Below are 142,622 nucleotides of genomic sequence, written 5' to 3'. Positions count from 1 at the left end.
TAACCATGTCTGATACATCAATATCCATAATGTTGTTTGCTGTTGCTTTATGTTTTGTTAGATTTGCTGTTTGCCATTAGCATTTGCAATGTATGATTGATATCCTGATAGATGTGGGGTCTTATTGTCAAGCATTCTTGATGATAAGCTTTCAGGTTCTAAGATTTATAAGTCGATGCCCGATTTCATCTGCTGGCTGACAAATGTTAAGTTTTGTCACGTTTTCTTCTCTCTTATCTGTTATGTTTCATCTCAGTGCTGTCACGCTTTCTTTTTCTTTTCTTTTTTTTCTTTTTTTTTTGAGAGAGAGAGTTACCGTAGAGCTTTTGACTGTTTTCCTTTGTTTGATTTTTCCCTTCACAACATGGTAGGTCCTTAAACTGTTATTATACACTTGCACACTCTTACTCTTCATCATTCAGGTTTTAAAATGTGAGTATGCCGTCCGTGGAGAGATTGTGAGCCATGCCCAGGTACTTCAATTTTCTAGTCGATAAACATTCCATATTCTTTGTTTTCTCTATTTTTATTGGATGTTGTTGTAGTATTAAAAACGTAGTCATTATAAATGATATTGGATCAGAAATATATGCTGACTCAAAAATAATCTGAGTTGCTGGAGATAGAACTTTCTTCCTATCTATTAATTTAATTACTATCACTTAGCACTGGCTGAAGGTCTAATTATTTTTAGTTCAAAATATAGACATACTTTAGATTTCCTCTTTACTATGGATTCATTTTGAGCATCTGCTTTAGCGAACTACATCAGGATGTATTGCAAACTGAATTCCCAATTCAACTTCTCTCTCCCTCCTTCCCTCCCTCCTTCCCTCCCTCCATCTCTCTCTCTTTTGTTTTAAAGCCAATTGTTACTACTATCTATGTATTATTTGGTCTCACTCTTTGCCTTTTGCATTCTCCTTTTTTTTGACTTTCATGTCTAAATTGAGATACTCCCACACCTGGCAAGTTGCAAGGCTGAACTGTTTAAAACTATTTTTTGATTTTAGAGTCTGATGCTATGACCATCAACTGGTATTTATCACTTACAATTGCACTCCTACTAGTTCTACCACTCATATATAACAATATGGATATACTACACTGGTTTTACTCTCTTGTCCTTTCCAATCTTCCATACTATATAACTAGTTTCATTGTTGCAGATATAATTGCATAAGATTCCTTTTTAATCTTTTTGGTGATATTCTGATATATAGATATTCACCCTTTTCCATGGTAGTGAAAGTAACTTGTTCTTTAAGTGCCTTGCCATCACTAATAATTTTAAAAAAATGTTTTCTGCAGTCTGACTCTGTTAAGTGTCTTATTTTCCATGTGATTTATGATTCCCCTCTTTAGTGGTTCAAGAAATTCAATTTAAGGTGGATAGAAGAACATGTTCTGTTTCTGGAACTTGTCGAATTAGAATGTTTTAGAATGAAGGGTATAGGAACCTTGTCAATGCAATGTGTTGCTGTCTGTGACCAATAGATTCTGCTTATAAATTTTGGCAACTTGTATTCTTAATTTCTTTATCTTGGCAAATGGTTATATTGTGTTGCTAGATTTTTATTTGAAATTTGATATATGTGTGGTTGAAGATAGCGGAAAATCAAGTTAATTATTCTGCTAAATGCAGTTATCTTTAAATTTCATATCTGCTAAAGAATCTGTCTACTTTTGGCCCAGCGCTTACAACAAGAGTTGCAAACCAAGCCAGGTTCTCGTCCCTTTGATGAGGTGAGTATTATTAATCCATTTTCCCTTTGTATTATGATGTTTTTAGAGTAACATGGCACTTTCAATTTGTGTTTGTATTAGAAAGCTGTCACTTCAAGTTGTGTGTGTTTTCAGTTCATTAAATTTGTTTAAGGTTTCATTTTAAATTCCCAATTGTTCCGGCAGATACTTTATTGCAATATCGGGAATCCCCAGTCTCTTGGTCAGCAGCCAATTACATTTTTTCGGGAGGTCAGTATTCTATTGAAGTTTGACCAGTATAGTGAGGTTCATTCTCTCTTGGATACTTATGTATCCTATTTCAGGTACTTGCCTTGTGTGACCATCCATCCATTTTGGACAAAAGCGAAACTCATGCCTTATTCAGGTAAAGTTAACCACAAATCAGAATACATTGACATCAGAAACTAAGTTTGTCATCACCAGTATTATTCACAAGCATTGCAAGGGGTCGTCTAAATAACACTTTCTGAAAATACACATGGTCATGGCTATTACGTAGGGTCATTATTTTCTTTATGCATAATTTATGCAATCCATGGGTCTCTTTCTACCCTTTTTCAACTCTCTTTCTCTTGTCATTCTTTTTACATGGAAGACTTGAAGGATTTTCCCTGGAGAAAGGTCGGGACTTTGGGTTTTTGGAAAGATAAGGAAGAATTCTCTCTGCTAGTCATATTACCATGACAAAAATGGGTTTTCTGTACATAACCCCTTCCTTTACAGATTAATTGCATATAAATATTCCTCTTTTACCTCTTTGAATTTGTATATGTCCCTTATCCCAGAATACTACCTGAACTAAATTTCTACTATCCAGAGTGGAATATGTAATGCATTTTTCCCATGTCTCCTCATTCAGACCTTTTTAGTTTCTAGAAAGTGAGCTACTCAAGCTCCCCATTGCCATCATATGCTAGTTTGAGCTAGAATCAAGATCTCAACCCTAGCAATCATGGTAGCAAGGAGCTCAAGCATAATGAATGTGACAATGAGAAGCTCTAGTAGCTCATTAGCTAGATGCTCTGAAAGACCAAGTAAGGGCTAAGGGGAGGCAACGAAAGAAACATGGTAAATGTTCCATTAAGACTGACAGAACATTAATATGGATGCTTGTCGGGAATTTCTTTTAAAGCGAGGGTAAGTTGAACTGTAAGTATGCCAAAGAGTGGTCTTGTGCATTTATATATAGGAAAGGGGTTATATGCGGAAAAAACATTAAAAAATTTGTAATGCACCATTAATTTTCACAATTGTTTCTGCCCATTCCCTATTTTGTGACTTCATGCCATATTGGTTCTTTTCCTTCATTACTTTGTGTAGCTTATCTGGTGGTTGCGCCGAAGAACTCCCTAGTTTAATTGCTTAGGCAATATAGAAATATCTTCTTTCATCCAGATCAGGTTAATTTAGTGTGTCCAGCTTCTTTAAGTAGTAAGAACTTCTATTATGCTGTTAAACAAACAAAGAGCCTAAAGAAAGATAGGATTTTTTTTAATACCATTTCTACTTGCTTATTAACCATCACATGTTCTTGCATCAAGATTTATAGCCCTTGCAAACTCACGGCTTCACATTATTAGAAAAACTGCTCGTACTTAAGCTACCATTTTTGAATTTCTATAACTCGTTGCAGCGCGGATGCTATAGCACGAGCATGGCAGATTCTGGACTTGATTCCTGGCAGGGCCGGAGGTGCATATAGTCATAGCCAGGTAAAAACGTGCTCAGTAGGTTTCACAAGCATATTCTCCTTGTAGCCCCATGAGCTTGAGGTTTTTAACATTCTGTGTTCCAGGGAATCAAGGGCTTACGTGATGCTATTGCTGCTGGAATTGCTGCCCGTGATGGCTTCCCTGCCAATGCAGATGACATTTTCCTAACAGATGGAGCAAGCCCTGCAGTACCTACTTGACCTTTAGAACTTATGGCAGTCCTTTTTCTAATGAGTGAAGAGAAATTACCTGCTTATTTTTTTTGCTTTCCCTCTCTCAGGTGCACATGATGATGCAGTTATTAATAAGATCCGAGAAAGATGGCATTCTCTGCCCCATCCCTCAGTACCCATTATACTCGGCTTCAATTGCTCTGCATGGTGGCTCTCTTGTACGTTCTTTACCTGGCTATTGAGATTTACTATATGTTCTTTATTATAATGTCTGAACCTTGTCAAGCATCAAGTCAGTTCATTTAGGCTAGAGGGATCAAGAATTTGCTTTGGAAGTTTGTATAAAATGAACTAAACAAGAGAATTATTTAATCTCAGGTCCCATATTACCTCAATGAAGCAACAGGATGGGGACTGGAGGTTTCTGAGGTTAAGAAGCAACTGGAAGATGCTCGATCCAAGGGCATTGCTGTTAGGGCAATCGCAGTGATAAATCCAGGCAATCCCACGGGACAGGTTTGTACTGATCTTTTGTTATCCTTTTTATCCCCCTTTTTTTGGGGTGCGGGTAAGGGTTGGGAGTTCATGAAAACCTTTGGATGGAGAACTAAACAGTATGTATTTTTCTGAAAAATCTGACAGTAAATAAAGGACATTATGTCTTGCAAGGATAATTTTGATAATATTTTGACGTCAAAGCAAAAGAATGGGTTATGTTACATATGCATGTACATTTAATCTTCTTAATTATAAAGAATAATTGTTAGTAGTTTTCACTAGAAAACTTGGTTGCAGAAGAACAACTCTTTGATCCATGCGCAGATAGGAGTATCTTCTTCTAATAATGATATAGTACCACCAATATATTTCCCTACTTTTCTATGACAGCTTTATAATAAAGTTTTTGCACATGATTTTTTTTTCCTTCATTTTAATTGTGGTAGTATTATCTCTCCAGGTTCTTGCAGAGGAAAACCAGCGAGAAATAGTGGAGTTTTGCAAGAAAGAAGGCCTTGTTCTTCTAGCAGATGAGGCGTGATACGTACTTAATTCTTTTGAAAAGTTAAAGCAATGTCAACGGCCATAATCAACTTTTTAACTACATGCTTATGAACTCGAGTTTCATCGTACTCAGTGCCTCTGGTTACTAATGCACTATGTTAAAATTTATATAGGTATACCAAGAAAATATCTATGTTGACAACAAGAAATTTAACTCTTTCAAGAAGATCGCGAGGTCAATGGGATATGGCGAGAAAGATATTTCTTTAGTATCATTTCAGTCAGTTTCAAAGGGTACGGTTCCCTGTTTTAGATCAACAAATGTGTGTTCAAATTTGACCTGAATATCCTTGATTTATAGTTATAAGAGCAATTGCTGTCATTTCCATTAGGGTACCATGGGGAATGTGGAAAAAGGGGAGGCTACATGGAGGTTACTGGTTTCAGTGCTGATGTGAGAGAACAGATTTACAAAGTGGCATCAGTAAACCTCTGTTCCAACATCTCTGGCCAGATTCTTGCAAGCCTTGTTATGAATCCACCAAAGGTGAGTATTCTGTTGCTATCAACTTATTTACTATCTGGCAGTGACTAAGCTTAGAAAAACCTCTATTCTCAAGGACTAACCAAAAGTTTCCCATGTGTCACAAATGAGTGGGAAAGTTTTATTTCATTTACTTAATAGAATCCAATATGTCATTGCAAGAAAACCTGCAGGTTGGAGATGAATCGTATGAATCCTTTATTGCAGAGAAAAATGGGATCCTTTCATCTTTAGCTAGGCGTGCGAAGGTTAGTGTTAACCATTCTTTGGTGATGTTTATTCTTCTCAGAATTTGAAAAAGATCAAGTGATCATTTGTCCAGGAAAAATTAGTAGTCTTGTTTCGTCTGATTCATGCAATGTGTACTGGCTGTCTTGACAACTTGCATTGTTAGAAAAGGAACCTTTGATCTATGTTATTCACCTTTTCTTTTTCTATGCAACAAGGGCTCTTTAATTTTTAAGCTTATGAAGATTTTGTTATCCTCTTCGCCTATTGGGTGCAGGCTTTGGAGGATGCATTCAATAGCTTAGAAGGTGTGACATGCAACAAGGCGGAGGGAGCAATGTATCTCTTCCCCCGTCTTCACCTGCCTCAGAAGGCAATCGAAGCTGCCAAAGCGGCTAATGTGGCCCCCGATGCATTCTACGCTCGCCGTCTTCTGGATGCCACTGGAATTGTTGTTGTTCCTGGGTCCGGCTTTGGGCAGGTGAACTTGCTTATGTTAAATTTATGAATATGCACTAATCTTGAAAAATAACTGATGTCTGCAGCTATCAGTTGGGTTGTGATACTAACTACTTTTTTCCATTTCATTTGGAAAAAGGTCCCTGGAACATGGCATTTCAGATGCACAATCCTGCCACAGGAGGATAAGATCCCAGCCATCATCTCCCGTCTCAAGGCATTCCATGAATCATTTATGGAAGAGTTCCATGACTAGGCCTCCTCTCCAACCCACCGAGCTTTCATCCCTGTGGGGTCATCTCTCCATCTGATGTATAAGATAATTGAATCAGAATAAGCGAACCACCATCCATTCTTTTTCCTTTTTGTGGATGGACCAAGTGCATGTTGTCACTCGACTGTTATAGCACAGGCTTCCTTTCGAAATTTAATGTGATTTTCTCAAGCATATTTGGCCATTCAGTGACTACTTGTTGGTTGTGAAAGATGCTTCTTTCTGTGCAGGTTATTTCATTTATATGAACTGCAAACTGCTTTGTTTGATCATTGTATGAGGTTGTGCTAATGAGATTTGCTACATCTTGAATGGATTGTCCAATCGCCAATTTTAGTTGTAGGTGGAGAGGCTGGCGCTGGCTTTTCCTTCCGGATGAGTATAGATGATGTCCTAATGAGAGGGCAGATGTAAAAGCAGCTGGATAGGCAACTTTTAGGGTTTTTATTTTCAATAATTGCAGAATGGTCATTACACTTTTTAGAAAATATCCATGGTACTCCTTGGGTTAAACTCAGTTACAACATAATCAGCCGGTTTTAATTGAATTATCTAAGTTGTCCTTGGTCTTAATTGAACAATGTTGTAGAATAACTAGTTATTGTTTGATCCAAATGAGGATTCCATTTTTCTCTCCTTTCCCTTCTCTCTTCTTCTTCACCAAACTTTATAAGGAAATCCCAATCTTTCCATGGTTTCAAGCATTTATAGTTAACGATTTTAAAAAAAAAAGGTTTTTATATTAAAGGTGAGGATTAGATCATGTTTCCTTGATACTGGTTTATTTCTCTCTTTTTAAAAACATTTTATATGGTTGCTGCTATGAAAAGTCTCTCATAGTTGTTTTAGATTTATTGACTTATTTCCATCTCTTTTGTATAGTTTCTACTGTTTCTTTGGTAATCCTCATCTTTTACGCAGAGATTCCTAGAATAATGTTGATAGCAAAAGCTTGGGATTCTAGAAATTTGAAGGGCGTTTTGGAGTTCAGTGAAGAAGAGTCAAGGGGAAGAAGAGAGAAAGGGAGTGAGTTTTCTCGGCTATTCTCACCAAGAGAGAAAGGGTCAACCCTAACCACATACATTGGTTTAAGCCGGTTTACTTACAATGCTGTTCCAATCAAACCAAAAGGTGTTCCCGGAATTAGATTTATTGCTAACGAAATATTCTGTCAGCTTTGTAATAAACCCAGGAACAGCATTGCATATTTCTTAAAAATATAGTAATCAGAGAAAAAAAGGAACTGTCATGCAATTTCAGAAAAGTATAGGGATGGTCCTGCAAAAACCCTAAGTTTATCCCCCACCAATGGATGGCAGCCCCTGGACGAAGGATTGGCCACTGGCTCAGGCACAGGCCTCATAATTTTATTGCTGAGGTCTTTTCTAATGTACATTGCTCAACCAAGAATGTACATGGTAAAATCACCATAAGCATGTAGCATTTTCTCACCTATGATTGATACCGGCCATGCGAGCACCTGCCCTCATCGCCGAGGACAACGGAAACTCTGTGCCGATAGAGAAAAGCCTCAACGCCACCAGCCCCACCAGCTACCTGTCTTTCGCCAATGAGACAAGGACTGGGTTGGCCATCACATATTGCCTTCTGCAGAAGATAAGAACACTACCATCTTCGAATTATCAGCTAAACCATTCAACTTTTCAAGTCATAATCCTCAGCGAACATTGAAGGTGTTTTATCTGTCAGATTTCTCAACATGTAATTGTAAAACTAGTGTTTCTGTAAAACTTGCTTTTGTGATAACAGGCAAAAGCCTCTTGCTCAGGACTAATTTTCAAGGATCTCTGACCTCCCAGTTGGCGCAAAACATTATGTGGCAGCATATAACCAAAGTATCAATGAAGGGATTTATTTGTAACAGAATAGTCAATGCTACTGACACATGACTAACAAAAGAGAACCAGACATTGGCAGTATAAATCTTTACCATGTCAAACACTACATGCTAATGTACAACAAAAGAAAATCCTTCTGTTGAACGAGACTAGTTCCTCTTCCCAGTCTACCACCACCACCATCACCATTAGAAACGTTCTCCAGATAAAAATGTTGGTAACAAGGGCATGATTATGGTGGAAGGCAAACAAATAACAAGAAGATATATGGATAATTTATAGGCGAGCAATGACAGCCTCGACCTCAGAAGGGGAGTACAGATGATAAGTTGGAGCAACCTTGGCAATGTCAACATTGTTTGGAGTCACCTGGACAAAACATAAGTTATCATCAGCAAGATATTATCAAATCTGTTTAAATAATTATAACTATAATTAGGGAAAGACAAACAATCAACTACCCGAAAGAATCCTGATCCTATCAAGTTGGGCGCTTGTAATAAGGGAATTGATACAGTTCATTGCATGCCAATGTATGAAGCCAAAACAAAAATTCCCATACACATAAAAGAAGGGAAAACTGAAAAAAAAAGAAAAGAAAAGAAAAGAAAAAGAAAAGAAAAACGGAGCTGTTCTACCTTCTCCTCCATCACTTGCTTCAAAATAGAAAGAGCTATTGTTTCAGCCTCTTGAAGGGTCAAGTCCTGCACCAACAGCTAGTACCATCAAAATCTATCTACCACTGAAATTAGTAGACTGAAAACAGTACATTACATATCTAATTCAGTTTAATCGGAAGCCCTGAAACACTAATAAATTTATTTCTGCCATATCTTTCTATACTGCAGCCAAGCAATCATCAAAATTCTAAAAACTGGACAACTGGCTTGCTGACCTTGTTGTATTGCTCCTGAAGAGAGCTGTCAGCTCCTTCTGAACCTGAACCTATTGCTTTTGCATTGCATTGCCAAAACGTGCCAGATGGGTCTGTGTGGTAGCTGTACACATTATTGTTCAACTATCAAAGTCTCATAATGCACTATTCCTAAAAATAAAGAAGTTAACCTGCATTTTGGATTGACAAATATTAACCCAGATATGATGACCTTAACACTGAAGGAAAAATAAATAAAATGTTAGATGCAGTAAAGACTCGTAGATGAAATCATTGACTGAAGAGGTGGCCATTAGGCACGATTCCCATGAATTTGCTACAGAGTAAAGAAAAAAATCATACAAGGGAACTGCCACCCAGAGATGTGGTCTTTCACGTCCACTGACAATTACTTGGGCATTAAATCCACTATAAATGTCTAGGATAAATACAATGAAGCTCATCACCATGAGTCAACACCAACAACTGAAAGGGAAAAGAATCACCCCAATCACCATTCCCTTGATTCAGACAATAACCAGCCAGTCATTCTTCTGGTGGTTCCCCTCACTGTAAACGTGAGACCCTCGGAAGGAGCTATCATTAGCAATCTTCCAGATATCCAAGAAAGAAAGACCATGACCGACCATTGAAACAAAGTTGAGGTTCAGTAACCTGCCTGCAGCTCTTTTTGTGGACTAGGTTAGATCAGCAGATTGCAAGAACAATTTGATTATTGTTCACATGAATACCAAAAATTTGGCCATATATTACCAGCAAAGCTTCAAAATAAATGACAACTGTTTGGTAAGGATTTAAAGACAAAAGTAAAGTTTGTTCCGATAGTCGTTAATTATGATAATTCATAGCCATTAAATAAGCAGCCTGGATAAATAATTCAAAAAGACCAGTAAATATATAGTGGACTTCCACTGGCAAAAAACAGTAAAGAAATATTGGACATGAGAGTTGACTCGTCAAAGAGTTGCGAAAAATAGTAATATGACGCTAAAAGTAGTGGGTACTTACAGGCTGGGCCCATTTTCATCATGGCCTGCAATCAGAAGAGACACCCCAAAAGGTCGTGACTGGACAACAAAATCCAATTGTTAGAATTCTTTCTCATGGTAACACTAAAAAGTTTGCCATTTGACATTACACCTAAAAAGTGCAAATCAACCACAATAAACTACTGGCAACTAATGTTGAAGAAAGAAAAGTCTAGAGCTAAATCTTTGCCATATGTGTATTGATTTTCAGCAGCTTAAAGTAACCTTCATTTTAGTCTTAACTGGGAGGCTTTGTACCATTAATAAGGTAGAAAGTCACCAAGTTTTAAAAACTATTTACTTGACATCAACTCTTCACAAACTGTTGCCACATTCCTAAAAAAGGTGAATGCAGGTAGAGCATAAGCTTGCTATTATACCTAGAAGATAAGCAGGCATGTAAAATACTTATCATCTCTTTTTTTTTTGTGCCATGCGTGAGAGAGGGACTCATGACAAGTATGTGCGGACTTCAAGAAACTCCAGCTAACAATTGAACTCCAAGAAATACCTTATTTTACCAAAGAAACATATTGGATGTAAAAGGTTTAGCAATGCTAACCATGGATTCTTCATCTCCTTCACCAAATCGAAGAGCAAGATCACAGAGAGCTTGTGTAGTTGACTCAACAGACATTGGTTCACCATAAGAAAACCTGTGATTCTGGTGAACAAAGAATTTGAAGTTAGTAGTTAGTGCTTGCTAAAATAGCTATGCTACTTAGGAGACACATATAGAACCTAAGAGTACGGAGTACCTGACTTTCAACACGTGCATGCTCAACAAGAGTCCGTGCATCAGCAATCAACCCACTCATTGCACAACCGATGTGTTCATCAATCTCCATAATTTTCTCCACACTACTTGGCTCCTGCAAAAATAGACTGCAATAAATCCAAAACACAATGTTGAAAGCTAAGACAACAAAAAGATGTGGTCGCAGCCTAAACAATGGGAACTGAGTTTGTTAGAAAATGCAGCTGGTACCCAAAAAAAAAGAATATTTGAGCAAAAGATGTTGCGTACCTAATGCTGTGTTTGCAAATTAGATGTCTCTAGTGGTTTACAGGAATCCAAAATAAAATTAGTTACAAATTTGTAGAAGACTGCGTGTAGTAATTTTGTTAGAATAAACTTACAATTGGAAAAAACAAAGCTTTTATTCTTAAATAACTTAAAAGAGAGAGTTTCCATTGAGTTTGTCAAGAAAATAACAAACAAAAGGAATAAGGTTTAAGATATTTTATGGATATTCAAGTGAAAATGAATGACAGTTACAACAAGGATGTTGAGAAAGAATAGTGTACAAGACTGCATTAAATACACTATAAAGGGCATCTATGTTAAATATAATTGCACTGATCTAGTTATTATAAGATCATAACCTGGAAGAAGGCCCAAAATTAATCTGATATACTTTAAGATAAACATTACTTTCTAAGATATCAATAAGGATACAGTTGTCAGAGATGTTCATAGTAACTACTTGTTGGGTCAGCCAACCACTCAAGCAGGTCCAAAAAATAACAAGCCAAAATATATCACATGCAAATATCGATGAGTAAAAAAAAGCTGAAAACTGCCAAATCTGTGAGCAAGGATAGGTGATGTTGTAGTCCAATAAATGGTAGTATAATGTGATTTTAAAAGAAGACATAAATTCCCAAGCACCTTCTAGTTCTGACAATTAATGATTATAAATAAATGAAAAACATGATATAGTTAAACATAACCTAGATAATTTGTACCATTGAAAGAGCATGATCTGCTCAAACTGATGAATTGGGGGGGGAGGATAGTTAACAAGGGCCAAGCCGGGATGCTCTAACTAAAGTTTTGATTATTTAAGCATGAAGGAATCGAGCTTCTTAATGTTGCTACTAATATCTAATGCCAAAACTTATGGTTAATGGTGCCACAAAGATATACTTTCTATAAACTTTATTACCTCGATCCTTTTGTATAACTAAATACAAGATAGTTTTGTTGCTCCATCTTGTTTTAAGAATATGCACCAGTAACATAGTGAAGAAGGGAAAAGTTGATTTTGTCCTGCAGCTCCCGCCTATGAATATAAGCATGAAAAAATGGGTAATTTGTAGCATTGTATCAAATTATTTTTGTTATATGCTTTATAGCTTTGGGGTGGGAGAGCATAGGAGACAACTATCTTTCTTAACAAAGCCGGTGACACTTTAGTGAAAAGAACTTGGCTAATCAAGCTATGAGCAAGAAAAGGCGACCCAAGCCATGAGTAGGGAGAGGAGGAAGGGAGCAAGCAGGTAGAAAAGAGGGAAAGGGAACATGAAGGAAGTAAAACTGAGACCAGTTTAGTAGCCTCCTTAAGTTCATCATTGATCTTAGCGAAAGCATCATATTTGGAAAATACAATAAATGGAAGTAAAAAGAAAAAAATAAAAAATAAAAAAATCTTAGACACGATAGTTGCTTGCTTGTTAGGCTCAAAAGCGTGAAGCAACAACACAGCTCCACATCAGCTACATAACTCTCTCAATTGAGACTTTTGTGTTGTGTTCAAACTACATAAGCGAAGCTATACGAAGCAGGTGGGATCTCTAAATAAGAGAGTAGAACACATTCAAGAGCCTTACCATGTGAGAATGGGGACCTGAACTACAAATTGATGTATTTCAAATTCTTTTGTTTTGGAAGAGGGGGGAGGGGGAGGGGGAGGGGGGGATTCAGATAGGGTTCATTTCAGATATAAAATATTTATCCGATCGGATTCGCATATTGAGTTTGATACAAAGACAAAAAAAAGAAAAGAATTCTCAAAAGCAGAAAAGATATAGTATCCAAGTTCTTTTCAGGATTAGGATATCTAGATACTAAGTTTTTTTTTAAGGATTCAGATATCTCAATACTTAACACATTAGTGGAAAAATAAACCTAGTTTATTAAATGAGAGAACAGAAGCTTGTGTAATATTAGCATGGATTAGCGCACATTCATGATGACTAGGGAGAGGGCCATTAATTATCTAATTCTGCATCCATGGCACTAGTTACTCTCCTTCTCTGGAAACATCTATTCGTCAAGATTTTATAATTTCACTCACATTTTCATCAAGCATATATGCGAAAATGTAGTCAAATAATTAAATTCCAACTCCTATATTGTTCTCATCTTTTATGATTATATGATTTCCTGCTAGTTGTCCTTGTCAAACTTTTGACCAAAAATCCATTTTGTTGTCAAAGTAATTTCTGATTGACATCCACAGCCATTTTTCTTCTAAATCATTGATATTTGATCCATATTTGCATCTGTAACTGTCCAGAACATATATGAAACAAATATATCTATTTAATACCTGTATCTCTATGCTTATCCACCTAATAATACATATGGATATACCTAACGAAATATGGTCCACTGGAGTGAGAATTTCAAGGACTTAACATGCCATTTTTGGAAGAAAAAAAGACTATTTTCACTCCTATTCTTTTCAACAATCTCATAGTTCCATTTTGTGAAGTTCTCTGGCTTTTTCAAAGGGCAAAAAAAAGGAAAGGAACTCTCTTGAACACATTTATCTCTGTAACAGCCTATACACGTGACTCTTCTCCAAGCTTATGATGCAAGAAACAGTATCAATTTAAGTAAAATGAGTATGTAACCAGATTATAATGGAAAAGCCTCTATAAGAAATAAGGGACATTTAGATTATACAGATGAGATAAGGGGCATTTAAAAGATACCATGATTTACAAGAACCTAAACCATGATCTAAACTTCCAGAGATAACATACATAACATGCCAAAAGGTCATGCATGTAAATTTTGGCTTCTTTTCAGGACCATGCCGCTGTTTCTATTAGTTAAGGTCAAATGCTCACTAATTGACATCAATGATAGCCTCCCCATCCTTTTGTTTGGACATTTGATTTACAAACAAGGCCCAAATTCTGCTCCTTTATTTTCCTCTCTCATTATGGTGCGGTATAACCATAAAACTTTGCCTTACAAGACATCAGTTTCAAGAGGAAAAACGAAGAGGTGCAAAATTCTATATTTTTTGTTGTAAGAAAAGGCAATATTTGGACAACCTAGAAAAACTAGTAGTCTCATGCCTCTATCTCAATCGGAAAACAAGTTGCATCTTTCTTGAATACCACACAGCAAACTAAAAAATGAACGGAAAAACTAATAGACCTTGACTTTTAGCAATAGAACTGAGGCCGTTTGTGCTAGATGCGGATTCCAAATTAAAATATAAAAAAAGGGCAAACAACACTAAACTGGCTGACAAGTGCAGGTCATGATAAATTGTTCGCACACAGGAAATTCAAATTAGCACCACGAAACAGTTAAGTCAATAAAGATTCAAAATTTGCAACTAGAACAAGGAACTTTGAAGAGAGAGAGGGCGGCTACCAGCAGGGGGGAAGTCACCCGCTTCTCGACCGCGAGCACCACGCCCTCCTTCGTCTTCAACCCAATCGCCGTCGAGCCCAACTGACAAAGAGTAAAGAAAACAACGTACGAATACTGAAATTTTCCAGGAAAATTTCACCCAGAGAACCAAAAGAAGGGGGAAATGTGCTACCTTGATAGCCTCGATGGCGTACTCGACCTGGAATAACCTTCCCTCCGGGGAGAAAGTGTTGACCCCTCGGTCGTACTCAGTCCTTGAATCAAAAATTAAAAAAAGAGATCAGTAGTTTGATCGGAAATCATCCGAAGTTTTACCAAAGAGATGGGTACGATTTCGAGTGAAGGAGGGCTTACCTGGTGAGGAACATTTCGGAAGAAAGGATTAGAAGCGCGAATCCTAGAGATCGGGCGAGGGAGGCAGAGAGAGAAAGAGGGGCGGCGGAAGGGTTTTCTTCGATCCGCCGCGCGATAAAAAGCTGGGCTGCTACTTGGAGAGGCAAAGCAAGCGAGGAGTCCGATTGGATTGGAATGCTAATTGAGGGTGTTTATGTCAATATGAAAAATAACATGGATCTCGCCATCTTGGTGAACGAGTGCAATTCCTATTCCTTATTTTTTTTTCTTTGCTAAAAATTTCTATTCCTCATGTTCATACGGCAGAAAAGCATGCATAGTTGTAATAACATGAAAAAAAAAATGATGGCAATGATTTTCTTTTTATAAGAAAGTATTTTTATATTAGATATTTAAAGTAATGTATAAGGATGTCAACTAGCTGAGTTCATAAAATTTCTAATACAAAAGCAACCAACCTAAATTAGATTTTACAGACATGTAACTTTATTTTTAGTTGGACTTCCACTCTTTTTTCATTAAAAAAATTGATGAGTCCTCCTCTCCCTTTTTTTTCAAAAATTGTATGTATATAATTGTAAATACTATATATTTATAATATATTTTAATCATACATTTAAATGTCACGTGGCATATTAGGGGATATTGATGAGTAATATTAATAAAATTGGCTGACAAGTAATGTTAACAAAAGTATACCGATGGTTAGTAGTTTAAAAAAAAGTATTGTACCAACTAGAATAGGTGGAAAAGGACTCTGAAAAAGGAGCATTGATATAGAAAAAACTAACTAATAAAGTAGTCCAAATAGAATTACCATCAAAAACTAAGCTATACGGAGTTCTAAGTTACAAAGGTTTGAAATTGATTCATATATCACCATGATTCAAGTGAATATAGGTGATTAACGAAAAGTAGGGGGGATGTTTTCAAATTTAAAATTAAAGCTCGTAACTGGAAAAAAAATTGAATTGTGGTGATCACCGGTTGGGACTTATAGTGAAGATGATAACCCAAGCATCTTTAGAGGCAGCAGAACATGGAGAGAGAACTTCGAAACAGATATTGTAAATAGTTGAAAACTTTCTTTTAGCCATTGTTTGAAAAGAATCTATGTTTTTTTTCAGCATTTTTGGGCTCCTCTTCATTATCCTTAAATTTGCAATATTCTAATAATCAAAATCCTGGAAGCTCAAGGCATTCAAACCCAACACCTTCTCTTTTGTCCCGGTGGTAATTGATGGCACACCTACATAATTTTCCAACCCAACCATAGAGTTGTTCTCCTCTTCCATCTCATTCAATAAAAATAGGGAAACACCTTGCTAAAATATTTTTTATACTATTAAATTTTTGATTTAGTGAGTGGTCTCATGTTAGAAAGCCCACTAGGCTTTATTGTTATTAAATTCAATGAACCAATGATGCTTGAGCAAGGATTGGAACATTGATTTTTTTTTTCTTTTTTTAAAGTAAAATGGGAGAAAGCTCAGCCAAATTCAAGATGGAAAGGGATTAAATCTGAGTATAAACTTCACCAACCCAATTAGTTAGTATCCTCGATAATTGAACTATACCTAAGTTATAAGATAATATCAATATATAAATGTATAGGTAAGCTTATCATGTTGCACTATAAATTTATATTACTAAACCATAGTGAAGAAAGGGAAGACAAATCAGATCAAAAACAAAAAAAAAAGGAAGGAAAATGTGAGAGAGAAAGGACCATGTCATGCACATAACTTATTTTAGCATCACCTTTCTATCTATTAGAAATCCAACCGGGATTGATCAAATCTATATTTCTTTGCACACTACACCATCCACTCTTAATTTATCATGGGCTTAGTGCAATCATAATTCAAACTTGACCTGGACCTACTCGTCCAAATGCAACTCAAACTCAATCTTGAGATGGTTAAATTTTGGCCACTTGAGTCGTGGGTAAACTACCCCCAATATGAGTTTGGGTCGAGGCTCCTCAACTTATTGGAGCATGGAAATATAAATAGAAACTAACATAATATAATTCCAAAAACAAATTACTTGAGCCATTGGATTGGTTGATCAAATGACTCGTATCTTAGATAACAAAATAAAGATTGAGAAGGGTGGGATATGCAATGAAAACGAACCTTGATCCTTAAATCTTAAATCCTAAACCTTTTAAATAATGGCTTAATTTGTCCATCATGCGATAAAAATGAGGTAGGTCCAAATTGGCTGGCTTGACCCTAATTCGACTTCAGGCTAGATGTTTTGGACCTACTAGCATGTTGGATCAAACTAGATCCAAATGTATAGGGACTTGACATATAGAGCTACAAATAGGCCGAGTCAATTTGCAACTTGACCTCGTTAAACCCGACTAAATTCATTTTTGAAGACCCATGGATTGAGTAGGGGTCAAATATTGGACTTGTTTTTAAAAATCGGGTTGTAATTTTTTGGCTTGAGCCAACCTAATTTGACTTGCACTTAAAAAAAAATCCGTTTTAAGTTAGTATTTTTAATATTATATTATTTTATGTTTAATCATAATTTTTATATATTTAGTTGTAAAAAGAATAGTTAAATGCCCGTTTGAATTACAAACTTGACTCAAAATGATCCCAACTAAAACTTGAGCATTTTGGATTGTGTACAAAGCGTACTTGACTTTGACGCAATGCGATGACCTACTAAGTCTAAATTTTTTTCATAAGTCTGATCTGACCCAACCAGTTTAGCCAATGAGTTGGATCCGAGTCAAAAAAAAATCAGGATTGAATTCAAGTTGAATTAGGATCAAGCATGCCCTAGACTCATCCGATCTATTTGCAACTGTATGGTCTTGACCTAATTCGTTACCATCCATGCAGATCCAAATCAAAAGAATAAAAAGTGGCATATTTTGTTTCCTGCTAATCTGATAACAATAGTGATGCGGGATTTGCACCCTGTCACCAGCAGAGCCCACACACCAGCCGAGCAGCAGAAGAGAGAGTGTCCCCCAGAAGGTATTGTCCGCTTTGGGTCCGATTCGAGGGTCGAGCATACCCGGAGCCCTCCTCACGGTTTTGCCCCACAAAAAGGCGCCTCCTAAGGGAAGGGTGATTGAGCCCCCCATTATATGGCACAAACCTTCCCGCTACACGGCCGATGTGGGACTAAATTCGGGGAACCCCCCGTAACACAGCCCCCCCAGCGGGGAGGTCCTGTGCCCGGGTCGGCTCCTTGCTGGATAGGCGGAGGGCCGAGGCCCTTCCTCTAGCGCCATCTGATGCGGGATTTGCACCCCGTCACCAGCAGAGCCCACACACCAGCCGAGCAGCAGAGGAGAGAGTGTCCCCCAGAAGGTATTGTTCGCTTTGGGTCCGATTCGGGGGTCGAGTGTACCCGGAGCCCTCCTCACGGCGCCTCACGGTTTTGCCCCACAAAAGGCGCCTCCTAAGAGAAGGGTGATTGAGCCCCCCATTATATGGCACAGACCTTTCCGCTACACGGCCGATGTGGGACTAAATTCGGGGAACCCCCCGTAACAAATAGTATCCTCCTCACCATAAAATGAGTCTATGCCTCTATGGAACGTATTGGAGGGAAAAAAGCTGGGATATTATGTTTGGGAAGTTTGAAGAAATGGGCCAAATACCCACCAAAAAAAATAGAAATGGGCCGAATGCCCAGCAAAAAAATAGAAATGGGCCAAATGGCTGTAGCTTCCGCGAGAAGCCTTATCTATATAATTCACCCACGTTTGACTGCTCATTTCGTAGATCAGGCTGGGTGTGGGATTTTAGCGCCCTAAAATTGTTCGAATCCCTGTTCTCCCTCCTCCTGCTTCTCTCTCCTCTCCCTTCTTGATCTGTCCGCAGCCATGGCGGCGCAGCAGCAGAGACACCAGAAAATGGCGGAGCAACAGCAGGAGATGGAAGACATGCAGCACGGTCCCTTCCCAGTCGAACAGCTCCAGGTATCTCTCCTCAAGAACCCATCCGTCCTTTCACTAAAACCCTGGTTTCCACAACAAAACCCTAGATTTCTACTCCAATGCTGCCAGATCCTATCAAGATTGCACCTTTCTTAGATTTTGATCTCCGTCGCTGCTCGCAGGCGGACGGGGATCTCCCAATTTGCCTCTTGATCAGTTCTTTAACTCTATTCTGAACGAAATTTTCCTTCCATAGGATCAAGATTCAATCTTTATATGCCATACTTCCCACCATTCATCTCATGATAATGGGAATAATCCGTTTTCGCGACCGGGTTGGGTTCTTTTCCCTCTATTTCGTCGGAAAAATCGTATCTTGTGAAGAGAATGTCTCAGGGCTTTGGTCTATATTTGCTGCAGGCATCTTGATTATATGCATATCTTTTCTCTTATTTACAGTACGGTAATGCGAAAATGATTTCGCTATAGCTTTCCGCTCATTATAATGGTTATCTTTTATATCGAGTCTGCTATAACAAAGAGTTTCAAAAACCGAAGGATCTTGATGGGTTTTGATGGGTTTCATCCGATTCTTTATGGCTGCCTTGGGTTTCTCTCTTTCTGTCCCGATAGTCTTCTTTCCCCATTTTCTGGACTCCTCTTTTTGTGCGACCGTTACATTCTTGATTTGATGAATACATAAAATTCTTGCACCAATCAATTGCATTGGGACAAATAATTACGGCTGTTTCTTTTCTTTAATGTCTTTTCGCATTTCACCTGTCTTGTTTTGTGCTGTGTATGAAACTATGAATGGGTTGGCCTAATTTGTTGCACGTAGAATGGCTTTTAGCCTGCCCAAGAGGCAACCAGTAACCTTGAAATGGCTTGTCAAAAATTCTTGCTAGTTGCATGGGATGTTGCTATTAAACTTGAAATACGGTTTTCTTATTCCAAGTATTTGTTGATCTATGAATATGGTTCGGACTAGTCTAACCATTTAAGAATTTTTTTATGGTCAACTGTATTGTTGCATAATCAGAGGCTTCATTGAATTATTGAACCGTCTCCGTTTATTTGTGAATTTTAAGCAGTAACTGTACCGTATTTTGTTATTTTTTAATGTAAAAATGCTGTCTATTATTCCTGATAATTGCAATATCTTTCTATATTTACACATATTCCTGACCCGTCCCACCTGCCTTCTCAATTTTTGTTATCCTCTGATGTTTTCTGGACTTCATCTTAAGTTTCTGCAAAATTTAAAGATTTCGCTTGGTTGATCCTGTTTTTCAAATTTGAATTGAGCAATATGACTTGGACATGTGCCCATTTCTCAAGCTCTTCTGATTGTTTGGCATGCCAAATTCCGAGTATTCTGATATGGTATGCATCAGGAAAAGTTCATATTCATTTCGAAAAAAGAAACGCACAGTAGAATAGCTATGCATTTAGGGCTCGTTCGGTTTGCAACGAGCTCTATGTAGCAGGGATTGTTGTTTGGATTGCAGCAACTGCAGTTATATGCTGTTATTTGGTTGCATATGTAGCTGGTAACGTAATTCAAAGTGTAGCATAGCATTTTGTCGATTGCAAGAGACTAATAATAATATCTGTTGCGGGGCTTCACCCCGGCAACAACCCGCACACCGGTCGAGCAGAGAAAGCGACTGCATCCCTCCCGAGGTATTATCCGCTCTGGGATTGCCAACGGCACACCAGGGGGGCCGCGGAGGTACTGTCCCTGGACCGTACGGCGCGGGAGTCCGCGGAGGTACTGCCCCTACTCTCACGGTTTTGCCCTTCAAAAGGCGCCTCGTGAGGAAATGTTTTAGGCCTCCTCATTATAAGGCACAGACCTTTCCGCTGATTAGCCGATGTGGGACTAAAGTTTGGAACCCCATCCCACAACACAGCCCCCCCAGCGGGAAGGTCTGTGCGCGGCCGGGGCCCTCCTTCTAGCGCCATCTGTTGCGGGGTTTCACCCCGGCAACAGCCCGCACACCGGCCGAGCAGGGAAAGCGACTGCGTCCCTTCCGAGGTATTGTCCGCTCTGGGATTGCCGATGGCACGCCAGGGGGGCCGCGGAGGTACTGCCCCTACCCTCACGGTTTTGCCCTTCAAAAGGCGCCTCGTGAGGAAAGGTTTTAGGCCTCCTCATTATAAGGCACAGACCTTTCCGCTGATTAGCCGATGTGGGACTAAAGTTCGGAACCCCATCCCACAACACAGCAGTACTGCCTCTACCCTCACGGTTTTACCCTTCAAAAGGCGCCTCGTGAGGAAAGGTTTTTTAGGCCTCCTCATTATAAGGCACAGATCTTTCCGCTGATTAGCCGATGTGGGACTAAAGTTCGGAACCCTATCCCACAACACAGCCCCCCCAGCGGGAAGGTCTGTGTGCGGCCGGGTCCCTTCCTCTAGTGCCATCTGTTACGGGGTTTCACCCCGGCAACAGCCCGCACACCAGCCGAGCAGGGAAAGCGATTGCGTCCCTCCCGAGGTATTGTCCGCTCTGGGATTGCCGACGGCACGCCAGGGGGGCCGCGGAGGTACTGCCCCTGGACCGTACGGCGCGGGGGTCCGCAGAGGTACTGCCCCTACCCTCACGGTTTTGCCCTTCAAAAGGCGCCTCGTGAGGAAAGGTTTTTTAGGCCTCCTCATTATAAGGCACAGACCTTTCCGCTGATTAGCCGATGTGGGACTAAAGTTCAGAACCCCATCCCACAACAATACCTAAATCATGCAACTCTATCATTGTTAATTTAGCCTTGATCTGCAACTTTGCAGACGGTCATTTTGGCGACAGGTTCTGCATTTATAGGGCACTCAGCAAGTTCAGTTACATGGTTACTTCTCTAACCTTTTGTAACGGCTGCTGGTATGGGGGCTACTTATAATCAAAGACAGTATATATGTACATAAATCGCCTTACATTAAGCTGTTCCTATAACCGACATAGAAATATCATCTTCAGTAAATCTATGACCAAGTTATTTAGTAACCATACTGAATATTTCAGCCAATGCAAATAAAAAGGGTAGCCTTGTGCACAGGACTCCTACCATTGCAGGGTCTAGAGAGGGTTAGATGCATGTAGCCTTACCCCAGTTTGCGGAGAGGCAGTTTCCGTGTTTGGAATTCATGACATCTAGATTACAATAGAGCAACCTTATCTTTGCACCAGGCTCACCCTTATTTCAGCTAACGCAAATATTTTCTGTTATTATGCAATTAAACATACTATTTTTTAGGCATCAAACAATGTCATAATCTGGTTAGCATTAAGAAATATTATATGATGTATCAGAGGTTACACTAGCTTAAATAGATATCAAAGCCCAAGTTCTTCCTGCAAAGATAAAAGCCATTTAAATTTTGATGCTAGATACATGGTACTAGAATTCTTCTATTACAGTGTAATTCTATTATTGTTTTACATTGTAAGAATAGGATAACCCCCATTCCTGTCCTGCTGCAGGTATGCTTCATGAGTCCATCTTCTACCCATCTGAGTAGTCTTCTTGTAATCCTCATGTTCTGGAAACAATAGGAGAAACCTGTCTTGCCTCATATGGACCATTCATATATCAGGATTCTAGGAATAACATAGCCATAGATCAATCTTATCCTGAGGATCTGGAATGGAAAAGTCTCAAGCTGCATTTGTTTGTGATGTTGATTGTGGTGTTTGCAGTCTCACTCATTCCAAATGTTCATGCCATATGAAGATTGTTCCTGATGATTGAAAATTGGTCATTGTTTTGTATTTTGGCCCCTATTGGTGGCTATATTTATTCATCTTATCATTATGTATTAACTAGGCATCTGGGATAGCTGCCCTTGATGTAAAAAAGCTGAAGGATGCTGGCCTGTGTACTGTGGAATCTGTTGCATATTCACCAAGGAAAGATCTCTTGCAAATTAAAGGGATTAGTGAGGCAAAAGTTGACAAAATCATTGAAGCAGGTATACCATCATTCTCTTCCATGTTATTGTTTTTTAATTGCATGATTTTGTCTTACAGATGAGTTACATCATCAATAAAAATGAAATAATTGTGGGTCGTGTTTTGACAGCTTCAAAGCTGGTTCCCTTGGGCTTTACCAGTGCTAGCCAGCTTCATGCGCAAAGGCTTGAAATCATTCAAATCACATCTGGCTCAAGAGAGCTCGATAAGATCTTGGAGGGTAATTTTTATTAGTGATAAATTCTAGAGTTCTTCTATGGGAAAGAGTAGCTCAAGATGTTGATAAATTGTTAGAAATACTACTATGTATTTTTTTTTAAACTTAAACAGTCATCTGTGAACAGGAGGAATTGAAACAGGCTCCATTACTGAAATATATGGTGAATTTCGCTCTGGAAAGACCCAGTTGTGCCACACTCTTTGTGTCACTTGTCAGGTAAGAGGTCTTCCCTTGCTAAATATGCTTTCAGTTATATGTGCTCTTCAAATATTATTTTTAAAGTACTCATTCATTTTCCATGCTAACTCTAATTTATCTTAGTTTGTGTGCTGGTATCTAATTAAGATATGTAATGTTAGACTCAATAACCTAATCAAAATGTATTAAGATTTAAGAGTCCATGTGTATGAGCCATGGTTAAAGACATGGATGAGAGAGCTTCTTAAAACTTGGATCCATGAATTTTTTTCCTTTTGTTCTTTAGATGCTATTTTTCCAAACTGGTGTTTTAATCATTCTCTGTGTGTGTGTGTGTGTCTGTATTTGTCTGAGAATATATGTTCTAATATTGTCAATTTTATATTTCAGCTTCCATTGGATCAAGGTGGTGGTGAAGGGAAGGCAATGTATATTGATGCAGAGGGCACCTTCAGGCCACAAAGACTCCTGCAGATTGCAGATAGGTATTGTTGATGTTATTGGAGTAATATAGTCAGTTGTTGATATTGGATTATTAACATGAGTATATGGCCAACATTTGCAGGTTTGGATTGAATGGTGCTGATGTTCTAGAGAATGTAGCTTACGCTAGAGCATATAATACTGATCATCAATCAAGGCTTTTGCTGGAAGCAGCTTCCATGATGGTGGAGACCAGGCAAGTCCATCTCCTGGTCTACTCAATTGTTCTGTTACCTACTTATATATTGCCTTCACGCTTGCATTCCTTTATATCGCCTTCACATACAGCTTTAATAATTAAGGTTCAAACATTCAGTACTAATTTGTAAATCTATTTCACTTGATATGCTTGTAGAGTTTCCTTTTTCATTAAACACCCATGATATTGCTTCCCTTTTTGATGTACTTTCAAATGTTAGATGCCATTTGCACATTTTCCCCTCTTTCTTCCATTCATCAATTTTTTCGACAATAAATAGCTCAGTATGTCATCAAATATGTTATCTAGTATTTAGAAACCATCACATATTTTTCTGAAGGGAATACATAGCTAATCAACTATTATTGAAATAAAAAGGTAAAGACTGTTCCAGAATATTTAATTGAACATACCCATCATGTGCTTACTCTGCATTGTAGAATGAACAGTTTATATGGTTGAACAGTTAAGTTGTAAGATAGTCATCGCATCCAAATTGCTTGGTTCCAAGCCACTTATTTCACTGGAGGATTTTGAGAAGTGAAGTGGTTGTGCAGATAGCAGCCAATAGCTGTCGATAAAGATTAAGATTGCAGAGGTAATATGCTGGATACTATATTTATTCAGATTATGTCAATGCTTTAGATGACTCCTAAGACCATCTGGCAACAATAACCATAAGGAATTTCTAATTGCTAGCCCGCATGTGATATAATCGATTTTTTTTTATATAATTATTATATCACATACAAACATTGTTTCTGCTGTTCATGAATTGGTTTGTGAATTATAAATTGCAGGAATACAGTCATCTTTGAGTCATCTAGATTGAGAAAATTAATTTTTATGTAATATATATATATATATATATATATATATATATATATATATATTATTAGCTCCATATTAGCTAGCTACTGGTTTATCAATTTATCCTATCATATTTGCCTTCTGAATAGTTCGAAGATTCTTATAAGATTCTTATCCTATCATTTCAACCTTGAAAAGTTGTTCCATTTATCTGACCTAAAACATAGCATCTAAAATATTTTTGGATATTACTAATTTGGACTTATGCTTCATAGGTTTGCTCTTATGATAGTGGACAGTGCTACAGCTCTTTACAGAACAGATTTTTCTGGAAGGGGAGAGCTGTCAGCGAGACAAATGCATCTGGCAAAGTTTCTGAGGAGCCTTCAGAAGATGGCAGACGAGGTAATAGTCATAAGTTTTTTTTTCCGGTTTTTCCTTTTTTTTTGGCCCCCAGGGGGGTTTGTGGTGGGAGGGGGATCATTTTTCCAATTCAAGGCTCAAGCAAACTAAGTGGTAGGTAGAGAATTGTGTAATCTCAAAATTAACAATAAGGTTAGATATCAAGGCAGAATGTATCATCAGCCCTAGTATATTAAATGGACTCACTTGCAGGAGCAACTTATTTTATTTCTGGATGTTCATTTGCATTAATTTTATTTCTGGATGTAGTTTGGTGTTGCGGTAGTTATTACCAATCAAGTTGTTGCTCAAGTAGATGGTTCTGCTTTCTTTGCTGGGCCGCAAATCAAACCTATTGGTGGGAACATCATGGCACATGCTTCTACAACAAGGTCCTTTACTGAGATGAATTCATGATCTTTCTCCCTTGTACCTTCTATCTTGTGTGTTCCTTAGTTCTTTGTTGTTTTGTCATATATGCCAGGCTTTCTCTTCGCAAAGGAAGGGGAGAGGAGCGCATTTGTAAAGTAATAAGTTCACCATGTTTGGCTGAAGCTGAAGCACGATTCCAGATTTCTTCTGAAGGTGTTACAGATGTAAAGGATTGATCGGTGCAAGAGTCATCTTATCCATATCTCACTGGACTCATCGAATTCAATGCATGCTAATGCACATATCTATTTTGGGCCTGTTGCTTGGTTGGCCAACCAGCAGCAGCTTAAATTCATTCAACCCTGTCCCGAATGCAAAAAGCCTGTAAATGTGGAAGTACTGGGTGAGCCCTTCATAGGTTGATATGAATATCTATGACATTTGGCTGTAATTTTTGTATGAATAGCTTTGATGCCTTCTGCTTTTTTGTAGTGTAAAATGTACTTGCCTCCCTGTTGTAATATTCATGTTGATGAGAAGGCTAATCCTCCATGAGTTGTTATTGCATGTTGATGCTATATTTGGCCTCATTGCAGGTATTTAGCTTAAGAATTGTGTTGAATTTGATGAATGATGGATTTTGGAATTTGATTTTAGTAATATTCATATTCTAAACAAATACTATTCTGGTGGAAGATGCCGCACACATCTTGAGCCTATTGGGCTTTCCAAAGGAGTCATTTGTATCTTGGGACTCATTTGGTCCGTTGTGTGTGTGTGTGGACGCGTGCTTGAGTGCGTGTTGGGGGGGGGGGGGGGGGGGAGTTGATGATTTCTATGTTTCATGAAAAAAAAATTCATAAAGAATATGAGAAAGCTATTTTTCTACTAGTTGAAAATTAGGATATTTTTTTTTCAAAATTATTTTTACGCTATCAAAATCTCTGAATAATAATTTTTTTTCTTTATTAAGAGCATAATAGATATTTCACATAATGTTTTTTAAAAAGTAAATTTTCAACCAAACATAAGCCACTCTAAAATAGTCAATCAAATATGTCAAAATTATTTTTCCAAGCATCACATTCTTAGGAATTAAGTTCTTTGGAAAAATATTCCATTTTTTTTTTTCACAAATCAAATGAGTTTTTAGATTGTCCCTACCTTATAGACAGCATAGCTTATTGCCATGAACTATAGCGTTGCTTCGTACGCACAACCTAAATTCCAGCACAATCTACCCCTCTTCCAATACCAATCGTAGATTTAGATGGTATGGAGGGACTAGAGTCCTTTGCATTGTGTAGTTTGAACCATAAAGTGTTGTGATAGCCATCAGAAGATAGATGGTCATCAATAGCAATGTATCATGTATAACATATAAAGTTGTGTTGTTTGATAGCCATTTATTTTGTGACGGTGGTCATGCTGCATACTGCATAGTTTTTTTTTTTTTTTTTTTTGATGCAAACCATGAGCCGCAGAGAACCCGTACTTGCTATTTTTTGATTTTTTTTGGGACAAAGCTCCACCGTACTCTATATTTCTTCCCGGGAGGAAACTGCAGTCCAACGCTCAACTGTTCATACAATATCTTTTTTACTGGTGCACAAATAAGTTAAAAGACCGCACTTGAGTTCATGTTGTGTTACTGGCTATGATTGTGACTTCCTAGATTTCCAATAATCTCATTACGCTCAGGAACCATAAAAGAGACGCCTCACTTAGATATGCAAAAATTGCATAATGCCTCACTTATAATTAATTTTTGTGTGGCGGGAATGGAAGTGATAGCTCGAATTATTGATACTCTGATTTCGAGGACAGAGCTGGGGGCGGCTTGAATGAGCCTGTCCTATGCACGGCGGGTGCTTCGGACGGGTTCTATTTTTCTGGAGAGTGATTCGGCCACGGTGATTAGCTGGATCCGCAGGGACCCGAGTAGTCATGGAGGTGCTCATCCCCAGCTCCGCAATGTTTGGATGATAGTGAGGGAGGATGTTATATTTCAGACTATGCATATATATCGTGAGGCTAATGGGACGGTCGACTGAGTGGCGACATATGTAGCGAGCCACTCAGGAGGCATCCTATGGGTTGGGAAGAGGGAGATACCTGGAGCACTTCAGAACTTTTTGTATTTCGATTTTATTGGATTTATTCATATTCGTGGTGTAGGAAATGTCTGTTTTAGCGTGAAAAAAAGAAATCGAAAGCGATAGCTCATTGGTTAGACTCTCTACACCATTATACGGTGAAATATGGAAGCAGGCTCCCTGTAACTAGATAAACTCCAATTCAGAAAGGACGTTATATCTGGCTTCGGTTGTCACATCCTAAGTCGAAAGGGGAAAACTTAGCAGACAGTCCCGGCCACTGCCATCCTGGACCTTGCGAGCACATTGAACATCTCACTCATGGACTTTGAGAGGATTTAGTGGATTAAATAAAGTTGCTTCCTTCGATAAACAATATTGGAAACCACTTCGTCTTCGTGTCAACTCACAGGGCAAACTCCAAAGCACTGATCCAAAAGACCGGGTCACAGGAACCATGTTCGTTACGTGAGTTCACATTACATTACTCTTTTCTATATCTGTGCAGAGTGATATTGATTACTACCCTTCTCTCATCGCTTGCATGATTATATTATGGAAAACGCCTCGTGTGCCCGTACCTCCCAAAGGTTCCCTCTTTGATCTAAGCTCTTGTTCACCTCGCTGCTGCTTCTATAGTTCTGTCAGCTCCACAGAAGCAATCCATTTCCACTACACTTTTAAAGGTGCTTTCTCAATGCCTTCGACCACCTGGCTCACAATTCAGAAGCAGCTGTTACTGTTCAAAGCCTGGCATTTTCCCAGGGGAAAAGACAGGGGGAGGGAGGTAGGAAGGAACTAAGCTTTTACCTGAAAGCATGATTCAACTCAGGAAGGCAGGTGAAGAAACCAGAGATTCCTCCAGCCCTAAATCAGTAGTCACCTCTATCCTCTCCCCCATGGACCTCAAGACCAGAACATACCTGCAAGCTTCATCCGTTTTCCCATCTAACAAGACGGTAAAGGTCTCACCTTTTCTCTCTTCAGCTTGTTCTAAAGGAACTAGCTAATTGATTCTCTTAAAAAAAAATTTCTCAGGATTCTCTTGAAGGTGACTCGAGCTTTTACTGTACCAGCAAAGAGAATCCTTTTGCAGACACCTTCTCTGATCCTCTCTGCAAGCTCAACCTTAAGGAGACCTCAGAATTTGTGAAGGCCTTCCCAGTGACTTCCAAGAGCGGCAGTGATTGCAGAGGCTTCCTTGAGGTCTCAGCTCAGAGGAGGAGAGAGGGGGTGAGCTCAGTGGGGCAGAGAAGATTGGAGACTCCTTCCACTCCTGGGAGGCCAGTCTTCAGCTTTAGTCCTGGTTACCTCTCCAGGAAAAGCATTCCTTCCAAGTGGGATGATGCAGAGAAGTGGTTGATCAATAGCTCCTGCCATGAATCGCCTGCCCATGAGTTAAAGCCATCAGAACCATCAAGAGTTTCCAGGCAAAATGATGTCTTTCTGCAGAAAGGTGATGCCTTTTCTGGGAAGGCGAGGCTTAGCGAGGAGAAGGCCCCGAGTGCCCCTGTCTCAAACATTTATGGGACAGTGATGCCTCTGGATCCAAATGTAGCTTTCCATGGAGCCTCATCCGATGTGCTTTTGAAAGGTCGATACCAATAAACTTTGCTTTTCCAACTCTTAGCTTTACTTAATTGCATATATATATATTTTTTCTTTTTGGCCAATGGAGCTCTAAACTTTGTATTTAGTTCTACATGATTTCTTATAAAGAATGGAATCCTTGTTCTTAATTTCCCCCTTTTCCACCTCTCTCATCGCTGACTTTTCATATTCTTCTTTGCTAATGGGATTAATGAAAATGTGCTGCGAATTTTGTACAACTATGTCATCTCACCTCTTTACCATTATTTGCACCATCTTTTCTCATAGAGTTGGTTGTAGGACAAAATGCTGAAAGCTTCTATAGCTATCTCAAGTTGTTTGTTTTACTTAAATTTTTTTATTTTTGCTCAGTTGATCCTTTGATCCCCCATGGTTTTTGTAACCTTCTGCAAAATTCCATTGCAGATAAGTTTACGGACAACGTGGAACCGATCTTCCCCAATTTTCGGTACTCGGAGCCCACTAAAGAAAGCTTTCTTTTCTGTGAAACCATGAAGGATGTGGCGACTGAAGTAGTTCCTGAGGTTCGTCGGAGAGATGCTGGAACCGAGATGACTCCTCCAGGTAGCTCGACCACATCGAGATGCCAAACTCCTATTAAGAGCTACTCACCAGCAAGACACAACACTCCAGCTAACAGGTCTGGCCCTCTGGTGCCTTGTGACACCATCATTAGTATCTCTGAGCTCAAGGACTGCCACTTTGCAAAGCTCGAGCTCAGTGCTCAGTATGATTCCATGGTTGCAACTTGGAGCTCGAGAGAAGAGGAGGAAGAGGAGGTGTCAAGGAGCTTAAGGCATTGTGATATAAATGATGGTAGGAAGAGCATTGCTGAATCCAGAGCTTCGACATGGGAAGAGGAGGAAAAGAACAAGAGCTGCTTCAGGTAGATTGCTGAGACAAAATTCAAAAAAATCAAGTTTTAGAATGCAACATTGTATTCTTCTTGTTTTCAAATCCTATTTTCCTTGCCTGATTCCAGATACCAGAGAGAAGAAGCAAAAATTCAGGCCTGGGTAAACCTTCAGCGTGCTAAAGCAGAAGCAGAGTCTAGAAAGTTGGAGGTAACATGATGGAAATCTGTCATTCTTTTAATGACTAAATCTCCAACTGACTTAGATTAGAGTTCTAACAATTTAAAGTTTCCCTCTTTGCATAGAGACTATCTTTTGACTTAAAATAATTATTAATGCATAGAGACAAATCTTGTCACGCTCCAAATCTACCACCCGGTTTGACGGACACGGCCGCACATTCCATAGAGTATAGCTCTTCAGGTGGCAGGTTCGGAGCGTGGCAAATCTCATCAACTTCAACATTTTATATTATTTGCTTAGCGACTAAAATACTTTTGAAGTATGCTTAGTGTCACCGAATTATTAGTGACTAATAAGCCAGCGGTTTCTTTACATTTGATCATGGACCTTTCCTCCCAGGATGAAATTTGAATATGGAATTGGACAAAATAGGTGTTGTTTTGTCTATTCTACAAGGACATAAATCTCCATGCCGTTCTATTTGAATAGTGAAAGTACAGGATGGATGTCTGCCTGTAGCTTTGAATTATTTTTGAGAGCTGGAAACCATGTTGGTTTTTTTATCTTCCTCGAGCCCCTACCTCTCTCTCTATGCTCTCTCCCCCTTGTCCCCTTGTTTGCTTTTGCCTCCATTTCCCTCCAGCTCGCATGTAGTTATTAAAACTCTCTCCAGTTTCCTTCAGATTAATACTATCCCCTTTTAATAAAACATTATATTTGAATTGTTGTTCTCCAAAAATCAATGAGGTTTTTTTGGTGATACTAATCCATGGGAAGGGTCTTGGTATGAGAATATCACATATGCTTCTCTGGCAGGACTCAGTCTCCTGTTGCCTTTACTTTCCTTAAGAACAGCATAAACCTCTGCTTCAGATTTCCCCCCCTATCCACTGAAGTCATGTATTGCTTTCTGGATCCAACTACTAGCAAGTCTTGTGCTTTCCTTCCTCCATGGTGTGGCTCAGTGTAGTGTATCAAGCTGGTGAATAAAATCAAATAATATGTCTGTAATGGTAGGCATGTTCATATGACAGATGCCCATGGTAGAATGGAAAGAAAAAAAAAAAAAAAGAAAAAGATTGTCGACCTCGTTGCGCTAGGAATATGGCAAAGTGATGGTAACCAATCTTGCCTTTTCTTTTATACTGGGTGGTCCACAGACACCAATGATTTCTCATTGATACACTGTACAGTTGGATCCTACGTATCCTGGAGTACTAATTGTTTGTTTATGTCTGTAGGTGAAGATACAGAAGATGAGATCTACTTTGGAAGAGAACCTGATGAAAAGAATGGCAATTGTTCATAGGAGAGCTGAGGCATGGAGAGCAGCAGCCCAGCTGCAGCACTCGCAGCAGTTACAAAGAGCCTCCGGGCAAGCAAAGAAGATGAAGTCACAGCCCAGCTCTCGTTTCTCCTGCCACACCTCCTGTGGCTGTTTTCCCTGCAACAACTCCCTCTAAGGCAAACAGAGCAAACTATTTCTTCTCTCCCAAAAGCCAGGAAGGGGACCCCTTCTTTTCCCCAGCTGTCTCCAGAGCCCAAGAAGGTAGCAAAAGGATCCAAGTCACGACTACCGTTTAGCTTCTTTCTTGTTTTTATTCAATATGTGCTTTTTAAGCCTGATGAGGAAAACAGGATTGATATAAGTTTTAGCAATCACAACCAAAGGTGTTGCTATTTCAACTGGCAACGACATTCCACTGACAAAGAGAGTGGCAAGGGGACATGCTGTGGTAGACCTTATTATTTTGATGAGCTAAATTTCTTTCATTGTGATTGAAATCATTAGGCCAGGCAAGAATGTACAAAATTAGATCCACTTTGGTAGTTTGTACAGTGTGATAAGCAACACAAGGTTGTGTTGTGTGACCAGGCATTTGGTTTCTTCCTGTCAGCAAAGGAAAACGGCTCTAAGCTTCTTTCTGTATCTAATGAAACTAAATTTGCACACAGGGCTTTGTCACGCTTAGGAAGTTTTCAGTTCGCATTGTTCTAGGAAATGTCGGTCTTTAGGTTTTTGGCCATCTAAATTAACAGTACTTGACTTAATAGCTAATAGGATACTAATATATCAGCTGAAATTCTACTCTTTCTTTAGCCATCTTATGCATTATTTTTTTTAACTACTAAACATTATAATGTAATGTTTATCAAGTCTAGGTTTTACTATGTGAGTCGCTATCTCATACCTCAATTAGTATAACATCAGATCGATCTCAGGATGGGATATTTCGGTTCTTTTTCATCATTGCATTTTGGCTGAGATAGACCATTGTTATAGTTCTCTTGGATGCTGGTTCCCCAAAAAGAATTGAGATAATGGCCTTTAAAATGTTTTAGACTGCATTCGGTAGAGGGGATAACTTTTGGAGTGTTATAGATCTGCTGTACATGGAATAGTCTATTCCATAGAGTAAGTTACTTTTTATAGCTTTTGGTTAGAGAAATAAGCGGAGGAATAAATGAGTGTATTATTTGAATTTTATCACGAGGACAAAACTGCTATTCCACTCTTTGGGGTGTTTAAAGAGTAGATTGGGATCGTATAACACAAAACGAGAGAGAGAGAGAGAGAGATAGAACAGACAGGGATAAAATTGTAATAGGAAAGGATAAATTCCCCCCTATAAATGGGGGTTTATCTGCCAGAGTGGGGAATTATCCCATCCCATCAAACACCTTGAAAGGCCATGGAATAGCCTTATTCAAATAAGGCCAGTTATTTGAATAATTCTATTCCACCAGAATGGCGAAATAGAATTATTCCATGGAATGTGGGAACTTACCTCTGGCATTATATTTTTGCCTCTATCCATATTTTAAACATATGAAAAAAAATGAAAGGATAATATTTTTTTGTGATAAAATTAGAATAATCATGAAAACTGATACACTTATCTATTTATCTACTTATACCTCCAACCAAATATCAAAAAGTAATTTATTCCATGGCATAGACTATCCCGTCTATAGTAAAAGAGATAACATTTGAAAACTAATCCCTCTTAGATTGTATTTGGACGAACCATTTTCTAGATAAGTTTACTACCTACCATTAATGCTATCTTGCAAAAAGTGAACGGAGGAAATCAAAGATTGTACACCTCTTAACTCTTAAGTAGCTAACCGAGGAGTATACTTATTCTACATTGGATTGGAACTTACCACCTACCGTCAATGCCAAGTTTGCAAAAAATCAAAGATGATAGGAAAGAAACGTTTAAAAATACTACCCCAGGCACAAGCAGTAGCGAAATAAAGACTGAAGGGTTGTTTATTCCCTGAAATAATTTTAACCTAGTTATCTATCTTTCTATCCTGCTGATTGAATAAATTATTATTATTATTTTTTTTATACAATGTTTAAGTTCGACTGCTAAGCACTTGCTGTGACACACAAACCACTGACAATTCTTTTGGAGTGGTGTGGAGCTTTGCATTATAATATATGGTGATTTCAACTCCTTTTTCAAATAATATTATATTACAATTAATTATTTAATTTAATTAAATGGATATTTTTTCTGTCTTTTTGATTGACTGTTATTTTGCTCATCTCTAGTGATTAGACATTTCATCCCCCGTCCTCCATTTTAACTAAAATACTGAAAGGTGGTACTCGGAGTGATCTTCTCTAACATGTTTTTTTTAGTTATATTTATTTTGTAATATATATAAAATATGTATCACCATGTATAAAAAATGTGGACTGTAACTAAAAAATATATTTAATCATATAAAAGGAACTAAATTTAAATTAAGTAGTTATATAAGAATTAATCTTTTAGGACCACCAAGCAAGGGGGTAGTTTTACCAAGCTCTCTCAACTTGTGTGCTCCCTTTGACTGAAGAAACTTGAGGTCTCATTTTTGTATAAATTTATAGTTGTCACGGTTCACAAGGAGAAGCTGGGGAGAGAGAGAGAGAGAGTTTATTTAATTAAAATTAAAATTTGAAAGATAGATTTTAGGAGAGGATGGGCAGAGTCCCATATGGGTTGGATTGTTCGGCTGGCCTTTGGCTGCAGATTGCAGAAGGCTCGGCTGCTGTGCAATTAGTAAATAAACAATAATAATAAAATTATAGAACAGCCACTAAAATTTTCTAAAATTACAGATCTGATTTCTTTTTTCACATTTTCAATGTTACTATATTTTTATGGAAACATTCAAATCAATTATGTTATTAATTTTATCAGTTAGCTTTTGTTAGCTGTATAAGAGTTGTATTATTAACCATATATGTGGGCTATGATACTATTTAAAGTGTGGAATAAAGATCGTATTTTTCTCTCTCCGTGTCTCTCTTTTTTCTCCCTCTACGCTTAACAGCTTTAACTAAATGATTAACCATGCATAGAAAACTTTCAATGTCATAAAATACCCTCTAAAACCTTAAAATTCAGTCTAATCTTTCTCCCATGCTCTTTCCTCCCGTCCATCTTAAATAGCATATCATTTTATGCTGGATTTTGCCATATTCTCTATTCAAAAATCAACATTTCTTTTCTACTCCAACACAAAAATTGGGTAGTTAAAATCTTCTTGATCTTGGTTGTTGGTTTTTATCAGATTTTCACTCTTAGACCTTTCCCCTTTAGAATTTGTTATTGTTAATTCTTCCTTTCTATGTTCACTCTCACATATCTTAAATTTAGTTTCTGCCTTTCTTACATAGAAAATAAACTCAGAATAGTTTTCACATTTCACTTTTATATTATAGAGAAATATGAAAGCAGTGTTTTGTCGCTGAAATTTTCTAAAAGAGAGGTAAGGTTAATTTTCTATTTTTTGATGAACTATATAACTCTTTTTTTTTTTTGCATAACTTTAGTTTAGTATATAACGTACCCAGTTTTCAGATATTTATATTGAATTAATATCTCATAGTACTATTTGAACACTAATTATAAATCATGTCATGAATTTGTTTTTTTCATAGAGTTAGTACAAACTATAGCTTCAGACGAGGAAGTACGCAAATGAGGTTGGAGAGAATAGAATGTTTGGAAAAATAAACAATATGAAGCACTAGTAGCTTATAGTGCACATTAATGCACATAATGAGAAGTACTATTGGTGCACATGATGGACAACATTAGTGTATATGATAAGACATATACTGTACATATATAGTATATATTTCTAATAAAAATACAAGCAATAAAATGAAGAGTTTAGTACAATTCATGTCTCATTATCCACTGCTTCAAGTTTCTAGTTTATATAAAAATGGCATAACCTTTAGTAAATTACATCTTTGCTTATTTTAGTTATTTATGATATTGAAAACAAAATATAATGAACATCATATATAACTAACAGAAGCCATATATTTTGCTAAATATTAGATTATTTTCATATAAACTAGAAACTTGAAAAGTAGACTTTGTTTTATTGATTGTATTTTTCACTAATATTATATGCTATATACACTATGTATGCTTGCAGCTCTTGAAGCTCCCACTTGACATCTTCTTTCCAGGTTCATTGGGTGCCCCCTCCCCATAAATTAGTGAAAATTAATTTTGACTGATTGATGTTTCTCAATTTTTGTATTGATGTTGCTTACTGCATGCACTGAACTTGTTCAATGAATCCACTAATATTGCATGTTGCCAGTAATCCATGTTTTCTTTTTTCAATTATTTCATTCACTCTTACCTCATTAAGCACCTCCTTGCTATAAATTGTAGTATATCATTAAAATATTTGATAATTACTCTACAAACAAAATAAAATTCATAACAACTCTACATGGTTCGTAATTGTTGTTCACATAACATTACTTATATACATGATGCATTTCACATTATATTTATAGTATTGTAAATAACTACACTATAAATTGGCATCATATGAATTATATATAATATTTTGAAAACTCAAATTATATACTAACTAAAATTGATATGCAAAAAATTGAAGTTACATAGTTAACGGAAAAATAAAGAAATACATTTCTCTACAATGTAGCTGCGAGAAGAAGGAAGTGGGAATAAGAAATGTTGGGTTGAGTTCATTTTCTCAGCAAAAAAGATATAAAGAAAATTTGTGATAGTTGAGAGTGAATATAGAGAGGAAGAATTGAGAAAAGGAAAAATTAAAGAGGATGGGGAAGAGGGCTTAAGAGAGAAATCATTTTAGAAGGCAATAACTCAGATATAGAAGATACATTTATTGATTTTTTATGGTAGACTAGAGAAAGAGGATGACTTTTGATACTGAAGTCCAGTTCTTTAGGAAAAAATGAATTCCTATTTGAGATGGGATAGGAGAGAAGAAGTGGCAGCATTTATACAATGAAGGAGCTTGTGAGGAGACCAGAGAGGTGGGTCTAGATTTTTGGAATCTGAAATTTTCTATCAAAATATGCTGATGGAAACTAACAGCAGTGATCGATTTGGATGTTTTCTTAAAAATATAATGATTATCAAAAAATAATAGAACTGACTTGCGATTTCAGACTAGTATAGTGCCTGCCCTCCATAAAAAACCAAACAAAAAAAATCAAAAAACAAAACAGGACAGAACCTCAGACCAACACATAGATTAAAGTAATCAGTAGGGCAGCATCTATAGGCCTTCTAGGATGACAAGCCTAGGCTTGGCCTTGGATTGGCCTCTTTGTCCTTTCTTGTCAGTACTTACAGTCTTTCCAACATCTTGTTTTCCGGATCCCGTTAGTTTGCATACATCCAGCTGCCAAATTGCCAGTGCAACAAGCACTGCTCCAAATCTTCCACCTCAGAGACTCAGACTCGATCGGCATCAATAACTTCATCCGTCCGGATGCCAAATGCCACGACGAGGGGACGGGCTGGTCCCCGTTAAATTTGCCTTGTGCCGGGGAGATCTCGAGGACTTTTCTTTGACTCTTTGGGTTTTTTTTCCCCTCCTCTTCTGATGATACGAGGACCTTAGTGTCAAGTTATTGTGCTTGAATTCGAGTTGGTGTCGTTTAATCAAATTAAGTAAGGTAATTGCCATTTTTTAGACTTTAGGATATTGCAAGCTTCATGCGGATGCATACAAGCATGCGCATGGATGCTCGTCGAGCATGCATGTGGAAGCATGTACTTGTGTGTGTTTGTGGACATGCATGATGATATATATAACTAGGTATCCAAATTAATCCAATAGGTTTAAGGATATTGCAGGTTGTATATGTGTGTGCACATGCATGCGCGCGCATGCTCGTTGACCATATACATGCATGCATGAATATTTGCATTTCTGTGCGTGTGAGTGCTAATATAACTAATAGTCTATTATATGAATTGTGTGTAAGAGCGAAAGGGCATGATGGTATAACTAGTTTCCTTCTGGACCCCTTAAAATCAAACAACATTAAAATCCCCTTCTACTAGAAGTTTAGTATCCTTTTAAGTCTTTAAGGAGAAAATTTAATTAAGTTTATTATAGAAATTGACAAGTTGAGAAATACAGATGCTTTTATATAGGGCTGAGATGTTAGGATGGTAGGTGTTATTGAATATAGTGGAACAAAAAAAAAAAAAAAAGTTGAGGTTGAGCAGGAGAAGATCTAGGAAAGAAAGAAAAAGGAGAGGTTTGATGGGATCATATCAAGAAAGATGGAGAATGAATAGTGATTGGATTGAGTTAAAATTTTATAATTGAAATTTTGTCAAAAAGGTCTATTCTTATTTTACCTTTAATTATTAATCTAGATATGCTAATAATTGAGAATGCTAGTTACTAACTCTTATATCATGGGCAAAAATAAAGTCTGAATAGCCCAACTAATTATGCCTTTCAACATAGGATGAGATGTTGATTATTGTCATTATCATCCTTCCCGTGGTTATCATCGATCGTCATCCAATTGGAGCATGGAGTGGAGTCAGGATCTACAATTTTGAGACGTTAAACCCCAAAATGAATTCACAAGCTTTCACATCCAAGGAGTTCTGACAACCACTGTTTCATCATGCAACTGCAAGAACCATCTTGGATAAATCGATTTGCACACCATCCTGATAGCCCAATAATCATCATTGAAACCTTGCTACTGCAATACTTGCAAAATAATCAGAAGATTTCTTTTTATTAATTTGAACAAAAACGATCAACAATAGATTGAAATCTGTACCAGGGTTTGGTCACCATTTCCGCGAAACAGTGTTAGGTTTAGGGCACTCTCAAGATCTGAGGGCTACAGGCTGTTTTGGGACAAGTAAGCTAGCTTGATCCGTAGAGGTGTTTCACATCTTAAATACTTCCTCTTTATGAATGATAATGGCTTAGATTGATCAGAGATACCTGGATTCTTTTCCATGCCTCAAGTAAGAGGACTTAAGATTTGTTGAGCCATTGATATGAACGAAACAAGAGAGAGAGAGAGAGACAAGAGAGATAGAGAATAAAAGAATTAATCATAACTATAGGGGAGGGATAAATCATCTCAGTTGTTCCAATTACAATTGATTCTGTAATTCAAACCCTATATAAAAGAAGTTGGTCAACTTTTTTGCTTGTAGGCGAGACTTAAGCCGCTTTCTTGATGATAAAAAGATATCCATCACTGACTTCAAAAATCACTCAAACTCTATGCATGGAAAGACCCTTCATTCTATAAGTTTCCTGGCCTCCATGCAAAAATAGGTTGAACCTCCGATCTGTGGGTTCTTCAATTACATCTACATGGATGCAAGTCAAACCTTCACTCTGGACCCCTTGACATCTATGTGGGAGCTGATTGAACTTTCACTCCTCAAGTAGAATTGGAATTATATTTACTGATGGTCGAAAGGCCATTCATTAGCAAGAAAGATTATGGTTCCTAGAATCTTGGGAGGGGATCATCAAGCCAATTGCTCCATAGAATTGTAAGATAGAAGAGACCGATCGATGTCAAGTAGAAGCTATGTAAAATATATTAGTAGAAGAGACAAATTGATCTTTTCTCCTCCATTTATCATGCAAATTGTAAGTTATTTCTAATGATAACTTTCTTTAAGAAGGTTTTTCTTTTTTTTTTAAATCTTGGCAACTCCCTTTTTTTTGGGTAGTTACCAGTGCTTGCTTACATAAACAATTCCTTTTTAGGTGGTTGTTCTTGCAAATTACTGCTCTATATCCCAATAACTTCGTTTAGGAAGTTAATTTCAGTAGCAAGCCATCTGCATATGGCTTCTTCTAAAAGCAATGAATGGCCAAACATTAACCTTCCAAGCATTATTTTACAAATAACTAAACAAATCTTGATCGGCCAAATGTTTTCGACCATTGAACTATAGTTTGATGATGGCCTTTTAATTTTTGGGTGTAAACAAAGGGTGACAAGTTTACCTTAGTTTTGAAGATCACCTTATGTTATAAGGCCAATTTGGTCAGATCAGGTTAGGCCGACTCGAGGCTTTTTTTGTACAAGTTCAGGTTAGCTACAAACCAACCCAAGCACCCCTAAGGATCTCCCTCTGTGCTATGAATATATTTCAGATTTCTTTTAATATGGAATGTACACTAGAACTTACATTTGATAGGAATTGTTAACAATGATTAAACAATATGAATTTAAGCTTTGCAGTGGCTTAAATTGGACCATGCTTTCAAGTTAGCCCCATTAATCACACAATCATAAGCTTCATAGATCACTTGAGTATATAATGAGTTATGACAAACATTCCTATCCCACATTCTAATTTCACTTTTGCTTTCGCAAAACTCCAACATTATTTTTTTTGTTTTTTTGTTTTTGTTTTTTTGTCTTACTACTATCCAAAATCTTTGTTTCATCCTAGAAGATTAGTTTGTGACTTTTAACAACCTCTTCCAATCAAATATACATCAGTAATATTCCAAGAACTGGGGCATTGTTTTCACTCATCTTTTTTTTTTCTTAATCTCATACATAGTATCTGCATGTACGTTAAACTTCAAGAACTAGTACATAGTATCTACATATACATTAAACTTCAAGAAACTAGCAATATCTAACCTAGCAGCATGCTCAAATTCAAACTAGCAATTGCTTGAGTTCACGAAACCTACTGTGGGTCCTACACTGAGTTTGTTGGTGTTCTGATCAGATCAAAATATTTTTTTAAAATCAAATTTTCATGTCATTCCAAAAACAATATTTGTATTGAGAATATATATTGATTGTTATTTTGCTACCGTTGTCCATATTTTCTTTTTTTCATATTGAAGCTACTTGAATGATCTACAAATGACCCAAGCTTGGTTTCTAACGTGGGTCTCATCAAATTCGGCTCGGATTAAGTTCTGCGGCGCAAGCATGCACAATCTTAAGCATCTATAAGGTTGCTAAGTACATGAGAGAAAAGAGGGTTTATTAAAAAGCTTCTTTTTAATTGTTCGATCTGTATTGAAAAACAATTTTCAAAAGTTAAAAGAATTTTAACAATTATTGGCAAGATAAATGAAATTTTAATTTTCTTTTTCTTTCGGTTTTCTTTGATGAATTATTTTTATTAAATTTTTCAATAACCAAATAGAACCTAGCAACACTCAAAGGCTATTAAATTTATCAATCAGAGGCTTTGCTGGCTCTCTGGTTGTAATCACCTATGGACTCTGCAATACTCAAAAGAGAAATAATAAAAAGAAAAATATTTGTTTGGAGTGTTATTTGTAGGATGACATAATCAGGATGGTGGCTAAAGTTGAACGAGTAAAGCATAAAAAGAAGCATTACATGCGTATTGGAGGATGGAAGGAAACCCATCAGAATACTTTCTCATTATAAGACTGAAAATTTTGCAACAAAAGACTGGTTTTATAATTTGCAACTTAGATTCTTTTTTTTTTTCTTTTTGCAGGGTGAAATGTATCTTGCCATCGAACAGGAAACAACCTTATTCCAATCAAGCTATGTAATTAAAAGCTATACAGATTTTAAAGATCATTTGCACAAGTTTGTGAAAGCTAACTTCATCATCTAGACCAAATAATTTTATAGAAAAAAATTGCATAACTTCAGAAAGCTAGTTGTACAAATTTCAATCTTTCGAGACTAGGATTAATCTTCACCTTCCTACTCTATAGCTATGCATTCACATCTCCGTTCCAATATAAAGAGTAAGTAATACCATCGGAGCAAGCACCTGGAAGTAAAATTTTCTGATGCTAGACCAAGCTACAGGTGGATATTTTAGCATGACAAGGATCGAAGATATTCTATCCAACAGCAAGAAAACATCTGTCCCACAAAACATAAAAACAAACTTGAAAAGAGTAGAAGCAACTTTTTTTATTTTATCTAAAACCCTCTTTAGGAACATCACATCCAAATTTCCATGGAGAATTGTTGGAACAAGCCATTCTGAGGACTAGTAAGTCTGCAATAGTTCAACTGTTCAAGCCTTTCAGTTCTAAACCTAAGGTATTGCGGGGTTCTCCGGAGGGCACCCTATAGATTCACAGGAAAAGCTTTAAATAGAGATTCTAAACATATGAAACTATCTTGGACATAGAAAGATTGAATACTATTCAAACAAACACAAGAGAAACATACACATTAGATGACCCTTTTGCCACAGGCCATTGTACAACAATGAATGAAGAGCTTGTAATAATATCTCAGACTATAAATCAAGATACAAACAGTCACACAAACTACTTCAGACACTCAGACAGAAGCCTCCACCCTTGGCTCAAAACAGAAGGCAGACATGAACTCCTTGGCCTCGCCATTTGCAAAACACTTGGGCAGCTCTATCCACTCATTGGTCACCACATTGCACACAACATAGCTGCTGAAGTCGCCGGAACCGACACATATGAAGATCATATCCCCACTGCCGATGCAGTTTATATCAACCTTTTTGCTGTAGAATTCATGGGACATCGATGGCGGCATTGCTGCAACCTGCCGCCATGACTGGTCTCCCCTTGAGAACTTCCAGACTCTCAAGCTTGCAGTCTCTAGGAACTCTGATAGAACAACCACCAACATCTCCCCCTTGCACTCGACCACATCGATCGAATACTCGAAAAAGATAGGCAGCAATCTTGGGTGTTCCAAGAAGGTCTTCCGAGCAAGATTGCAAGCCACGACAGTCCCTGATTGGCTCAAGAAATAGACAACCTCCTCTCCATTTTCCACGGTCAGAACTGACGAATACTGCTTAGATGGGCTCCTCTGCATGTTGGTGGCCACAACATCTCCAGCTTTGCTAAGAAAATACAGAGTCTCGTCGCCGGCCATATTAGATTCCGAAGAATTCTCAGCTTTCTGAACCAATGGAACCTCATCTTCCCATATGCCTTTAGCGGAGTTGAAGACTTTGAAAGACAGGTTTGAGAATTCACCGAGAACAAGCACAATTCTATATGAAGCTGGATCTTTTGGAGAGTCAATGGTGATAGCATGGAGAGTTTGGCTTTCACTAGCCTGGCCCACTGAAGGGAGCTCGCGGCAGGCGCCGGTGACCGGATTGCACACAATCAAGTTGCCGGACACGGTGCGGTAACAGACCAGACCACCAGATGATGCAACAGGGATGGGCTTGCAGGCATGACTTTGTTGGAGGTAAGCTGGATGTCTTAGATTTTTCCAGTTCGCTTCGCTGCTGTCAAAAACAACAGACTGCTCTAGATCTTGACCCACCATGAGAAACCATGGGTCTCTGAACGGTATCTGGGAGCAGGCAAGCTGAAATGTTGCAGAGGTTGCAACAGAATTCCATCTCCTGCATACCGAACGAAGGCGAAAGAAGCTCGAGGGAGGAAGACAGGAAAGGACCCTCTCGAGTAGGTCTTGATTCAGCTCATCTAAGGAGAAGGCAGAGCCCAAATGAGCACCATCTGGAGCCTTTCTCTTCCTGGTTTTCCCTGTAAACGCACTCATGTTGAGCTCCATCTTTTAGAAGTTGCGGCCAGAGATCTGCAGAGGAACAAGGGAGCCAATAATTCATTAGTTCTTTACAACCACTAGCAAAAATATCGAACAAATTTGAGATTAAAGAGATAAGAAAGAACATTAAATTGATCTGATATTTAGTGTTGGGACAGAGAGAGCATCTGCTCTCAGGTGAAGCAAGTCCAAACCAAATTGAATAAAATCTAGTAGATTCTGCTAATTATGGGTCACAGTTGAGAGAACATAAAGCCGACGACACCTTCGCCAGAAGCCAAAGCAGCAGATTAAATTCCCAAGAGCAAGAAGAACAAACTAGGTATCGAAGAACATTTAATCTACAGTCTAGGCTACCTACAAACAACAACACTTAGAAGATATCTACAAGGAACACAGAACAAGAGCTTCGAAATAGTTTCAGCGAATACGGAAACGAGTACCAGAAAAGCAAGTATTTTTCCCTTGACTTCTTAAACCTTCCACAGAGAAACCTCAAAGAGTATCATGAGAAGTCACTGCTCTAACGAAATTAACAAATTTGTGCTCGAACATGGAGAAGAAGAACGCAAAAAGCCCATGCTTTTCAAGCCCCTAACCTTGTTTTCTTTGCACAAATCTCGACACAACAATCTAAAAAAGAGGTTATCAAGCCATCCAAAATCACATTTTTAAGCTATAAACCTAGACATGCTACTCCATGCTTGCATACGGAATTGAGGTAGATCATCAAAAAATGCTGACCTTCAATTCCTAAGAAGCCTTTTCTGTTGAAAGAAAGAAACCCTAGAAATGGCCATCAAAATTCCAGATCCTTTAAGCAGCACATAAGACCATCAAAAGGACCTTTCCCTAAAGACCAATATTCCCACCCACCATTCTTACAGTAAAAGAGGGGCGAAAATTGCATATTTAATACCTAGCAACAGAGGAACAACCAAGCCCCATGCCGCCAAAATATCCAAGATCACTCTCTTAAGATAAAAATCCCAGAGCCCATTACCCAGAAAAAAACGCCCATGAGTATCCGAGAAGTGTCAAAACAAACGATATAAAGGGAAAAAATCCCATCTTTTTCACATCCAGGAGGGGCTCAAAAATCACGCCTTTCCCAGCTCCACCCCCCAGTTTAAACTAGCACACACCTAAACACCAAACAAAACCATGCCCTGAACCACCAAAACCACAAAACCCACCACCAGATGCAAGCAGTCACACCAAAAACACTTCTTTGGATCATCACAGCAAGCGTTTGCACAAGGAGAAACAAAGAAACAAGCAATGGCGAAGGACCCAAGAATGCACCTCCTGTGATGGGCGTCCAAGGGCAAAGGAGAACCGATAAAGAGAAGAGATGGGCTATCCCCTCCCTCCTTTTGTAATGGCGAGAGAGATGGCGAGAGAGAGAGAGAGAGAGGGAGGAAACTTCGTGAGGAGCTCTTTTTGTTTGCGTTGACAGTGAGGAGTGGGGGCTGTGTGTGCGTGCTGGGGGAGGAAAAGCTAAATAGAAGAGCCGAAACCCGAAGCTGCAGCTCTCGGAGGAGAGAGAGGAAGAGGTAGAGGGATAGAGAGAAGGGGGGGTCTCCGTTTAGGCCTTTGGGCCCGGGCAGAGAAGTGCATGTGACCGGCCGCTGACACTGACCAGCCAAGGGTATCCAAACGTAAACTAATCTCTCTTTCAAAAATAATAGTTTTTTGTTTGTTTACTCTTTTGTTCTTTTCATAACTTTTTTATAATTAGTTTATAGTATAGTATTCTCTCCTTCGCAATTTTTAAATCACATGGGAGCAAGAATGCTTTATTAAGTTTATTTTCTCCAAAACATTATGATGGGTTATTTTATATAAACATTTTTTTTACGATGGACAACGTAGATGCAGTGCGCAATTATGTAGACTGTTCAAATAAAATTTCTGAAATGATGAGTCGTATAGGACACAATCCAATCTGCAGCATCATTCGTCTTGTAATAAATATGCGTGACTTGATGGGAGCCGTATTTTTTGAATACTCTGTGAATGTTGTGAAGCAGTGGGTGACCGCCGACTGAGCACCATGCCTTTATCCACTCAAATGGGTTATTTTGTTGAATTGTTATCTTTTTTAAGTAAAATACCTCTCTTGCTTAGACTAATGACCTAATCTCCTGTTTTCATCGGCACATGTTTGAACCCTTTTTTTTTTAGCTGTGACTTCCTGGAGCAATCTATTGAAAGGAAAATTATCAAAGAGGAACATTATTTCAAAAACAAAATAACCATCACCACCACTACCTGACAATATAAGTTCTTCAATTATTCGTTAACGATGATAAATAAATAAATAAGTTGGTAATTATTCACCAGGGTTTTAACTGGAACATGAATTATTTGATGGTTGATGCTTAAGTATCAAATTATTCTACTACCAAAGAGTTATTTATCGTGAATACCTGTCCACAGTTATCTTCATAAATTCAATTTTTTTTGCTGTTTTCTTCGCATGCAGCACTTGTGCACACCGACCTCCTTGAAAATGTTTATGATCACTGCACTCTTTCCCTGCATATCAAAGTGGTTGTATCTTTGCGAGTAGTTGAGTGTGAGAAAATTGTTATGCATCTAAGGTGTTCAAAATTGAGCTTCAGACTTTAGTTAATCTTTCCTTTGAGCTCACATCCATGTTAATTGGAGATTAAATAGTTTGCATGGATGCCAGTCGAGTGCAGGAAGAATAAAGAATCATCTAAGCACATCATGCATAAACTAGTGGACTTCGACCTCTATCTCGAGGAATCATATCACAAATTCCGATGATAATAAACTAAACTAAAGGAAGGAAACAGTTGAACTGATCACACCTTTTAATCCCCCTTATCTTTCCCTCAGTAGGAGCTGAATCTGGTTCTAAAGATCTATAATAGCGACGGCAAGAAAGGCTCCAACAGGCCCGATAATCACTCATCGAAAACCACAGTCACTCAGTTAACACGGCAGGGAATCCGGGTTTTGCTTGCATACAGCCATATAAGTCATAAATTTAGTTAATAATTTATTTATACGAGCAGTTCTATGAGCGTCTCTTATGTTTCATATCATTTAAATGGTTATGTTAATGGAGAATGTCATTTCCTTTTTACCGTACCCCCACCCCCGAGTTTCCTCAAGGCCAACTTCGACGGATCGGTCATGGATGCAGGTGCGCGAGGAGGTGCGGATTTTGTGATACGGGATCCGCACTCCAGAGTGGTGGCAGCAGGAGGCTGTCAGGTTTTCGGCACGTCGGTCCCCGGGGCAGAGCTACGAGCTGCCTGGGCGGGTCTCCGCTATGCGAGGCAGGTACTGCAGGCCGATGCGATTGTCTTGGAGGGCGACTCAGCCACAGTTATCAGCTGGATCCAGGAGGAGCTGAGGGGTGAGGGCCCAGACCACCCCTTGGTTCGGGATATAGGGACGATGTGTGGGGTTGGGATGGCCATCCAGGCCAAGCATGTATGCAGAGAAGCCAATGGGGCAGCCGACTGGGTGGCTGCCTTCGCGGCTCATCACTCAGGGTATACTTTTTGGGTGGGGGAGGGGGAGCTGCCACTGGCTCTCCGTGAGTTAGTCTTTTTTGACTTTATTGGATGTATTCACACACGTACTGTATGAATACCCGTTTTCAGCAAAAAAAAAAAAAAAAAGAAAGAAAAAAGGAAGGGTTGTTCCTCTTCTTTCTTTTTGAAACATTGCAACCAAATGCTCTTGGACCTATCCAGAGTTGAGAGTAATTAAAATATAGAGCTACGTTGCTCATTTGGAATAAATTGTCATTACATTCTTTAATCTTTTCTGCAGCACATGAGCATATCTGGTATGCTCGGTATAAAAGCCGGTCCAGCGTATCAAGTGTTAATACTAAATTTGTGTCAGTAGTTTCCCTTCTCTAGCCTAGGAAAAGCAACGAACTCTAGAAAGCACGCTCAGAGTTGGATTTAGCCAGAAGAGCTTAAATGAATTTTTCCAATACAATTTAAGCCCTCTCAGTTGGAAGGAAACTCCGCATGGGACTATGGAAGAAGAGGGTTGAGCTGCAAACTTTCGTGTATTCCATTGTCTGAGGGCTACGAGGATAAGAAGAATCGAGGTGGAGGGAGATAGCCTAACTAAGAATCAAGTAAAGAGATCATTAAAGGAGGCCAGGTGGTCAAGAGAGTCTTGCATCCCAATACATCTGTTTCTTTTGGTTTGGTTCGATAAAGTATGATATATTTTAGAGATAAATTTTATAAAAATTAAAAATATATATAGAAAGATGGGATAGGTGTTAGGAGATTGGAGCTGGAGAAGGGGTTGCTCTTCTAACTTTTAATCTGTGGTTAATCCAAGGCTGGATGAGGGAGGCGTCATTAGAAGCTCAAAACTCATGTAATAGCGTACGTGGCACGACCGCAGGAACTTTTTTTTAATATGATATTCCGGATGACCTCATTTTGTCCGGGTGGGGTCGGGACCGTGCCGAATCGTGGCTGACCTTGGCAAAGCAAATTCCACCAACACGATACAAAACAAAGACATTGCTCTCTCCGTTCTCCTCGTTGAGAGAATCTCTCACTCTCTCTCCCTTTCTCTCTCGTGGGGGCTGTCGCCTCATATCCTCAGCTTTAGCAAAAGTCAAATGTCTTGGGGAGAAGAGAGAGAGAGAGAGAGAGAGTATAGAGGGTGATAAAATCTAGAAGGAAGGAAGGAAGGAAGGAAGGAAGGAGGGGAGAGGAGGGGGAGGGGACGGACATGGGGGGGATGGAAAAGCGAGGGGGAAAAAAGAAATGGTTTGTTGGAAAAAAGCCGTTAATTCCGATGTCTTTTTTTTGTGGGTGTCGTCGAGACAGACGTTCGCTCTCTACCCAGCCATCTCTCCCATTGCAGAGATCTCGATGCAACATCTCCACTGTCAGCTCCTGCCGTGCGCTTTAGTAAATTTTCAGCACCTCCATCATTCTAGACTTGCGATATCTCCTCCAATCAGCCTCGGAGGGCTACCTGAGGACTGACACTGGTCCCCTTCTTCATAACATTTAATGTGACATATAGAAATTGTTACATCACATCATTATATTATCTTTCTAATGAAAAAAACACCATTAAGATATCTGCCCATCCGCAAAAATCTAGACAAACAACTCTTCGGTGGTATAATATATGACCCTCATTTCAAAATCTTATCAATGAAATAAAATTTTCCAGCATCCAAATAGCTAGGCTTTTGTACCTTGCATTTCAGACTGCATACCATGCATGACGAACTTCAAAAATCGGATGAATTGCATCAAGCAGGAAGACATCAACATTTTATAGTCGTTTTATCTTTCATACGTCTCTTTGTTTCAACAGATGAGTCTGGCAAACAATTTTTAGACTACAAAGCAAGGAAAGCTTTTCCGAGTGCCCTCGGATGGTTTGTGGGCACTACAGTATGGCTGCACGTTGGTTGGTCGAATCAGAGAGTGCATAGAATGAGGACCATGCAATGGCTTCCCAGCTCCTGTCTTGTGGTCCATGGCCACCACCACATGAGCTCTTGACTGGGAGGTCATAACAGTGGAGAACCAGAGAAGATTCAAACTCCTTCCTCAGCATCCAGCGCTCTTTAACTTACAACTGAGATGAGATTCTCTCAAGTTTCATGTACAACCACCATGAGTCTTTTACCACTAAGTTAGCCATCGCCTTCTTTCAACATTGATTCACAATTGCATGATATATAGGACAATCTTTTGGTGCGAAATTTTTGTCACTTGAGCATTTCTATATGTATATATTTATTACTTTCTTTCCCCCAAACTGCACTGAGATAATTACTTAATTATCATCTCTCTGACAGTGCGTCTTCTGCATGTTTGCATGGTAATTCATATGATGGGTCTAGATCTGTTGTTAATGCTTCCTCCTAAGCTCATATCATTGCCCCTTCTTGGCAGATGCTTTATCCTTGGCATAATGTTGCACTAGAGCTTGTATTCATGATAATACCTGTAATTCTAGTTTTAGTCCATCTCCATATCATAACGTATTTTTGTATAATGGTTTTCACTTTTGACAATATTTAGTTCCATTTGTATCCTAAAATAATATAATTCTAGCCTCGTAAACCACTAAATTGTCATATTTTATCATAGAATATATTAACTAATTTGTCTTCCTAACCTTGTAATATCTTAGAATAAATTATCATTCAAATGATTTTTTTTTTTTTCTTTCTATGTGCTGCACAATAATGGACTTCAATTATTGTAATAGTGAGCTAAAGGTTCGAGCAATGCAATTATTTGTGAACAGTGACATTATTGAGACCACGGCCCTCTCCTAAAAAAGTCAAGAAAGATTTTGAGTTTGGCAAAGGAGAGAGAGGCCTATGGCGTTTTTTAATCTTTTCTTGGTCTTGCACCCATGGCTCACCATGCAGTGAGGAAAGCTGCAAACAAAGCTCGTTAATGGATGATAGAGCATTGACAAGATACATACAAGACGTGATTCAGTCTCATAGGCAAGTAGAGACCAGACTAGGATTAATAAGAGTGGAACATGCCTAATTTTCCTTTTATATAATTTTTTTTGAAAAAAAAAACTCAAATAGCCAGGATAAATTGATGTCACTTGATTACAATGACAAAATCATTACGAAGGATCGACGGACTTTCTTATATAATTTGTGTCCTGCAGCTCAAGTAAATAGATGGCCATGGACTCATGGTCTATAGAGGAAGCTGTAATAGTTTATCATCGGTGACTACGGTAATCAGCAATACCTTTATGAGATAAGATGAAACTAGCATTGGATTAAAAAATACGTAAGAAGATTATCAAACCTAAACTTTCTGTAATGAGACTAGATTCTCTGGGGATCCAAATTGGTATACAGTTTTTCAGAGAAAGAATCAAATCTGACAATTGGTTTTTCGGTATACAAATAGGAGATACATATCTAATTAAGAGTACCATATCATGCACTTCATTCATAAATTTATCAAAAAATAACAATATTATAAAAAATATAAAATATATAAATAAATCTATCTCATCCTATCAACCTAAACTTTTAGGATAAGTGGTGGTTTTAACATGGTATTATTAAAAATTTCACATGTTGGGCTCATCCATTAAAAAAAATTCGGCCCACATATGAGGAAAAGTGTAAGAAAATATAAAATATATAAATAAATTTACCTCATCCTATCGGCTTAAGTTTTTAGGACAAGTGGGGATTTCAACAAATATATCTTTATTTTTTAAGCAAAGACATATAGCAACATTTCTAGGATCTTAATCTCTAATAATAACTAAATCACTCTGATAGACTGGAAGAAGGAAGTTGCTTGTATTACAAGGACAAATGGCTAGACACAACTGCAGCTTCCTCAGTCACTTTCTCAACATGCAAATAAAGGCACAAGCGAAAGTGGCCAAAGAGAGCCTGGTTTCAGATGCCCTAAAGCTCACTTAGCAAAAGCATGGTTCGGATTTAGGCTACGAAACGGATGCATGAACTTTTTTACATTCTAATTCATGAGGGTTGGGGAAGAAACCCCCAGAAGTCTCAGTCTCAAGCATTGTGTACCCCATCCATCCCGGCCCCAACGTAGCTCCTTGCAAGCAGTTAGCCTGTCCAAATGAAATTTATTAAGTCAGCTCTCCTTTTCTCTTTTCTTGGTCAGGGAGTCTGAAGCTCAGGCAATTTTGGCCTACCAAGCAGGGGTAAGCCCCCTCTATATCCCTCAGGAATATTTCTTGTGAAACTAGTACTTTACAAAACATCAAATAATAAATACATCAAATACATCAAATAATAAAATAAAATATTTTATCAATTTTGTTAATTTAAATTAGTATTTTGGAATTATATTTTTTTTATTTGCAAACTACATGCCCCATTTGATTGAAATTATATATATATAACCATGCCTTATCCATATTTATAAATCTAGAGAGTAGGTATATGTATAAATTTACTTTAGCCTTTTGTCCCCCCCATTTTACTAAAGTCCCTGGTTAACTTAATTATAGGGATGACAGATTACCAAGATATTCCGGGTTAGTATCAACTAGAAGTCCTCAACGACTCCCGCCCTCCTCTCTCAAATGAGCAAAAAAACCCCTCTTTCCCCATCTATCGTTTTGCAGTCAAATATGGCTACTCTTTAAACATGACACCTTTGTATAAATGGAAGGGAGGTTTGTATGGGTATGCTTGCCACTAACAAGCTACGCAGGGATACTTCAAGTCCTGGAGATTTTTGGTGAAGAGATGCAGGTTGCTTGATCCTGTATAAGTATCCAAGATATATCCAAGGAATAACCAATGTAGGACTAAACATACGCTCACATTGGTCCTCACATACTCTCCTCATTTAAGCTCTAGCATCCTCGTCAGGTTAAGAGTTCAAATCCATCCAAATCTAATCACATGCAGTATGATCGGCCTGTAGTCAGCCTACATAGATTCGTGTTGCAATGTTTCGTAATCCACATAGGTTATTGTCCGGGTCCGCTATGATATTATTTATAATAATCCAGGATCTCATACAAAAAGACTAGCCAGAAGGTATATTTTTGTGTTTCCTAGTTTTGTACAAGTACCAAAGATCTACCCAGCGAATAATCGATGTGGGACTAAACACACACCCATACGGGTCCTCACATGTACTAATTTTTTTTTTTTAATTCCTCGGCAATTATGTAGCGGCCATGTGATTGGTACATATTTTTTTTTGCTATTTCTCAATGTTGATTGTAAGTTGGAACATTAAAGAACTTGGCAAGGCCCGGAAACAAAAGAACTATCTGCAACCATGTCAACTTGGCATGGTGGAGGCCAGTTGTTTTCAAGAAGCAAAGGATCTCAATCAAGAGATGTTGCACAACTTTGGAGATAGAAGGATTGAAGTGTAGGTAGTTTGGTTGTGGGAAACGTCTTTCTTTCGTCCTCCACTCGCTGGAGACTATGGGGATCTGGGATTTGAGAACACTGACTGACGGCACTCAACTGACGGGACTTCGAGGCAGGTATTTTACTGTATACCTATACCGACGGAATGAAGGCACGAGACTGAGACGGAGACCACAGCTTAATGTGAGTACGAACTATACCACAAGCTTATAAGCTTCGAGAGCCCAGGCCAAGGAGCTCTCTCGAACAGGGAAACTCGAAAGCGATTTGGATGCTCAAGTGGAATTTGGAACATTTCAAAAAATTGGGGAATAGCTGTTGTTTGGTTTTGATCACGAACAGGTTCAGGGTATTTTTGGTGACCACGAACCTCAAGAATGTCAGGATGCTTGTCTATTTGCTTTCCTCTATGTATGATCCCAATATTAGCTTGCCTGGTAATGGAGGTGCTCTGTAAGGCTTGTTCCTTTCCTTAAAATAGATTCATGCAGCACTGGAGAGACCAAAAAGGAAAAAAACTTAATATTGTCCTTTCATGGATCGGCTATAATATCTTTTTCCCTCCAAAGGACAGCTAGATTTCCAATCACTATTTAGTTAAAAATTACTACTTGCAACCTCTCATTGAACTTAATTTCCTTGTTTTCTATCATGATTGGAAGATTTTGGTGAGATCCTCCTGATGTTTAGTAAGAACCGATCCTAAGAATGTTAAAGGTCATGTCTTTTGAGAAGATTTTATATGCATATTACAACAAGGAAATAAGAAAATAAATATATATTTTGATCCCTTCAAGCTTTGGCGAGAAACACTTAACCATCAAAATTTTAATAAAGTATCGGTCAATCTTCAGAAATTATTTGTTCTAGGAATATGCCAAGCCTCCAAAGATGCAAAGAGGTGAGCCTCCCATGCCTGCCAAGCCTGTGATCACCTCCTAATGAGCCCATCTTCAGAAGACTCAAAATAGACCCGTCAATGGCCTGAACCATCTGCATGCAGTACAGGGGACAATAAAAAGCCAATAACTATTGTGACTGCTATCGGATCCTAAATGAATGGCAGGCTTTCAGAGTTCTTTGTTCTGGAGCCACCAGGGTGATATCCATTTGTATTGACAAAGGATTGCCCCTTCTTCCATGTCTTCAAGAAGGTAGTGGGAAATCAGTTGGACAAGGAACTTGCAAAGAATGTGTTTCTTTTATACAATGAGCTTAACTCTTCCGGCATGGCGAGGATGGCGATGCCAGAGCAGGCGGTGGAGGGGGAGAAATCAGCATTGCGGACGAAGGATGAGGGACGAGAAGAGGCCATAAAACGATTTTTTTTTTTTTTTTTTTTTGTAAATAGCCTTGAAGGATATTTTGGTTTTTTAAAAACTGTTTTATAATAAAACAAACTGAATTACATTGCTATTAGAGTAATATCTGTAGACTAGCTAATATTTTTTTTTAATTTCAACAAAAAAAAATTCCTATTATTATCTTGTTGGCATTTACCTGATGCTAATATTTGCATTGCCCAAACCTTACAAGTAGAAGTTTTGGATGATTTTTAAAGACCTGTACTTAAATTCAACATTATCAGGGGTTAAAACAGAAGGGAGAAAACAAAATGTCTTAAAGGGGCCTAAGCATAGAACACCAGTTATATTACCCTCGCAGGCTCACAGCCATTGGCTCCATCGAGAAAGGGAACACAAAAAGGCAAGGAGATAACTCGTGCACCAGTACGTGGTGTATTGCACTCACATCAGAGGAGCAGGAGATGGCTCCTGCTTGGCTTTCACAAAAGTGCACTCTTTTTATCTTGGGGAAGGAGAAAGGTTCTTTAAGCCCAACCTATATCAAGGAACATATTCAAGTCTTAAGGAAAGCACAACAATAATAAATAATCATCGCATAGGCTTCTCTATGTGCTAATGAGAAGAAAGGAGTAACATTTTCCTGCTTTAGCTCTTTGTATACCTTTTTTTTCATTTGTTTTTGTTGCCCAAAGCTTGCTGCTCAGCCTTGCAAGCGCACCACACACATCCTTTAGTAATCCACTATTGATAATTTAGGCTTGGTAACCATAGGATTTTCTTTTTGAGGGATGTTATTTTAATTTGTGGTCCTTCGTGTTGTTTATGTGGTCCTATGTAGTCGGTAGCACATCAACACAAGCACTGAAATCGTCAAAAACGTCATTATTTAGAATCATGGCATGAAGGTTACAAAGACTAGAGGAAAGGAAAATTGCAACCCCATATCTGCAAGTTCAAGACTTTCAGCAAGCTTAAAGAGATCGGTCCGACTGTCACGGATTGGGTACACATACTCAATGTCTGACTCCTCTGTACCGATAAAATCCTAAGTTCGAATCATGATAGGATGTTCTAAAATTTTTGAACCATTGTAGGTGTGACCATGGAAGTGTTTGCGATGTGTCATAGTGGTTTTGCAAGACCTTGCACAGAAGCCAGGTTACAAGGCCTTCGTCTTTTTCACTTTTTCTTTGGCTTGATATCTGGCCTTCGAGCTTAGTTATTAATTTCCAGTATAGCAACATCATCTGAAGCAAGCATCTATTGTTCAATATCTAGTGAAGCATACGTCTTAGTTAATACCCAAGGGCTAGCACCATTTTTCCACCAAAGCAATCTCTCTCTCTCTCTCTCTCTCTATCTATCTATCTATCTATCTATCTCTCTATCTCTATCTCTTTCTCTATTTATCTATCAATCTATCTATTTCTGTTCTCGATTTTTTTGGTATCCAAACAAAATAAATAGGTCTGACTTTTTGGGTCTTACTGTTTTGGCTCAACTATAGGTCAGGTCAGATTCAGGTTGATAGATTGTTTAATCAACCCCGCTCATTGTTATCCCTATCTTCAGTATAGTTTGATTTAACTCTTGAAGGGAGGTTGACGATAGAAGCCATGCTACTTCACATTGCACGCATTCCTGAATTCAAATCTACGAAACTGAATATCATCCGTGTCCTGAATGGCAGAGCAAGGTGAGTGATTTTAATTGGGACTTGGACAGCTTAAAAATCGAATGAATAGCAAAGCTGATTAGCTTGCAATAAATGAATTCAGAAAGGGTATGGATGGAGTAAATGAATAACAGGGTGGAGATTATTCCAGGAATGTTCACTCACCAACAGGCAGGCATTGCTACATGTTCATGTTGTCTGTGTTCTTAATAAGTTCATGAATACATACCAAAAAATCAAACATAGCCAGGGCTTCAGATTTGCACTCTAGTTGGTAGGAACAGACGGGCCATTTTTTAATTATTTATGATGTAATCAAAGGAAAGCTAAACAAGGAGACAAGGCCAAAGAGAGAAATATTACAAAGATTGATATGATGAGGAGAGGATATGATAGACCGCCTAGCCAATTAGGCATCCATGATATCAAACTAAGCTTAAGAATCACATGCAAAGCCCTTATTCATCATAACACAAACCTATTATGTCAAAAATACCAGTAACCCTAATTTCCAATCTAAAGTTCCCCAACATATTTTGGTAGAATAGGAATGATTGAGTATCCAACCAACCATCCCCTTAATCCAATGGCTGTCAGACGTTTTTCCCTGGATATTGACATCACAAGAAAGACCGACAGGACTGCGATCAAAGTTTTCAACTTTCAAGCTTACTAATGGCGATATACAACATGACAGAACATCAACTGGCTTCAGTAGATCCTGCATGGTGTCAACAGGGTCTGTTCTCTTATGCTACAACCCCAGTAGTGGGGAAAATCATATTAGCAACCAGCATATGATCTGCATTCATTGTTCTGAGTGAAACAGTAACAGGTTAATGTAAAAGTTTCCAACAGAATAGAAAGGGACAAGAAGTAATGTCATCCCTCCTTCAGAAGACACATAAATTATGCTTTGTTCTTGAAATTTGTTTACTAATCTAAAATCATCTTCCTCATCCTTGATCTAACTTCTTCCCTCTTCTAATACTCTCACTGTGACAAGGACAATTTCACTATTAACATACATCTAAATGTTGAGAGTACCAACATCTCAAAATTCACAACATTTTTCCTGATAGACAGACAAAGATCAATCTTTCAATAGGTTAAATAAATGAAATTTTACATGAAAACCAATAGAATTCAACAAGGACAAATAATGTCCCATGATTGGATCAATTACATACTTCCACCAGCCAGCAAGATTAAATAATATATACAATTCAAAAGAAATTGAGGTCCTCCCCCGAAATCAACAGCCATTTAGGTCTATTTTTTGTTGACTGAAAATTTTATAAGCAGCTCTTGGTTCCAATAGTCATTTATCCCTAACTTATGGTTGAACATGTATAAATCAGACAGACCTACATTGAAAAAAAGAAAAAAAGAAAAAACTAACCATGTGCCTAACTGCATATAACACATGTAACATCAATACATTTCAGGGGGCACATTGCACACCAGCCAACCTAAGCCAAACCATGATGAAACAAACTGTTCAGACTCACCTTGGTTATGCTTCCAGGGTGTTCACAGCTTGTGCTCGTACAATGCTCAGTCCCAGCATTCAAGATCGGCTCATGAGCCACTTGAACAAGCTAATTCTCAAGCCGAGCTTGGGCAAATACTCAAAAATCCAGCCAGTATTCAAAATCAGCTCATATATAAGTCAAGTCTCAAATAGCAGCTTGAGCACCAGCTCCTTTTCCATAACAAATGTGCTTCAATTAGCCGACAAGCGAAGAGATGTTCATGAGTGGCATGGTTCATTTGGAACCTACCCACGCTAATCCTAGAGAGCAATACGTTGAACCCACCTTTCCTTCGATCCATGTATGTTACAATGGTTTACCATTACAGCATCATATGTAGGTGTTTATATTCAATAACTGAACAGGATTATTTGTAATCAGCCGAAATTACGGGAACTTATACCTGTAAAAAATTAAGTAATATAATTAAAATCATAACTGCTTTGCATTTTTCATTCATCTTCCTTCCCATTATAACTTTGTGCAATTTCAAACTCCTCTTTGCTCATGTATAGCTTTCTCTACCTCTAAATTTGAACTATGGACTCATCACCAAGGTCATAAATTTATATTACCGTGCATGGCCAGACAACCTCTATTGGTTCCAGCTGCCCCTTGAGCTAGTAGTGCATTACTCCATTTTGCTTCAAGCACAATTCCATATCGTTATGATCTAGACAAGTTACATGAGTAAGTGCTCATTCACAAAATCTCTTATGATTCTCAGCCATATCACCAGCACACAACCCAATGCTATAACAATGCCCCCATGCTCTCTTATAACCTCCAATGATCTCTTGGGTTCTGTTGAAACAACAAACAGCTCCATCCAGAAGCATTTGTCCAATATCTCTTTCTTTGGCTAAATAAAATAGAAGATAAAAATTTTCACTCCAAATACATCATGAAAAGAGAAAAAAAAACATAAACAGTGACATATTCAAAGTATGTGCTTTGAATTTTCAATGGTTAATGTGCACATGTAAGTGAGATCAAAATCACAAAGATTAGAAAGGTACTGGACATATCATAAAATGTTTAATAAAAGAAATCTGGGGACAAAAACGAAAAGGAAAATTATTTCCATATCATAATCACATGAGTGATGCTAGACTACATGCACATGTAGGTAATATTTCATCAACATGATTCTTGCACCACAAACTGCCCCATGAGTTGTAGACGACACCTTAACCTTAGTTTGGACAGAAACCAGGGGTGGCGTGTGATCCAAGTCTGACCTGATCTAGCACTGTTCTTGTCACAAAATTTGCATGGCATACAAGAACCGTTCAACCACACAAGTGGACATGAGGAAAACCTCTTGTTGGGGAAACTTAGTTTAGTGCAACAAGAACCTTGAGAAGGACATGTAGTTATCTTTTTAAGAGTGTGCAGTGGTGAATTCCAAGACCCAAAAAAGAGCAGAGATAAAAACACCCTTGTAGCAAGTGCTTTTCTTAAGAACAGGGAAGCCATGAGTAAAAGGATTTAGTTTTCTTGAAGAAGAGGTTGATGAAGGATAAAGAGGTTGCTACTTGAATAGAGGGCTTACTGCCTTTGATAGGAGAGCAAATGAAGAAGTCAGTGCCTCAATAAGAGCAGCCAAAGAGGAGCCTTCATAGCATCCAAGCCAGGATTCCTGGATGGCTCTGGTTTTGTTGCAGTCAACAAATCAGCGACTAGAGGACAGGCAAAAACTAGAGCGTATAGAACTTCAACATAAAGGCAAAAGATAAAGCATAAAATAAAGGTAAAAGACAAAGCATAAACAACTTCCTGTATTGTATATGCGGAGGTTATTTAATAGTATGCCAATATTCTCTGGCATGTAGAAGGTGTTGTGCTGCATCCTCAAAAAATAATTCACAAACATACAATAGAATACGAATGAGGCTGCCAACTGTAGGGATAAAAACAAGAATAAAAAAGGAAAAAGGAAAAAGGAGGAATATATGAAGGAAGCCCTAGAAAGATTTGTGATTCCCATACTTACATCTTGAAATTTACAGAAACTATCTTATGTTTCGAATGAACCATCCTGCTGAATATCTTGACAGGCATCAGTCTGTGAATTGTTGGGGATAATTGTAGGGGGTGACCACTGATCTGGGACCACAAGAAAATATGCAGACATGGCCTTCCTGAACCGCTTTTTGTATTGCTTTGGTGAAACCACTGTTGGAGACACATTCTTCGGCCCACCCAAAATTCCTGAAGCTTTCACCCATGTCTCTAGGTGTTTGTCCCACGTATACTGCCTCATGAAATCTATGATTCCCAGTACCAGTTCGTGCTTCTCCTCATCCACTCCAACCAGTAAAGAGTAATCCATTACATCTATGGACTGTAACATCATTAGCGATTTATGTATAAGACATTTATCACATTGACTTTTTAACAAGGAAGAAACCGAAATACAGTTCAGAATGAGCAATAATTGTTAGTTCATTAGAAACTACAGAAGGTCGGAAAATGGATATTTCCTAACATAATGAAATGGAGTAAAATAAGAGGGAAGAAGAATGTGGCTCCAGCAAATTTTAGAACAATAAAGGAAATACACAAAGGAATGGCTTTAATGTTCCAAAGGTGTAACTAAATTGGTTATGCCCCATACAAAAATACACTTTGAACGATTTAAGCCAACAAGCCATGTTGTGAATCATGTTCTGGATATCTCAAAATATATTGAAATTCCGGTGAGTTGAATAGTTTGTATCCATAGTTCAAAACAGATCTTTATTTTGTTATTAAAAAGTATTGTTTGGTGATCACTTGATGAATAGAAATGAGTCTCTAAAACATTCAAAGATTTTGATTACAAGCACTAAGGAGTCATAGATCATTGAATGGTGTTGATTACCAAGTTTCATGCCTCACCATGTAACTTACCAACAGGGCACAACCAAGTTGATTATGCTCTAGGATCATTAAAGCCATTCTGAACTCAAATAGTTAGAGAGAATATAGAAATTTGAAGAAATAGACAAAATGTAACTGTAGTTAGAAGTTCAAATCAGAAGGTTAAAAGTTGAGAAAAAAAAATTTAAGGTATAAATCTGGTATGACTATTTCCTGAGAGAAGCAATAACATTTTTATGATTACTTCAAGTTATTTTCAGCGTCAAAATGAAGTATTCTAGCAACATTGCACTGCAGTCAGGAGTATAAATGAAGATTTAGAAAACATGGAAAATATTTTCAACAAAGTAATAACCACCCTGATAATTTAGCCAACATCAGGGTCAATTGCTCTACTCACCGCGAGGAATGAGGTATCATTCCAAACAGCTCTCTCCAACAGCCGCTTTGCCTTGTTCCCCACAAAAATTGGAGAAGTTGGCATTGATTCGATTAAGTTTTGATCAAGAAGTACTTTATTGTTACCACTTGAATCTGGATTATAGCGTGACCTTGAAGATCCCTTTAAGTCATACAACCTTGTCACATTCCTTCCAAACAAAAGATTCTCCATAACCAGCACATCCATCCTCAGTTCTTTTCCACCCTTCAGGTTCCTTGATGTAACCTGTATAAAAGGTTTGAGTAAAGCAAGCAATTACATTCCTCAAGCTATGGAGATATGAAAATGTAGTGTATAAAACTAGCAAAAACAAGTCGTAAGAAAAGCTGATAAACAATTCCACTGGGATTGCAGAAAACAATGATGAAAACACAGGTACATAGTTTCCCAAAAAAAAAAGCTTAGCAAGATCATTTTTTATTAGATTATTCAAGATTCATAGAACTGAAAGCTTTGTTGAATACTACTAAATATTGCCATGCATGGTGAAACTTTATATTCTCAGCATCTTTTTTATGGTTAATGCATTTGTTTAATTGTTAATGATTTTATTTGTTTCTAACCTAAGCTATATGTACCTCCTTCAAACAATTTCTTGTTTGATAACCATCATCCCCACAATATCAGCTTCCTTCAACTTGATTAGTTGTTGTAACTTCATGAAACACCTTGTTCTTATTTGGGTTGATCAAGGATTTAAGTATTGCAGGCTAGTCACATGCTGGCCTGGTGCTGCCACATTACACATGATGCTATGCTAAGCAGGACAAATGCTTGGCACACATGGCTGCATGCCAATATATATTGGCATATAGCCAATATTTCACCAGTGCTATTTGCCAATAGGGCGCTGACATAGTACATATCATGCCTGCGATGCGGACTGGCCTTAGATCCATGGTATTGATATATCCACTCATCTCCCTATCTCATTTCTTCATTTCAATTTCATTTCCCTGAGTTGTTCATCAATCCAATCCTTGAGCTGTAAACACACAATCATTCACTACAAAGGAACAAGATCTCCACAGAACTTTCTTCATGAACATCTGTTCTCAAAGTTTCTTCAGAAGTTCTAAATGGCTAACTAGGTAGATTATAGCGGCTCTAGAATGGTGTGTTTGATTATGTCCTGAACTGATGTAGCTATTGGATAGGATCAAGAAAACCTACTTAAGGTGGACAAGGTGGAATTGATTCACGAATTCAGCAATAGTTGCAGGAAATACAGCTAACTAGAACATATTAATGAGATTTGTAATGCCCCCTTATCCAATATCAATATTGTTCCTTCATATCCTCAAATAATGATATATGATTGAAGTTGATGTATAAGCACCTGGTACAGTCCTAGCCCCTATCCTTCCAAAGATCTATAAATTTGGTTCCATTCAATATCTAGGTATTTGTCCCCAAACTCTTTCATTAAAAAAAGGAGAGCCAGGTTTCTCTCTTCATTTTTTGCAAGATGATTTACTGTAATAATAACTGACATGTTCAATACTATCTATCCAGATGAATGAGCTATTTAACTCCTGATCCACCATTTAATTTCAAATAAAGGCTAGAAAATACACAATCACTCATTTTAAGAATTTTTAGATCACTTTCCTGAGGTTCCAAAGCTCTACTATGATTTCGATTTGGCAATTCAGCAGTTTTGGTGGTTGTAGCTCCAATTTCAAAAGCTTTGATTTAAAAGAAACTGTACAGACAGTGTACCATATCATTTTATTGGGACAATATATACCATATGATACTCCAAATGTTTATGAGGAAAGAGTTTTAGGACAGCTAAATGTGTCTCGGAAACTTTGCCTTGCTCTAAATGTCCCTGGAACATGGTATTGCAATATTTCCAACTCGTCTAAGAAGAGATAAATCCAACTTTAATCTAGAGGAAAAAATTGAAATGAAGAAAAAAAGAAATGACAAAAGATTGACATATATAGTTCATTTTTACAATTAATTTGATCCATAAATTAGTTCTAAGCCAAATTTTGAAATCAACCTTACTTTTCTACTGGTTTGGCCGAAACCAGGACACTTTGATTTTGGAGTTTCATGTGAAAGTTTAATCCATATTTTTCTACATATCAGTCTTCTTAAGGTGTTCCTCACCATATTTCAAATCCTTAAGAATTGGTACAAAAGGAGTTAAATATGTGATTCTGCAAAGAAAGAATTCTAAATATATGGAAGGAACTATATAATACGAGATACTTGTTCTCTAGTACACAACCAAGATCGTCAATCAAATTTATAGGACTATAACAGGATTCAAGTAAAACAAGCTACATGTTTGCTTCATCATGAACTATTTTGCCTCCCAGTTCTTAAGTTAATCTCAAACAAGTGAGAGCACAACAAATTATTTTTAAGCATGAAAAGCCATAAATAAAATCAAAAATTTACCAAATGAAATAACTAATAAAACTAAATATATTGGAAGGAAAAACTTAAAGAAAATTAAAAAAAAAATGAAAGTGAACATGCTCAAAATAGCAGATACCTGATAAATACCCAGAATCTTAGCCAAGCATGTGGGGCTTCTAGTGCCTATTGACTCTGAGAGGTATTTAAAATACTCTGGAGCAAACTTGATAAATGACTCTAGTTCAGTTTTTGTAACTTGTTTTATAATGAACCTATCATCCAATGATTTTGCAAAAAAGACATTGCTCTTGCCACCCTGTGCTCCCCATTTTTTACAATGACTGAGAGACCTTATGAAATCAAACTCTGATGGGCAGCAAGTTCTTCTTAAAGCATCAAAGCGTTTCGCATAATAACAGGTGACAGTATATTTCACTTTTCCAAGTGGGCCTTCATCTGCAAAAGAAACTTTGACATGCATTCCTTTTGTATAGATAAGTGGATCCAAACCTACAGAGCCCCTGCTCCCAGACAAAGACAAAATGCTATCGTCAATTGATCCAAAACTTTTGTAAGGTTCGGAAGTAGTTTCATCAAATGACTGAGATAGGTGAAAATTTCCGGACTCATAGGGTGGCAACAAAGGTGAAATTTCTGCACCATCTCTAGTTCTCTCCCGCTCATCTGAAATCTGAATATGATATTCAGGTGAGACAAGTGCATAAGAAATGATACTGGTTGGTTCATCATCATAAACTGGGATGACTGTGTCGTTGACTCCAACAGGAAGAAGAAATCTTGCCCCACCCTGACGCTCTAACTCCCGGAACAAAGGAACATAGACAGGATTATACTCATTGAGAGCAGTAAATCTTGGAGTGCTTCCCAAAATCCGGTTAAAAGGACGATAAAAGTTCAGAAAAGGCATTCTAATCCAGATTGAGAAGTCCTCAGCACTGCCCCCCAACTTGGTGAGCAATGCAGAGGCAAATGATTGAGTTATTTCAGCTCCACTTCGTTCGTCTGAATCCTTGGACACTGATGCTGCATCTGCAGCATCAAAAGAATTTGATGAATCCAACAAGCTTGCATCAAAAAGGAAAGGACCATTTTCACCTGTCCACTTTGCATCAAAAGTGTCTGATAGATTTAACATAATTGGAAACTGCCCATCAGAGAGGGTTCGACGGCCAATAAGACCGGTTTCTAAAAGAACTGATTGTTCGCTTGCACTTGTGCTGGTAGAAAGGTGGGTTTTGATTTGTTTCCCTTGAAAAGAATCCAGTTCTATACATCTTTGATGATCAGAATAATGAGTATGCTGATCATTGATATCCTCCTGATGGTTAACTGCATCTGTGCTCCCATTAAGGAATTCATTGTTTGTGAAATCTCCAGGAGAAGTGTCTGAACTATTAAAGTCTTTTTGTGGCTTCGGTCCTAGATTCAGATCTGTCAGCTTCTCCTTATCTCTTGTAATGAAACTGTTAAGAACTTCATCACTATCTGATCCAGCAGCAAATATCAACATTTGATCCCATAAATATGAATAAAAGATCAACTGCCTCTTTAGCTTATTAACCTCAAGAATATCAATGACCGGTTGCCCCTTCCTTGCCTCCTTTTTCAGTACTTTATGTAGATAATCCTAGAATGAATCAACAATCGCAATCAATATATGAATGCTGAGAAAAGAAATCAACCGAAAATTGAGAAGGGTGAGAACAGCATATCACCACAAATTCAGCCTTCTCCTTCTGCAGAATTCCTTCAAGTTCAACAATGTGATGTCTCAATTCTGGTACTTTAATGCTACCATTAATACTCTTTCTCTCAGCAATTTGGTGCAAAGCATTTAGAATTTCGTTGAACAAAAGTTCTGCCCCATCGGCCACCTGTTACATTGAAGTTATATTATTATCTACTGAAAAACAAAGTCATAAAATGTGAACAACGGTCAAAAAGAGGTGAAAACATCTTTGCTCGTTATATGCAACAGACCTCATTCGCCTCCTTCTGTATCCACTCCTGATGCTCATAATTGAAATCAAGCTTGGAAGGAGGCAGGTATACAGAGTGAACATCAATTGATGCATAACGGAAGCAAGCAACCATTTTTCCAAACCTGTCCATGTAAGAACAGAAACGTTAGCATATGAGACTGTTGTTGATGAGATAATGAATAAGGGAAAGAACAAAGAGTGAAGCATGAGGTACCCATAAAATCGGAGGCAGTCTCTGTGAAGAGAATGGCCACAGCTAGCCACCCTACTTGCAGCAGCATGATTTGAAAAGCTAAGCTCCAAAAATTTACCAAAAGATAAACCCCAAGCAGCATCAGACATCACAACTCTACGAGTTGCCGGAGGGAATCCACAATTACGAGGGCACCGTAAGCACCTATGCCACATCCAGATCTTGCCATCTCGTTCTCCTTTCAAAAGAATTTCTGGAAGCTTTCTAACAGATATAGTCAGACTGCCCTGGTGATGTGTGTAACAATGAACATGAGCTTCTGAAGGCATATCACAAGAATGGCACATATAACTCTGACATCAATAGAAGCTACTGTCAGTAATACAGACAAACTGTTAATAAAAAAAAACATTAGCATAAAAACATAAAGGGAAGATAACCTGGTCAAAAAGATGGTCGCGTAAATATCTGCCCAAAGGTTTATCAAAGTTTCCATAGTACTTGATACGAAAGAGATGTGAGCGCTCACAAACAGTTCCTTTCCACACACAACGGGTTGATAGAGAAACCAAAATACTCTGATGATCAGAAGGAGAAGGTGGGAACTCTTCCTTTATTGATGTGTTTTCAGGCCTCTGGTCAATTTCCTGACATAAAGTTGCCAAACTGGAGGGGCCAGGTTGCTTTTCTACCATATGATTGCTCTTGAATTCGGTATTGTTAGTCATTACACCAGACCTTTCTGAGGTCTCCAAACTATCAATACAGCTGCCTGGGACAACAGAGTCAAGCTCAATTGCGGAGTCATGGGGTCTAAATGTTTCAGCCTCATCACATTCTCCCAAGCAAACCTTATTTTTCTCTTTCATGGCATGATGTCCAGGAGAAGAATTTGAGACTGCACCAGATGTAGATAAAGAAGATATGGATGGCCTGCTTGTTGGTTCCACAACTTGCTCAGCCTGGTTGCTGTTCTCCACAGAAAACCCTTTAGTATCAATAGATAATAAGCTAAATGCAGAGGCAGAATCTGCCATTTGAGGGTTTTTGCTTTCAGAGGAATACAGTGATGTTGCCTTTACCATTTTGTCAGAATTCAATAATGCTAGAGATGAATCTGATGTATGGGATCTTTGAGCATCACTAACAAGTTGGGGCTTGCCAGCAGCAGAGCCTGTGAAGCCAGGTATTTTGGAAATGGATCTGTCGATGCTAGAAGGAATATCAGGCAGTGCCACAGTAATTGGAGACTTTAAGGGAAGTTCTGGTAGAGTAGCACCTTCATCTGCAAGAAAAGATGTTTCTAAAGCCAAGTGGTAGGCTGCAAAAACTCCATATTGGACTACATGTTTCACTTTCTTCAACTCATCCGTATTGGCTCCTTTAAGCAAAATCTGTGGAAGTTAAAGACACCAGCTGCATAAGTTGTCTAAACAGTGGAAGCATTTCAGTAAACTGTTCATGTACGCAATGTAATGCTAGTATAGATGGTGGTTATATTCCAGCATAAGATAATGAAGTCCTACACAATGCAAATATGATAGAAATAAAAACCACATCCATATACACACATATACATGTACTTATGTAGATATGTATAATTCCAACAATAAATTGGATTGAATACACATAGAATATGTAAACCCTTCATCTATGTTGGCCTTAACATGCTATTTAAAAGAAGCGAACCCTGCACATCCCATGCCAGACTTATGACTGGTATTCACATAATATGGCATATGTTACATAGAAGAATTGATTAAGAGAACAAGAAGCTTGGTCCAAAAGTCAGACCAATATATTCGAGAGTGGGGCCCCATTTGGCATTGTTGTAGGTAGTAGAGCTTTTGTCTTTAGAGCTTTTACTTCTAGAGCTTTTAATAAAAAGCTATGCGATGTTTGGTGACTACATGTTTGAAATACCGTGGAATTTGAATATCTATTTAGTAAACAAACCGAGAAAGTACGTTTAGTATCAAGAAATGACAATAAGGGCATTGCATAGTCCTTTCAAGTATCTAACTATTTGTACTATCAAAAGATGCTATTATAAAGTATTCTTAATATATAAATTATTTATTTTGACCTAGATAAATAATAATTTTTTATATTTATCATAAAAATCTAACTATATTTCTATAAATATTATTATTTTATAATAATATTATTATAATATATGATATTATTATTTTAACAAAATTTGATAATCATTGAATCATAATAATAATTATTATGGTAATAAGATAATATAACAAAATATAGTACAATATTATAAAATACAATACAATATTATTATAATAATATATTATTACATTATACTATCAAAACTAACAATTATTATAAAGTATTGTTAATTTGTAAATTATTTTTATATTTTAATCTTAATGATATTATAAATAAGATAAAAATCCTAATTGCATGATTATGGAAAAAAATCAACTCAAATGATTATAGCAGTAAAATGCATTTTAAACTAATTTAAAAATTCAACTTTGGTCTCTTGGTTGCCCCACAAAAAAAAAAAAAAAAGCTTCTCGACATGTCTCAAGTAAAGCTTTTGCTCAAAAACTCCAAATTGGGGCTTTTTCCCTAGTAGACTTTTTTTAGCTTTTGAAGGAGCCAATAAGTTGTTTCAAAATTTTTATCGAACGCCTTAAAATCATCCAAAAGAGCTTCTGGCTCTCCAAGGAATGCTCTTTGGCCCTCCAAAAGTAATGCGAAAAGGGGCCTAAGTCTCATAGAAACTTTAAGAAGCAGCCTCTTCGACATAGCTCTTCCATAAAACAATAATGATCAAATTAAAATTTAAAGCATCTTGTTAAATGACATGGCAGAATATTCCATATATACCTGGTAAAGATTATAGCTTAATAACTATTTTAAAACAAGAACCACCTAGGAACCATCTAAACCAGGAAGCACCAAAAACTAAATTGCAGGTCCCAGTAATTTTGCTCTATAGATTGGAGGTAGATTGAATAATGATTTTGTTCCCCAACGGGATTAATTATTTCAATTTTTCTCTAATTTATTCATTGATGATTAGAAAGAGATTTTGTAACAAGCTGCTATGGGAGACAAGCAGGTGGAGATAAAAGCACCGGTCGATTAGCATAACAGGCATTATCATCTTTGGATGCTGAAAGTCTACCTCATAATCCATTCAAATTTGTCACATCCAACTGAACCCCAAATAGAAGGTCTGAAACAAGCATAGAATTCCTGGAATGCATAAATGACTTACAGTGCAACCCAAGGGCTTCGGGCACCCTTCAAAAAACATCAAAGTCTTCATCATTTTCTTTCCTCCTTGCCCTGCACCACCATGCTCTTCAACAAACTTTTCCACATGAAATAAATCGCAGTACCCCAGTTTCTGAGATGACAGATGGTCAATAGAAGGCACTATCTGAGCACCAGTGCAGCGGGCTATACGCTCCAAGAGAGGCCTCTTGATATTCAAAACAAGTGAAATGTTCTTTGCCAGAAGATAATCTTGGGCAAACCGAGACACTGATTTCTCCACCAAAAGGACATTGGGGTGGTGAGCACCTATCTTTGCAACTGCCATTTTCAAGTGATCCATTTCCTGAACAATATGTGTAGCATGAGAATAAGCTACAAAATATGTGCAAACTCAAATGAAATGAAATTCCAACAGCTGACACACCTGCTGCAGCAAAGTATCAAAACTTGACAGCAGATTTGTTACTCGCTGGTACTCAAGAGCCCCTCCGAGAATTAGGAAACGAGGTTTTTCTATTTTGGATGTCATGCGCCGGTGTGCCACATTCTTCTTACATACAACTCCTTTTAAAACCGTGCTACAAAAATGACTGAAGTTGTTCAGCAAATTCATGCTGCTTAACAATATCGACTACTTGAATTTTAAAACACCAGTCAATATCACTTAGAAGTATTAGAAGCCAATTATTATATTGATCAATCAAGATTACCAAGAAATAAAAGTGCATCTCAAAAGCCAGTAAAGATGATATGAGACAAAATAAGCAGCAACATGACATATAAGGTCATATTCCAAGGAATTCAATATTATTGGACACTCACCTTTCACTGCGATTTCCACAAGCTAAGCACTTAACCTTCACATACCCACTAGGATCCATACCTCCTCCCTTGCTAGTGTCTGGCTTAAGGAGAGTAGCTGCTTCCCATGACAAAGATGTAATTATTTCCAACCAACTTCCCTTATCATTTTCCTCCCCCACAGGAAGATTTTCAACCTGCAGTAGTTGAGCTATCAAAGCCCTGAAATGTCCATCGACCACACTTTTCATAGCCATCTTGTGCTCTTCACTTGACCGATCTCTACTCCGGTACTCACCGCTGCCTAAGCTATTTGATGAGCGAAGATATCCCCACTCTCCGGAAGCATCTTCATCATCATCATCATATAGAACAGCCTCTCTGTCATCTTCTTCATCTTCTGGGTCAGGAGGAAGCCAAAGTAGTCCATTATTCTCAAAGTCCACAGGCTCTGCATCTGTATTTTCCATTCCATAGATGGAAGCAGCATCACATTCATAGCTATTATCAGGTTCAACTTCTTCCTCCATCTTATCAACATCTAAAGAAGCATGAAATTTTTTGTTGTCATGCAGAGGAGAGCAGATTTCCTTGGCATCAATATTTTCTTCAGCAGGATGCACTTCATTTGAATGGAAATCCTGGTCAATCTCATCAAACTCAACTTGGCCATAGAAGTCATCAGAATGCTGAAAACTTTGTGCTTCCAAATTAGAAGGGCATAAACCGTACACATCATCATTGTCGCTACTCCTATAACAAAAAACCAATGATGCATGAATTATAACAAAACCTTGAAAACCTAAAGAAACTAGCTAAATTCAACCTTTGTGTTTATTATGTGGACAATTTGGAAATGGCATACTATGGAATTAGGAAGTATCATTAGCTACTGACAAGATCAAATTAGGAAGTATCGCTAGTTGTAATGTGGAAAAACTTGAGATGGATAAAGATCAACAATAGAATAGATACCTTAATTCAATATCAAAATAGAGTATTGTAGAAGTGGCAAGATATGGCGAAGGAACATTGGAAAACATAGAAGAGACACCACCAAAGTTCATAGTCGAGAAAAGAACAAGATCAAGCACTTAAGAAAAGCATGACTGGATGAATTCATGCATCCAGCCAAGTTTAAAGGAAGTTGGTGTCAAAGAATTAAGGAGGCATTCACTTCATATAAAATTAGCTAACAACATTGAAGAGACAGAATATTAACAGAAAATATTGCCTCCATTGAGCAGTGTTACCTGGACACTCGCATCCAACTCTAAAAATTCGTGTCGGACATGTATCTGCGTCAGATTGAATCGGATACTTGGATACTTATTAAGTTCTTTGATAACCACTTTAAATATTGGAAAAAAGTTGAACTCTTCCAAAAATAAGTTTGATCCTCTAATATGATATTAGGAATGAGTAGTTGTTCTTTTTTGAGATTTGTTAAGGATGTAGATATTGAAACAACTTTGCAAAATATTATTTTGCTAATATCCTTAAGTTAATTGTTATATTTGAATGAGATAATATCCTTCTAACATTTTCTTTTTGATGTTTAAATAGATAACATTTAAAGGTACAAATATATAATTTAGTTAAATTTATATGTTATCCTATGTATCCCTATAACTCTCTTTTTTCCTCTTGCCAAGTCAGACAATTGGATACATGTTCAAATCTGATTCTCCTATCTGTGTCCATGCAACACTGCCCTTGAGAGAAACATGACACCAGACAAAACCATTTAGCATGTGGTTTAGATAAGTTTGACTGGTGAAATCAGATTTGTACATTGTACATATTTTAAAATTCTGAATCAATCTTTGTAACCACTTGTGTGTAGAGAAGATAGTTGAGCAAAACAAGATTATTAGTGTCCATCATAAATATTGAAAAGAAAAACAAGCTATGCTTGACATACAGGCATATCATGTAGACAAGATGTGTATAATATCATAATAAACAGAAAAATTATATGAAAGTATTTATTCAAATGTATTGATTTGACACAATGCAGAAAATGTATCACAGAAAACCAAAGAGTCAATTATACAAGCCAACAAATTTGGCAAGCTTATCAACACGCTTGCCATATGGATATCAAGCATGACATGAGTTTTTATTTTAAAACAATGAAGGAAACAAGGCATGCAAGCAGCAAATTACTAGCCAAAAGATAATTATACCTGTTCATAGAATAGCTTAATCGAGTGAGTGGAGATGGATCTCTAATGTCCATGCCCCTTCCATATATTAGAGCATCCTGATTATCTGCAAAGGTTTCAATATTTTCAGATTGGCCAGGACTAGGGCCAGAACCATATGGGACATGCTGATAAGGTCCAGTTGAGTAGGAACAGATGGTTGTGGCTGTGCTGTTAACAGTCCCACTGGACATGGTACTGACCAAACTGGTTGTTGAAAGTGAAGGACTAATGATTGGACCATATGCTTGAACCCCATTAACAGCTGCCGCTACTTCCTGCTCCCACTGTTTAAAACAAAAGTTACAAACTCGAATCTGCTTCTTTGCTTCTCGGCGACTCTTTGGGTCATCAGACAAAATGGGGATAGAATTTGCGGTGCACCTTCCACAGAAAATACGCCCGCAAAGACGGCAATGGTGTCTGCGGTTGAAGATTGTGAATTGTGAATCACACTCATAACAAACTCTACAGCTGTGGTCGGGCATCCAAAAGTCCCTTGATACATTCGCAGGCTCGGACCGTCGAGGGATCAAGGACTTCAGCATGCCAACTATCTCGGAGAATGCCTTATCAGAGGTTTCCATCGTTGACAGACCCTCCAAATCCAAGTCATTCCGAAATATTCATCTGATGCCACAAAATCAAATGGCAAAATTCACTATTTTCAACACCCACTCCCCCTCTCTCACCCCCCACCCCCCCCCCCCCCCCCCAACCCCAAAAAAACCCACCTCAATTGAATTATAACTCAGCTTCCTCTCAGGAAACAACCAAGCAGCATCTGTATCATGCCTTCTTCAGAACCTTTCAAATACTAGGCTGAATAAACTTACTTCTCGTATGGAATCCTGAGGAATCCTATATTGAAATTCCATGAACCAGCTGATTCTTGTAAATAAACAACCAGCAATTCAATTGAAACATACAAAAATAATAAGTTTGAAATCTTCCGGCCAAGTTTATAACAAGCATCAAGAGAAAGCTCCCATCTAATGGCAACAAAAAGAAAACCTCAATTCTCCCCAATATCCTCGACATTCTTACCATTCAAAGCAATCCAGATTCAAACCCTGGCTCCATGCGAATCAAAAACCCTGATTCCAGGAAATTCGAGTGCCCTCAAGGCACTTCCACAGCAAATGCTGGCCCCAGAATTCTCAAATTGCCTCTAATTCAGCCAACAGTACGAAGCTACCCCTCCAAAAGAAGACAAACAGAATCAAAACTGGTCACCCGTTCTATTGCCGAACTCAAACCCTAGTAATACAACAATCAAGCAAATGCTGACGCATCCCAAAAAACATTTTTTTCGTCAGAAACCATGAAACAAACAACAAGGAGATCATAATCAAATTCCTGCTCACGTTACAACCTTTCGTCCTCCAAAAACCGCCAAAAAATCTTATTCGACTGCCCAACTCTCTACCGGAATCCCTCCAACTGCCCCGGGCAATTCAGGCCGCGAGACGAGAAACCGCGAAGGACCCCATGGGCCTTGCAATTGCGGCAGATAAAACCACCACCGGATTAGGCTCTAAGGCCTAGACATCGATCCCAGAACCGATGGAGATGTCCAAAAAGAGCGATCTCTGATGAAAGAAGAGGGAGGAAGATATCAACCGGCACCTGTAATCCCCCGCATTCCCTCCCTCAACGCGTCACAGCGAATCGGAGAGCAGATTTGAACCGAATCCGCAGAAATTCAGAGCAATAATCTGGGAAAAAAAGATCATCAACATCGAACCTTTGATCCGTTATCTGTCTCTCTCCTCGCCCGTTCTTCCGCTTATTTCTCGCGCTTTCTCTACCCCTGTGGAAAAAAAGGACAGCCTCAATAAAGAAGGCTAATAAATGGAATTGTAAGTTTGATTGTTCGAATTCCACTTGCAGTTATTAAACGCGCCCCCTCGGTCTTTTGGTAAGTCGTTTGGTAAGTGATCGAAGTTCCTCCGCTTGGATGTATCAAGTCCGTTTGATGACTTCTTGCCTATCCAGCGATATGAAAAGTAAAACGGAGACAGTTTAAAATAAGCTGAGAAAAAAGTATAGCAAAACACTGAAGTTTTCTAAATATAAAAAAGTAATTATTGTATAGAATTTTCTGTCATTTTTTAAATTAAAGAATTGGACATTGTGTACTTTATGCAGCTCATACTTAGGAATACCAAGCATCTCTCCTCGCACTTTCTCATTAATATTCTTTTGATATTTAGAGTTATCACTTTTTTTTTATTTATATAATTTAATTTAATTTTTTTAAGTATGTGATTAAAAAAATATATCTCTAAAAGTATCGAGCATATTTATCATGTTGTATCAACTTAACCAAATATTTCTATAAATAATTGATTATGTACCTCGCATATGCTCAATGACCATGCATGATAATAAAAATATTCTCACTGTATAACCATTCTAATTATGAACATTAAAAATTTAGAAACTTATCATCCAGCATTTACAGCGATATATTTAAAATTTTAAACTTATAATTAATTTTAATCGCATATTCAATAGATCATTAACTAATAAGAAGGATAGCTATACCAGTGGATGCTATAGCGTAATCTAATTATTATAAACATTTTTTTGATTTACTATAAATCAAGAGTTTAAACAAATAAACATTTTTATTTACATATATAGACTTGTCATTACTTTTAAAAATAAAATACTAAAAAATTAGTAGACAAATCCTATCAAACCGGCCAATTATCTCACCATCAAATCTCAAAAAGCATATATATATATATATATATATATATATTCCCCTAGAATTTTAAAAGGTATTTAAATAACCCAGTGCAAACTGTGCTAACTTAAACAAGATTAATGATCTTTTGGGGACATTTAGAATCATTAACCATGGCTTCCTGGTTATGAAAAACAATAATTACAAGGTATTAGAAAAAGTCATGAAACCACGATTCAAAAATTGCTGCCCCCAATAAATGAGTTCGCGTGCAACTGCACATACAGAGAGAGAACAATCCGGTCGGTCCGGATGGCGTCCGACCGCGGCATCCATCCTCCACGCGCTCTGTCCATTCCCTTTGCCCCCCGTCGGGAGATTATTCAGTTTCAAACGGTCAAACTTTGTAATAAAGTAAACCGGTTCAGAGCCCAGAAATGTACCCACTGGAGCACCCGGAGCAGAGTCTTGTGGGACCACGTAGAAAAAGATCCTAATCCATCGCCATGGTTCTTTCGCAGGTCCAAGAAGCACCGTCCTTTTATTAATGTTAACTTTATAGACCGTTGAAACGTTTTGGGTGGGTGTCATGGCGGAAACGTGTGCATGGCGACTTATCTGAGGAGACCCAAACCCGTCAGTCCACGACGTCGCTTTATTAGTATTAATTGAGAGATGATCTGGACGGATACTTCTAGTCTGCCGACTTATTTTTATTATTATTGTTCAAGACAAACATCATATCTTATAATTGAGGTGACTTAGAAGTCCAAATGAGTATCTTTCTAGATATAATAAAATGTTTAGCTTTGATGGGTGACATGGTGGTTGCATGTAATTATGTGCACCTAGCTAAAGCCAAGTCATTGGGTAGGTGATGCATGACAGTGATAATTAGTAGGGGGGACATTGTGTTGGAGCTGAATACAGGTGTTTACGCGTTACTCACTCGTCTGTTATTGAAAACACCACTTTCAGTTCTACTTGCATGTATTAAGTATGTCGTCAGCATTCATTTTGAGCCAGGTTCGAACTCTTCATAAAATTCATAGTTGCATTACTTATAGCTTTCGTGTTCGTTAGGCAAAACTGATTTGAAATTTTCTGCTATTGATATCTAAAAAGACCGTGTAGGAAAGATCTGCCTATAGAAAAAGAATAATGTACATAAAAAATAATTTAATTATTATGTTTAGAGAAAATGGGCCAAAGCCTAGGGATCATCTGATTAGAAAATGATATAAAAAATCTATATACACAATGAAAACTTATTCTACTCATTTTATTGGAAAGCAACAGAAAAATAAAACACAAGTTCAACCATCCATAGTTTAAACCTAGCATGATAAGAGGACATACAATTAATGGAGTTTTGCTTTATAAAAGGCAAATGGTATAATTAAGAGGAAAAAAAAGAAGCACCGGACTTTCAAAATATAAAGGAAGTATTGAAGGCAATTCTGAAAGAGTAGAAAATTAATCTCTGGTTCTTGGAGTACTATTGGGATCTTGTGTGAGCACTTTAAAAATAAGATTAGAAGATCACATGGCAATACTTTGATGCTTAAGATTTCTATTCTTTAAAAAAGTGAATCATGTAAAGAAAGCAACTAGATACGAATAAGAGAACAAGAATCAGACCGGCACTTTTTTTTTTTTTCTTGGCTCTTTTTCTTGCACCCATCTCTCAAATCCAATCATGATTCTTCTTCCTCAAGATTATTGCAAGGCAAGAAAGAGAAAATTACTATGTCAAACAACAAATCTAGGCGATGAGTGAGATTAACAGGGTCCAGTCTTAAACTAGCTCCCACTAGAACTAAATTCAGTAATACATTAAAAAAGTGGAGGGGAAGTTAGAGCTGGAAAGAGAAACTAAATAGGTCATTTCCTCCATCTCGTTTCAGTTAACTAGGTTCTTTTTGAAATAATTAGTTATTTTGATAATCCAAATCACTATAAAGCTGCATTTGGTGTTACTATTTCTTTTCTTTTTAAAAAATATCAGAAACACTAAATCTGTTTTTTTTGGATTTTTGAAAATAGAAATAATATTTAGTATCACTATTTTTTAACAATAAATAAGAAAGGATGTTTGGTAGCAGCTGCCCCTTCTCGAAACCGGCATTGAAACGCCGAAAGGGTTCTTCGAAGCCGGCTAAGACTGACGATGGTGAGGTGAAGAAGAAAGGAGAGACAATGAGATTCAATTAATAACATAAGATCCAGCGGTTGTAGTCATCCAATTAAAGGCGAGGTGAGGTATTGAAACGTTGGGACTAATTGTGAACATGTACATGGCGGTAGGATCCAGCGGTGTCGGAGATGGAAAGGTTGGGACTGGTTGTGGACGTGTACACAAGGGTTGGGATTAAGTTTCTCTGGCTTGGATGATGTCTTCTTCGACCATCTAGATCCTTTCTCCACCAGAAAATAATTTACAAAACTTCAACTTTTTATTGATTCATCATAAAATAATTGCCAATAATTTATGATTCTTCACTTAGCTTTGTTGGAAGGTAACCACTATATTTTGCTAACTTAACTTCATTCTTTTGATAAAGTCTTAATGCTAATTATGCCACACCCACGTCGATCAGTTTGCATATGATACTATAATTGCTTATGTCCATCTTCATGGCTATGCAAGCATTAGTTAAAATTTCAACAAAAAATTTTATCATTTTATTATCCCGTATGATGCAACTCAATTAAAATTTATCAATACTTATATGCCGAATGCATGCATGTCCGATTCCGTGAACATGTATTAGGGCATAAATGCTTCATGGGTAGGGGCATAAATGCATTAGGGCCCCTACACGTCATTAAATCACAGCCAGGTCCCCAGCAAATTGGTTCGATTTGATTGGCCGCAAACGATATCGATAATTACCTAGGGTTCTCCTCCTCTGGAAACCCTAGGGATCCACTAAAACCTTAATGGAGGAGGAAGCGGCGATCCTGGGGAGCAATCTGGAAGAATTCTCCGCCTCTGCCACCGTCGTCCCCTTCGATCCACCGCTCCCTCTCCTGAGAATCCCTGTGCCGGCCGGCCCCTCCGACGACCCGTCTGCCGGACCCTTCGTCCTCGTCTTTCGGGACGCTGGGAGCTGGCATTCAGCTTTTCGAGCCACGGAGGCTAAAATCATCGAGCAATGCGAGGTTCCTTCCTCCTTCCCTCACTGGATCGGTTTCCGTCTCGTCTCCTTAAACCCCAGATCGATCTAGGTTTGAATTTCTTCAGTTTTTATGATATGCCATTCCAGAATAGCTTATTTTCGCTGGCTTTTGCATTTGAATCTATCTCATTGAATCCATAACTGTTCTATGGAGTGCTAGTTCTTCTTTGGACGGGACAAATGTTTATTTTTTTTCGATTAAAAGGTTTTTAAATCTATATTATTCATAAATCCATTGTAAGATCTCAAGAGTCAGATAAAGCCGAAAACATTAAGATGGAGAACAATCAGAAAGAGCGACTTTGGATGGTAACACGTCAGATTATGATGCGAGTAGTTGATGTTGGATTTGGGGTTGAGAGACCCGTCCGTAGAATTTCTTGAAAGTGCAGAACAGAGTCTAGTTTTGTGGGCGAATCAAATACAAAATATATGGCACCGAGCTTCTTTATTATGGCGACATTGCACTTGAAGGCATGGGAGAGTAACTCCTCCTTGCATAGAGATAGAGCTTAATATTTATTAGGATACTTTGTTCTTTGCTTTTATTTGAACTTTTGTTTCCGCAGCTGGCCGAGCTGGCTGGCTGTAGAGTTGCCAGGCAGTAAGTTAAAACAGCTGCGCAAATTAAAGAGCACAAACCAGCCCTCGGCTGCTGAGCTTTTGTAGCCAGGATTGACAGTGCTCCACAATTCAATGCTGGTCGAATTAATGGTGTATATAACTCAGAGTTTCTGTTCTGGGTGAAATAATTATGTATTTTATGCAGGGTGTGAACTTCTTATAGCTTGAGCTACATGGATATGTCCAAAGTTTTGTGAAGGTTTGCTGAGAGGGTTGTTGATCAAATTGTGTCTGTAGTAACAAGAGAATAAGAAAAGCTAATAGAAATAAAAGAGAGAGGAATTTTGAGACTTTTAAGTTCTTGGAACCTCTGAAAGAAGATATTCTGGAAGAAGATCTAATTATAGCTTGCTACTTTTCTCAACAATATTGCAGCTTTACATTCTCCCTTCCTGATCATGCTATGCATAGTATCTTATCTGCACCTAGTTTTAGTTTCTAGATTGGAATTCTGTAGGACTTCTTTTTACTGCAGCTGACCAAGCTGGCTGGCTGTACTGGTGCCGGGCAGTAAGTTTAGCAGCAGCACAAATTAAAGAGAACAAATTTGTTCTTGGTTGCAGAGTTTTATTAGCCAGGATTGATAGTCTTGCACAGATATTGGAGCCAGGGTTGGTGATGTCAGAAGTCATGCCATACAAGTTAATAAAATCATAGAACCAGACTTAAGTATAGGCTGACGTTTTGAGTGCATACTGCAATTATTTTTCCTTACTTTGGACAGTTTTATCTTCCTGAAATATTTGGGTTCTTTAGTATGGAAATGTCATAGAAGTTTTTATATCTTTATGGATGTATAACATCAGGCACCTCCTTTTATAAGATAAATTAAACCAGACTTAGAAGAGGACTCCACCTCGTATGAGAAGACAGATTAATTATTTATGTACACACTGTACTCTCTCACCTGTTAATATTGGTGCAAATTTTTAAAGCATTTGGCTAAGTTCATTGAACCATATATATTTTCTGTTGCACTACATATATATGTAGATTTGTAAATTCAATTGCTCTAAGTTGGCTAAGGTTTGCTTAAGAGATGTTGGATATTTTTGAACTTTTGACTTTCCACTAAACACTTTGAGTTAATCTATATATTCATCATCAGTTGACATTATATATCTGTTTACCAATCAACCTGTGATCTTTATGGGTAGTATTTTGGTATTAGAATGTTGTGCAATTTTTGTGTTAGTGTGATAGCCATCTATTATCATCTGTGGGTCATGCTGTGTGTCTTTTGGTTTTATTTTTGGTATATCTGCATGAGTTGTATTTCTTGAAAGAGGGATCGCGCAGAATTAAGGCAAGAAGGGCAAACCAGCCACACACATGATATCAGACCTACATATCAAATAGATGCATCATGATAGCCTTCTTGTTAGTGTGAGGTGGAAAAACTTAGAACTTGTATGTAACATATAATTCTCTATCTTGCAAATCTTGACACCTTGCTTACATTCGTATGAGAGACTATGAAACAGTGACAGGATTTTATTTCATAGGCTGGAGCTCGTGTTGGATGCTCGATCAGTGCATCAAACAAATGCAAACCCCCATGGTGGAAAACTCTATTTGGAGTCTCGGCGGCAGATTTTGCAGAGCGAGAGAAATGCGAAGAGCGTGAGATGGCTTCCTGTCTCGCTGCATCTAAAGAAGCATGCATTCAGTTTGCAAAAGGGAAATGTTTACCTCCCTTCCGAGATGCAAGAATTGCAACAATTGATCTCAAGGGAACCATGCAGCTTGATTTTGGTGCTCCTGAAACTGCCAAGAACACATCAGAAGCCAGGTGTGCAGAGCCCAACTCAATTTGTTTTCATCAAGAGACTTCCTATGATCCGGGAAAATTCAATCCTGAAATTACGAATTATAGAGGAAGCATCCTATTGGAGAAATCAGCTTGCTGAAAATAGTTGAACAACGATGTAATGTTTGTGTGGCTTTTCTATAGGAAAAGGTGAACGGCCCGGGGCCAATGGGCTTGGGGAAATAGAAGCTGGGGACCCCCGTGAGGATGAGATATGAATAACAAATCATGGGGGAAAATAGTTCATGATCGTATGAGGGTTTACGTATGGGAGGTGATTTGTTTGCCATCAACCCATGTCATATAGAGCACAGTATGTATTGTACACTATTGTATATGTGTTGGAAATTGGAATGAGGTAGTCGTTTTGAAATATATGAGAGTTTAATTACTCAACATGGCCATCAAAAACTTCACGGCTAAAGATGTTGTGTTGAACAAGTTGATTTGCTCTCTTAGTTATCAATGTAATTAGTAAATGCCATCAAAGATGTTTAGGTTTCGAATAATATTGTGCAAGTGGATCAAAATTGGGGGATGTTAAGATATCGTATGAATTTGAGTTGTAATAGATGTCTTCAAGGATGTTTGGGCATTTAATAGGATTTCCTGAACGGATTCTAGTTCGAGAGATGCAAGAACATCATGTGAATTTACCGAGATTGTAAAACTATTATTTTTAGGCAGGTCACTGACTCATTGAATGCGGCAGGCAAATTTATTCGAACTCATTCTCCTACAATTCGCCGATCAAGCAACTGTAGGCATAATACTTTTGCTGCTTCATATATATAAACCAGGCAATATGGTTGTGGTTATATTATCCATATGAAAAAGTGATCATAATATAATTTTAATATGGTTGTGGTTATAAAATGATCATAAAGGATATTGTATAGTATATCTTAATGGAGTACAGTATATTATCATATTATATATTATGATATAGTAAAATATTGTTATAATATAATATAATATAATATTGAATACTACAACATAATAATAATATAGTATTGTACTTTTAATAGTATAATATTATTACAATATAATATATTATTATTATAATTTTAATATAATATAATATAATATAATATAATATAATAGATTAGAATCTAATCTAATAATAGATTATTTTTATTATATTTATAATAATATAATAATATTATTATATATTTCATAATAATATAATTATTGCAATATAATACTATAATATAATATAATATCTTTTATATTATTAATCATATAATATTATATTCATATTATTATAATATATTATATTATCATAATATAACTATTATGATTGTAATAATATAATATATTATGCTATTATAATATAATAATATAATATAATGTCACCTAATATATTATTAATATATTATTATATTATATTATATTTATAGTATAATATAATATTATGATATGATATTATATAATATAAGATGTACTCATGAGATTTGTTGGTAGGTATTTTAGTCATTAGAAAATTTATTAAAACTAAAATAACTTTTCAGCATTGGCTAGAAAGTACTTTTGAGAAGAAGCTCTAAAATAGAGCTTTTTTTTTAAGTAGATTTTTGTAGCTTTCTAGTAAAACCAAAACAATTTCTTGATTTCTTACTAAATATTATTATATCACTCAAAAATATTTTTGAAAGGTATTTTTTACTCCTCCAAAAACTTTGCCAAACAGAGCTAAGTCTATTAAAAAATTTGGCCTTTTTCTGTGAATAATTGGTGGTGGGCCGGGTCTTGTTGCGGTAGCGATGACTTATTGCCCTCTTTGCTCACATGCGCCACCAAAACGGACTAGATGTTCTATGTCGATGGAAGCCAATTGCATCCCGGACTCGGTTGTATCTTCCAAGCGGGTCAATCTGACCAAGTCAGCTATTACTTTCAGCCCGAAGACTAAAGTGGCGGTGAGGCACTCTATATTGGAGATCCTGGGGGTGGGAGTACAGGAGGGCACGATGACATATTTGGGGGTCCCACTTTCGGGCCAGCGGTTACGACGTAGGGATTGTACTTTCCTGGAGCTCAGCATCAGGCGTAGATTAGAGGGTTGGCAGATGCATACACTATCTATGATGGGTAGGATCACTCTGGTTCATTCAGTTCTTACCTCAGTTCCTATATACCTGCTTTCCAATGCCATTATTCCAGTTACAGTTCTGAGGTCCCTGGAGCAGTTATTCAGGAATTTTATTTGGAGGAGGTGCAGTGGTAGAGGTGGGGTCCACTTGATGGCTTGGGATGTTGTGTGCCAGCCAACTAGTCTTGGAGGTTTGGGGGTGCAGTCCCTGGTAGCGAGGTGAGAGGCCTTAGCGGCTAGACATGCGGCTAGATTTGTGCTCGAGCCCGAGAGTATGTGGTCCTCATTGATGAGGGCCAAGTATGGCGCCTTGGTTCCCGGGGTGCGAGCTGGTCGGCACCACTCTCCGGTCTGGAGGGAGATGTGTGCTAGAGCCATGGTGGTGCTTCCGGAGATCAGATGTATTATAGGTGACGGTCGTTTTATTGATGTGCTGGAGGATAGCTGGACGACGGAGTTGCCTATTTGCCGCTTGCCGACCACGGTGGATTCAGCGAGATTAGCGGGCTGCAGGGTCAGTGAGCTGTTGACTTTAGAGGGGGGACGATGGAGGGAGGAGTTGATCCGGGAGGTTTTTGGGGAGCAGTTGGCGGAGTCGATTTTGTCTCTCCCGGTTCCCTCTGGGGGAGGGGCTGACAGACTAGTATGGTTGCCGTCGTGACGGTCGCGGGTTCGAGTTAGAGATCTTCATGCCTTGATCAGTTCAGAGCCAGTTTGCCAGATTGAGGTTGGTTGGATATGGAGGTTGCGGATTCATTCCCGGATGGCGCTATTCATCTGAAAGGTGGCCTGGGGCTGCCTTCCAACCAGGAGCTTGTTAGTTCGGCGTGGCATGATGGTGTCTTAGTGCTGTGAGGAGTGTGCTGGTATCGAGGAGATGACCGAGCATGTCCTTTTGTAGTGTCCTAGAGCCCGAGCGATATGGAGGAGGTCACCGGTCCCATTACCCGACTCGGTGGTTTCTGTGCAGGATATGATTCAGTTGCTAAGAGTTTCCATGTGGAGTCCCAGATCTGCCGAGGCAGGGATTTTTGTGGGATACTTGTCCTACTACATTTGGTTGGATAAGAATGCCAGCCAGTTTGAGGGGAGGAGGTCGCTTCCGAGGATAGTGGTGGACAGAGCGATGCTATACACGAGGGAGGTTATTGCGGCCTCCGTTGGGTTTTCTTTTGGGATAGCCAGGGACATTTGGGGTACTCCTTATGCTGTTTCAGCGCCCCGGTTTGCCCATGTTTCTTGGGTACCCCCACCCCTTGGCTATTTCAAAGTAAATTTCGACGGTAGTCGGTCTTTGGATGGTGTGACTGGAGAAGTTGGATTTGTGATCAGGGACCATCTTGGTGGAATGATAGCGATAGGAGAGCGGCGTACGCCAGGACTTATAGTGGTCGGAGCAGAGTTGCGGGCTGCTTGGGAGGGCATATCTTATGTGTGGCAGGTACTGGGTGTGGAGCGGGTCTGCCTCGAGGGAGACTCATCGGTGGTTATTGATTGGCTCCGGAGGGCGGATCGGTTTGGGGATGGTCATCCTCTCATCCGGAAGACCCGTAGGATGATCCAGTTGATGGGTGATGTTCAGATTGGACACGTGTTTAGGGAAGCGAACAGGCTAGCAGACTGGGTTGCCTCTTTTGTTGCCCGGTACTCTGGAGATTTTCTCTGGACGGACGCATCAGACGTCCTTCATCCTTTGTATCTTTTACTTTACCGTGACATGGCTTGTTGTACTCATGTTAGAATTATATGAAATGAGTAGTCGCTTAAAAAAAAAAAAAAAAAAAAAAAGAAGAAGAAAGCAAGAAAGAAGGGGGACTCACCCTCCTTCGTCTTTTTCTGTGAATGATTGGTGGTGGGCCGGGTCTTGTCGTGGTAGCGATGACTTACTGCCCCCTTCGCTTGCACGCGCCACCAAAATAGGCTGGATGTTCCATGTAGATGGAAGCCAATTGCATCCGGAACTGGGTTGTATCTTTCCCGCGAAAGAATTCACCCTCCCTCGTCGGATGTATCAACCATTGGATCAGACAATGGTTGCTTCAAGATCTGCACAAACAGTTGAATGAAACGGTTCGGAGTGTTTTGAGGCGATGACGCGACAGATGATCGATCGTTCCCCGAACCTATTGCTTCTTATTGCAAATATCAAATATTGTGCAGGATATTCATTCGCGTGGCTTTTCTAAGCTGACGCGATTTACCCCTGGTGGGAGTCAACTGTGGAGTCAAGAAAAAAATAATAAAAAAAAGACTCAACGAAGCTGGAAGCCTCGCTTGTGGCGAAGCGGCCGGCCCTTTTTATCAGGCATTATTGCAGATCCAGGGCATAGAGGGAGAGTGATAGAGAAACATAGAGGAGAAAAAGAAGAGGAGGATGGCAGAGATAGCACTGAGCGCGGTGAGCTTGCTTCGCGATAGCGTGATGACGATGTTATCAGAAGAAGCTAATCTCCTGGGAGGCGTGCGGGCAGAAGTACAGGGCATGGAGAGTGAGCTGCGGGGCATGCTGACCTTACTGACGACCGGCGAAGCTAGCAGAGACAAGGAATGGGTGGACGAGGTGAGAGAGCTGGCCTACGACACCCAGGACTGCATCGACATCTACAGGCTCAGAATTGCCGCGGAGTCGAAGGAAGACGGGAGCATCGGTTTCTTGGACAAAGCTCTCCACTTCCTGAAGACGCTACCGCGGCGCCGCCAAATTGCCAAGGAGATCCAGGCGATCAAAGCGAAGTTGGAGCGTCTGCACAATATAAGGTCACGGTACGAGACGCAGCCGGGCTTGTCGACCGGGCAAGACTCCTTGCAGAGGCGAAATGATGCCCGATTGGCCGCTCCCTGCGTCGACGAGGACCAGCTCGTTGCCATGGAGGGGAGGAAGGACAAGTTGATGGAGTTGCTTCTCGGAGAACAATGCGAGCTCGCCGTCATCTCGGTGGTCGGCATGGGTGGCTTGGGCAAGACCACCGTGGCCTGGAAGCTGTTCGAGGACGAACGGGTGAAGGAAATCTTCCCATACAGCGCTTGGATCGGCGTCTCCCAGCAGTCCGATCCCCGGGTGCACCTCGTCCACCTCATAACCCAGCTTTTCGATCAGGGTCACCAGGTCCTTCCCCAAGGGCTTAGTTTCATGACCGAGCTGGAGTTGAACTGCAAGCTCAAACAATTCCTCCTTAACAAGAGGTACATGATAATTCTCGACGATGTCAGGGATGACAGAGTCTGGGAACGCATCGCATGCGCATTTCCCAATTCCAAAAATGGCAGCAGGGTGATGGTAACCACGCAGCTTCAGAATATCTCTTACGCAATCGGCAGTTGTGGCTACCACAACGAAAAGTACCCGCTGCCGTGTCTGCGAGAAGATGAGGCGTGGCGCCTCTTTTGCAGGAGGGCCTTCCGAGCCGACGCTGGGTTCGTCTGCCCGCAACATCTGTATGACGTAGCCAAGCGCATCGTCGGTCGCTGCGCGGGGCTGCCGCTTGCCATCGTGACGTTGGGCGGTCTTTTGGCAAACAAGCCTCGGACCCCAAACGAATGGGATAGACTTCACGAGAGCCTCATCCCCGAGCTCCAGAGCAACAAACGGTCTACAAGCGTGGAGAGGATCCTGTCTCTCGGCTATGATGATCTGCCAGCACATCTCAAAACCTGTTTCTTGTGCTTCGGCGTCTCCCCGGTGATCAAACAGACGCGGCTGATGAGGATATGGATGGCCGAGGGATTCGTCTGGAGAATCGAGGGCAGGACGCAGGAGGAGGTTGCCATGGACTACCTCAAAGAGCTCGCCGACCGGAGCTTGGTTCAAGTGTCGGATTTGGGCCCGCTTGGACGCGCCAAATTTTGCCGCGTTCATGGCTTCATGCATGAAATCCTCAAATCCAAGTGCAAGGATCAGAACTTCTGCTACCTCCTTCACGAGCCGCCCGCAAACGGAAACAACAACCAGCATGGCCCGGCATCACGGGCGCCGCCATCTCGCAAGATCCGGCGCCTGTCAGTTCGTGGCAGCAGTTCGCAAGCGCATCAGTCCATGGCGTCTCTGCTGCGGCGCACCAAGCTGCAGCGCACCAACTGCGGCGCCAGGCTCCGCTCCCTCATCATTGCAATTAGAGCTCCAACTCCAATTCTAGGCACCTTCCCTGACCTCTCTTACAAATTGGTGATGCTGAGAGTGTTGGATCTGGAAGGCACCAACGTCAGCGGGCTTTCAGATCAGATCGCTTCCTGCCGTCTTCTCAAGTACTTGAGCCTGAGAAATACTAATTGGATAGTCTACCAGAGTCACTGGGCAAGCTCCTCAACCTGGAAACGCTGGACCTCCGAGGCACCCGGATGAGAAGCCTGCCAGCCGAGGTCATCAATCTCCACCGTCTTCGCCATCTGCTTGTCTCCTGTCCGACCTCCTGCAGTCCAACATCGATAGACGCTACGCATGCAGCATGGTACGAACTCGCGGCGCGGCCGAGCGTGAGGGTTCCCCCTGGAGTCGGGCAATTGAGAGACCTGGTGAAGCTGGCTCTCTTCGACATTGGCCATGGCGATGGCGTGGTGGGGGAGCTGCGGAATTTGACGCAGCTGAGGAAATTGGGCGTCAGATGTATCAGGAGAGAAGATGGGGAGCAGCTGTGTGCTGCTATCGAAAAAATGAGCTACTTACGCTCCCTGGTACTTCACTCGGTGGGTACCGCTGAGCCTCTCGATCTGCAATCCTTGTCCTCTCCTCCTGGGCATCTCGAGCATCTATTTCTAGCAGGGCCGCTGGGGAAGCTGCCAACTTGGGCTCAATCGCTTCACTCTGTTGTAAAGATAGTCCTCATGGGGTCTAGGTTGGAGGAGGACCTGTTTGATGCCTTTCAACGCCTACCGAATCTAACGCTTCTCTCCCTCATTGAAGCGTTTGCCGGCAGGCATCTATGCTCTAGCAGTGGAGGATTCAAACAGCTCAAGATGTTACATCTTTCCATGTTGAATGGGTTGGAGTCGGTGACAGTGGCCAAGGGAGCAATGCCAGCGCTTAGAAAGCTGTCGATCTGGTACTGCTGGGCATTGGAGCAAGTTCCATCAGGTATTGAACACCTCTCAAGTCTCGAGGAGCTTCATTTGCTTGGGATGCATGAGGAATTTGTTGGCAAGCTGAGGAATAATGGGACAGACAGGGGGAAGGTCGAGCGCATCAAGATCATCAGATCGAGTACCTTGATGAAATCGCAGGGTGATGATTGGAGTCAATGGATGGACGACGATCTGAAGTGCAACATAGCAGCGGAGATGGAGGAAGAAGAAGACGAAGAGAATGACGATGGCCACATATGAAGTGGGCGGGAACAGGGACAAGGACACTAAGAGGGACTACTACAGTCAGTGGGAGCCTACGCAGAGGCCAGAGCTGGGATATAGTTGCTTCTTCCATCTGTTATCCGTTCTTTGAAGTACAGTAGCTGTTCTCTTTCAGATACTTCACACTCTAGCTCTCTGCTTCGGAAGCTGTTCTAAAGCATCGCACTTCAATCCGACATCTGAAGTTTCTAAACAGATCCTCTTCTCTTTCTTTAGCTGGAAATATCTTCTGAACCCTGCGCCTACTCCTTCCAATCTCCATCTCTTGCAGCAGACCATTGGTGATGCTTACTGTATGTTTTCCTGTCTCTCTCTTTTTTTCCCTTTTTTTTTCTGGGTCCCTCGTCGAATTGATGACCCCTGCTGTACTCTTTCTTCCCTAGTTTGCAATAAAAGCGGGTGGCGTTTTTAACCTCCCTTACCCTCAGAGAGAGTGAGAGAGAGTACATTATAGATGAACTACATTGAAGGTGCCAAGGTATATCTTTTACCAGAAGTTTGAGCTTAAATCCTGCTTTCAACAAGGTTTGGGTTGAAGAACATTCAGGGGAGGCTCTGGTTGGTATTTATTTCATTGGCATGCCTATGTATATTTACAATTAACATGCAGGTTTAAATAATTTATTTATCTTGGATCTATTTATCAGATTTTACACTCCCAAATTGTTAGCAAAAGTTTTCATTAATTTATACATTTTTTGATGCATAGATTCAACATTCTAGTTAATGGGATTTTGCTCTCTTGGTTAGCATCCTTCCCCTTCTTACATACACTAGGGCAAGTTCCCGATTCGTAACCAAGTGATGATATTCTCAACCTATTTATCAGCAAATTTATACTGGAGACACAGAATCCGAGAATGTGTGCTAATTCCCATTTTTTTTGGTTTTACTTCTTTGTACACAAGCATTTGCGAAATTATAGATTCAGTAAATACAGAGAGAAAGAATGTCAGAAGCTGAAGTATGCATATGTTTTAGAAAGAACTTATAGATAAATTCATTCACATATTTAGTGATTGAACAAGAGCACTTGCTGATCTTGGAGAGAAAATGGACAAGCCAGGTTAAAACAAAGCAGTAGGACCCCTAATTTGTTCAAAGGTCATTACTTGATTCAGCTTGGCTCGGTTGCACCCCCTAAGTTTCTTAAGTATCATCGCTTTGATAAAGAAGCATAAAAAAGTATTATTTTGGACTCTTGACTTGTAGTTTAAGCTATTTCTTATTTTCTAATAAAGTGGGGGGAGGAGTCATCAATTTGCTCTCCTACCCAAAACGAAAACAAAAAAAACCCGGGAGATATGAAAAGAATCAGAAATGGAAATTTGGAGCTCTATTTTTTTTAAGGAAAAAAAGGGAAATTGAGAAATGTTAAAGTTAAAAACGATTCAGCTAGAGGACTAGCAGCTGCAATGACCAACAATGTAGAAAGTTGACACCTCTCCTCAATCTATTGATGTAAAGGTCTAATATAAGGTGAGGACTGGTAGACACCCTTCTACTGTACTTGTACTTTTGTTGTTCGTTTATTTCCTTAGTGAATCGATTGGACTTCATCTATTTACCTCAAAAAAAAAAAAGATTCACCTAGAGACTGTCGATCAAATTTCATCTATAATAACAAGAGAGAAAAAGGAAATTTGAACTCAAAGTTGGAACCTACGAAAGTTAATTATATTTTTTCTCCAGAAAATATAATAGTTGTTCATCCACTCACATCTGAGCATGAGACTTTTTTTTCTAAGAAAAAAAAGGTGCTAACCAGCTGGCTTACAACTATTGGCTGCAATACTCCAAAGCAGGCAGTTTAAGGGCTGTTCAAATTAAATAGCACAAATCAGCTCTTAAAATTCTAGAAGGTGACTCCAGAACAATGATATCATGGCCAATACTTAGGCACTCATTGCTCTGTGCATCTGTTATCCAGTATATGGTTGGGCGGCATTTTATATAACAAAGCAGCTACCTCAGCAGCTCCATGATTTGATTTTGGCGGACGTTGATCGATGTATTTATTCTAGGGCTCATTAATATAGCCAACCTCGAAAAAAAAGAATAAGTGTTCCACATCAAATGGATCTAAGGCTGTCAATTAACAGAAGTCCAGACTATCTAGATTAGATCTTGCTTGGAAGTTTTCTTGTTTGATTATCTACTATAATATTTTCCTCGCTTTTTAGGTATATTTCAAATATCAAAGTTCTTTAGCTATATAGGGTGATGCACTAAGTGTACGGTATAGTTTCTCATGCTATTAACTTAATTTATCTTCTACTTTTTATTTTTACCAAAAAAAAATTTGGGCTATATCATCATAAAATTTAATTATTTGGCATGTATCAATTTTTTTATTGATACTTCGGTCTCTTCTTTTGTATCCATATCTGTTCAAAATATATGAATTTTTATATTAAATTAACATCTATAGCCATATCTATACCTTCAAATAAAATAAAATATCTATATTTATATATATAATTATCACATAAAATAAATATGAATTTGGATATATTAGTATTCGATGTACAGCAAAAAAAAAAAGCCATTCACAAACAATGCTAGTAAAGAATCGCCACTTATTTCTAGATCTATTATTCCAAACAATATTTTCTCTACCAAAAAAAATAAAATTATCACATATTTCTAGATACATTACTCCAAATTGTCACAAGCATTAGATTCGTGGGAATGATGAAAAAAGGTGCAATAACGAGGAATATTAAATTGGTGAAGCAATTGATGAAAAAAAAAGGGGGTATGCGCTATCTTCTCCAAGAAGTCTACGATATATTAACGGAAATAAAATTGATGAAGACAGAGGTACGCACGATCTTCTCAACGAAATCTACGCATTGTTTCCTTTCGAATCCTACTTTCGGGACCGCCCAATCCAGCGGAAAGGCCAAAAAAAGGTCAAATCCATTCTCCGGCCCTTTCATGCAAAGGATCAAGAAAATACCCTCCTTTTCCACTTCATCCAGAGCCGATACGTCGACTCATGACTCCAAATATTCGAGCCAAAATCCCCAAAAAAGATCGATAAATAATATATATATATATATATATATATATATATATATATATATATTATATATATATATATATATACAATATAACATATTGAACTGCCAAATAAGTGATCATCAAGTCCCAAAATTCTCAGAGAACACAGCTTTTACTACCTTTTAATAATTCTTCATTGATATAAAAAGCGTAAAAGGAAAGATAAAGAGATAGAGAGAGAGACAGAGAGATTATGCAGATCTTTTATATGTCTATTAAATATATTCTCAATTTTTCTTTGGAAGATATCGAGCTCGGAGCTCCGCTGCATCGACTTCATCGAACCGGTTTTCAGGGATCCAGCAACCAGTCTTGGGGTCTCTCATCCAGAATATCTCCTCCTTAGCCGGTCCACCAGACTCCATTGCCGCCGTCTCCGCCGCAGCCGCCGCCCTCCTCGCCACCCCAGGAACGGCACGTGCACTCGCCGCCGCCGCACTGTGACACCTCCGGCTGCAAAACAACATATAAAAAGATTAAGAAAAGAGAAGAGAACAACGAGTTAAGGGTGCAACAACTACCAGTGGCTTTTAGTTACCTGAGAGAGAGGAGAGAGAAGACCAAAACCTTAGACATCGTGAGAGAGAGAGAAAGAGAGTTAGGGAGCCACGAGGAAGGAGTGCAGAGGCTATGGAGAGGGAGGGGGGGTGTTTATAGAGGGAGGGGCGGGGTTTATCCGACTTCTGTTAGGAATGAGAAAAAGGAAAGGAGGGGGGAAGTTGTAGCGGGATTCTCCCGATCTTTTTCAAACTCTCTCTTCTCTGTTTCTGGTAATTTAGCTCGCGAGTCCTACGCATCCTATGTTAATGATTATAGATTGATTAGGAGAAGTATAAGATTAAGATAAGCATAAATCTTTTCTGTCTCCTGAGATTTATTTCACCATGTGAGTCCTCCACACACCGTGTATATGATTATATATTGATTAGATTCACTACAAGATTTTTTTTAATTATTATTTTTTAATACTCACGTGCTTCGCACACTTGGGTCCACCCTTAACCATTACTTCAAGATTACATAAATAAAGTGCTTCTGATAAAACTAAAACCTAGCTAGGCTTGGTTTATTTAGGCTGATAACTGATTGATTTAGTTGAATTTCTTCTACTGTTCATAGCACCCGAGATATAGTAGAATACAACAATAAAATTCTATGATTATGGAAAAAATACTAGATATCATATATAGTATAATACAATAGTAAAATCTTATGATTTAATATAAATACTAATTTTGAATATAACAATCACATCTAATGATTTTTGGAGATTGATTTGAGCTGATATATTAAGATTGTGCATGCAATATATGGCAACCATGATATCATACCAAAATTATGCATGTAATATGTGGCAGCTATGATATCTAATATCGTATATATAATAATAGGTGAGATTATGCCGGATTCTAAACTATAATAATAGTAGCTTCAACTTTTCTTCTTGATGAGAACGAAGGATCCAAAGAGATGAACCTTTTTTTTGGAAAAGCGCCAATAAGTTGGCTCGTTTTGGTAATTTGTGCATTAATTACATGTTGAGAAGGGGATTATAATTTACATACAAACATAGCCTTTTGTTTTTTAATGACTCTGTTTTAGAGGTCTAAATCAACCCATGCCAAGTTTTATATACATAGACATACACAAGCACAAATTTAGATATCTCTAAATATTGTATGAAAATTATTTTTCATAGTAAAATCCTTAGGTGAGAGTGGCTTGCTTGTCAGCTGAAATCAAGATGCATCGAGACAGACTTTAACATGACAGCATATAAAGCAAAGTTTCAGGTTAATATGTTAATCCCAAAATATCATATCATTATTTTTACATTTATTAATTAGCAAGGGTATCTCATTCCTAGCATGAGAGTGCTGTTATGTTCTTTTGCCACAATGATCGAATTGCAACATCCATGAGAAGAGCCTCATCCTGGCTGTTGCTGTACAATCTTTTCTATTCAATTATCCTATTGAGTCAATTTCAATTAACAATTAATGAACGCAGGAGCCATGCCAGAATATGTGATACATGTGGGTGGCTAAGAAGACTTATCCGTCATCAAGTCCCAATATCTTATAGGGAATTAAATTCTAATGTTGGCACCTGGTTTCCATCTAACTAGCCCGGCCTTAACTATAGAAAATGATTGCAGGAAGGAAGGAATTAGATGCCGCGAGGGGAAAAAAAGGAACTTTCTTCATGTTAAGCTTTATTCTCCATGGTTTTCATGGCGACCATGGTTTGCGGAGACCAAGTTGTTGACTCCTCAAAAAATTTGAAGTCACATTAAAGTTAGAAAGAATCTCTTTCTCGAAAAGAATACTACAGTGTTGCTAAATATAAATGTGCATGTAGGGTCTACACGAAACACGAAGCACACCAGTACTAATTACCTCATATAGCACCCAATGTATTCCATTGTTGCCTAGTGATTGAAGGAGAATTTTATTGGGTTTTACAGGCTAAGTATGCTTTTCGTGAAACTAATAAAGCTATGGACTGGATGGCTGCTTATGCAACCAGTCACTCTGGTAATATCCTGTGGGCTGAGATATGATCCATCCGTCTTAGCAAAAAAAAAAAAAAAAAGAAGAGGAGAATTTTATGATTCAGATTATGCGTGGACAGCATTAGCCTACTTGCCTACTTGCACATAATATAAATTAAGCGCACATACATATGTAAAAGCACAAACCTGATCATAAAATAAGCATCTAAATAAAGTAGGTACATGTACAAGTCTTTGGCAAATTCTTTCTTTTCATCTTTTTGACCAATTATGCTCGCCAAACAACAGATGACAATATCTACTCACATTTGATAATGTGCACTTGGAAGTCATTTGGTTATATCTTTGCATTTCGCAAGTTTGGTCCAGGAATCACCATCTTCTCCCATTAGCCTCAACACGCCACTATTAACGAAATCACTTTAGGGTCCACTCAAGCAGGCCAGGCTTCCACTTTAGATCACTTTTTGATGAAAGATGAGCCATCCAGCACCTGTGAGATTATTAGGTTTACCAAACAAATCAACTGTAGAATTACCCTGGTGACATAAGGGAATCAGATCCTTGCTTCTTTACTAATAAGTCACTCTACACTCATTGCATGATGCAAGGTCTGAAACGTTACAAAGCAGATTTTTTTTTCCTTTTAAAAAAATATACTTTGGCTCCTCCAAAGTTCTGCAAGAAAAAGTCTGGATCCAAAACTTTAGAAGTTTTGATTAGCAACATGCAGTTATTTCACTAGTGGTCCGGCTGTTCATCTCTATTAGACAGCATTATAGGTTACAAACATATGATAACTAATCAACCTTATGATATTGCTACAGTATCCTACTTACTCTAATATTAAAAAAAATCCAATAATTTTAGCCAAGCATGAAAAGATATTACTTATGCGAGATGGATGCTGAAGGCGAAGCGCATCCTCCTTAAGGGAGACTCTGTTATGATGATTAATTGAATACAAGATGAGGGGCGGAGGGGATGAAAACTTTTTGTTCTGCGACATCCGCAAGATGGTGGGGCATTGTAAGGCCTTCTAGAATATGTATGCATATTGGAAGGCAAACATGGCCGTTGACTGGGTCTCTATCCCGCCGCTGTCATTAATTTCTTCACTCTTGATTCTATTGGCTCTTTTCACGCTAGAGTAGTGATCAATAACCCTCGACATGATAGTCTCCACCCTCGAAGTCGTGGCAGCGATGACGTGGCAACTATCTCCACCGTGCGCAAAGGATACGACTGTTAGATCACGATCGGCACAGCTCTTAAAGTATACGGAACTTTTATGCATCACCTCCACGCATCTCAAAGCGACAAGATCCGGCGGTGGGTTCACGCGAAGGAAGATGAAACCTTTTTCGCGCGAAAGATACGACCCGGTCCCTCCCGTCACCCGCATCGTCGTCGCCGGCATCATCTTCCACTCCCTTCCCCTCAGCCGCCTCGTCGAGCTGCTTGCCCTCGCCACTGACCACCCACCCGTTCCCGCCTCTACTTCCGCCTTGTCCCCGACCGTCTCCACCACCTTCCTCTACTGCGTTCTTATCTGCGCCTCCACCCCGCCTGGTCCGCCGCCTTCTGCTTCCTCTGCCACGACGGCGATCCCTCCTCGACCACTTCACCTTCTCCCCCGTCCTCGCCAAGGGTGGTTGTTGCCGCTCGCAAGGAAGTTGTTTGACGAGATGCCGGCGAGGAATGTGCTATGATCTAATGGCGGAAGGAGATGTGGTTTCTTAGAGCTGCATGATTACAGGGTAACTGGCATCTGGAGGCAATGGAATTCTTCAAAGAGATGCATGCAACTGGAGAGAAGCAAGAGGCCCAACAAAGTTGCCATTAGTCTGTGTTTTTTTAATTTCTTCCAAAAATGGTTGTTTGGCCATAAAAAATATTATCTTATCTAATTAAAAAATTTAAAAAACTTTATTTTTTATTATTATCCATTATTTTCTATTATAGCACTGTAACAGTACCAGTCATTATTTCAGTAATTATTTTAATATTAAAAATTCAAAGAGTTACTATTGGAGACAAATAACGGCCGTTATAATCATCACAACGGTCAATATGTAGCATTTTTGCTGGGGGCGTAATAATGTGACGATGCATTATTTCAAACTATGTTCCATATGCATACATAGCAAATATTTTTATAGACACCTTGTTTATCTAGTTTAGGCGTATTCCTGTACTTATATGTTAGACATAACTATTTATATGTAGTAAAACACCGTCACAAGCGGGCATTTGGTCTAGTGGTATGATTCTCGCTTAGGGTGCGAGAGGTCCCGAGTTCAATTCTCGGAATGCCCCTAATTTTTTTTACAAAAACACCACTTACACCCCATAATGGGTGGTTCTATATACACCCCCCCTATTGCTCAGGACACCCCCAAAAAATTAAAAATACCTAATTACCCCTCACCCTCCCCACCCCCTCACCTAAATTGCTCTCTACACCCCCCAAACCCCCCCCCACCCCGCTCTTCCCCTCCAAAACACCCGTAACCCTTCCGCCCAAAAAACCAGCCTCAAGCACCTCGCCGGCGGCCAAACCCCCTCCGTCTCCCCCTTCTCCCTCTCGTCGCCGGTCGGTGCAGTGCACCTCGCCAACGCCCAAAACCCCCCCCGTTCCCCCTTCTCCCTCTCGTCGCCGGCATTCTCCCGATCTCCGACCACCTCGCCGGCTTCTCCCGGAACCACCTCCCCGGCCATCTCCCGAGCAACGAGCACCTCGCCGGCGCCTCCACGACCACCTCGAGTAGCTCCCCCCCCCCCCCCCCCGCCTCCAGTGCTCCGTTCGGCACTGGATCGCCGAACAGAACCCTTCTGTTCGGCTGAACAGTGCCGAACAGAAGCCCTCTGTTCGGCAACCCTCAACCGAACAGAAGGCTTCTGTTCGGCTGCACGGTGCCGAACAGAAGCCTTCTGTTCGGCTGCCACAGTGCCGAACAGAAGCCTTCTGTTCGGCTCTGTACAGCCGAACAGAAGCCTTCTGTTCGGCACTGTGCAGCCGAACAGAAGGCTTCTGGTGCCAAATCGCGTGCCGTGCTGAATTTTGTGCCGAACATTTATGTATGCAATTGAATTATTTTCTTTGATATAGCCTAACATTGAATTTCTATATTTTCAGACATGGATCCCCGTCCCGCCAGAGTTAGACCTACGGCGTCAGCTAGGAGACGTCGTGCTAGGATTGCTTCTCCCGAGCCTGCTCATATGCCATCGGACTCTCCTGAGTCAGAGCATGATGATATGCTCGCTAGGGGCGAAGACGATGAGTCCGTTGGACCATGTCCAGGAGGTCCAGAGGATGAGTCCGTCCTGATCAGTTTCAGGACGCATATAGCAGCTTCCATCTGGAGGCAACAGGTATTGTTTATTTGTTATAGCATTATATTTTGTTTATTGATGTTTTATAAAGTAGTAGTAATTATACATTTATATTACAGGAACGAGCTCCACTAAAGTGCATGAACCATACTGCCAAGGTTGGTGAATGGAAGTGGTGGTCTTCAAACCAACCAAATACCAGGTTCAGAGCACTATTGAGGCAGTCGGGCCTCGTAGAGTTAGTACAGTGCTCTTATCGATTCATCGATAAGATTCTGATTTCGGGCTTCGTAGAGAGATGGCAGCCTGAGACGAACACCTTCCATATACCATTTGGCGAGATCACTATCACGTTGGATGATGTATCCGCCATTTTAGGGATTCCTGTCGCAGGTTCCTCAGTATCAGTTTCTCCTGAGAGGATGAGTGATCGGAATGCTGAGGAGATACTTGTGGAGTTGTTGGGGGTGTCAGCTGGAGACGCGCGTCAGGAGGTACTGTCATCGCGCGGTCAGTCTGTGAGGATGGAGTGGCTGAGGACTCAGTTTCACTCTGTATCTGATAGAGACAGGCAGCAGAGGATAGAGTGTGCAGCACGAGCCTATTTGTTATTTTTGTTAGGCTGCACACTCTTTGCTGATAAGAGTGGGACCAGGGTGCCTATAGCGTATCTGTGTTTACTGCGGGATCTGGATAGGGTGAGCACATATGCCTGGGGTACAGCTGCCTTAGCATATTTGTATCGGCAGTTGGGGATTGCGTCGAGGTCATCAGTGAGACAGATCAGTGGTTATATGACGCTTCTGCAGGCATGGATTTATGAGCATTTTCCAGCACTCAGTCCTCACCCGTCGCTCGAGTATACTGATGCCAGTCCCCGCGTGCACCGCTGGATGCCCGGTACTCCATCCCGTACCACGATGGACCATTTAGTGGTTCTACGTGAGTCATTGGACCTTTTGAGCATCGATGAGGTAGCGTATCATATTACCATTTGCTTGTGTTTGTCAGTACTTTTAATATGCGATATAGTATAAAACTGAAATGGACCTTTTGTTTTGCAGGTTATTTGGGATCCCCATCATCGGCTTCGGGGAGATCGCCCATATATACCCGTCGCATTTTTTAGTGGCTCCATCAAGTGCCTTGATATCGTAGAACCCTATCATCCAGAAAGGGTTCTTAGACAGTTTGGTCGTATTCAGACCATCCCTCGAGCGCCACTAGCCCCTACGCGAGCCAACAGAGGTTCCACAGCAGGCTCGTACCGGATACATTACTCCTATATGGATCAGCTTTGGGAGCGGTGGGAGGACCACGTGCTGAGCAGGCGAGCAGGAGCCACCCAGTTACCCGGCCATCAGACAGCGTACCGGGATACATGGAGTGGTATCTCCGTATCTCCGTATCACGCACGTTGCAGTTCAGCCTCCTCATCTGCGCTCGAGTACTCATTCTGGAGCTAGGGGAGGTCATGATGATGCTGACATGCACCGGCGGCGTAATGCAGCTGCACTCGGTATCAGTACCGACATTGTACGGATGGTCCCTCAGAGGCTACGTCACTAGGTGCCGGCACCTATATGATGCTATTTCTCAGATGCATCAGGTACTTCTGGGTGATGAGCCTGGCCCGAGTACAGCACCCTCTCATTCGGATCCAGGACCCTCTCATTCGGACGTACAGCAGTACACGCGTCGACGATGGCGTCATTAGGGATTGATGATGGAGCCTTTGTAATCTTTGTAAAGCCTTTGATATTAATGAAAAATATATATTTTTGGTACATTTACGTGTAATCTTTGTAAAGCCTGGCCCATTCTATTTTACACAAATATAACAGTGCACATAACAATCAATCTAACAATGCGAAGACAGATATTTTTTGATTTATATTGATGATGGAGTTTCACAGTACATGACTCTAAGAGCCCAAAAAAATTTACCAACTTTCAAAAAATTGTACATATATAAATAATCAATCTAACTCTACTGTCTCGCTAATTATAACATTAGGTGAGATGCTCTCTTTGAACTGTTGAATCCGTGCTTCATATGAATTTTCCCATCCGGTAGCACAAGGAAGATGATATTTTCGCCAGTTGGTCGCTACTGGCGGAACGGGATGTCCCGGCAACAAGAACACCTTCAAAATTAGAAATAAGAAAATATTAATAGCTACAAAATTATAAATAAGCAAAATTAAATAAGCAAAATTAAATATTCGCAAGTGTTGTGAACGTAGTACCTCAACAAAATGATTTCCATTTACGAATCCGATAGCGATATCTTTGCGGGATAGAAGAGGTACTGGCACAGAACGGAGAGGTAGGAAGGTCAGACATTGTTGCAACGAGAGATGGTATAGGACAACATTATAGCAGGATGCTATAAGATGACCCATGTCCGGCATAGTCATCCATCTGTCATATGGTGGACAATCATCATAATATGATAATGCATGAGTGATCTCAGCAATCGTCCCTTCCACACCATATAATGTGCGATAGTGGTCCGAATGACATTGCAACTCTTGCAAGAAATCCTTCCTAACACGCACCAGTCATCTTCTCCCAAATCCCAGTAAGTCAGCTTATTGCCCTAAATCCGCAATTCCCATCAGCTTTTACATCCTTGATATGCTGGATGTATGGTCTCAAGGCAGAAGGAATAGCATCAATATAGATAATGGGCGTATGTGACTGGGCTCTAGTACGAAAAACCTGCAAATAATATCAAATGATAGAAAATATGTCAACAATGGGCAGAAATATCCAAATAGTTATCCGTCTCAGCACATCCCGTACCGGCACGGCACGGCACGTCCCGACATGTCCCGTATCGGCACATCTCGGCACGGCACGTACCGACATGTCCCGTATCGGCACATCTCGGCACGACACATCCCGTTATCGGCACATCTCGGCACGGCACATCCCGTATCGGCACATCTCGGCAACGGCACGTCCCGACATGTCCCCGTATCGGCACATCTCGGCAGGCACGTCCCGACATGTCCCGTATCGGCACATCTCGGCACGGCACGTCCCGACATGTCCCGTATCGGCACATGACATACCGGCACGGCACGGACCGTCCCGTAGACGTTGTGATACCTATTGTAGAGGAAATAAATATTTGGTACTTACCTTTTGCTTGGGCCGCCTCTTTTGAATCTGAGTAGATGGATTGCGGATGGTAACTTTCTCAAACACCAGGTGAATAACTATCCTGTCCAGATAGAACCAACTCAAACGCAGACGGGTCACGTCGAGTAGACGTATCAACCTTCATTGAAGCGCGCCCACGTGAACCGGTCTTCCGTTTTGCAGGCTCTAAAAGAGGTGTACTATCTGGACTTGCAATCTCTCGTAACTTCTTGATCATCTGCAATTGAGAAGCCCCATCTAACTTCTTGAATCGTAGCGCAATCAAATCTAACTCTGCATCACAACTCAACTGAATTGGCTGCACGGGGGGGGGGGGGGTAGGCAGAATATCAAGTTTCCTCCAATGAGGATCTATGCAGTCGAGAGGAATGGGCCGACCTTCCACCCTGTACCGCGCAATCTGGTGAGCACATGGTATACCATGTGTGCGTCGAATAACGCACCCACAATTTGAATCATCAAACCCAACTGAATTGGCTCGTTTCGATTGGGCGAGGACATGATTTAACGCACTTATAGATATGAAACCTCGCAACTCTTTGAATTCAGCTGGCTTGAAGTTGTGCTGCACTACCAATAAACTCTTCTCCAATGAGGCTTTAACGGAGCCGTGCTGCAACTCAATCAATCCATGTATTCTAGTCCAAGATGACTCGAAACTTTCTTGGCTTGATCCAAGCTGCTTTTTGAGCTTTGCATGTGCACTCTCGACCCTAGTAAACAAATGAAAGTTAGATATAACAATTGAGGCAAATTAAAATTAAATGAGTCTTTATTTGTGATACCTATTTGTCGTCACATTTCCGTAGTGCCTGCATGTATCCGTCCACGCCGCAACAAATCTTTCCTTGTATTTGCTCAGCCAAGTATCTGACACATACTGTAGTGCATCTGGATAGGTACCGAACTCTCTCTGCAGTGCACTCCAGCGATCATTATACTCGTCTTCCGTGGAGGACAGCACTAGTACATTCCAACTCATAATAAATTTATCCCATTTCTCCTTCAATTCGAAAAATTTTTTGCACTTGGCCAAAACATTCCTACTAATATGCCATCTACATAATAAATGTCTAGCAGTAGGAAATACTCTATGAATTGCATTCATCAAAGCCAAGTCTCTATCTGTAACAATCAACTCAGGCAAAACATCATCAGCTATGACACTGCGCAATCTCTCTAATGCCCAAGTATAGCTTTCTTCCCCCTCAGAATTTAAGTATACAAAAGCAACTGAAAATGTCATGTCAGTAGATGTCACCCCCACAATCTCTAAGAGCGGAAGACGATACCTATTCGTCTTGTACGTGCAATCCATTATCAACACACGGGGAAATGCACGGAACAAATCAATGCTGCCAGGGTGTGCCCAAAATAAGTCATGCACAACATCCGTATTAGTACAATTCCTATGCCACTCAATATATTTAGCCTCTGATAATTTACCTAATAGATGTTGCATTTCAGACCTCCCGGCTTTCTCTGCAACCTTAAACCGTTGACGTACATTGTAGATAGTCTTGATAGTCGTAACATTGAGGGCATCTCTTTCCTTCAATGTGGATAATATGTCCTTTGGACGAACCAAACTCTTCGACATATCCACTAACAATTCCGTCTCCTGCTCAGATAATCTCCCTGCATATGAGTGCCCCTCCAGATTCTCTGCAGCGGGATGATTGTGCACTCCACATACGACCAGTAATATCCAATCATCCGCAGTATCCAATTTCTTTCCTCTTAATGCAAAAGGGCATCCACACTTCTTTGTCCCACAGGCAGTCTTTATTCCGCTTTTCTTTTTTGGTTCGGTACGTCCCACCCCTCTCACAACCTAACGTAATTCTGGGTTTCTTAGAAATGGTAATCTGCATCAGATGATTTGATTACAACAACAAAACCATTTCGCCTCCCAGCTTCACGACACCAATTACACAAGTCCTCTCTACTCTTGAAGATCTATACATTAAACAATTTATGTAAGTACACAGTTGTAAAAATAGCTCGCTAAACTAATACAAAATTGCACAATACATTATAATACCTCGTAAGTTGTAAATTCGCTTGTGTAATCCAGTACAAATTCTGATCCAATTATACTCGATTCGGTTGTAGCATAGCCCTACATATAAAATAATTTATCACCAAGAATTAATGAATCAGAGGATCTGTTCGGCACAAAATTCAGCACGGCACGCGATTTGGCACCAGAAGCCTTCTGTTCGGCTGCACAGTGCCGAACAGAAGGCTTCTGTTCGGCTGCACAGAGCCGGACAGAACCTTCTGTTCGGCTGCAGCCGGACAGAAGCCTTCTGTTCGGCACTGTGCAGCGAACAGAAGGCTTCTGTTCGGTTGAGGGTTGCCGAACAGAAGGCTTCTGTTCGGCACTGTTCAGCCGAACAGAAGCCTTTTGTTCGGCGATCCAGTGCCGAACGGAGCACGAACCGTGAAAAAAAAAAATTTCGAAACAAGGTGGAACACGTACCTTTGCGGCCGATTCTTCGTCCCAAATCACTAGTTGCTTGTCCATGCTTCGAATGGGGCTTAAATCTCCTTCAAAGATCGCCTAAACGATGTAAATGGATCGAGGGGTTTAAGGGGGTTTGAGGGGGTTTTTTTTTTTCTTTTCAAAACGAAACGGAGGAGGAAGGGGGTGTACTGAGAAATTTCAAGGGCAATATGGTAATTACACTAAAGGTTAGTTTGGTTTTTTTTTTTGGTTTTTTGGGGTGTCCTAGCAATAGGGGGGTATTAGTACTACCCCCTATATATACATATATATTAAATACCAATCACGCCCTATTATTTTTTATTTTTCCTTCATGCCCCATTGTTTCCCTCCCTAGGGTTAGGGTTTTGGGCGGCTCTCCCGTCCCTTCCCTTCCGCCGAAACAATCGCACCAAAGATCAAATCCAAGGGATAAAAATAGAGAAGAAATTCCTCCATCAATGTTGGTGAGCTCCTTCTCTTCCTCCTCTTCTCCATTTTTCCCCACTTTTTTATGCCAATTTTTCCGATTTCTCACGCCCCTAAACGTCTCAGTCTATTGCCCCGGGAAGAATTCCAGCACTTCATCCGGATCCTCTGCTCGATATCCGCACGTTGCTCTTTCGGGCATTGGCGATTTTCTCTCCGGAATTCTCCCAGATATCACAACCCGACGACGATCAGAGGTATCCTTTCTCTTTGATTCACTGTTCAATCCTTGATTTGCTAAACTTGACCCGATGTGGTCTATGTTGTTATCGATCCGTTTCTTTTTGGTTTCAGTCGAAAATTGCTCTTTATTTGATTTGAATTGATACAGCATCGTTTCTTGTTGAATTTAGTTATCATTATTATTTTTCATTACTATTTATTATGGTTGTCGTAGATCTGATGGGAGCCGCCATTGATGGTCAAAGCCCAGGACTAACTGTCGAGGAGCCATACCCATCAATGTGCAAGAACTGTTCTTCAGAGGTAGGCGCATGATAACTACAATGATGACAGCGATCCACGTTCTGTTTTCAAGTGTGGATACCGTCCTCGTTGACACTATGGAGCGATTGAAGAAGTTAAGGTTGTTATATGTTTAGCTGATTGAAATCAGTAATTCTGTATGCTTATGGAATGAAACCAACTTTTACTGCAATAATAGCTTAGTGTTGCATTTTGTATGCTTCTATGTGAATAAAGTTTCACTGCACGATAAATTCTCGGCTTTTGCTAATGGATTCCATATGTAGTTAGAATTGGGACATCACAATGTCGGTCAGGATTGAAGTTCTAATAACTTTTGTGCAGGAATACTGATATAATTTACTTTTTTCACTCTGGTATGATGTTTGAGGGAAAGCATTGCCATTGCTGGGAGATGTAGCCTGTACAAGGAGTTGGCTAGTATTATGAGTTTTAGAGGGTACTGCTGAACTTGATTTTGACAGTGATATGCATTGATTAGGAATTATGTGTGAAGAAGGATTGGGGCCTGCAGTTCACTCGTTACTCAGAAAATGCTGTTCAGTCTTCCACTTATAATTCTTAATGGATCAGTAGATGGGTGACTGTCACTGCACCTGTTCTTGAATGTGTCGGATGTTGGCGTGCCCCAATGCTGTAACTACTACTTTAGTTGATGCATTTGTCGCGACATGTGACAGACTTATTTGTTCTTCATGGACAGGGATTAGACCGAATATAGTTACTTGCAATATATTAATTCTTGCCTCTGCAATCGAGGTCTTTTGGTGCAAGACTTCTTGCAGTATATTGGAGAGCATGGCGCTTCAGATTTAATTTCTTCAAATACTATAATGGATGTTTTAGGAGGGAGATATCATCCAAGCATTGGATGATGGTGTCTAGGAAAGGTATTAGATTGATCGATTGCATATTAATGTTCTTATGGGTTCTGTTTGGTGGGATTTAAAGCTTGCTTACATATGTTGTGAAATGCACAAAAAGGGTTTTGTTCCGATCTTGTGACCTATAACACTTTAAGCGGTCTATCTAGAAAGGAAATTGATGGGTTGTGATATTAGCAGGATGTTTTGTTGGTGTTCTACTGATCAAATCTATACAAATTGGTCATTCAAGGTCTTTGCCTACAAGGCACTCTACAGGCTTCAGAGTTCTTGCAAAGTTTAAGGAATTCCATGGTCCAGAGCCTCTAATCTGGAATCTTATCATTATGGCTATGGGAGATTTGAGATGTTTACGGTGCTTCACAGTTAGATATGGATGTAGCAGGTTGTGGAACAATGTCTTCAGTACAATGCATTGATAATGCTCATAAAGGGAAACATAGTTATGCTGATGCTGAAGAAGATTTGCTCGTGGGCTTTTTTCTGATGTTGTTACGTATAACTATTGATTGCCGGTGCTGTGATGTTGTAATCTATTTTGCTCGCCAATTGCTCATGAATGTTGAAAAAAGGTTACCGCTGATATTTCTCTTCACTGAGTTGATCAAGGCCTTTGTTTAAAGAAATTCCGGAGTGGAAGGTGTTTACAAGTACAACTGTTAGCTCTTGTCACGTGCCATTTCACTTCTCATAAACTGCTGTGCAGCAGAGGGGAAACTGGCAGAGCATTGAACTATGAGAAATGACCATGATAGGGTCTGGGCCGCTAGTTTATGTATATTCATTATTCAAAGCTTTGAGGAAAGGATATTACAAAGAGGCAGGTCGAGTTATGGCACATGAATAGTTTTATGCTACATAGGTGTAAAGAAAGAGGTTGATTTGTAACATTATAGTGGAATTATGCAAGGTCCTTTCCTGATAAAAAATGTATTATTGAGGATTGCATCAATCAATGTATATAGACATTCTTTGTCACTTGTTTTCACCAAATTGGTGGAATGTTGCCATTTCGGCTCTCCTGAAAGTTACTGGAAACTTAGGAATCAGAGTTATTTGGCTATTAATAAGAGTTCAATTTTGGGAACCAATCCTTGGAATTTGCAATGTTTCAAATTTGAGGTTCAACTGACCTCAACAGTCATATTTAGGCTTTCAGATTCGTTAGCTTCCTTGAATATTGAAGGCTAACCTCATTGTCATGAAAATTGGTTATGTGATGAGAGTTGGTAACGACTGAAGTTCTTCCGTATCATTACAGAGCTGGACTAGTGGTTAACACAGAAGAATCATGATCATTACAAGCTGGACGTCATGAGACTGCTTCTTTTCAGATGCCAGCCTCAATTTACTGTAATTAGCAGTTAATTTAGCCTTAGAATTTTTTAACTCTGTAGTAATATGACGCTCTTTGGATTTTGCACACAAAGTTATACATCTGCTTACGATGCTATGAATATTAGATGTAGTTATGGAATCAGTTAAAATTAGAAAGTGACTGTTTTATAGTTATACCATATCATGTATGAAATTTATTAGTTCCATATGTTAACAATGATATGTCCATTTGATTCTATGCAAGGTTCGTGGTAAAACTCATATTCAACTTTTATGCATCACAGCATTGTTTTAGGAGAAGTGGGATGGGAAAGCAATCTACTAGATTTCTCTTTTAGAGAGCTGCGTCGAGGTAAACTTATGCCTTTTAGGATCGTTTGGTTTGTTCCTCACCGGAATATTTTTTTCTGGAAAGCCAATTCCTGGGAATATATGATTCTTGGAAAAATGGTTTTAACATGTTTGGTTGACCATGGAAAAGTGGTATTATTCTAGATTGGCCTATATTTGGTTGAGCATCTACTTTTGTATAAGTTGTGTGAATATCTATTAACTCGTATAAAGGGAAATCCCTTATCTTAATGATTTTGATGGCTTAAGGGTAGTTTTAGAAAAAAGAATCCCAATTTTCAACCGTGGGAAAATAGCTTTCTTGTTCCTTAGGGTTTTTCTTTCCACGAAATATGGGATGTTATTTCCATACAAATGCTTACTTTTCTATCTCTCTTTTTTGAAAACTCTAACCAAACAAGAGGTGTTTCTTTTAATTTTCCATTGACCACACTTTCTCCCTTCTTTTCCGCGAACCAAACAAGTCCTTGGATTTTGAATTTTCTAGAAATTAATTTAAGGCAACCTTTACCATGGAATGCCGTACCGGTCCGGCCGTGGACCGGTACCGGAACGGATAAAAAACCGGTATTTCCGGTTTTTTATCCGAACGGCCGGTACGGGTGCGTACGGCCGGTTCGGCGGCCGGTTCCGGCCGGTACGCCTCGTACCGTGCGAACAGCCGGTTCGCACCGGTATGATTTTTTTTTTTTTTTAGAACCACAGCGCCGCGCGCTGTGGTTTTGAAACCACGAGTACCGGCCGGTACGGGACCGGTACCGGCGTACGGACCGGACGACCGGTACCGTACCGGTCCGGCCGCACCGGTACCGTACGGCGGACCTTGACCTTTACTAAATTTTAGTGCAGTTTGGATTAGTCTTTGATTAAGTGTTCTGAGTCCATTTATATGATTAAATTTTTTAATCCATCATTTCTTGCTCCAAATTTATATGCCTTTTGTCATTCTTTCACGGGGTACTCACTTTCCTTTTCCTTTGTATGCAACTTTTTTGCTGTTGGTCATCTTATTGTGGTGGTATAGTAGGTTCAGATCTTAAGGGAGTTACTGCTATCATATAACAATTATCGATGAAGCAGCTGGACATGCTGATTTCATACCTGTGAGGAGCATTTGTATAAAGATGAGTTTCTTCAGCCATTTTTGGAGAACGAGATTTGTTATGTTTTAGAAGAATTATAGTTTTTGGTAAATTATGGAGTAAAATATTTAGTCAATTAGAGATATGCTTTTGAGAGGAAAGTCGAGCCTGACAATGTTCAGCTATTTAGTATTTGCAGGTGTCCTACTTTGGGCAGTATCCAGAATTAAAACCTTTGTTAGGTTATTGTTTTAACTAAGAAAGTATCTTAGCAGGCTTTCATGTTGCACCATGTAGTTTTGTTTTAGAAGATTTATGGTTTTATGGTAAATAATGGAGTAAAATTTTTAGTCAATGGGGGATCCATTTTTGAGAGGCAAGCTGAGCCTGACAATGTTCAACTATTTTGTATTTGTAGAGTCGTACTTTGGGCAGTGTTCGGTATTAAAACTGGAACTAAGAAAGCATTGGAGTAGGCTTTCATGGTGAACCATGCCATTTCTGTACATTCGATGCTGAATTTCTGAATATTCTAATTCAGAATTTCACCTGCCTACGTAAATTGTAAAATGACTGGATGCATAGGCAAGGGTTAACCGAAACATGCGATTAAATCACATGCAACAATCAAGCTTCACATTTCTTAAATTCCCAACTTCAAGTTTTGAAATGGGTGTGAAGTCCTCTCTTCACTCCTATGTGTAGATGCGTGCTTGCAAGTACAAAATATAAGTTTCTTTGGGAGCCTTGGGTAGGAGTTGGGTTCGACGCAAATTGTGGTGGTTGGCAAAACCAAGTAGAAACTGTTGATGTAGAGAGGTTGCCATGACTTAAATTGACATATATATTTTTAGCACTCCATTTTTCAATTGCTTTATCAAGGGGATGGTTTAAAATTTTCAAATTTTGTGAGTGTGCAAAATCCGAGTCTATGTTTGTGGTAGTCATTACATTTTGCCAATTTTTAGGCATAGTCAATCATCAGTTTGAGTATTTTCTAATCAGGGTAAACAAAATTTGTCGACAAAAAATCATTCATGTTGTGACCCTTTCATAAGTAGAGCATAGCTCTCCGAACATTTATACTCTTGAATAAACTTTATGATGTAGTGTTTTTTGTGTAAACATTGATTTCAATTTATGTGTTGCATTGCAGAAAGATGCATAGACAATATATCAAGTTATACCCTGCGTGGTTTAGTTCTCTTTTAAAGAAGAGAATCAAGTGCGGTGCACCAGCTAGAAGTCGGAGATCAAGTTACAAAAATAATAAAATTAAGTTTTTAATCAAATGGAGATCCTGGCCATCAGTGCTTCGCTTATTTGTATCCAGTATGCCAACATCAGTACATGCCTGTTGATTGTACAATGAATATGGAGAATGAAAGTGTATTTATTACTTCATTTAAGTAAGGGGAATTTGATGCTAAGAAATTGTAATCGAATATCTCTTTATTGATTTGATCAGACCATCCATCTGATATTCCTTGACTTAGTCATTTGCATCTACATGCAGTTGAATTCAGATAGTTAATGTTCATATGTCGACATGTACAAACACTTAATTATGCGGCAGTAAATATTTATTGATCTTTTTTCCCTTTTTTTTTTTCCCTAACAGGTAAAGAATAATCGATGAGACGAAGCGTAGGCAGAGAATAAAAAATGTAGAAAAAGGATTTGAGTAATCACATAGGACCAAATCTTATTGCTCGAAACAAGTCTGGAATTGTAATGAATAAAAAATCGTTATTAACCAACAGTCTAGAATGCTATTTTTTTTAAAAAAATCATGTATAAAAAATGATATACAAAAATCCCACATGCCATTTTGATATTATTGATGACGAAATCCATGTTTGATGAGCTCCACAGGAGCGGTGATGGAAATTGGAAAAGGAGACCAAAGGCGGGGGATAAATAAATTTTCTGATTAATGTTGGACTGAATTGTAGCAATCAACATCCGTTTTCCTGCGAAGAGTTAAATAAAAAAAAAAAGGCCTAAGGAGTGGTCTAACTAGTCTGAATTTTTCTTTTGGAAAAATATAACCTTATGAAAAAAATGATTTTCTTCCCTTATTGGTTAATTACAGTTTTCTAACTTCTTCTTATCATTAGAATTGGACTTATCAAATACAACAAATATATATTCAAATCTTCTTTATTAGCAAGAGTGTATTTTGGACCTGTCAATTATGTTATTGTCAGCGTCTCACTCACCGGCAACCTTAGCTGAATTGGAAGGGAATTTGATTTGATGTTTTAGGATATGTTTTGTTGCAAGGAAGTTATGAAAAAAATTTAAATTTTTTTTTAGAGACAATAAGTATTATAAATAAATTTTATTTGCAACTAAATATATCATTACTAGACCATCAAATAATCTGATGCAGTAGGGAATATTGACCATGCAACAAGCTGCCTGAGACAAGTATGCTTTGGATTTTGCCTATATTTGTATGTCATGTGATGTCGATTTTTTTTTTTTTTGGTATTTTATTAAGTGACTAGTGGCTCAAACCATATCTGACTATCAAATAGTTTCATAAGCATCGAGCAAGATTAATACTTATTGCTCATAGCATGATATGGAGACATGGGGCCACCCTGAAAGTTTTAAATCTTCTGATGGGATCACAACCTACCATCAAAGACTTCTTGTCTCGGTCGATGAGTGAAGGGGAAAATACAGAAGAAAAAGAGGATGCAAGGTGATGGGCGGTGGGGAAACGACATGGGCGGCGAGGGAGAAAAGAAACTAATCCTCTGCGGTCGTTAGCAGACGGTGGGAAAAAAAAGAAAAAAGCCATAGTCGGCACGTCAGAGAGCGAAAGAGGAGAGAGACGGGGAAACGTAAGCATTGGCCAACCAAGGAAGGGAGAGGGAGTACTTGGAACGTTAATTGTTGCAGTTATTTGCCTTCACGCCAAGGACAGCATTCATCTTTAAGATCTGTGGCGGTGGTTTGATAAATGCTTCTGATGTCATCCATGGGACGCCGTCAAACCAGTCTCCGTCACCCATACTAATGCGCCAAATTCCACCAATGAAACGCTCCAAAGCCAACCTATCTCGCACTCAACTCTGTCTCTTTCGTCCCTTGCGCGCACCTCACCACCCTCTGATGATTCTCTTTCTTCCACCCGGCAGGATTCCAGGGGAGAGGAACAGAGAGAGAGAGAGAGAGAGGCTTAGCTAGTGATGGGTGCATCTACTCTAAGTTAAGCTTGCAGCCAAGATTAGGAGGTACGTCATCTCTCTCCTCAATCTACTCTGAACTCTTAATTCAGGTTTTCTTGAAGATTGGGAAGGAAAAAGCAATGATATTAGTTGGGTTTCTCCTTCTGGTTATGAAGATTTGCCGGTTAAGATTGCGACAGACTTTGGCCTTTTGCTATAGAAAGAGAAGAATTTAGTTCTTGGTGGAGTTAATTCTTTGGCAGGTGCTAAAGCTTCCATCTCTCTCTATATGTACAGGCGAACTGGTTTCTTTTCTATAGTCATGTTTATTTTAATAAGAAGCAGTGACTCTCACTGATTGTATAGAAATAGTAAATAACTTCTTCTTCTTCTTCTTCTTCTTAATTCAGGTGCGCTAGAAGAATGAGAAGAAAAAACAAGGAGGTCAGTCATGTTTCTCCTTTTAGTTATTACGATTTGTTTGTTAAGATTGTGAAATACCTTGGTCTATTGCTGTAGAAAGAGAAGAATTTCTTCTTCTTCTTCTTCTTCTTCACTCTATCTCTCTGCGACAAGAGATATCTTCTTTTCTTATTGTTATCGAGTTCTAGTTTTGGGGAAATCAGGGAGCTGAATCATGAGCGAAAGGATATAGATTATAGAGGTTTTTTATTAGCTGGAATAAGTAGCAGGGAATTCTTTATAGTTGTCTAGGAAAGAAACAGGTTCAGGAATGATGCGAGAAATGAAGGGAGGTCCACATTGTTAAGATAGAGGAGAAGAGAAGATGAAGATCTTTTCTTACTGAGTAGAAACCATCCATAGCCCACCTTTTATAAGAAGGTGGCTATTGTATCAGCTCATGTACAGATACAACGGCTATATTACAACGGCTATATTATCAGATCATGTCACTAGCTAAGCTAATATACAGCTAAGCTAAAGCTAAGCTAACATCCTCCCTCAAACTCAAGATGGGAGTAAAGATGCCATCTTGAGTTTGTGAACCAAATCACGATGACGCCCCAGTGGATGTGCCTTCGTAAAGATATCAGCAAGCTGGTCCGCAGAAGCAACATATATCAACTGAAGAGTACCTTGCTTGATATGATGTCGAATAAAGTGACAATCTATCTCAATATGCTTCGTTCGCTCATGAAACACATCATTACGAGTAATCTGCATGGCACTTACATTATCACAATGAAGAGGAGAATTGCTAGTCAAAGGAACACCCATATCATGCAGCAGCCATCGAAGCCATAAGAACTCAGAGGTAGTATCTGCCAGTGCACGATACTCAGCCTCTGTACTGGAGCGAGAGACAACCGTTTGCTTCTTACTTTTCCAAGAAATAAGAGATGACCCAAGTAAGAAACAATAGCCTGTGGTAGAACGGCGATCTGTAGGATCTCCAGCCCAATCAGCATCAGAATAGGCCTGTATATCTAAAGTGGAGTAGGCTGAGAAATGAAGGCCGTGAAACAATGTACCCTTAACGTATCGAAGAATACGTAGGACTGCTGCATAATGTGTAGAGCGTGGAGCATGCATAAACTGACTAACCAAGGTGACTGCATAAGAAATATCAGGGCGTGTCACAGTCAGGTAGATGAGACTGCCAACCAACTGCCGATATAGAGTCGCATCTGTCAATAATTCACCATCTGTGGGAAGAAGCTTAGCATTCATTTCCAGAGGACTATCTACGGTCTTACTATCTGTCAACCCAGCACGAGATATCAACTCGGAAGCATACTTAGCCTGTGAAAGATAGTAGCCATCTGAGCTGGATGTCACCTCGAGACCAAGAAAGTAGCTAAGGGATCCTAAATCCTTCATCTCAAACTGTTGTCCAAGAAACTGCTGAAGTGTATGTATCCCTGACATGTCATCTCCAGTAATAACCATATCATCCACATATAGCAAGAGAAGAATAATACCAGCCTCAGATCGGCGAAGAAATAGTGCAGAGTCATATGCACTAGGAGTGAAACCTTGTTGAGTGAGGACTGAACTGAACTTGGAAAACCAAGCTCGAGGAGATTGCTTGAGCCCATAGAGCGCCTTTCGAAGACGGCAACCCTTTCCCTGTGGATGAGCGAGGACCTGGAGGAGGCTGTAATGTACACTTCTTCGGCTAAATCACCATTAAGAAAAGCATTCTTAACATCCATTCTGATGCATCTTCCCATTGCTTGACAGCTGCAACTGCAAGTAAGGAACGAAAAGTGGTAAGACGTGCAACTGGAGAAAAAAGTCTCCTCATAGTCAATACCATACTCCTGTGTGAATCCTCGAGCCACCAGACGAGCCTTGTAGCGTTCCACTGAACCATCAGCTCGAGTCCTTGATCTTATACACCCACTTACATCCTACTACAGTCTTTTCAGGAGGCAAGTCAGTTAGGTTCCCATGTATGCGTATCATGAAGAGCTTGGAGTTCATCAGACATGGCCTTTTTGCCAAAGAGGATTAGAACTGGCCTCGCGATAATTGCGAGGCTCATAGAGGGTAGCAAGAGCATAAAAACAGTGATAATCATTAAGATGAGATGGGATGGATCTTACCCTACTAGAGGCGCGAAGAGTAGGCTCGGATGATCCGGTTGTGAATGATCGGATCAGTGGACGGTCCAGACCCAGTGGAGTCGGTCGTTGGAGATTGCCTGATGAGCTCTCATCACCTGCACTGGAAAGGGGGTCTGGGAAAGAGATCAATAGAGGGGTTATTGAAGACAGAGATATTGAGGAGGACCCATGGAGAGCGGAGAGATGCTAGTAAATATTTTGTGTTCCCAAAATTGAACATGTCGGGAATATACGAAGTCGCTTTGGCAATAGGATCATAAAACGATAACCTTTTATGTTCAATACCATAACCAAGAAAACAAGCAGAGACGTGAGCGTGGTTCAAGTTTAGTACGTTCATGTGAAGGAAGCAAAACAAAACAGACACAACCAAAAACTTTTAGGAAAGAGTAAACAGGAACCTTCTCATAAAGAACCTCATCATGGTGATTTATTTGAGATTGTAGAAGAAGGTATCCGATTGATGGTATAGACTGCTGTAAGAGCAGCCTCTCTCCAGAAAGACACGGGTAAGGCAGCAGAAAGAAGAAGGGATCTGACAGTGTCCAAGATGTGTCGATGCTTTCATTCGGCACGACCATTCTGCTGAGAGGTGTAAGGGCAAGAACGATGGAATACTGTTCCATCTTGTTTTAAATAGTTTCATGAATGAGGTAGAGGTATATTCCATGGCATTGTCACCCACGAAAAACTTTTATGGGTTGACCAAACTGGGTTTTAACCCATCTGCTGAAAATCACGAAAAGTGTCAAGCAACTCGGAGCGATCACGTAAAAGATAAAGCCATGTATACCGTGAGTAGTCATCAATAAACAACACAAAATATTGTGATCCTTCCTTAGTCGCAACAGGAGCAGGTCCCCAAATATCAGAGTGTATTAAATCAAAAGGTGCGGTGGAGAAGAAATGCTTTTATTAAAGGGCAGAGCATTTTGTTTACCTAATTGACAGGAGATACAATCAAAAGGTTGAAAGTTAACTTTTCCCAATAACCGCTCGAAGTCCAAAGACTGGACACGAGACAATGAAGCATGCCCCAAACGAGAATGCCCAAAGACTCGAGGAGACAGCAGCAACTGATGGAATAGGACTAGAGCTAGGTACATGTAATGATGTGAGCTCAAACAGAACGACCAACTTTACGCCCAGTCCCAACGAGCTGACCCGTTTTCTGATCCTGCACATCACAACCTTTATCAGTAAAGGTTACCGTAAGGCCATGTTCTACAAGTTGACCAACAGACAGCAAGTTAAGAGATAGTTTCGGAACAACATATGTATTTGGTAAAGATAAGGTAGAGTAGAGACAGAACCTACGTGGCTAACAGTCAATATGAGAGCCATTAGCAGTGTAAATAACGGGAACATGAATTCAAGTTAGTTTCTATAGAAACTCAAAGAGGGATTAGAGGTCAATGTGATTACAACATGCAGAGTCAATGAACCAAGAGGAAGGTTTACCTGAGGTGGTAGAGAAGGTAGTGGCGAGATAAAACCTGATGAACTATTAGCCTCAATATCTGCTGTAGTAATGGATGAAGTAGGTATAGAAGAAGAAAGATGCAGACGCTTGACGAACCAGTAGAAGCAACAGCTGCAGTCCAATGTGACGAGGCCATCTGAGCTTTCTGAGCTGCTTTCTCCTCAGCTTGTTTCTTCCTACACTTTAAAATTTTATGGCCTATTTTGCCACAATAAAAACACCGTCCCTGAAATTTACTAGACTTTTCTTCAGAAGAAAAAAAAGTGGGTAAAATACTAGCTGTTGTGGTCATAATTGAGACCTCAAACAAAACCTTACTTCCTTCTCTTTTTTTTTTTTTTTTTTTTGATGTGACTGGAACTTTTCAACCTCTGTACCTGGCGCTAGGAGAAAGGTGACTTTGTGTCACGTCTCAGAGAGGGGGTGGCAGAGGCTTTTTGAATTTGCAAGTGCAAGGGGTCAGGGCCAAAACGGAGTGGCTTCCTGGCTTTGTTCAGAGGGGGGGTGGCTCGAGGAACTGAGGCAGGGGGAGCTCGGGAAGAAAGTGGAGAAGGCTCGGAAGAAGGAGATGAGCTCCACGGCTTCGACAAAGAGAGAAGAGCTCGGGATCTCAAGGGTCAGGAGGAGACCGGTGATGGGGACGGCGCTACACGCGACGACGGAAGAGAAGACAGCGTCGTATGAGAACTTGCAGCCAGCTCTCGCTCTCGAGCACTACGACGCCCAGGAAGGGAGATCCTTTTCTCCGGACGACGACGGCGACGAGGAAAGGAGGTCCTCTTCTCCCGATTCCGGACTTGGCGCTCGGCGGCAAGCGACGGCGGTGGACGTCTCCTCCGGATCCGGCCCGATCGGCGACGGAAAAAGAGCGGGGTAGGCGGCGACGGACAGTGGATGATGGCTCTCCCGGGGCCCTCAGGAACGTCTGCCTCAACTTGGACTGGACTTCCTCTGTCTTCTGGTCCAGCCGTCCTCGACCGTGATGCAGAGGAGGGGAAACTGCTGCAAGGTGTGGGCTGGATGTTCGACGTGCCAGATTCCGATGATCCTGGCGAAAAAGAAAAAGGTACGCTTCAGGTACACTCCCGTCGTGCCAGATCCCGACGATCCCTGGCAATGCCTGCCGCCGCCGAAGAAGAAGTGGCCGGCGGTGGCCTACTAGAGGGAGGAAAAAAGAGACCAACGAGAAAGATTTTTATGGCTCTGATACCATGTTAAGATAGAGGAGAAGAGAAGATGAAGATCTTTTCTTACTGAGTAAGAAACCATCCATAGCCCACCTTTTATAAGAAGGTGGCTATTGTATACAGCTCATGTACAGATACAACGGCTATATTACAACGGCTATATTATCAGATCATGTCACTAGCTAAAGCTAATATACAGCTAAGCTAACACACATAATGGAATTTTTACTGTCATAACATATGGGACATGAACATGTAATATGAAAAAAGGAATGGACCTGAATAACCTGTGAATGCTTTTGCTCGTCTAACTTGGGATGTAGATTTCAGGAAATGTTCTTTTCTTTGCTGTTCTTGATGAATTTAATATTTGTTGCTTCAGTTATATCATGCCTCATTTGGTTGTCGTGAACTGATTAAAAGAATATGTTTTTTTTTATAAAGAAAAAAATCTTTTCTCGTTTATGCTTCTCTTTTGATGTACCAAGTTCACTGAATGCATTTGCTACTCATCAAGATTGTCTTACTATATATGATCTCATCGACTCTGCCCTGTTCCTCACAGCTGTGTATTAGGTTGTGTTGTCGGTAAAATTGATTGGAGATTGGTACAACCATTTCCACTTGCACAGTCTCAATTGTGTGAGAAACAAATATGAGCGACGGTGTCATCAAGCAAGACAATTTAGTCATTGCAGAGCCAATATGGTCTTGTTTTATAGGGGGATGAGAATATAGGAGGCTTTTGCTTTGGGATATCCTTCCCTTCCAAAATTAAAGTGTATGCCAAGAAAAGCCATAATTTGATGGAACGTTATAAAAACTCTGAACACCTCCATTATGATTCCACGGAGACCAGAAATGAGAGGCTTGGCCCTGCAAGCCAAAGGTTTATGCAAGGTCCATCAAGTTCTGCAAACACCAATCCTAGACCTCCAGAATTTATTGTATCATATGGTGTTGGGCATGTATTAAATTACTCATTTCAAAACTGGTGAGGAGTTTGCTCTTGAATTCATGCGAGACAGAGCAAATCCCAGGAAGCCTCCTGTTCCAAGTACATCTGGAAATCAGATAACTGGCCCTGGTTATGTGGACCAGAGGGTGATTATAGGTCTATCTCCCCTGGGACCTCAGCGTGCATCTGATGATCCAGTGCTTGCAACTAAAGATAGAGTTCAATCTAAGGAAAAGGAGAAGAAAGTCTTCGCTGAGACTAAAAATAAGGGTGACCAGGGATTGGTGAGATCAGTATCACGTATCCCATCAGTTGGAGGGGATGGTCGAGGATTTCATCCATGGGTATCGTTCTGGAGTTTCCAATATCTCATCAAGAAAGGTGAAGTTCCTCTGCAGTTTGGTGGTAAATTTTTACCCCGACCAAGTGATGGGCAAGCTAAGGTATGTGGGAGGTGAGACCCGTGTGTTTCGAATAAGCAAGGGCATATCCTGGCAAGAATTCATGCAAAAAGACAAAAGCAATGTATAACGAAGCCCACACAATCAAATACCAGCTGCCGGGGGAGGATTTTGATGCCTTGGTATCGGTATCATGCGATGAGGATCTGCAAAATATGTTTGACGAGTGCAGTGTTCCAGACAAAGGTGATCGATCACAGAAAACCCAGGATATTTTTATTTCTTCAGATGATAATGATGACATCCATTTCAGTCTAGGCAACATGGAGGGGGATTCTGAAATTCAATACATGGTTTGCCGTCAATGATTTGAAGGGATCTGGGTGAAGTTTTGAGCCTATCTGGGCTTTCTAAGCACATCAGCAAGTGACTTGATTCAGTTATTTAATACCGAAGTCGAAGGGGTCGAGAAAAACTCAGCAACTCTTTTAAGTACTCCATCCTTTCCAATCCAATCAAACTTGTCTACTAGCTTTGATAATCCACAAACATCAGGACCATAAAATGCAAATTGCTGAAGGTGATGGGATCCATACTTGCCAGTCACCGTATTGACGGTTCTAAACAAGACACAATTTCAATTTCATCATCTAGGCCTTCTGACTGTGGCAGTAATGTTCCCTATTCACCCGCTGGTGAAACTTCTGTTCCAACGACAGTCCATGAGTTAGTACATGTTCATCAAGGTGTGGCCTGAAGGGCTGTATGGTGGTACCAGAAGTCAGGCTGAAGACGCAATCGGTGAAAGAGGTGGAATCAGATGTTAATGGTTTAGCCCACCAAAACAATGAAATCAAGGAGATACGACATGCGGCAAGTAAGTGCTCAGCACCCGCACTGCAGAATGATGGTTCAGTTTCAAAATTTATGCATGTCAAAGTATCCTGTGGATCTTCTCCACCAGAGAATGCAGCTTCTTCAAAATGCCATGGGAAACATGTAAATACCAAACAGGTGGTACCACCACCTGATACTTTGACTTCTGGCCAGAATTCTGCACCCAAAGAGGATGACAGTCGCTGCGCATCTGCAGGAGATTTTTACTTCTGGATTTTCAGACTATGAGGCTAATGTCATGGTCTTAGCTATGCAGATCCAGCTTCAAGTTCTTTACCGATTTTTTCGTACTGAGTTGATTCCACGGGAACAGGCAGAAGCCACTTGTTCGTCTATCAAAGTCTGATGATTCAGTTGGGTTTCCAACAACTAGCACTTCACCCACATACTGGTGTGACTCAAGAATCATTTAAAGAAACTGTTAACCTTTACCTGAAGCAAACCCAGTTGCACAAAGTGAAAAAAGTTCCTTTAGCTGCAAAACTACCTGCTCCTGAATCGACAACCATCATGGATGATGCGACACAGATCAACAAGTGTGAAATATTGCTGATGCAGTTAATCAAATGAGCAGTTTCAGACCTTTATCTGCATCAGAGAAATCAGAAACTTCAAAAAAATTTTGTAAACCTGTGAGTGGCAACACTTCTCAACCAAGCAGAATAGGCATGATCCAGAAAAGGCTGCAGTTAATCGAGTTTCTCATTAAGTATGGCAGCACAATGGTCAGACGGATGACATGAGTAATGAAGACCAGCTATAGAAAGAGCTATAGAACTGGGAAGGAAGATTGAGCAATCTGATCAGGACCCCCTGCCACTGCGCTTGGTTGGTGATAAGAATGTTGTAAACAAAGATAAGACCTGGTATGATTCTGATAGAAGCAGGAATTCAGAAAATTCCACAGTTGTTAGTGAGACGGGTGTGGTTAAAAGTCATTTCAAAGAGTCCACTATTGATGGAGCAGAGGCAGCTGAAATGAAATGTTTATCGGCAGGCAGAGAAACTATTACCAAGCAACTGGAAAATCCTACTTCTTTGCATAAGCTTCACTGTGAGGAGAATATCACCAAAGCTAATCTCTCCAATGATGCTGAAGAATATGGCTTAACTTATGTGTGGGTGGAGAGCTATGCTGGAGTTGGTTTCTCAAAAGGAATCTTCTGTTCCTCATGTTCAGCTCCTTGACACCTTTCCCGAAGCTATGACCATTGATAAATCCTCAAATGTAAGTGCTCCATGCAAAGATGACATTGGCATCGGCTTGAAGATGCAAACCCTGAAAAACTTGTCTTTCCAGAGAAAATCGGCTCAAGACAAGCCTGTAAATAAAGATGTTTTTCTTTTCGACCAAGACATTATCAGTCACCGTTCCGTGCATACCAGAACTGAAGAGGGATTTTCTAATGCACATCACTCTGCACCTTTAAAGGATGATGTTACTAAATTGTGTGAAAAGAATTCCCAAGTTGATTGCAACGAGAAAAGGCAACGAGAATCATCTGGCCCTCATGAACAGGATGCTAAGATGTTGCACCCAAATGATATTCCATCAGAGGTCACACAAACTCATTTACTGGACAAAGGTGGTGATGCCTTGCAAGCTGGGAATCCCTCGTCTGAAGTCGGAAACAACTTAGGAACACTAATCTCAGATTGTGAGGTATGTATTTGTGCTCGCGGGCATGCGCATGTGTGTGCATGTGTATGTTTTCACTTGTAGCGTAGTTATTGCTGTCCACCATCAGATCTCTGCAGACAAAAGTTTGCTAACTTATTTTTCCTATAGGAATTGAAGCCGGAGATTGGGCCAGCCGCTGCACCAGTAAATGATGCTTTGCTGAAAGATTTTCTTCCAAGTCGCTTGCAGGTATATTACTTGGAGCACCTCTTCTGTAATGCACGCACTAGGAGCACTAATGCATGGCTTTTTGAAAATAGTTAAGAGGTTTTCTTGCACTTCTTGATTGATAATTGGCATACATTAGCAATTACTGAAGATGACTTGTTTTTCCTGCATTAACGTTACTTGTTTCACTATGACATATCATGATAATAGGTTGTGTTGAATGGTGGGAACTCAAGTAAAACTTTAACTGTTCTATGAGTTGTATTCTTACATTATGAACGGATAAGCCCTATTCTTATTCTTTGACTTTTTCCATTGTTTATATTATTATTACCTTAGTGTTAATTTTTTACTTTCTGCGATCCTTTTGATTGTAGCTATTTTTGGCTCAAGATTTCAGACAGGTTGCATGCTATTGTTGTTGCTATTCTCATGCATTTATGGTTGCAGCAGGTGAAAAGTTTCCAATGTTCATATGCTGTCCATCATGCTGCCATTAGATACTATAGAAACTTACATGTAGTTTTCTTTCTTCCTTGATCTTTCATTTCGAAATATGCTTGTTTAGATTATTTTATTAGTTTTAAGATCTCTCCAAGTAGATTTCAAATACAAGGAGAAGAAAAATTAAAAATATTCTTCTCCTTTATTTGATTGTTTGGTTATATATTGGTCCTTATTTATTTTACAGGAAAGGAATCCATCAGTTGGAGATGGGCCTTTCAGCTTGGTTCCTTACCCTGTCTAGTAGAACACCAAAATAGTGATTATATCAGAGGTTGAATACACCTAACTGCTAAACCTGGTACCCTCACTAATCAGAAATACCGCAAATCAACAAACACTTGAAAGAAAAACATTTTGCTTTAATGTTTCCTGGCATACTATAGTTTTAGTTTCTTTGTTTGAGATAAATTCCTTGTATCTCTTCTTCTTCATCATCAGTGGAGGAAATTGAGTGCAATTCTATCTCCCAGTATTTAATGTACTTCTAATGCTATATTGATTGACACATGGCAGTTTGCTGTGTGCACTGCTCATTTTAAATTCCAGGGATCCGTTCAGACAGCATCTGGAACATAAATGAAAGATGACAAACTCATTTAATATGGGAAGACATGGAGAAGTAGCCGGTCAATAAACCTAAAATCCTTTTTTCATTTTTTTAATTTTTGAACTAGGACAGGAGGAAACCCAGCCGAAAATTGGGTGAATGCGGAACTTGAACCCAAGTTGTTGGTACCAATCTCCAATGACTTTACCAACTGTACTAGTTGGCACCCTCCAGTAAAACTAAACTCAGGGTTTAAAGTATTTCCCTTGGATATTAAAACTAGAATTATGTGCCCAGCCAGAATTACAGTATAAACTGTAAAAAGGGCTCTCTAGTAATCCATTTAGGAAAATGGAATACTAGCAGCCACTTAGAATTGCTCATTTTTGCTTTGCATCGTTAATGAATATTGGTAGCACTTATTTTTGTGAATGATCTTTTATCAGATTGTAAAGAATGAAGATCTTGAAGAGCTCAGAGAACTAGGTTCTGGCACATTTGGAACTGTTTATCATGGAAAATGGAGGGGCACTGATGTGGCCATTAAAAGGATTAAGAACAGTTGCTTTACAGATAAATCATCTCCAAATAGATTGGTAAGCTTTTTGAGGTTTCTTTTTTTCCATTTCTAATTCTCAATGTTGAGCCATAGCAGAAAACGAGCTTATGTGCAAGCAAATGGAATTGATTGACAATGTTGAGCCTGAATAATTTTCTTTTTATAATTTTTAATATACATATATAAATAACAAATGAGTCCACTTATAGACTTCAGAGTTTTGGCGGGAGGCTTGTATTCTCTCAAAGCTTCACCATCCAAATGTTGTGGCTTTTATGGGGTCGTGCAAGATGGACCTGGGGGGACATTAGCAACAGTAACAGAATTCATGGTCAATGGTTCTCTTAAGCATGTTTTACTACGCAAGGACAAGTATATACCCCCTCTCTCTCTTATCTCCTCTGTTAATATATTCTTATAATCAGAACTAACACTTTGGATTCTGGATAATTGGATATAATAGGTATCTTGATCTACGTAAGCGGCTTGTACTTGCAATGGATGCAGCAATAGGGATGGAATATCTACATTCTAAGAATATTGTACATTTTGATTTGAAATGCGATAATTTGCTTGTGAATCTCAAAGATCCATCAAGACCAATTTGTAAGGTATATTACATTTTTGTTGCTAAGAGAGACATAGTTTCAACTAAACTAAATGCACTTCATTAGTTGCATTGCTAAAAGTGACACTCCTTACGCATGCCAAGCGAATCATTTGCAAGTTGTCCAATGCCAAATATTCGGCCATCTGAGTTTTAGTATTTATCCAGGTAGGTGACTTTGGCTTGTCAAAGATGAAAAGAAATACAATGGTTTCTGGCGGTATGAGAGGGACACTTCCATGGATGGCTCCAGAATTATTAACTATCAGCAGCAACAAGGTGTCTGAGAAGGTATCATCCAATCTTTTTCATTTCGTAAGATACACAGTTACTATGCTTTTGTTATGGATTAAGCAACAGCACATTACTGTGCTTATTGTATACACTTTTTGAATACTGTCCCTGTTGCATATTGAATAAATTTGGACATGGCATGCATGCATGAATCTCTGATGGTATGACATATTTAATGCATGCGATCTCTATAATCGTGGGTAATGGCCAGATGCCTAATTGGGAAAAGTATTCAGTCCCACAATTGCTCCCTGAGTTCTACCATATTGAAGCCCAACAACTTTTGTAGGAGCTCTTCCTAGAACTTCAGAGAATTGTTATCAGGGGAAGCATTTGTTTAAGCAATATCTCTGTAGGAGCTCAAAATAAACCAATAGCATCAATCATGCTATTGCTAAATGAAGCCAATGGACTGTCAGTGGAATCTGGTCTCAGAAAGAAACAAGGAAAATGTTGCTATTGGTTTATTCTTAATTTTGACTATTTGCAAGCCATGACCTTCACTATCATTTACGTGCTAGTGATGTGTTTTTTTTCCTCCTCTTTTGTATATGAAGAATTAAGAATAAGGTAATTCAGAATACCCCTCCTTTATAATGATCTATTCCATTGATTATCAATTGGTAACCTGGTATTGCATGTCAGGGGCAAATTGACACTAGAAATCTCCTAAGAAAAAAGTTCACCCGCATGTTTGAAGTCTGGCTTACCAAGATTCGAAGGTTTGTTAATGTTAAGAGCTAATCTATAATGATGCTACAGGTTGATGTTTATTCCTTCGGCATTGTCATGTGGGAAATTCTCACCGGTGACGAGCCTTATGCTGATATGCATTATGGTGCAGTTATAGGTATGCTTTCAAAACTTCACTACTTCTTCAGGAAATTGTATTGTTTAGTTCATGATACTGGATGTTTGCTAGTAGTCTTTGCCAATGCCTGCTTTGGAGTATTCATGACCCTTTTGAACAGTCATACCCTAGAACTTTTAGATCTGAAGGTGATACTTCTTGATATCACTCTCAGGAATGTTGATCTTATGACCACTTAATGCTTTCCTTTTCTCTGTATGCAAGGACATAACTTGTTTGGGCTCAAAATTATGCCACAGTGCATACTAAACATAGGCTGCGGCCTCAGCATCAAGAACTGATTATAGCCTGTGTTTCCAATTATGTGATGATGAGTTATATCATTTGGAAAGAATTCGTAAGGATGACTAAAGCCATCCTAGTTTCACGGTTCTGCTGGAATCGATTTTCCAACCAACAGTCCACTCCTCTATTCCCTAACTAACTAGTTAATCGTGTTGTGAGAGAGAGAGAGAGAGAGAGAACCTTGGCACAATGATATGGTTGATCCATTGTGACCTCCAGTTCGAAACATGGAAACAGCCTCTTTGGCAGGAGTAAGGCTGTGAACGTGCGACCTCCCCAGACCCCGCAATGGTGGGAGCCTTGTGCACTGGACTACTCTTTTTTTGGTGAGAGAATGAAAATAAACCCAACCTGTAGAATGTGTTTGTATGCTGATAGAACTATTAACCAAGTATGGCATTAGCTCTGTGATAGTAGCATCTTGAAGGGTTTTTCCTGCTTCTTCCCAAAGTGACAAAAGTTCTAGTGCTGAATTAGCTTTCCCTGTCTACAAACAGGAGGTATTTTAAGTAACACACTTAGGCCTCCTGTGCCAAATTCCTGCGACCCAGAGTGGAGAAGGTTGATGGAACAATGCTGGGCACCTGATCCTGACCAACGACCGTCATTCACCCAAATAGCCAGTCGGTTGCGCTCCATGTATGTGGTGAATCAAAATAGATCTTCCAGCTGATGGGATTTGCCATAACTGTGGTTATGGTAGCCACTTAAGCCGTTCATTTTCTTTCCCCTCTTCTCTTTTCCTTTCCTTTTTTTTTTCTTTTGTATTTTGAGCATAATTTGGGCGTAAATGTGTTATGTACATAATCTGTGGGATGTGTGAGAGTAATGTTTTGGCGCTGAGCGTGACTACTTTGGAGCTGTGAAGGTCAACGGTATTTGGAATAGCTTCTTTTTTTTCCCTTCATGAGATGAGCTTTATGTATTGTTTCAACTGCTTAAAGATATTATTATGTGTTTGTAAGTTCAATTTCATGATCCCATTAATATGCTGTTAGTACTTGTTAGGGTAAATAAATAGTTTTCTTGCTCACAGAGACACACACACAGCGTATTCATTCTTTGTAATACTTATTAAATAAGAAGAGTTAGAACTAACTAGCTTGTACAACTTTTCTTCTAACTTCATCATAGAATATGGAACCATTTGATGTATTATCAAAGCTTTTTGCTGCTAAAACTTGGTGAAGTCTAGCATTCATACCCTGGTAGTGGATCATTATCACTCTATTGCCCGCACGAAACAGAAAAGAAAAGGTACTCAGCATCTCCCAGTTTCTGTAATTGCAACATTTGTTCTTAAAATCCGGCTTATGCTTCTACACCAATCCTCTGCTTCTGGATGTCTGCGATATACTTCTTTTAATCTTGCGGACTGCATTTCATGATCCTTTTCTCAAAAATGGTTCTGCTACAGTGCTTCTAAAAATTCATGCAGAATATTTTTTCAAATTTTTTTGGATCATATAATAAAACAAAGGGTTACCGTTGTCAGATCCTTTAATACAAATACCTTCCAAGGTTCAAACAAACCACTGGGTCCAATCCTGGAGTCAAATTCTTTTCATGCTTATTTTGCATGGCTTGTTGGGAGATTTCTTAGAACATTCAGAAGTCCGATCGGTAGCTGCTGGCAAGCTGCTCGGTAGAATTGCTATGATCTTGATTTCATGCTGGTAGAAAGAGAACCTTGTGTCCCGCTTTTGTGGAAGATACTATACTTTTGAAAGAAAGAAAGTGGATATTGAATTAACTACCTTAGTTATGGTTTCATGTACGCATTGAAATTAGAAAAACATGCACGTATTATGCAAGCAGAAGTGCAAGTTGACTGGCACCTGCTGCAATAAAACACATTTAAAATAAAGCAATATGTATGAACATATACGGGCCACATCTAGAATAGTTTTGAACCTCCTGATATGGAAGACATTTGCTTGCTAGGATGCTCAAAATCAACATATAAGGGCCTCTGGTGACCAACATATCATACATCAAATCCCAAGCTTAAACAAATTCTATAGGAAAACGCTTTGCGTACCGCTAAGCGTATCCCAACCCGGTTTTTGTTCCAAATTGCTTGGGTCAGTTGGATGATTAAGTTTTTTTTTTTTGATAGGACGGACAGGTCATACATATCTAGTATGAATACATCTTATAAAATCAAAAAATAAAATATCCTGAATCGGAAACCGGATGGATGATGCATCAGTCTATAAAATCTCATCCGAGTGTTGAGCTACATAAAAAAAACAACCTAGTCTACCGTCTCATTAGCTTCTCTGAACCATCTACCGTATATGGTGCACAAAAACCTAGTTTGGCACTCATCCTGAATATGCATCCTGGATATGCTAAGGGGTATACCAAGGAGTGCTCCATTTTATAATGACATGGCTGCATGAGTTTGACCTCCTGTAACAACATTACAACTTGGATGTGTAAGCTTCTGTTTTGTGCTGTTAACAAACGACCTTCCAATTTTACCAGACAATGCAGATTAGGCACTGGATATGATCAAACCTCCACCAACAACTTAAAATGCTCCAATATACTTCGCTTCCTATGGCTGTGATGCTTCCTCTGCAACCATTCGGGAATCGGGAAGACAATTTTAGCACCTCAACACCCACTCCGTGCGCCAAGAGCCCCACTCGGCATCGCGTCCCTGGCAACTACATTTCTGCGGGGCATTATCTCGAACAAATATCGAGCAGCAAACATCCTTTCGTACTTTGCGTGCATGCCGACCAAAGCAGTGCCCGTCGCAAGAAGATGGCCATCGCCAAAAAGACCTGGCCATCGCCATGGATCCAACGGCTAACAGTTAGGTCTTTCGGCCTCAGAGCATGCTGAGAGGAGAGCGCGCAAGCTAATGTGATTAAGATGTCAAAGAAGAGAATCTAGGAAAGAAGAGAGCTTCTCCGGGATGCCCAGCTTCGATGCAGAAGGTGAAATGGGACCCTTTAGGGTGCAACTTGTGCACCGCACAATAGGGTACTAATGTGGATACATGTAGCCGCCATGTCATCCATCTTAAAGATGGCTATCCATAATTATACTATATATATATATATATATATATATTTTTGGCTGAAGCAAGCGTATCATATATCACGGGTACGGATACACCCAATAGAACCGACAGACAAAAGATTTCATAATTGTACCATACTTTGCGATGCAAAAGTTGCACAATATAGGATCCAAACTCTACTACTGATTCATCTAAAATTAACTGACTACCGAGATCGAGACTATGTCGGTTCAATCCAACTGGGAGGCTCATATTGAACCGGGCAAGTTTACATGGCTAAATGATACGAGCATAATATGAAGCTCTTGACATATTGGGGCTTTAAGTTCTGCTCATTTCTAACCCTTTATTCCATGCCATCTAGTAAAAAGTCATATTCATATCACTCGAAGCGGGCTTGGAAAATCCAGCAGAATTGACCTGGATTTCTTGCTAGACTGGTGGATTGGATGGTCCATCTGGAGAGGGCCCATATCTACCTAACATCCATCCGTCCCAAATCTTATGCGAGGGAAAAAAGATCTCCATCGATTTTTTTTCCTTCTTACATACCAATAGGCCCACAAAATAGGATTGAGGCAATTAGGCTGAAACTTGAGCAGGCCTTTTACAGAATAAGGGTTAGAGGCCAACATGCCCAATTTCTACAAAATATTCCTCTAAGAATATCCAAATAGGCTCTTAATTATGATTATTATCTTTAGTGACAATATTTTTCATTTTATTAAAAATCTTTCCCTTGATCGAATTCTCCAAATTTTTCCCCAAAAATAAAGCGATCCAGAACTATTCAATTACTCTCAAATTATACTTGAATATTACAATTTATTCATGAATTTTTCATGATTAATATAAGTTTACATACTACAAATTAATGGTACCACTATTTTTTCTATTATTTATTATTTTTACCCCTTCTATAGTTATTTTTAAGTAAATTAATTTATAAATATTTAGAAAATATTATTTTTAATATTACTCATGTTTTAATTTCTTGTAAGTTGAACTATTTCTGAACGTTTGACAAATCTTTCAATTTTTTTCCAAATTCTGAATCATTATCTCCAGTCTAATTGTTCCGAAATTGCCAAACTTTTGACTATGTTATTGCCACCGGATGTGTTTATGCAGTGTTAGTGGTGAATTCTTAGTGAATCCCCAGGTATTTGGACTTCTCAAGTAATTTGTAGTAGGTGAATTTTTCCTCCCTTTCTTAAAAAAGAAGAAAGTAATAGTAAAGTTAAAAATAGATTGAGTCCAGTAGCAATTTGTTTAAAATATCAAGCGTGCATGGGATCTGGATTATGGTAGTACTTCACGTGTCATAATCAATGCCATCAGCTTAGCAAATTAAGGAGTATCTTTCTTTAATAGTAATATTGCCTCCTAGAGAATTGCTGATTTATGCTAATCCGTTAACCTTTTTTTTTTTTGATAATAAGAAGGAGATGGTATTACTTATTCTTTTGGTAGGCTAGTCTTGGTCTTTCGTGTAAGAGAGAAGCTTCCAAGATAACTAAAGACATGTGGCAGAGGTCATACTTTTCAAAGTTAATAATAGGATAATTCCAAGCAAACTGATGGTAAAACTAGTCCTTTTAGTATAGCACTGTACAACTTGTTACATCACCTTAGAGTAATTTAAAGAGATTTTCCCTAAGAAAATTGCGAAAAACTAAATTGGAATACGACAATACAGAAAAGGGAACATGGACCTGCACATTGATAGCAATAGGTGGAAATTTCATAATTCAAAAAACTGATTTCATGAGATTAGCCATTTGTTTAAAAGTATACTAGAATATGAAACATCCATGGCAGAAGATAGGCAATAGCTATGTAGAAGCTTGATGAACATACCAACCTTGAGTGAGTTTTTTTTTTTTTTTAATATATAACAGAATAAATAACTGAATTCCAATGTGAATGCATTTAATAGGTGTTAAGTTTGACAGGCATCAAATTGGGAGAATTAGAACATAGGAAGGCCTAGGCAAGTAAGATTACATGGACATCTTTAGTTCAAACCATCAGCTTCGAACTTTCATGGTTGGTTTCACACTCACTAATTTCTTTTATCAAGAATAACTCAAGAATATTAATGCTAATCAAGTGCAGAGATCTATTGTTTATATCCCATGCACCTAATATGCATGTGTCTTCCCTTTGCTTCTTTTAATCTCAAAAAACAAAAACCATCATGCTTTGCTTTTAAGTCTAATTTATCTAATGTAGGCCCACTACATACATGCAAAGCAGAGGAGCACTGCATTAAATAGTCACAAATTGTTCCTTCCCCTTCACATTAAATCAAACCTATAAAATTAATAACCTGTCTCTTCCGGGCCAACATTGTTGTGTACTAATATCAGAATCATCACTATATAAACGTAGACCTCATTGTTACAAGGGCCATGCCACAAATTTTACTCCCAAAAATATAGAAAAACCAAAGATCTCATAAACACCTCCCTTTCCCCAATACCTCTCAGCAAAATAAAATGCTGATGTTATACCGCCAAAATATAGCCGTTAAGAATCGCACGTACTTGCTTTTTCTTATCCCTCGCCAATAAGTTTGTCTTTATTGGGATCTTGGTTTTAGATAAAGTAGCCCCGGAGGGACAACAGAATGCAACAACGTCTATTTTCACTCACGTGACTCCGGCGCTCGAGCACGTGCGTCGCCATCCCCGTTCCCAGCGACCAGTCCAGGAACAATCCCACGAACTAAATCTACCGCGGTCGATCCAGAGATCCGGATCTCTAATCGCCTATCATCCCTCGATCCATCGAAGGATTCGATGTTTTTTTTTCCCCCGATTGATTTGAAGAGAGAGACAGAAAGCGTGGAGAAAGGGAGATAAAAAGATCGGGTTTCGTGCAATAACAGCAGCAGTAGCAGTCATGGATCCAATCGAAAAAAGTAAGAAAAGGAAGAAGAGGAAAAAAAAGGCCCCGGAAAAATCAAACCCACTTCGATTCATTTAAGAATTTCCTACAACAATCTCATCTTTTGCGACTTCTCTTGCAAAATAAACAAAAAAAAAAAATCTTTTATGGCGAAGTACAGCAGGGGAAGCGTAGTGGAAGAGTATAATAACGTGGTGTAATTATAACACGTTATTGTCACAGATCTCTCCCCGAATCTTCTGGTCGTTCTCTCTCTCCACGGTCTTTTATTAATTCTTTTCAAAATTTATTTATTTTTTCTGGGGCTTGGATTCTTTAATTGGTCTCTCGCTTATTTTTGTTTGGTTTCGGTTTTTCTTTCCAGTTTCGCCAATTGATGGATTTTTTCTTTTTTTTTTATACTCCAAAATCTCACCTTTTTGTTTTTCTTTTGTATTGGTTTGACTGCGCGTGAGTCCATCGGGTTCGTTCGCGAGATTTAACGATGATGGTATTGGGTTCGTCTTTTAATTCGGGTCTCGGGTCTTCCCCTTTTTTTAGGATTATTATTATTTCTTCTTTGTTCTTATTTGTGATCTTAAGGAAAGGTCGCACGGTGCTAGGGTTTGTTCTTCCCTGTTTGTTTACTTTACTCTTCGTCGCTTCTTTGCCCTCTTCCTGGCCTCCGTCTTCCTGTTCTCCGACCTCCTTTCCCTCAAATCCATTGATTTCCCGTCGGCGACGTCGGTTCCCGGTCGATTTGTCGCGATTGGAGGGGTTTTTGAGGCGTTTGGACGAGGAAATTTTGGATATTGGTGAGGGAATTGATCTTTTTACGGATTTTCTTGGGGCCGGGGATTTTCTTGGGGCTTGGTGGTGGACGTCGAGCTTGAATTTGGGGCCCGGTGGATGGGAGGGGAGGTGTGGAGGTTTTGATTTGAGAGGGAGATGAGATAATGGGAATTTTTATATGCTTTTTTTAGTTTTTTGGTGAAAGTGCTTCTTCTTCTTCTTCGCAGTGGCATGCATAAAAGATGTTTCAAGCTCCAAGTTTTTCGAAACAGGGCTGTAGGCTCATTGCAGTCTCATGCGGGAAGTTCGCCGAGAGGAAAAGGGAGCAGGTGAAGCATCAGCCTTCGTATCCTTTCCCCGAGCTTGTATCGTCCGGCCGCCTGGAGGTCAGGTTTTTTTTTTTTTTCCCCATGAATTCAAGATTGCTTTCTCAGAATGTTGTTGCATTCATACTCTGGAACTGGTGGGATTTTCTTTGGCCTGATTTTGAGTGAGTTTCCTGTGTAAATGCAGGTTCACACTCTTGTTAACCCGACATTGGATCAAATCAGGGATGCTCAGAAGTCATTGGATCCAAATATTTTGTACTTTCAAGGGGAACAACTTGAGAATGAAGAAGAAATTGGTTCTCTTGTTTGGGGAAACATCAATGCATCGGAGCCTCAAACATTTAGCTCCCTTATCGGCCCATCGTTACCTACCATCGTAAACTATTCTACAATTCTGAAATTGTTATACTATATTATAGTTGTTATTGGAGCCTGCATCCTGTTCTTTATGGTTCTATAAAACTAATTTGAGCATAATGTGTAGATACAACAAAGTTGGAGTTATATTGTGTGTTATGTTCATTTTTGTATTGAGATATGCATGGTCGATAAATCTGCTCGACTTAAATCACTCCTAGTTTGATTTGGGCTAAGTGTAGAAGTGGCGATAAGTATGGTTCATTGTGCTGCAATTTGGTTAACTGGAAACTCCTGAAATAGCAGCTGTTTCCTTTACATTCTTTGTTTCAAAGTAAGAGAGATCCTAAAGCCAACACATTCCTTGGTAATTCTGTAGCTTGCTTTTTAGCTATTCATATCCTGTTTCAGCCACTTAGATGTTTACCCAGAAACGTAGGTTGTTAAGGCATATCTAAGTATCTAACACATTGCTAATCTTTTGTTAATTTTCTTTTATTAATATGACATAAGTGAGACAGTTTCAATTTGAGACAAGTATGGCTATCATGGTTTGCACTAGGTAGGGTATAGCATCAGTCAAATATGATTATTTGCACGGAGCTGATATTTTGTCCAAGTTTTTACAAACTGATCAATGGCATTGGCTCTGTTTTTCATTATGAGAATGCTGAAGTTCGTTTTCTTTTCTTATCTTTTTTTTTTTAAAAAAAAAGGAAAATCAGAAGGGAACAGAAATGGTAAGCCTATTAGGTCAGTGACAAGCTGAAGAGTGACCTGGTGCTATGCGGTGTAACCATTTTGTAGTGACAAAGAACTCTTGCAATTTTTCTTGCCATCCTCCACTTGGAAAACACCTGAATTCATCTTATCATTTTTTTGTCTTTATTTCTTTAATTATTATTCATGAATTACAAATAACCTGTCGATGAAATTTCAAAAACTTCAAACAGAAAATTTATTATTAAAATTATTCTCATACCCTCTATGTTATTCTATTTTATCAGGATTACCATTTGAGGGAGAAAATATACCTTGTTATTCACTTAGATACTACTAAATGCTACTACTTATAGCCAGAGAAAAAAACTAATTGAATGTTTACTGTCAGGCTTTGGGTTCTACTGATGCTACCCCAGCAAAATACTTGCACCTGAAACAACATAATTATGTACTAAAAGACACAGATATCGATACTTTTTGGTTCAAACATTTATATTTGGATGATTACATTTACTTCTTCGAGGAGGCATCAGAAGCCTTTACAAGAGAAATTATATCTTTTACTTCTCACCTAGTGGATAAGCTTTTGCTAATTGTGGCAGAGAAATGATTAATCATGTTATATACATTAATCTGTTCGATCTTCAAGGGATAACCTTTTTGTCTCAATAGATGCTGAAGCATTAAACAGCCTTTTTCATTTGGTATGCATTTGATTTGGTTGTATTCTGAGACTGGAAGCGATCTTCTTTTTTTTTTTGACCTATGCAAGGCACATGTAACCATCTCCTTGTTGCATTTTATATTTCTGTAGTCTTTTCTTCTCTTTTTGTTGATAAAATATTGAAATTTTTTCTTGCAACTTGTTTTAGTGGTTCTGGTGTTCTAACACTGTGTCTTCATTGTCATTTTTGCTACCCACCCAACCAAATGGGTGCATATACTGCTTCTAGGTGTACAGCATATAAAATAATTGATTATATGGGCATTTATTATGGTTTGTGCACAATTTTATACCCGCCTTTTATGTCTGACAAAATGAGCTGTGGTTGCAGGTTTATCTGGAGGTCCCAAACGGTGAAAAAATTGCACAAGCACTTCATTTGAAGGTGATAGCTGGGAAATACCACTGTGCATACTTTTTTTACTACATTCTATTGTTTGTCTGTAATATTTTTAAATTGACCTTTTGTTAATAAAAACCACTCTATATATCCTGCATTAAGCAGGTATTCACTCTTAAACAACTTGCTACATGGCCACTGATTGTTGGTGATCATTAGAACTACAACTGCACCCTGCTATTGCAGGTCAGGGTGTGAATACTGAAAAAGGGCTAGGAGTTTAGTTTCCCTTTCTTAGATATATACAGCTTTTCGCATGGAGGCACCATTATTTCTGAAGATCTAAAAAGTTACATTTAAATTGATTGGTTGATTCTCTCTCTCTCTCTCTCATGTAGCATTCATTTTTCTGATTATTCAATATATTTTTTTGAAACATACTATTTAGTCTAAATGATATTCACTTTCATGCTCCTTTTTTGCATGTGTTTGAGGCATTTAGGTGGGTGGGTTGTTGGGAAATGACACCCTTTTGTGATTTCAGATTTCATCTAGATATGTTTCTAATAGATATCAACAGACATTCTTTTTTTTAGTGTTACTGAGTTCATCCTCGATCATAGTGCTTAAATTGGATGACATGTTGATCCAAGGCATTTTTGTTTGTCAGGGAATTCCATATGTGATATATTGGAAGAGTGCATTTTCATCTTATGCAGCTTCTCACTTTCGCCAAGCATTGCTGTCTGTTGTACAGAGGTACTTTTGCTTCCCCCACTCCATGACAAATGAAGTTTATGTTAGCTTCATTGTTCTCTGTCTTTCTTTTGCAGTTCATGCAGCCATACATGGGATGCATTTCAACTTGCACATGCATCTTTTCGGCTATATTGTGTACGAAACAACTATGTTTTGCCAGCTGACAGCCAAAAAGTTAGTGGGAAACCTGGGCCCCGTTTGCTGGGAGATGCTCCTAAGATTAATATAACTCCTCCAGACAAAATTATGGATGAAGAAAAAGAAGAAGAAGAGGAAAGCTCATCAGATAATCTACCTGCTATAAAAATATATGATGACAATGTAGATACAAGATTTCTTGTTTGTGGATTACCATGCACATTGGTAAGTTGGATCTCTTATCTCTCAAGTCTACTGCTTTCTTAGTTGATTTGTCAATTTGATGCTTAATGTGTATTATTTAATCCTCTCTTTTTCCAGGATGCTTGTCTGCTGGGTTCCTTGGAAGATGGCCTTAATGCCCTCTTGAACATTGAAGTAAGTATAATGAAGTAATAGTTATTTAACTGGTTAATCTGGTTAAGCTGAAATTCACTAAATAGTAAATCCAAGTCATTCTTAGAATCCTAGGATGGAACTAGTATTCTTCTGTGTGAAGCAGAATAATTAGTCAAGCTGTGCTGCCATGCCCATGCAGGGGCAGAACCCAGTTGGTATTCGTTGACAGTTTTTCCTCTTTCCTATATACAGAGTTATCACTTTTCCATAATGAAATTAATAAACATTAAAAATACAAGGTTTCAGGAGAACTATATATGTATATGTCTATGTATATTATATGCTTGTATGACAATGCAAATTGAGGAGTGTCAAATTGGCAGAAATGTCGGTGTGTAGAGGAGACAGTTTTTAAGAATTAATTGTTTGTTGTCTTTTAAGTGGCGTGTGATTTTTGTCTTTACTGTTAGCTTGGTGTTTTTAGTGACTGACAGTAAATTTTAGTTAGTCTAGTATACTATTTGTGTCAACAAACTGCATTAAATTAGTGCAACTTATTATCTCTTTATTTTGCATTATAATGAGAAGAAGGATTCTAATAGAGTTGGATATATGCAAAAATAAAACTACAACAAGTCAGCAGGTTGGATGCAACATGAGTGTGTTATAATTGGTTGGCAATGTGTATATGGTAGAGTTATTTTCTTTTATGAGTAATGTATGTTTTGAACATTCATGCTCTCTATGCATGGGAACCACTTTTAGACAAGGATTTAAGTGCCTTGTGCTGACTAGTGGCTGGCATGGCATGTGTCGTGCTGCATTAAAATAAAAGGAGGGGAAAAAAGTGGACTTTTTGGCTTTCTACTGGTTGTAACTAGATGTCTCGACTCGTGACCCTGCGATGTGCAGGGTATTGTGGCACACATGCATGCCCAGAGCCAGCAACAGACTGGCACAAACTGGCACTGGAAACCTTACTTCTGGATCAAATAAATGGTTTCTAAGAAATTTGTGCTAATGCATATCAAGTCTAATGGAATAAAGATAATTCCTTTTTTTGATTGCTTAGAAATTGTTTCAGTTGCTCCCTCTGTTTCTCTCTTTCTATGCATTAAGAAATGGCAAATTATTGTTGCTCTAACATTTTCTTGCTGCTGCTTCAGATTCGTGGGAGCAAACTTCAAAATCGAATCAGGTATATTATGCAAACTAATGTTACCAGTTTTTTTGCCAATCAACCAATTATATGCTTGAGTGATCTTTATAATTATGTATCGCAAAAGTTCTTCAGTGATTTTTTTTCCTTTTTTTTATAAAAAGAATGTTTGATGCCTTATAATTATGTTTGCATTTCAATGACAAATCATGCTAACATGAGTTGATGAATGGTATTAAAATGCCTGACAGTGCTGCACCCCCTCCTCTTCAAGCTGGGGCATTTTCTCGTGGAGTTGTGACGATGAGATGTGATCTCACAACCTGTAGTTCCGCTCATATCTCACTTTTAGTGTCTGGTAGTGCACAAACATGTTTTGATGACCAGGTACAAGTTCAAACTGTTTTCTTTTGCTCATCGAGTTGTTAACCTCCATGATTCTTGAGCCATTTTCTTCTAATATGCAGCTATTAGAAAGCGAAATAAAACATGAGCTTATTGAGAAGAGTCAGCTAGTTCGTGCTTTTCCGAACTGTGAGGAAAGCAAGCCTTCTTTGTCTGAACCTCTGAACTCTGTTTCTATAGCTTGCGGGGCTCCAGTGTTTGAAGTTTGGATGAAGGTTCCATCTTGGGCTGCTCAGGTTGCTTTTTTGCTGACTGAACTTCTGACTCGCTTCCAAATATATTTCCATTCATCTGTAAAAATATTATGATTTTATAGTAAAGTAGAACTGGCCTTTACTTGAAATAGTAATTTTTTATTTCTGTCAATATTGTAACTTTTGATTCACTTCCAATATGAATTGATGCTTTCCGTTGATCTGTAAAAAGTATTATAATTTTATAGTAAATAAGATCTGGCCTTTACTTGAACTAGAAAATTTTTATTTTTGAATGACAACCTTTAAATTTTCTACACTTAACATTCTCAATAGCTGAATCTTCTCACAAAAAGAAAAAAATCAATAGCTGAAGATGAAAGCATATCTAATAAAAAATAATATTGAAATCATGAATCCTTATATTGAACTGATGGTCCCAGTTAGTTGTTTTTTGTTTTTTTAACAACACAATGGCTTGATAATTCAATTCATTTTAATGATATGATACAGGTCTTGAGACAGCTTTCACCTGAAGTCTCTTATCGTAGCTTGGTTACACTTGGTGTTGCAAGTATTCAGGGTATTTCAGTTGCTTCTTTTGAGAAGGAAGACGCAGATCGCCTTCTATTCTTTTGTACAAAACAAGGGAAAGACTTGAGTTTACAAGATGGGTTGCTTTGTAGTGTGCCTTCCTGGTCGTCCTCTCTTATTAGAAAAAGGTCCAGACCTATTCCAGATCGAAAACCTATGACTTATAACAATACTTTGAGTGAGAATGGAGCAACTTTTTTGAAAGATGATCAGGATGTCAAGGAAGAGGCAAGTTTGGTAGAAGGGACTAACCTGTCCTCCATGGCAGTTAAAAAGAGATTGAGGGTTGCTGCAATGAGGCCAATTCCTCACTTTCGGCAGCACAAGATGCTGCCTTTTTCTGGAGTTCCTCAGATTGATTTGAATGATGGAAATCAGGCCAAGCCTAACCTGCCAGTTGTACCTTCAGTAAAGCACAATATTGTTCCTCCTGCTCCTTCAACACACAGGAAATCCATTTCAAGTTCTTCCCATGCTCAGCAGATAATTTCTTTAAACCCTCTGCCAATGAAAAAACATGGATGTAACAGAGCCCCAATTCAAGTTTGCTCCGAAGTATGTTTTCCAATCCTCTAATTGTGTAAAAGAGCATGCATGTTCCTGCTTAACCTTTGTTTTTTTCCTTTTGTCTTATAGGAAGAATTTTTGAAGGATGTTATGCAGTTTCTAATCCTTAGGGGGCATAGTCGACTTGTTCCCCAAGGAGGAATATCTGAATTTCCTGATGCCATACTTAATGCAAAGCGCCTGGACCTTTTCAATTTGTATAGAGAGGTTTGCTTTTGTTCTCACATGCATATACAATATATAATTTTGCTTTGTGGTTACAGCATACATGGCTTGACTTAGGCGATCATTTATTTCCGTTCTGAAAATCTTAGAGAGTAACAATGCATATGCATCACTTGCTACAGGTGGTTTCAAGGGGAGGTTTTTATGTTGGGAATGGCATAAACTGGAAAGGTCAAGTTTTTTCAAAGATGCGCAACCATACAGTTTCCAATAGAATGACAGTGAGTATTTAATTCACCTATCTGATTCTTTTGTACAAATTGCTATTAATTCACTAGAAAGGAATTAACTTCTCTATGTATTTCATTTTGGGCTTTTATATCCATGTAATCATTCATGGCATTTAGTTTGAGTATTTTAGAGATTATGTATTACGGTTTTTCTCTGAATTGTGATTTTGCTATAAATGATGTGCTTAAAAATGACCGAAACATCAGTGAGGCATCTTCTCAGCCAAAATACTTGCGGATGCAGCACATTTTTTGTTATCATTGTTAAGAAAGCAGTCTTCTTAACAATTTAAGCCTATTTTTGCCCTCTCAAACAATGTTGTGGGCACTCGAATTTTCTTGACATCCTCATGTTGCAGACATGCATAGCAGAGATTTGTTGCACAAACGAACTGATGTCTTGACTACTCATTGTTTTTGAATCAGGGTGTTGGGAATACGTTAAAAAGACATTATGAAACTTACCTGTTGGAGTATGAACTAGCACATGATGATGTGGATGGAGAGTGCTGCTTGCTGTGTCGCAGGTAATAGGCATGAATTCTTTTTCCTTTTTTTCTTTTTTCTTTTTTGGTGGTTATGTTCCTTCGATGCTCAAAGCTAATACTGATATCGAGTATTTTGAGTTTGTTACAGTAGCGCTCCTGGTGATTGGGTAAACTGTGGCTTATGCGGGGAATGGGCCCACTTTGGTTGTGATAGACGGCAGGGTCTTGGTGCTTTCAAGGTTTGATCTTTATCAAATCTGTTTTAGTATTTCATAACCTACTTCCCCAGCTTTCAGTTAAAATATTACACTCTCCGCATGCATTTTCTGACCTAGTGTCATTAAATCCTATTGCTTGCTAGAGTGCTCATATGTAACATAATTCCTTTAATCCATTAATATCTGCATTCTGTATGCCAAATTTGAGGTTGTAGCATCGATGGTACTTCATGCATCACACCATTTTTCTCATCATATTTGCATCAGGGGAACTATGCCCTTTTGTATGACAGCACTGATTAACTATAGATAGACCAGAGTGAATATCTTATCTTAAGACTTTACCATCTGTTCATTTTAAAATCTTCTTTGTAGGTTCTTTGAGACTCGTAACTTCGAATCCTCACTATTTGTTGTGGTGTGATGACAGGATTATGCAAAGACAGATGGGTTGGAATATATTTGCCCTCACTGTAGTTTGACAAATTTTAAGAGAAAATCACAGAAAATGGCAAATGGGTTTTCGAATACATCCTCCATTCCACGACACATGTAATCTCCTTCCCCCCTCTCTTTCTGCATAAGAGCCGAGCCCCCAGTTTGTGGAAGGGTTGTAATTTGTATAATCCCCATTGTTGTTTCATTAATGTTAGTCTAGGCTGATATTTTTAGATAGCTCCTGAACAACTATACAGAAGGAATATAAGAGAAATGTTCATTCATACGGATGCTGTCAATCCCATCGTTTTCTTTCACTGGTTATAATGCACTTGCCAATGCTCTCAGTTGCTAATGATATCAGACTTAGAATAATTTAACTGAGCTATAATTTATTCAAAATGAAATCAATGAATTTCTAAGGAGATGATCATGAGCTATTTTCTTTGTAGAAACATAGATGGTTGCCAATGATTTTAGATAAACTTCAAATTATGAGTCTGGTGCATGTCCAGGTGAAATCCAAAAAGGATCCTGATGAGTACAGGTTTGCAGGTATTAGTGGCAATCCTATCAACATGGATGAGACAATGAAAATTAAATATTTCTGCAAGAAATTATATTGCTGCAAGAGAACATAGGTCTTCCTTTGGAGATGTGAAGTGATTCCAGTATGCATAATTGAATCTGTTCAATTCCATCTCTCCCTCACCAAACCTGCTGAAAAGTAGCATAAGGTCATTTTCTAGTAAATCCCAGTTCTGCTGATAGAACAGCATTGGAAAGCAGACAGGTTCGGGTGATGAATTATTGCGTCCACGCAAAAATATACCCTGCTTAATTTCTTCAGCTTTGAACGGCTTGGCAAGAGCATCAGAAGTAAAACTAGTCCCATTTGGATGCAAGAAATTCCAGTCAAAGTTCAAAAGTTGTTTGTTCTGTTCCTCTGGTTTCATTTAACTGAGCCTCGAGATTTCTTCTTAGATCCCGGAATTCGTCTGAGATGCTACCTTCTTCCTCCAACCTGTCAATCGTGTCGAATTTTTGTGAAAAATCGTGTTGAATATTTTCAACTTTCAGCTCCATCGACCGAGGTTTAAGCTTCTGTCTCAATTTCATGAGGTTCATAATCCATTGCTTCTCGATGTAATTAATATCTTCTGCTTTCATCCATGTATGGCAAATTATGATGTCCAGCTCTTCCTCCTTAGTCCAGCATTTTTAAAATCTAAAATATTTTTATAATCCATTGCTTCTCCATGAATTTACATCTAATGCTTTCATCCATGTATTACAAATTATGCTGCCCGGCTCTTCCTCCCTAGTCCAGCATTTTTCAAATCTAAGATACTTTCGAACTGGTGGTCTTTTGAATACATGCAACCCAATTGAGACACGATCCAGGCATGAATTTGGAAAAGTTGAAGGAAACTCATGCAGATCGTTTGAAACTTTGTATATATTCATTCATCTAAACAAAGTCGTCTCATATGTAGTCTTGTTGTAAGCTGGTTGCCTTCTGACTAACTAATTTATTATTCTTTTCGACTGTTTGTTTGATATGTTTTTCCATATGTGTGCGGCCTTGATCCGCGACTGGCATTTTTGCACAAATAGCATTGGAATGCCTCAAGAAGTTGCCCAGTAATAAATCTTAGCACAAAGATTCATGATAATATGGGAAAATTGGTCATCTGGTTGACTTGTTGGACATTTGGACCTCGGTTGCTATAACAACTAAATGGTAACCCTTTTTTTTTTTCTGAAAAATCAACAAATATAGAAGTTGCTATTTATTTATTATTTTATTTGATGAGTGCTGTATAATACAAAATCACAGCTGTTATGTCCTATCACTTATAATATGAATGACTCTGTTTTTTTTTTTTTAAACAGTAATGGTTCACCAGGGCCTCTTTCTTCCTTCTTTTTCTGCCCACTCGTAGAGGTCCGGACCCCTACAAAGGGGAAGGGAGTCGACTAAGTATCTCAACCATTGGCACGAATTTTGCCCATATCCGATCTCTAATTCTTGTTCACCTCGAATGATCATATTGGTGAATTGTGACCACGTACGGTCATGTCGAGTGAGCAAGAGCTCATCACACAGTAAGTTAAAAAAACTATTATTCACATAATAAAGTATAGATGATTATTGGGGATGGCGTGGGGGTTTCGCCTACTCAAAAGATAATGTATCAGTATGTGAGGCAGAACGAAGGTTCCTTGCACTTTCAGTTGAAACATAGTCGCACCTAATCTTCTTGTCTTCTGTCCAGTGGGTTAAAACTTAAACGAGATCCGGATGAAGCCCTACCTTGTGAGTGAAAGGCCACAAGGGCGTAAAAAAAATAAAAAATGCGAGGCCCACCTCAAGATATTTAGATCGCAGGGAACGCGTAGGCCACGAGCTTCAACATTTCACGTCGTGGTCATCACATGATGGTGCAATGATTCTTGGGTTGAATTGGTCTTCTGGCTCCTTCGATGAACTCGTCAACTTCATGCCATTTGCATCCGCCGAGTACAAGTTGGGTTATACGTAAAACAATTGGATGCCTGCTGTCCTCTTTGTCTCCGACATCCTTTTCAATCTTTATTTTCAATTTTCTCTTGATATCATATTAGCTTGCGTATCATTATATATTTTTATCTATAATGTATTATAATTACATACATACACGCTTAGGACACCATGTCGCCATAGCTACATGTATATATGTATATATGTATGTATGTATGTATGTATAAATCTTGTTTACAAGGTTGTGGTGCTTACATGAGCTGCAGGTAACTGTAAAAAATACAGAAAGACATAGGTGTCAAGCTTCAAAATTAAGCATGCTGGTTTTTTCAAAATTTTGATTTTATAGATAAGAAGGTGGTTGCATGGATCTCACCTCCTTTTGATTCATGTGCACCATTAGCCCAATGTATGCAATTATTTATTTATTTATTTCTTGACGCATTAGCTCTGCGTGGTGATGGCTGACCTTATTGTTTTTGTGGCACTATAAACTCTCTACTTTATCAAAAACAAAAAAGTAAATAAATCGAGTGCAATAACCAACATCATTTCAAAAGACCACCCATTATGTGATCAATCCACGTCGTACAAATTCTCGATCCTAAGTATTTTCTAGTTGTTAACAAACGTGTCTTAACTCGCATTAAATTTTACTGATCATACTTATAAGAGAAGAGAGACCATGGGTGTATTTACAGTCTTATGGGCACTTCCTCACTTTAAAATGAGATGGTTTCAGTATGTGGCTTCTTTCATATAGTGGTTATAAGTCACAGAGCATCCATGCATTAATAGGGGCTATCAAGCCAGAATTGTCATTGGAGTCTTGGGTGCAGCGTATCTTGAGGAGTTTGGAGATAGAGAGCAAGGTGAGGGCTCTTATTGGCTGCTTTCATAAATATTATCTGAAATGCTCTTCGATTAACTCTAGTTGAAAATTTTATATCCCCATTGTCGGTACGAGATGTCAATGGCTTGAGCACCCAGAAGATTAGAGATTAGAACAATATGCTTTTGAGTAATATATAATTAATTTATTTGTTTGTTTGCCCGAATAATATGATAGCAATATGTCATTACTATAATTTGAATCCTTAGAGATGCCAGCCAGCTAAACTCAACAAATATCGCCTTGGCTTTCTGAACATTAGTATTTGGCATGTGTGATGCACATGAGAATAAAAATATTTTTCAATCCGTGTAGTTCTAGAGCATAGCCTTGAGATGAACTTATTAGCATATAGAGAGATGAAATAACTAATCTCAAGCAATTCAAATTAATGTGATATTCAAAGAAATAATCTTGATAGGCATATACTCAAGCATGGATACGTATATAAATAAACATTATTTTTACTTATATTTTCTTATTTTTGGTGCATTTAAAGAGGGAGAGAGACTCCAAAACTAAAATCTGAAAAAGATATACCTTGTTGCCTTAGCAGACGCTAGTCTAGATGACACCCAAAGGAGAACATCCATCTCGAGAAACTCTATATCCTCAGAATTACTTATATTTTCTTTTTTTTAGAGAGATTAACTTTGACTATATCGTAAAGGCATCAATTTTTCTTCTTAACTTTCTGGGAGAGAATCCGGATTCCGAAAAAATTAGCTATATAAAAGATTTCGGCTGCAAATGAAGTTGAATTTCAAATTGTTTTTATTTTAAATACTAGATCTTAACATGTAACATGCACCGAAAAAGTAAAAAATAAAAAATAAAAAAACTTAGCATTCGAAACCTTTTGGAATGCATAGGCCGTGGAGCCCAAGAAACAGACTCTTCTTCCGTAGATATTTCAGTCAATGTAGATGGAGAAACAAGTTTTAGAGGTATTCATGATAAATAAATAAAAGATAGAGGATTCTAGGAATCCCATTGTAATTGTAAAAATTATAGATAGAGATAACTCTAAAAATTATGTTACTTGTTATAAATCAAACATAGGCTGCAAGTTGGAGAATTAAATCAAATCTTGGGATCATAACCCAAGGCAACTCAGAGGTCAACATCTTGGGCAGTGGTTGGGGCAAAGTCAAGTTGGCTACAGCTAACGTGACATCACCAGATTTATCACCCTGGTTTCCAATATTTTTTTTCAGAAACAATTGATAATAAGTCATCAACCATCACAGTAAATGTCCATCATGCCCATCCTTGTGGGAGGATGGGTGACCCAATATTGGGAAAACAATGATGTATGATTGATGTCCTAAGTAGGTATTTCAATATATGCCAAAACGCAAGTGGAGGTTTATAGATTCATGCACCTCCAACCATCCTTCAATGACCACCAAAACAAGTTAGACAAACCCTTGGGAAAACAATGATGTATGATTGATGTGAACGTTTTTAAATATCTAGAAGAATCATCAGACTTAATGTGTACCATTTTGACCGTTACAGATATACAAGAGAATTACTAAATTCTAACTATTTTGACTCTATGAATAGGACTAGATACAATATACAAAAAAGATCCACCACATCAGAAAGCCGAATTGCGAGTCAATTTTTCAGATGCCATAACTTAGTTATATGATATCCCGTTGAAAGAATTTTTTTTAAAAAAATCAGATAATATTTTGAGATCTACAATTTAGCGTCAACCCCTTAAATAGGCTGAAATTCTATTGTTTGAGTTCAAAATGGATCAGTCAAACCAAAAATTTGTTTTTCGAAAAAGATTTTAACTGAATATACCTTTCTATTTGTACAAAACTAAGCGGAGCAATTGAGGTAAAGTTGATGTAGAAGTCGAGATCTATCCATTGTAGAATTTATTTATTTTTTTTGATTATTTTTGCTAGTCATATTTTTTTTTTTGAAAAATACAATCCTATTCATACTAAAAGAGAATCCGATCCGAATTGTATAGGGAAGAATCTCACTATTATTATAAATAAACACTATATACCTCAATTTTAAATCATTAATTAATCAATGAAAAGAAAAGAGAATGTAATCCTACTACTGTAATTTTTTTATTTTTTTAAAATTTTTTTGAAAAATTCTAGTTGCATGAGTTTAAATTCTTCTTTCTCCCTCGTTGGCTCACTAAATTTAGACACTATCTACATTAAAGCTAGATGACTAATATATATTTTATTTATCAAAAATGGCATTTGACATCTCGTGCATCAAAATTTATAGTTTTTATTTTGAGATTCAGAGATCATAGAAAGAGGGGGGGAAGAAGGGAAAAACAAAATTACAATGCATAAGGGCAGGGCACCCTGGCTGGAAGCTTTATCTCCCACATAAACTCCAGCCTTTGTCTTTCTGCCTTTCCCCTGAATTAACACCATCAAACCCTCCTCTTTTTTTTTTCCCACGTACTTTTTATGTACGTTGCATGCGAACAATTTTAGTTCTCGTAAATATCAACTGATCCATATCCAAGCCCAATCCTCATGTGTTCTCAAGACAAATTCAAAATGTTCTTCCCAAGTGAACAGATTAGATCAAAGTCTAAATACTAATTATACATGTATCTGCAACCCGTGTCAAGACCATTGTTACATGGATAACCTATTTTTAACAATATAAAACCTCAGTGACCCAAGTGCTACTACTTAAGCTAATCTTAA

The 142,622-nt window shown here is 38.9% G+C and overlaps 10 protein-coding genes, 2 non-coding genes and 2 pseudogenes across 18 annotated transcripts in view; 9 read left to right on the top strand and 5 right to left on the bottom strand.

Moving 5' to 3' along the window:
* Positions 1-6,352, top strand: part of LOC103702613 (alanine aminotransferase 2) — a 7,652-nt gene extending 1,300 nt beyond the window's left edge. The window contains exons 2-15 of one of the 2 annotated variants that reach the window (XM_008785110.4): positions 423-473; positions 1,696-1,746; positions 1,912-1,977; positions 2,052-2,113; positions 3,383-3,461; positions 3,545-3,649; positions 3,742-3,852; positions 4,013-4,150; positions 4,593-4,667; positions 4,810-4,930; positions 5,029-5,183; positions 5,354-5,428; positions 5,686-5,889; positions 6,007-6,352. In XM_008785110.4, coding sequence (XP_008783332.2) covers positions 423-473; positions 1,696-1,746; positions 1,912-1,977; positions 2,052-2,113; positions 3,383-3,461; positions 3,545-3,649; positions 3,742-3,852; positions 4,013-4,150; positions 4,593-4,667; positions 4,810-4,930; positions 5,029-5,183; positions 5,354-5,428; positions 5,686-5,889; positions 6,007-6,123 — 1,410 coding nt within the window. In that variant the 3' untranslated portion in view covers positions 6,124-6,352. Of the gene's footprint in view, positions 1-371; positions 474-1,695; positions 1,747-1,911; positions 1,978-2,051; positions 2,114-3,382; positions 3,462-3,544; positions 3,650-3,741; positions 3,853-4,012; positions 4,151-4,592; positions 4,668-4,809; positions 4,931-5,028; positions 5,184-5,353; positions 5,429-5,685; positions 5,890-6,006 lie in introns of both variants that reach the window. The other variant, XM_026802908.2, reaches the window with a different exon arrangement.
* A 1,637-nt stretch (positions 6,353-7,989) lies between these two features.
* LOC103702605 (proteasome subunit alpha type-5) lies at positions 7,990-14,849 on the bottom strand. Its single transcript, XM_039127198.1, has 9 exons — positions 14,677-14,849; positions 14,495-14,576; positions 14,323-14,403; positions 10,682-10,795; positions 10,486-10,587; positions 9,904-9,962; positions 8,896-8,998; positions 8,639-8,704; positions 7,990-8,369 (listed from the first exon to the last, which is right to left on the bottom strand). Exons 1-9 carry the CDS (start codon positions 14,688-14,690, stop codon positions 8,277-8,279), a joined length of 714 nt encoding a protein of 237 aa, XP_038983126.1. The 5' UTR covers positions 14,691-14,849; the 3' UTR covers positions 7,990-8,276.
* A 3,595-nt stretch (positions 14,850-18,444) lies between these two features.
* On the top strand, positions 18,445-25,821 carry LOC103702594 (DNA repair protein RAD51 homolog). Its single transcript, XM_008785088.2, has 9 exons — positions 18,445-18,631; positions 22,414-22,558; positions 22,669-22,779; positions 22,904-22,995; positions 23,368-23,462; positions 23,543-23,656; positions 24,745-24,874; positions 25,142-25,263; positions 25,356-25,821. The coding sequence occupies exons 1-9, from the start codon at positions 18,536-18,538 to the stop codon at positions 25,477-25,479; spliced, it is 1,029 nt and encodes a 342-aa protein (XP_008783310.1). The 5' UTR covers positions 18,445-18,535; the 3' UTR covers positions 25,480-25,821.
* A 2,222-nt stretch (positions 25,822-28,043) lies between these two features.
* On the top strand, positions 28,044-31,683 carry LOC103702583. Its single transcript, XM_008785077.4, has 5 exons — positions 28,044-28,298; positions 28,378-28,933; positions 29,356-29,836; positions 29,933-30,014; positions 31,229-31,683. Exons 1-5 carry the CDS (start codon positions 28,158-28,160, stop codon positions 31,448-31,450), a joined length of 1,482 nt encoding a protein of 493 aa, XP_008783299.2. The 5' UTR covers positions 28,044-28,157; the 3' UTR covers positions 31,451-31,683.
* Positions 31,684-41,439: 9,756 nt separating this feature from the next.
* LOC103702567 (F-box only protein 13-like) lies at positions 41,440-44,387 on the bottom strand. Of its 2 annotated transcripts, none has more exons than XM_008785059.3 (2): positions 44,137-44,387; positions 41,440-42,861 (listed from the first exon to the last, which is right to left on the bottom strand). In XM_008785059.3, the coding sequence occupies exon 2, from the start codon at positions 42,835-42,837 to the stop codon at positions 41,605-41,607; it is 1,233 nt and encodes a 410-aa protein (XP_008783281.2). In that variant the 5' UTR covers positions 42,838-42,861; positions 44,137-44,387; the 3' UTR covers positions 41,440-41,604. The 2 variants fall into 2 exon arrangements, with proteins under 2 accessions (XP_008783281.2, XP_017697213.2); XM_017841724.3 differs by lacking the exon at positions 44,137-44,387 and adding an exon at positions 43,576-44,130.
* A 13,611-nt stretch (positions 44,388-57,998) lies between these two features.
* LOC103702560 (1-phosphatidylinositol-3-phosphate 5-kinase FAB1A-like) lies at positions 57,999-71,068 on the bottom strand. Of its 2 annotated transcripts, none has more exons than XM_039127196.1 (11): positions 70,366-71,068; positions 68,198-68,929; positions 67,800-67,953; positions 67,374-67,718; positions 64,570-65,523; positions 64,151-64,482; positions 63,935-64,058; positions 63,670-63,828; positions 62,070-63,581; positions 59,516-59,782; positions 57,999-58,597 (listed from the first exon to the last, which is right to left on the bottom strand). In XM_039127196.1, the coding sequence occupies exons 1-11, from the start codon at positions 70,968-70,970 to the stop codon at positions 58,271-58,273; spliced, it is 5,511 nt and encodes a 1,836-aa protein (XP_038983124.1). In that variant the 5' UTR covers positions 70,971-71,068; the 3' UTR covers positions 57,999-58,270. The 2 variants fall into 2 exon arrangements, with proteins under 2 accessions (XP_038983124.1, XP_038983125.1); XM_039127197.1 differs by having other exon boundaries at positions 64,151-64,416.
* A 4,878-nt stretch (positions 71,069-75,946) lies between these two features.
* On the top strand, positions 75,947-79,393 carry LOC103702548. 2 transcript variants are annotated; one of them, XM_039127194.1, is made up of 3 exons: positions 75,947-76,243; positions 78,390-78,676; positions 78,839-79,393. In XM_039127194.1, exons 1-3 carry the CDS (start codon positions 76,022-76,024, stop codon positions 78,846-78,848), a joined length of 519 nt encoding a protein of 172 aa, XP_038983122.1. In that variant the 5' UTR covers positions 75,947-76,021; the 3' UTR covers positions 78,849-79,393. The 2 variants fall into 2 exon arrangements, with proteins under 2 accessions (XP_038983122.1, XP_008783247.2); XM_008785025.3 differs by having other exon boundaries at positions 75,948-76,243; positions 78,390-79,389.
* Positions 79,394-82,915: 3,522 nt separating this feature from the next.
* On the top strand, positions 82,916-86,553 carry LOC103702538 (annotated as a pseudogene).
* Positions 86,554-89,302: 2,749 nt separating this feature from the next.
* On the bottom strand, positions 89,303-89,847 carry LOC113462403 (protein SENESCENCE-ASSOCIATED GENE 21, mitochondrial-like). The gene is made up of 2 exons (XM_026802596.2): positions 89,731-89,847; positions 89,303-89,645 (listed from the first exon to the last, which is right to left on the bottom strand). Exons 1-2 carry the CDS (start codon positions 89,766-89,768, stop codon positions 89,420-89,422), a joined length of 264 nt encoding a protein of 87 aa, XP_026658397.2. The 5' UTR covers positions 89,769-89,847; the 3' UTR covers positions 89,303-89,419.
* Positions 89,848-93,954: 4,107 nt separating this feature from the next.
* Positions 93,955-94,026, top strand: TRNAP-AGG. The gene has a single exon. It is a non-coding gene; the product is annotated as a tRNA-Pro (tRNA).
* A 9,839-nt stretch (positions 94,027-103,865) lies between these two features.
* Positions 103,866-106,934, top strand: LOC103702527. The gene is made up of 2 exons (XR_005512131.1): positions 103,866-103,917; positions 106,492-106,934. It is a non-coding gene; the product is annotated as an uncharacterized LOC103702527 (transcript).
* Positions 106,935-108,406: 1,472 nt separating this feature from the next.
* On the top strand, positions 108,407-122,550 carry LOC103702502 (annotated as a pseudogene).
* Positions 108,968-112,727, bottom strand: LOC120111157 (uncharacterized mitochondrial protein AtMg00810-like). Its single transcript, XM_039127718.1, has 2 exons — positions 112,570-112,727; positions 108,968-110,657 (listed from the first exon to the last, which is right to left on the bottom strand). Exons 1-2 carry the CDS (start codon positions 112,725-112,727, stop codon positions 109,487-109,489), a joined length of 1,329 nt encoding a protein of 442 aa, XP_038983646.1. The 3' UTR covers positions 108,968-109,486.
* Positions 122,551-127,284: 4,734 nt separating the features above from the next.
* LOC103702478 (AT-rich interactive domain-containing protein 4-like) lies at positions 127,285-136,791 on the top strand. Of its 3 annotated transcripts, none has more exons than XM_008784934.4 (16): positions 127,285-127,516; positions 128,502-128,660; positions 128,788-128,979; positions 130,739-130,792; positions 131,418-131,506; positions 131,581-131,869; positions 131,966-132,022; positions 133,150-133,181; positions 133,394-133,529; positions 133,610-133,783; positions 134,255-134,890; positions 134,972-135,109; positions 135,250-135,348; positions 135,784-135,884; positions 135,994-136,084; positions 136,494-136,791. In XM_008784934.4, exons 2-16 carry the CDS (start codon positions 128,517-128,519, stop codon positions 136,617-136,619), a joined length of 2,358 nt encoding a protein of 785 aa, XP_008783156.2. In that variant the 5' UTR covers positions 127,285-127,516; positions 128,502-128,516; the 3' UTR covers positions 136,620-136,791. The 3 variants fall into 3 exon arrangements, with proteins under 3 accessions (XP_008783156.2, XP_008783173.2, XP_008783147.2); XM_008784951.4 differs by lacking the exon at positions 127,285-127,516 and adding an exon at positions 127,529-127,745; XM_008784925.4 differs by lacking the exon at positions 127,285-127,516 and adding an exon at positions 128,002-128,297.
* Positions 136,792-142,622: the final 5,831 nt, after the last annotated feature.

This window comes from Phoenix dactylifera, chromosome 6 (genome assembly GCF_009389715.1).
Source record: "Phoenix dactylifera cultivar Barhee BC4 chromosome 6, palm_55x_up_171113_PBpolish2nd_filt_p, whole genome shotgun sequence".
Taxonomy (NCBI): Eukaryota; Viridiplantae; Streptophyta; class Magnoliopsida; order Arecales; family Arecaceae; genus Phoenix; species Phoenix dactylifera.
Note: the sequence above shows the minus strand (reverse complement) of the source record. Positions and strands in the feature narration are given on the sequence as shown.

Excerpts from the sequence above, each read along its gene's own strand:
- LOC103702605 (XM_039127198.1), bottom strand. Across the intron at positions 14,404-14,494 it reads ACGCCATCGAGGCTATCAAG|TTGGGCTCGACGGCGATTGG; the intron begins GTAGCACATTTC and ends ACTCTTTGTCAG. Across the intron at positions 8,370-8,638 it reads AGCAAGTGATGGAGGAGAAG|GTGACTCCAAACAATGTTGA; the intron begins GTAGAACAGCTC and ends TGTTTTGTCCAG.
- LOC103702594 (XM_008785088.2), top strand. The coding sequence starts at position 18,536 with ATGGCGGCGCAGCAGCAGAGACACCAGAAAATGGCGGAGCAACAGCAG. Across the intron at positions 23,463-23,542 it reads CTCCTGCAGATTGCAGATAG|GTTTGGATTGAATGGTGCTG; the intron begins GTATTGTTGATG and ends CAACATTTGCAG. Across the intron at positions 24,875-25,141 it reads TTCAGAAGATGGCAGACGAG|TTTGGTGTTGCGGTAGTTAT; the intron begins GTAATAGTCATA and ends TTCTGGATGTAG.
- LOC103702583 (XM_008785077.4), top strand. The coding sequence starts at position 28,158 with ATGATTCAACTCAGGAAGGCAGGTGAAGAAACCAGAGATTCCTCCAGC. Across the intron at positions 28,934-29,355 it reads ATCCGATGTGCTTTTGAAAG|ATAAGTTTACGGACAACGTG; the intron begins GTCGATACCAAT and ends ATTCCATTGCAG. Across the intron at positions 29,837-29,932 it reads AAGAACAAGAGCTGCTTCAG|ATACCAGAGAGAAGAAGCAA; the intron begins GTAGATTGCTGA and ends GCCTGATTCCAG.
- LOC103702567 (XM_008785059.3), bottom strand. The coding sequence starts at position 42,837 with ATGGAGCTCAACATGAGTGCGTTTACAGGGAAAACCAGGAAGAGAAAG.
- LOC103702560 (XM_039127196.1), bottom strand. The coding sequence starts at position 70,970 with ATGGAAACCTCTGATAAGGCATTCTCCGAGATAGTTGGCATGCTGAAG. Across the intron at positions 65,524-67,373 it reads CGAAGCCCTTGGGTTGCACT|ATTTTGCTTAAAGGAGCCAA; the intron begins GTAAGTCATTTA and ends TAACTTCCACAG. Across the intron at positions 63,829-63,934 it reads TACAGAAGGAGGCGAATGAG|GTGGCCGATGGGGCAGAACT; the intron begins GTCTGTTGCATA and ends TCAATGTAACAG.
- LOC103702548 (XM_008785025.3), top strand. The coding sequence starts at position 76,022 with ATGGAGGAGGAAGCGGCGATCCTGGGGAGCAATCTGGAAGAATTCTCC. Across the intron at positions 76,244-78,389 it reads AAATCATCGAGCAATGCGAG|GCTGGAGCTCGTGTTGGATG; the intron begins GTTCCTTCCTCC and ends TTTATTTCATAG.
- LOC113462403 (XM_026802596.2), bottom strand. The coding sequence starts at position 89,768 with ATGTCTAAGGTTTTGGTCTTCTCTCTCCTCTCTCTCAG. Across the intron at positions 89,646-89,730 it reads TTCTCTCTCCTCTCTCTCAG|CCGGAGGTGTCACAGTGCGG; the intron begins GTAACTAAAAGC and ends GTTGTTTTGCAG.
- LOC120111157 (XM_039127718.1), bottom strand. The coding sequence starts at position 112,727 with ATGGCCTCGTCACATTGGACTGCAGCTGTTGCTTCTACTGGTTCGTCA. Across the intron at positions 110,658-112,569 it reads TACCTTCTCTACCACCTCAG|CCGAAGAAGTGTACATTACA; the intron begins GTAAACCTTCCT and ends ATGGTGATTTAG.
- LOC103702478 (XM_008784934.4), top strand. The coding sequence starts at position 128,517 with ATGTTTCAAGCTCCAAGTTTTTCGAAACAGGGCTGTAGGCTCATTGCA. Across the intron at positions 128,980-130,738 it reads GCCCATCGTTACCTACCATC|GTTTATCTGGAGGTCCCAAA; the intron begins GTAAACTATTCT and ends CTGTGGTTGCAG. Across the intron at positions 133,530-133,609 it reads AAACATGTTTTGATGACCAG|CTATTAGAAAGCGAAATAAA; the intron begins GTACAAGTTCAA and ends TCTAATATGCAG.